The sequence below is a fragment of the Chelon labrosus genome, assembly GCF_963514085.1.
Source record: "Chelon labrosus genome assembly, chromosome: 13".
Taxonomy (NCBI): domain Eukaryota; kingdom Metazoa; phylum Chordata; class Actinopteri; order Mugiliformes; family Mugilidae; genus Chelon; species Chelon labrosus.
Window position 1 is genome coordinate 313,759 of NC_140346.1, and position 144,179 is coordinate 457,937.

A 144,179-nucleotide genomic window follows, 5' to 3' on the forward strand; every position below is an offset into this window, starting at 1 on the left:
AACAATAGTTTGCATTGCGTAGCACTGCATCACTAATAATAAAGAACCAATGGGAATCGAACGCTTGTTTCGCTAACGAAAGACCGGTGATTTCACAGTGTACCACGAACCTCAGGAGTGATGCGCAGCTGTCGGTGGACCATTTTGATTACGTCACTGCTACACTCTATGAACCGTTGCTAATTTACACTAATGATTATGTTTCAGCACTTACATCAACTATTTTGTTTTGCTCTTGGTATCATGGTTTAGTAGTGTTAGAGAATATTTGTACTGAATGCAACAGTGTCAAACCAAATCTCTCTTGACTCAGTCATTATTTGCTTCGAAGACTCATCTCATCTCTCCTGAAGAGCCGAGACAACCAAACCAGTGACAGGGTTTCTGAATGAAGCAATGAAATGGTTCATACGTCACAAAACACGTGATTTGTCCTCACCAAAACTATACACGCACTTCTGATTATATGTCTATATCTTATCTATATATAATGATATTTTGAACTATCGATGTAACTATGTCTATCTATAAATCTAGTGTTGTCTAACTATGTAACTAATTTATCTATTTCTCTCTGAATCTATCTCCACAAAATACGCAACTAACTCCAACTACAGCAACAAACCAACCTACTATGCAAAGAAACATTCAAATGAGCACCACTAAATAGGGATAGGGTATCCGAGATATCCCTGAACACACTCGATCCCAGGTGATTCACATGACAAACCGAACCCCTCAGGTGATTCGTTTGCCGCTGAAGCATTCGAAGCACTTGAACTGCTTCGAACGTCACTGAAGTGCTTCGAACGTCACTAGTCACGTGACCGAACCACGCCTCGGCACAGTGGTTCGATACAATTGCTTCATGAGCTACGGCGCATGTGTCGGAGCCTCGGGTGTCAGACGGCCATCACTAGTTTTGGCCCGCCATTCAGTTGCTCGTAAAAAAACTGGCCCCAGGCCAAACTTACTTGCCGACCCCTGGTCTAGGATTTTTAACAGGTGCCGTACAGTGCAAAATACCTCATATATCCCGCAAAATGAAGCACCTCAACCAAAATCAAACTTTTGCACCAGATGGCACACACTTTTTTTGTCTTGACACATTTTTGTCTAACTAACTACACACTGTTGGGCATAATGAAAAGCACTCTCATCTTTAGAATGCTTTGCCATAATACTAACATAGTTCAAACTGTAGAGAATTCTTCAGATTGTTCACATGCACAGAAATATAGTAGATACACACACGTGCTATTGAAATATTTATTTTTTTATTGTTCACCAAAGTCAGTGCAACATACACTATATTACCAAAAGTATTCGCTCACCTGCCTTTACTCATTCTATGAACTGAAGTGCCATCCCATTCCTAACTCATAGAATTCAATATGATGTCGGTCCACCTTTTGCAGCTATTACAGCTTCAACTCTTCTGGGAAGACTGTCCACAAGGTTGAGGAGAGTGTTTATAGGAATTTTTGACCATTCTTCCAAAAGCGCATTGGTGAGGTCACACACTGATGTTGGTCGAGAAGGCCTGGCTCTCAGTCTCCGCTCTAATTCATCCCAAAGGTGTTCTATCGGGTTCAGGTCAGGACTCTGTGCAGGCCAGTCAAGTTCATCCACACCAGACTCTGTCATCCACGTCTTTATGGACCTTGCTTTGTGCACTGGTGCACAGTCATGTTGGAAGAGGAAGGGGCCCGCTCCAAACTGTTCCCACAAGGTTGGGAGCATGGAATTGTCCAAAATGTTTTGGTATCCTGAAGCATTCAATGTTCCTTTCACTGGAACTAAGGGGCCAAGCCCAGCTCCTGAAAAACAACCCCATACCATAATTCCTCCTCCACCAAATTTCACAGTTGGCACAATGCAATCTGAAATGTACCGTTCTCCTGGCAACCTCCAAACCCAGACTCGTCCATCAGATTGCCAGATGGAAAAGCGTGATTCATCACTCCAGAGAACGCGTCTCCACTGCTCTAGAGGCCAGTGGCGGCGTGCTTTACACCATTGCATCCGACGCCTTGCATTGCACTTGGTGATGTGTGGCTTGGCTGCAGCTGCTCGGCCATGGAAACCCATTCCATGAAGCTCTCTGCGTACTGTACTTGGGCTAATCTGAAGGTCACATGAAGTTTGTAGCTCTGTAGCAATTGACTGTGCAGAAAGTCGGCGACCTCTTTGCACTATGCGCTTCAGCATCCGCTGACCCCTCTCCGTCACTTTACGTGGCCTACCACTTCGTGGCTGAGTTGCTGTTTTTCCCAAACGCTTCCATTTTGTTATAATAGAGCTGACAGTTGACTGTGGAATATTTAGGAGCGAGGAAATTTCACGACTGGATTTGTTGCACAAGTGGCATCCTATGACAGTTCCACGCTGGAATTCACTGAGCTCCTGAGAGCGGCCCATTCTTTCACAAATGTCTTGTTTCACAGTCTGCATGCCTGAGTGCTTGAATTTATACACCTGGGGCCAGGCCAAGTGATTAGAACACCTGATTCTGATCATTTGAATGGGTGAGCGAATACTTTTGGTAATATAGTGTATGCCCAGCAGATATATTTACATTGGAGTGAACTAAAATATGCTCACAACACAGTAAGCTGAAAAATACAATTGCAGAAAAAATGTGCAGATAAAAATAAATAAATAAATAAAGAGGAAAGCAAAATAATTAGACAGCATCCTGCCGGACAGCTGGGTCTGGTCACAACACCTCGTCCACATCACATTCTCACCCTCCCTCTTCCTCTTCCTCTCTCAGCAATGTCTTCCATTGTTGTTGTAAAAGAAAAAAAGATGCTCACCTGTGGTCTTTTATTGCTTACTTCCTGATTGAAGTGTTACAGTTTTTCTCGATTGTTTACACACATTTTCTGAAAGCATGCCTCATATTCTCAGAACTCTACACACAAATCCAAAAACACACACACAACAGGCAAAACCTCTCAATTCTCCTGCAAAATTAAACTTCACATTCAAAACAATGTTATTTCTTCTCAAAATGGTATTTTGTTTTCAAATGACACACACAAACCATCATATCAATAGACATTTATAAGAAACAGTTGAACACTGACGTGCTCAATGTAAAACACACTTCTCCATTCATCGTAATGACTTAGGCCTTTTTTGTTCAGTGTTACACTTACAGACAGTATATACGTAAGTGTGTTGTAATGTAAAATATTTGAGAATATTGTTTTGATACTCAGAACACACAAATACACGGTAATACAGTTTTTTTCAATTGCTTACACACATTTTCAAAGCTCTATCTGTTTTTTTCAAAGCTCTACACACAAATTCAATAATTGCTCAAATGAAATGCAAAAAGTGACCCCTATCTTGCAAAATCAAACACAGCGTTCAAAATATTGTACACATATCTCAAAAGCAAGCATTTGTCTCACATCATAAACACATTTTCCATAGTATTATAAACTTATGTCTATCATGTACACACTGTTACTCTAAATCTAAAGCTCTTTTGTTTTTATGGATTTTTTTAAAATATTGCCATATAAGAGTGAAAATACAGTAATATGCAAAAATAAATCAATCCAATCTATATTGGAACCAAACATGTTTATTTTTCTGAATAAATCAGTTACTGTAGTGAATTCAGTTTTGTACAGCACATAGGAAAAAACAAAGCATGTACACCAACCACCACATATGGTGGTACATCAACCAAAAAAATAGAGATTTACAGTAATGCATGACAAAAGTGTGTGTGTGTGTGTGTGTGTGTGTGTGTGTGTGTGTGTGTGTGTGTGCGTGTGTGTGTGTGAGAGAGAGAGAGAGAGAGAGAGAGAGAGAGAGAGAGAGAGAGAAAGAGAGAGAGACAGAGAAAGAGAGAACTAGTTGGGTGTGTATTTAGGGTCCATCTCTCCTCCGGGCTGGATCTGGCCACAATATTTCATCTACATCACATGCTATATTTTCTCTGGCCAAACATCGAGGGAAAACCCTTCTGGCGTGGCGTATCCAACCTTGGATAGAGGCAACATCAATGTCACCACATGCTTCCTCCATTGCCTGGAGAAGTGGCAGACGGGCATGGGGATTACAATCATATACTTTCCAGCGCCATGCTGAAAAGAATTCCTCAATTGGGTTTAGGAAAGGTGAATATGGAGGTAAGTTTACAACTGAAAAAATTGGATGATTGGCAAACCAATTTTGGACCAACTGAGAGCGATGAAAACTGACGTTATCCCATATAACCACATATCTTGCCTGGTCTGGATCATCTTCATTTGGAGCAAGAATTCCCTGAAGAGTATCCAGAAATGTCAGGATATGGTAAGTGTTGTAGGGGCCAAGTGTTGCATGGTGGTGCAGAACACCATTATGTGTTATGGCAGCACACATGGTAATATTGCCTCCACGTTGGCCTGGGACATTGATAATTGCCCTCTGCCCGATGTCTCTCTCTGCATTGACGTTATCCATTGTTCAAGACAGGTTACTTGACCTTTGGCCTATTTAAAGGCCTATATCAGGCAGTGATTGGTTGGTGTTCAGTAAAGCAATTATTGTTTGCACACATGAGGATGGAGTCTGAGGCACTGATGACTAAGTGTGGCATTTTCATTGGTTGTGTTTGAAATAGGAAATCAAGTTACTTCCTGATAGATTTTTGTGTGTTAGGTAGAGAATTGTGTGTATTGAATTGCAAAAAGTTAAAAGCTAAATTGAAAACTGTGTCAAGGCTGAGAATTAGTGTATGGTTTTGCTGAATTGATGTAGAGTTGTGAAGTTTGAGTCAAAGGTTTTAGAAAGTGTGTGCTACATAAAGGATTTGTGTGTAAGCAATTGAAAAAAACTGTAAATATATTTTATTTTTCCCACAAAAACAATGTATACAGTGTACATCCCAACCAACACAAAGTTCCACATACTGTACAATGGTCTACATACAAAACAGAAGAATTTACTGTATACAGTTACTGTAAAAAAAAAAAAAAAAACTATGCTGCATCCTGTCTTCTGTTTCGGTCTGGCCACAGCACCTCATCCACATCACAAGCAATGTTTTCCCTGGCCAAGCAGCGGGGGAAATATCGCCTAGCATAGCGAATCCAGCCATGAAAAGCATCAACTGCTATATCTCTACATGCGTCTTCCATAGCTTGGAGAAGGGGTTTACGCGTTTGTGGATTTCGGTCATACACTTTCCATCTCCAGGCAGAAAAAAATTATAAAATAGGATTTAGGAATAGGGAATATGGAGGGAGATAAACAACTAAAAAACGTGGGTGGGCAATGAACCAGTTACGAACCAGTGTTGGCATCCATTGCTCCAAAACAGAGCTCACCTGTTGCCCTTTTTATGCTAAAGCTCTGATTGCTAATTGTAAACCTGTGTGACAGGTGTTTACCCATGTGATGAGTCAGTGTGCATAGTAGGACAACTTAACTTTAGAATTTGAATGGTAGTGTGTTCCTTGTGAAAACAAGAGATTTTCGTCATGAAAATTGTGCCATATGCAGAGAATTGTGTGTAGTGTTGTGAAAAAAGTGTGTTTTAGAATTGCAATTTGAGTTTAAAGCAGGAATTGTGCTTGTAGTTTAGCAGAATTGGTTCAGGGGGTTGGTGCACAAGTTACATGTTGTGGTCATTGTGTCTCAAGTACCAGTTTTTGTGTGTAAACAATCGAGAAAAACTGTAACAATTACATAACACCTATTTGGCCAGGTAGCACATATAGTGGCCAATGAGCTCATGTAGTGCGTCATTTTAAATGGCAGTGTTTTGAAATAGCAAACATGTGACTTTATGTCAGATTGTTGTGTCTTATGCAGAGAACCACGTTCAGTACACTTAAAAAGTGATATTTTGAATTGCAAAATGTGTGTAAAGCAGAAAATGTGTTTAAAGTTTTGGAGATTTGAGATGAGGTTTTGCTCCCTGTGTGTCAGTTTAAATATTTGTATTATCCATGTCATTTTAGTGTGTTAGCAACTGGAAAAAACTGTAAAGTTACCCACGTTCTCCTAGCAACCATCCTCAAGAGGGCCCAAGACGGCCAGTCCTTCAAAAATACCCCACACGGCAATTTGGGAATCAGCAGAGAAGTTTCAACAAAAGTTGGATGTACTAGTATTCATGGCTGGATTACAGCGTGGCCAAAGATGCAGCATTTTGTTTTGCGTGTAGGCATTTTCTGAAACAAAGGCACAGATTTCATTTAAAGGGCAACATTTACGAGCAACGAATTTAACAACTGGCGGAAAGCGTCAGCTCTGAAGAGCCGAAAGTATGGGGCACAAATTTGCTATGGAAGGATGGAGCGAGTTCAAGCAAAAAGAGACAAGCAGATCTAAAATAGCAAACATGCTTGATAGGGGACATTCTGCGTTAGTTATGGAGAACAGAAAATACATGAAAGCTGTGGCGGAGAGCCTACGCTTCACAGCCTGCCAGGGGATCGCACAGCGAGGCCTCAGAGAAGGTGAGGAGTCACGTAACTTGGGAAACTTTTGTGAGTTGCTGCATGTCATTGCTATGTTTGATCCAACAGTGGACAAGAAGTTAGCTACTAACCCATCAAACGCCAAATACACTCACCATGACATTCAAAATGAGATATTTGCTGTAATGGCAGAAATGATAAGAAAGAAGATAAGTGATGACGTGAGAGATGCCAAGTGCTTTCTTGTTTTGGTGGATGAGAGTAAAGATACAAGTAAAAAGGAGCAGATTTCTGTTATCGTGCGGTAGGCTATTTGCAGCCAGAGTCGGGCTAAGTGCATGAGGAGTTTTTGCATTTCACTGCTGCAGATGGATTGAATGCAGACTCTCTGCTAGCCAGCATCAAACACACACTCAGTCAGTGTTGATATACATCGCTGTGTCGGTCAATGTTACGACGGAGCATCTGTGATGTCAGGATGTAATAATGGTGTGCAGGAAAAAATTCAGAAAGGAGGTGCCGCAAGCCATCTATTGCCATGCACACAAACTAAATTTAGTGTTAGTGGACTGTGTACATAAAGTCAGCGTTGCAGCAGAGTTTTTTGAGACACTCCAAATGCTCTACAAGTTTTTTTCTGCATCCGTGGTGCATGATCTATTCATGAGAAAACAAAAAGAGCTCGACCCGACAGAACTGAAGAGACTGTACGATACTCGCTGGGCGTGCCAGTAGGCTATAATGCGATCTGCGCCGTCAAGAAAACTCTCCCCGCTATCCGAGCCACCCTGCGTGATGTCGTCACTCAGTCAAACCCACATCGGAGGGCAGAAGCAAGAGCCATCAGTGCCATCATCAGGGGCGGACTGGGGGAGGGAAGTGGCCCGGGAGTCATTGACTAGCAGCAGCAGGAAGGAAAGACCCTCTGCATCTTTCCTTCACACATGGAGGGTGAAGTAGTCTGTCACTGCTCCTCAGTCCCGTCAGGTCACCATGGCGGGACTCACCGTTCAGCATGGAGGACAGTTCAGCAAGAACTCTCCCGTCACCCACCTCCCGCGAAAAGTAAATTAAATTCGAAAAAAAAAGAGAGATCTAGTAAGAGCTGTTGCAAGCAGCTGCCGGCTTCAACCGGCGCCGCAAAAAAAACAAAAAAACAAAAAAAAAAAAAGGTGATTGGTCAGTAACAATAAATTACAATTTACTCTGCCCCACTATACATCAGGGCCCTGACTTGGTGGAGGGTGTCAACAGCCCTTCCGTCCCAAGAAGTGTTACTCTGACTATTTTTTTAGTTCAATTTAAAATACCTATTAATTAATTATTTTGTGCAGCATTACTTGCCAACAGGTTTAATTCAAGCTAAATCTACTTAAAGTAAATCTATTGTGTAAAAACAAACAAACATAGGAGTTTGGATGCATTAAGTAATTATTCACCAAGCCCTTTTGTTCTTAGTGACAATGGCCTACATGTTGGTCTTTGCACTTACTTACATTGCCAGGCCATTGGCCAGTCTATGCTACAGATCTGACAGTACCTTCTTGTGTTATTTTCAGTCATCCACACTGTGAGAAAAAAATTTAAAAATTACCAAGTCAGGCAGGTCTCTGATTAATGTTGTTTAATGAACAATAATTTTCATCTTATTTAACAACTTGGTCAATATCAATAATACAATACTTTAGACATACTGTGTTTAAAGACACGTGTTACAATCATATTGATCTATAGTTGTTCATAGGGTTACATAATGTATGATCAAAGAATGCTGAATTCATTTCATTCTCAATTGCTATTACAGGTTTTACAAGTTATGGCTTCCCTTAAAAGCACTGTTGAGGTTAGGGTGCTGATTAGGCAAGGACAATACAGTCCAGTGCATGATACAGTACTTCAAAAACAAAATAGGTCTTTCTATGAAACAAAACCTGTGTTACCTTAGAAATTAACTCCAAGACTGACATTATGTTATGGCTTTTCTATCTTTAGACTTTACTGTATATATTACAACAAAATAATAAAAGGATCAATCTAAATTGAACCTCTCCAAAGTTATTTTTAATTTTCAGGGTGAACTTGGGTTTCTCATTTGTAATACACCGAGCATAATGATGGAACACAGAGTAGTCAAGTGCTATAGCGTGGTTACTTATTATACAACAAGTGCAATCACATAGCTCAGCCAGTGCATCCAGTTGTCAAGAAGAACAGGAAACTAGCTGCTGCCCCAGTGATCTAGAAGATAGCTGCTCACATATAATAAAAGCTAATTAGTTCAAGTCTCTGTTGCAGTGTCAGCAGTTTGAAAGAAAAAAAAAAGGCCAAATGAGAAACAATTACATTGGCAACAACTGATAACCAGACTGCAATCACCCAAAAGAGGTGTACTAGCTGTACTAGCTGTACTCGATGAAACCAAGCTGACTACTGACCCTGTTGCATAAAGTGAAACATAATTGTTAAATGAAATCTGTTCATACTCAGTACAGATACAGGTTAGGTAAAGTAACATTTAAGCTGACTTACAGTATATTAAATGTTCATAATTATTATCATTAATGATTTTACTATTTTACGTGACAAAGGGGAAAACACCACTAAATACAGAATTTTCTGCAATAAAATAAAGACCATTACCATGTTCAGTCACTTAAGAGGAAACTATGTTGCATTTTGCAGCATTTCCTTCTATGTGGTTGTCAAATAGTTGCTACCATGATGAAAAGCTTCACTTCATATGTTTTTATATGGTTTATTTGCATGCATCTGAAGCTGTAGTGGTTGTCTTGTGGGTGTGAAGTATATCTCAGTGTGGTTCTTGCAGCTTCTAACAAAATACTTTATGGATTATGCCCAACAGTATGTGGGCCTACAAAATACAATCAGCACACACTGATATGAGACAACTGATTTGAGCACATTGATGATTTATCCATAATCACTGAGACCAAAACTAGAGATTTTTTAAAAATCATTCATTTGGCTGTTCAAAGAGATGTCATGTCATTTTTTGGAGATTAAGTGGCATGTGTTCTAATTTAATTTTTTAATTTTTATTTTTTTGTCTTAGTGTATATGGTTCTTAATTGTGAAAGTTATCACTATTAATGACACACTTCTTTATTTTACTTGATTGATACTTGAAGGGACTTTTGGGGTGCGTCTACTAGGTGTAACGGTATTTCCCGCGGTGTCACAGTTCGGTGCACGCAGTCCTATGGCGAATACGTCTGATTGAGTAGCCTTTTTTTTAAAAAAAAAAAGAAAAAGTCGAGTCCACTTCAATCCAGGTGGCGGTAATGAGACTAAGCTGCCAGCAAACGTCATTAGCCTACAGAAGAAGAAAAACTGGAGAAAAGTAGTGTGGGAATCACAGACATATAGATAGACATTGAGCGCTGCCGTCTACTAGAGCGGCGTGCCTACAGGGCGGCCATCTAGGAACAGGGCCACAGTGCATTACATCTATGGACAACACAATAAAAGTGATCATAAATCGCTCAATTGAAGCCTGGCATCTTTTTTTTTTACAATCCTCTGTCAGAAGCTAGTCTGCTGATAACATTAAGTAAAAATTGTATTTGGGTAGTAAAACCATATTTTTATCATAGCTACATGTGTGACGTTTTTAACAGTTCAATACGTTTGGAAATCGGTCCAAAATTCAGCGAATAATTCTACTTTGAGATTGAGGAGTACCTCTTTCCTTCGTAGGTTCATGCACCGCTGCCTCTGCGAGCCCTGTACCAAGATGGCGGCACTTTAGGCACGTCCCTCCACAGTCAATGTCACGGCTATCTATATATGTCTATGGTGGGAATAATTTGGTATCCCGGTGCAACCCGGTCCACCACGATGGGACGTGGGACGTAAGACGTGACAAAGACTGTCTGCCGACGATGCTTGGCGGAGGTGCGGCACGTCGCTGGAAACACGTCACACATGCTAACGCACATGAGACACACTCATAATTTATTTTGTAATATTTTCAAGAGATTCTCAGTTTTGCTGCTATTTGAGATATTTGTTTGACTTGTTTGACAATATTGCTAATGTAAGAGTATGTTCACTGTTTATGTTTTACTGTGTAATATAACATTGAAAATGTTAGTTTCTTATAATGAAGTTACCAAAGTTGCCAGTTGCTCCCTGACTACCTCAGTTTATCCCTGCAAGAAATTGTGCTTTTTCTTTTCATCTGTGAAGAAAATGAATTTATGGTATGAGAATCCTCCTAATGCATTTGTTTTATGTTTTATTCTATTTTTTACTTTTATAACAGGAGGTGCTTTTTAGTTCTTTCAGTCTATTCAAAATAAATCAAAATGCTAGTCTTATACATGTGTGAGTTTTTGTTGCCTTTTTCCCCATTGTACCCAACCCATACCAAACCGTGACCCCAACACCAAGGTACGTACCGAACTGTGACCTATGTGTACCATTACACCCCTAGCGTCTACCAGCCCTTATACCAATCCTGGCTCCAGTTTGCATGCCTTCTTTAACTTCATTGGCCTTTCGTATCCTAAAGGCCTCTCTCAGATTCTGAGCTCGGATCTCCTTGCTCTGGATTTCCTCTACCGCTCGACTTGGGAACCAGCCCCTTTCGCCATCATGGAGCCTTTCACCCATCATCCAGCCTGGAATACAGAAGACAGAAAAAGACCATAAAAGAGATCGAAAAATACAATCATGTTTTTTTAAATTACAATCAACAGCAGATTTTTGCCTCTACACACCATCATCTGTTCTCTCTAGGAGGTTCAAAACATCAGCCATCTCAATGGAGAGCTCATCTGGCTCCTGAGAAGTGTATGACTGAATACACTGCGCCTGTGGAGAGTCTAATAAATATTACAGATAGTTTGAGTTCAAAACGGTATTGACTTGTGGACTAAGAACTCATTGTGGGTGTGATATTCTGTTTCACCTGCTTGGTGGGTACTCGCAGACATAAAGCGGGTCCGTCGGTTAGGAGTGAGTGCACATATCCATCGAAGCTTTTCGCTCCTATGCATAGGATATCCTTGATTAGTAATGTGTTAAAGATAACTTCTTCCTGAGTTTTTGCCCGATACCTTCATCCTTCTTCCAATTACAATCATTTTACACAAATCCACACTGTACAATGATATTTTATCTTGCCAAATCAGACATGGACTATTCCTCTCTTTTCTTTATTGAACTTGTCAACCAGTAACCTCTTTATTTCTCCTCAATGTGTAGGATCCACAGACCAAACACAGATTATGGGAAATTATGTACCTAGAGTTGCTAGATTATTTGTTTTGTCACAAACCACATGAAGGACCAAAACCAACAGGCACATACGACATTTCTTATTATTTTTTTAATTTACAGTAATGTGACTCGGGCGGAACAGTGGGGAGGTGGTTAGCACTGAAGAGGTCCCGGGTTCGAATCCATGGGCCGACTGGGCCTTTATGTGTGAAGTTTGCATGTTGTCCCTGTGTCTGCATTGGTTCTCTCCGGGTACTCTGGCATCCTCCCACTGTCCAAAGACATGCTTGTTAGGTTAACTGGTGATATTAAATTGGCCGTAGGTGTGAATGTGAGTGTGACTGGTTGTCTGTCTCTCAGTGTTAGCCCTGCGATAGGCTGGCGACCTGTCCAGGGTATACCCCGCCTCTCGCCCGATGACAGCTGGGATAGGCTCCAGCAGACCCCACAACCCTTAACAGGAACAAGCGGTTATAGAAGATGAACAAATGAAAAGTATGCTACATCGAAAGGGAGCAGTACTCTCGTCATACCGGGGTGAGTTTGTGTCTTGTTCTGTTGTCTTGTGACTTCCTGTTTTATTTTGAAAGGTAACTCTCCTCTTGTTTCAGGTCACTTGCCCTTCCCTCATGTGTCACTGGTCTGATTGTCTTCCCTGATGACAAATAGGGGCTCTTCAAGGATACATTTTCCTTTTAGTTTGTTGTCTTCTAAGGGAATTTTAGTGCTCGGAACCTAGTAGAGGTAATGTGCTCTTTAAGAGAGTGCCTCACACAGATTTTGGTGTAGTCTGGTAAATGTATTGCTCCATAGATTTTGGCCAGGTAAATCTAATTTATATTTTCTTCAGGTGTCAGTAAGTGGTGAGGGCTGATGAGTCATATGGAACCTTTATTCCCGATAGGTATAAGCAATGAGAGGCACTAGCTGTCTCCGGTGACCCTTTTTTTTGTTTTAGTTTTTTATTTTTGTGTAGTAAGTGGTTAGAGCATTTGCTCGGGTGCACTTCCATGACAGACAAGGTAATTTTCAGCATGCTGAGAGTTAACCAGGTTACTGGATTTTGTGCTTAAATTATCCTGCCATCAACCTGCATGAAGACTAGGGCTTCAGTAAGCCAGCTAGTATTGGTTAGTCAGTGGGATGAGGCTCCATATTTAAAACAGTCTGGTGCTACAACTGGTGCTGGTGGAAAAGTTTAAATTTGTAGTTTCGGCCTGTCTACAGTGTGGCAGCAAAAACGGATAGTTAGTGCTGAGGAAAGTACTCCTGAATTTGTGAAATGGCTACCATTGAAGATTTTGTCCAGTCTCCAAGTGAGGAATTGTTACATGCATTCAAATAAGACCAGCTCTTGTAAGTGGCTGACCACTATTGCATTGAACTTCTAAAAAGGTAAATAAAGGTGAATTGCTGGCCATAGTAAAAGTTCAACTGCTGGAAAAAAAGGGTTTTGTCTTTAGTGAGTACCGGTGCACCTGGAGAATCTACTAATTTGCCTGTAGCTTCCCCCAGGACAGGTGAGGCAGGGTTTAGACAGGAGACCCATCTCCGTGAAGTTGAAATCGCCCAGGTCCAGTCAAGACAACAATTAGAGTTGGAGCATTATAAGTTCGAGCTTCTAAGTGAAGAAAAATTGCATGCTGAACCTCAAAGAGGTGAGGATCCAATATTGGGTGTTCCTACATTTGACGTGGCTGGTAACTTACAGCTAGTCCCAAAGTTTAATGAGAGAGATCCTGATGTATTCTTTGTATTGTTTGAACGTTTAGCCGAAGCATGAAATTGGTTGGATGTGGGGCGCACCCTGCTGCTTCAGTGTGTACTTACTGGTAAGGCTCAGGAGGCTATCTCAGCCTTGGATGCTGCTGATAGTAGTGACTAGGGATGGCTCGATACAACTTTTTCATGTCCGATACCGATACTGCAACTTGGAGTATCTGCCAATACCGATATCAATCCGATACCTTCTTTTCTCCTCTGTTAAGTTGTTAATAATACATATAGTTTGTATAGATGTACTTTGCTTAATATGGACATCTAAAAACACCATGGTCAAACTGTGCAACAAATATTCTGCTCCCCTAAGGGAAGAAATAAAGTAACACACAATGTGCCTCAAGTCATAAGCACTTTATTTAAACTTCAAATCAGTGGAAACTGCAAACTTGAATGTTTCTTCTTTGACATGTAACCTCTGGGGTTGAACTGTATGTAAAACACCCATATCAAACTAGATATAGAATGGACTCAGTTCCAATGTTCCATTGAAGACTATACAGGGGTTTGGCTTGCGAGCTGCTTTTACAATGACCAAGTCAAAGTGATCTACCTATCCTAAGTCATATTGATTGGTGCTACAGTGTTAAAAGCTCTATCCATCTTTGTTTTTGTTTTTATCAAGAAAAATTGGTGCACTGCACCTTTAGAAAAATTGCGCTGTCTCTTTAAGAAATGGCAGTCTTGAGTTGTGTGGTTGAAGTTGTGGATGTGTGCCGCTGAACTGAGGGCATGTTGCAAATATAAAGTAAAAATAAATAAAGATGAACGTTGTCTTCCTGTTTGTTTTGGAGGTGCAACAGATAAATGTTAAGCCAGACTAACATCTAAAACATATATATATATATATATATATATATATATATATATATATATATATATATATATAAATATATATTTTTTTTTCAATGGCACTCGACCCACACCGGTCAATCGCGATCGACGTAATGGGCACCCCTGCTATAGGACATATAGCTGCTTTAAGTGACTGCTAACTTTGGACTTTGCGTCCAGTGCTGCTGCCACCCCTTGAGATACTCGCTTTGCACAAGTTACATTCGGCTGTTTTACATTTCTCTTCCTTGCGTGCAAAGTAACTCCACACAGCTGACATGATGAGAGCGCTAGGCCAATTGACTGTCACGACGTTCTGTTTTGCACACGCTTGCAGCAGATGCTCTTTGTTTCACGGCATGTCGCGCAAAGTTAAGTTGAGCATTTGGGCTTAGGTATCGGATCCGACGGGCTATAGTTATTTTTTTCGATGTTCGATCCTGAAATTTTGACCAATATCGGACCGATACCGATCCCAAGTATCGGACCGAGCCATCCCTAGTAGTGACTACCAGTTGGTTAAAGCTGCTGTTCTTAGAGCAAATGAGCTGGTACCTGAGGTTTATCATCAGAGGTTCCGAGCTCTCCGAAAAGAGAAGTGGTCCCACACTGAATTTGCTCATGAACTAGCTACTAATTTTTATCGTTGTTGTGCTTCTTCCCAGGTAAAAACCTTGGAAGATCTGCAGGAACTAATCTTACTTGAGCAATTTAAGAATACTCTGCCAGACCGTGTGATTACCTACATAAATGAGCAGAAAGCAAGTAAGGTTGCTGTTGCTGCCAAGTAGATGAGTAGATGAGTTTGTTCTGACCCACAGAGGTTTCTTTGGTGAGAACCGTGGTCGTGGAGATTCTGGTGGCAGAGAGAGTCCGGTGGGGGCTCAATCCAGTAAGCGTTGGTCAGAAAGGTTCTCAGCTGAAACTGACCATGGTTTACAGGGAAAGATGGACCCCAATCGTGTCTGTAACTACTGTTTTGGTAAAGGTCACTGGAGAGATGAGTGTATGGTGTTGAGGAATAAAATGATGAAGGCTGGGTCTTTAGAGGCAAAACCATCTGGTGCTGCTGTGTCTTTACATGTAGAGGAGAGAGCTTGTGTCATTGCTGCTGTGCAATTTCTCACAGGAGACATAAGCTGGAACAACTGTGGATGTCCAGGGGATGGGACTGACAGTGTTTCCTGCTCCGCAGCATAAATTTACACTGTTTTCAGTTATGGGAGTCCACCCCTCTTTGCCCATGGCTGGAATACAGGTTATTTGGGGAAATGACCTAGCAGTTGAGCAAGTCTGGCCTGATGAAACCACTCCACTGGTGACTCCAACCTCCCAGGTACAAGGATCTGATTCTCCCCAAACTTCTTCTCTGGTGCTCCCCACCTGTGCTGTGACTCATGCCATGAGTCATGACTGTGGTGGTTCATGCCCTGATAATTTGGTAAAGAGAAAGTCTGTATTTCCTCTACCTGCGTCTTGCAGCAACCTTGTGAGGGAGCAAAGGGATGACCCCACTCTTCAGGCTCTGTATAGCCAAGTTCTCCCAAATGATGAGGTTGAGAGTGCAGCTTGTGGTTATTTTCTTCAAGATGGCCTTTTGGTGAGGAAGGGGGTTCCCCAAGGGGATTGTTTTGTGTCGGGAGAGATTGTACAAATTGTTCTGTCTTCTTCATTAAGACTTTCTGTGCTTCAAGCAGGAAAACCTATGATCAAGTCCTACGACATTTTTACTGGCCTCGTTTAAAAAATTACATTTCTGCTTTCATTAAAGGAGTCCTAGAATTCAAAACCACATTTACGTTGTTCCTGTTGAATTTAGGCTCCGAGTGGTGTCTAAGGACCACACCAAAAACTTCACCGCCTTCTCCAGCCTGCTTTCGTATGCAAATTCAAAATTAGAAATGGCCGTGTTGAAATGGGCAAATCTGAACAGAGCTCCGATATTACGTAATAGGCGCCCAGCCCTTTTGGATACACCCTCTCTCATTTGCATGTTCCAGCCCACTGTAAGGGCGGAGGCGTTAGCTAGCTAGCCCCAGCGACAGCTAACCGCAGTTTCTGTCAAGAGGGATACGGTATGTCGGACTATGCGTGTAATGTTCCAGGATGTTTGGGGCAGGTCAAGACTCTACACAGACTTCCCCAAGAACTCAACTGTCAGCGGGAATGGTTGATGTTCATTTACAACCGCGTTCCACAGAGCTTCAACCCGAGGTTGGTAGTTTGTTCTGCCCACTTCACCCCGGAGTGTTTCTCCAACCTCGGACAGTATCAAGCCAGCTGGGTCGCCGGGATAGCTCAGTGGGTAGAGCTGGCGACCCATGTGCCGAGGCTGAGTCCTCGCTGCAGCAGCCCAGGGTTCGAGTCTGACCTGTGGCTCTTTGCTGCGTGTTATCCCCTCTCTCTCTGCCCCCTTTCCTGTCTATCTTCAGCTGTCTCTATAATAAAGGCAACAAAAAGCCCCCAAAAAATATATTTAAAAAAAAAAAGAAAAAGTATCAAGCCGGCTTTGCACAGCGCCTGAAATTAAACCCAGGATCAGTGCCAACGATTTTGACACCACAGCAGACATCCGTAAGTATCACGCTAGGATTTCGTGTGTTTTGTGTGTCGTTAATGACTAATGTATCAGCTATTAGCCATAGTAGCTATCTGTATATGATTTGGCTAGCTATCTCTACGGCTATCAGTTTGACGTCTTGCGTTTTTGTGACTAGTTTGTATGACAAATGGCCGGTTATGGTTAAGGATATGTTTTTCCCTGTTTTTTCCCCGTTTGTGGACCATTTGTGGCAATGCAATCGATCACCTGTTGTCATTATATGGATTGAAAACTAAGTTTGCCCGGCTCGAAAAATACAGGGCAGAATTAGTGTTGCTAATTGGCATAGCGTTTGCTAACGCCGACGAATTCGACTAATTTCTTTCTCAGCAGCAAACGTAGTTCGGTTAGCTATCGATGGCTTTGGCTCTAGCTTCAGCCCGGTGGATTAGGCCAATCAGCTTTCAGGATATGTGGGCCAATCAGCCTTTGGGTAAACTGGCCAATCAGCACGCAGCTCATTTCATTATTCATGAACTTGCTGAGTGGGCGGGAAAAACAAACTGTTTCATTGCAGGGCTTATTTATGACCTTGTATTAGGCTCTCTAGCAGTGCTCCTGGGGCGTTTTCAGCCCCACAAATTTACATATGCCATTATTTAGGCTCAAAGATCAATTCCTAATGGTCAAAAAATGTGTTCTAGGACTCCTTTAAAACTTGCCACACATGCCAGATGACTGTAAAGCCAAACCAGGTAATCAAGCCTGTCCCTCTGCACCCCATTCCAGTTGCTGAACATCCATTTGAACATCTAATAATTGACTGTGTTGGGCCACTGCCACGGTCTAAAGCTGGTAGTACGTTTCTGCTTACAGTGATGTGCCAGGCTACACGTTATATTGCTGCTTATCCTCTAAGAAACATTACCACCAAATCAGTGGTGAAAGCGCTGACACATAAAAGGATCAGGATGACGAGGATGCAGTAGGCCTGGCTGGGAGGGACAAAGACACTGAGAAGGGCCATCCTTTATGCCCTTCTAAGAAAACGAGCCCACTTGGGCAGGTACTTACAGCAGACCCCTCCCAGCTCCACCTGAAAACCAGCATCAAATAAGAAGAGAGTGGGAGGGATCGTCACACCCCCACAATTAAGAGGGGCATCCTCACTAGGATCCCCTAGATTTCAAACACAGTATATATACTAAAGAACTCCACTATAGTCTGCGTTTTCCCTTATCTTGTGCCAGAGTGTTTCGTCCTTTCGTGCACATGTCCGTTATCAAGTCCAAGCCACAGTTAAGTCTGTTTTTCAGGTTTGTTCATCGATTACTTTTTGCCTCCATGTGAGTGATTTTTTGTTTGTTAAACCTTGAATCTGATTGTCAGCCTCCAAGTGGGAGTGATTTTGAGTTGTCTGTTCTGTTTTCCTTTTTTTCTCCTTTGAGTTTTTTGATATTAATCAAAGCCTGCTATTGCTGTGAAACCATCTCTGCATCTGAGACCTGTTTTGAGTTCCGGCCTGACAACTCTGTGTCAAGTGAGCCAATCATTTGAATTATCAAACTAGCCAATTCTGTGTTTAAAGTGCAAAACTGATACAATTGTATGATAATTAGCCCTGCGATAGACTAGCGACCTGTCCAGGGTGTACCCCACCTCTCGCCCGATGACAGCTGGGATAGGCTCCAGCAGACCCCGCGAGCCTTAACAGGAATAAGCGGTTACAGAAGATGAATGAATGAATGAATGTATGATAATTGCAATGAAACATCTCTGAGGAGCTTTAAGCTCTTTGCAGATGATGGTACCTTTTAACTGCATCAGACCATCAGCACACCCTGGAATGTTTGCAGGTAAATGTGAAATAGCCTAGCTTCTCTTATCACTGTCTTGCTTTCTTGTCTCCTCATCCTCTTTCTTTCTTTATCACACCAAGTGGGGTAACTTATTTTCATCTTGAACTGCCATATTTTACTACCTGGAGTCATCATGGATTTGCAAAAACATGTCAGGTCTCTAAGAGAAGCATTCTACTGAAAACTTCCCACATTGCCACTGCTGTAGTTTAAAATTTGTCAACCTCCTAGGCCTGGGGCCTTGACTGTTGACGAGGTGCACTTCAGTTGACAAGCAATTCAAAACACTGCAAGAATGACAACTACACTACCAGTCAAAGGTTTGGACACACCCTCTCATTTAATGTTTTTTCTTTATTTTCATGATTATTTACATTGTAGATTCTCACTGAAGGCATCAAAACTATGAATGAACACATGGAATTATGTAGTAAACAAAATTGTGATATAACTGATTTCCTATTTTAGATTCTTCAAAATAGCCACCCTTCGCGTTGATTACTGCTTTGCACACTCTTGGCATTCTCTCAATGAGCTTCATGAGGTAGTCACCTGAAATGGTTTTCCAACAGTCTTGAAGGAGTTCCCAGAGATGCTGAGCACTTGCTGGTCCTTTTGCCTTCACTCTGCGGTCCAACTCATCCCAAACAGCAAATTGCGCTTTAATGTTGACCTGTTCAGATGCAATGTATGAGAATTTGATATACCTGGCTGACATTCGGATAATTCCGTCCCACACTGCTGGCATTGCTCTGCTCAGGGTCGACCGGCACAGTCCGGATCGGTCGGACTAATTGTTTTCACATCACCATCCCAGCATCACCTCTAAGTGTCACCAAAGGATCAACAGCTGTAGAAGCCAGTGTACGCCAGCCATGACATTGGCGTGAGGCACGTACAAGTTCGTTACTCTTGATACATCTGAACTTTTCCGTGAGCGTGAGCCTAGAGCTGTGTTTGGGGTCATTTTCCTGTTGAAAAATAAATGGTGGTCCAACTAAACTGGATGGGCTAGCATGCCGCTCCAGGATGCTGTGGTAGCCATGCTGGTTCAGTGTGCCTTCAGTTTTGAATAAATACCCAGCTGTATAGAGTTTAGTTTAAAAACAAAGGCACAGCGGTTGGAACCAAAGATCAAATTTGGACTTATCAGACCAAAGCACAGATTTCCACTGGTAATGTCCATTCCTTGTGTTTCTTGGCTCAAACAAATCTCTTCTGCTTGTTGCTTTTCCTTAGTAGTTAGTTAATGTAGAACAGATGTGTCTGCTACTAGATCTGGGCTCTAATCTAAGGTGCTGTTAACTTGTGATCTCTGAGGCTGGTGACTCGGATGAACTTATCCTCAGCAGCAGAGGTGACTCTTGGTCTTCCTTTCCTGGGGCAGTCCTCAGTTTCGTCATAGCACTTGATGGTTTTTGCAACTGCACTTGGGGACACATTCAAAGTTTTTGCAATTTTCCGGACTGAGTGACCTTCAGTTCCTAAAGTAATGATAGGATGTTGTTTCTCTTTACTTGGCTGATTGGTTCTTGCCATAATGTGAATTCAGCAGTTGTCAAATAGGGCTGTCAGCTGTATACCAACCTGACTTCTGCACAACACAGCTGGTGGTCCCAACCCCATTAAGAAGGCAAGAAATTCCACAAATGAACCTGTTCAAGGCACACCTGTGAAGTGAAAACCATTTCAGGGGACTACATCATGAAGCTCATTGAGAGAAGTCCAAGAATTTGCAGCACTGTCAGCAAAGCAAAGGGTGGCTACTTTAAGGACTCTAAAATATGAATCATACTTTGACTTATTTCACACTTTTTTTTCTACTACAAAATTCCATATGTGCTCATTTATAGTTTTGATGTCTTCAGTGAGAATCTACAATGTAAATAGTCATGAAAATAAAGAAAACCATTAAATGAGAGGGTGTGTCCAAACTTTTGACTGGTTGTGTGTATGTATGTGTGTATATATATATATGGGTGGCTGTGTGGGGGTGTGTGTGTGTGTGTGTGTGTGTGTGTGTGTGTGTGTAAACAATATTTTTTAATTTTGTTACACTGTATTTCTTCAGTCATAGAGTGGTACAGGTAATCATTGATATTGGATTGGATTTTCTGCTGTCACAAAAAAGGTCAAAGAAAGAAATTGTTTTCAGAATGCAACTCACCTAGATGTAAGATGTAAGATGTCATAGATATAAGACATAACAAACAAACAAGACAGCATTATTCAGTAGAATTACTGCACAAGTCTGTAATATGTTAACAGAGTGGGACAACACATTTTATCAGGGGAAAACTTCCATGGAGTGTAGTATCTGTTAACATACTTGTAATTTTGTTATTGTTTTACATGTTTAATCAGCACATTAAGTAAGCTAGCTTTGAAATCATTCTAAAATTACACATAATCACCAAATACTGGAGTTGATCCAGTTCCTTTCTCAAATCCTGAGTTTGTATAGAAGAAAACCAAGGTTCACTTATTTCGCTGCTCAGCAGAATCTCAAGGTGATTCTGCTTCAGATACTTACATACTGGAGGTCTTGAGCATGTAGCTGACTGGACACGCCTCTTGATTCTCCAGCAGTTTAAGATTAAAAACATTGGCCAGCTGCTGGCCCTGGTCTTCAAGATCTTCTGTCCTCAACATGGCCCGCGTGCAAGAGTCAAGAACTTGGAACTTGTCCCCACTGGAAAAAGATTGACAAAATAAACATTATAGCTTTCATTCCACTTGTCTTAGCATTTGTTACTTTAATGTAAAGGCAGATTCAATTTCCAGTTTATTTGTTACACCTGTATAAATGTAGTCTAAACAACATTCTTTCATTAAGGTTGTAATTTTAAATCTCTGTATGGTTAAATGAAATGGTAATTTTGGAGGATGTTGAATTGTATTATAGTGTCTAATTATATTGTGTCTACCCTGATTAAAACAGTGAGGTCAGGCTAAATACAGTTCAGCAACACCACAGATCACATGCTCCTAAATTATCAATAGTGTCATGACTTTTTAGTGACAAAAACAAAACTGAATGAAATAGAAATGGAACATTGATGGGCACTAAACAATGAGGCAGATGTGTCATACTGAGAAAGTAAAGCTTGTCATGTTCTGCATTGTCTTATTTTTCTGTTATTTAGTTAACGGTTTCCTTTTGTGTTTTAGTTAGCTTGTCTATCCAGTATCTTCCCGCCGTTGTGATTGTCCCACCCTGATTATTTTCACCTTTGCCTAATTTCCTCAGCCTGTATTTGTCTGTGTCTCCCTTAGTCCATTGCCAGTTCGTAGTGTCTAAAGCCAGTGGATCTCTTTATTTCCGAAACATCTCACATGAGCTGTCCCTCTTGTGTTCTCATGCATGAGCATATCCATCCTGGTCACGCCCAGAAAAAAACTCAATATCTTTAGCTCTGCTACCTCCTGTCTGTTCCTCAAAGCCACTGTCTCTAAACCACACAACATCACTGGTCTCACCACTGTCCTGTAAACCTTCCCTTTCATTCTTGCTGGTACTCTTTTGTCCTTCTCGTTCATACACATGTATTCGGTCTTGCATCGGCTAACCTTCATTCCTCTTCTTTCCAGAGCAAACCTCCACATCTCTAGATTTTCCTCCACCTGCTCTCACTACAGATCACAATGTCGTCCGCAAACACCACAGTCCATGGAGATTCCTGTCTGATCTCATTTGTGAGTCTGTCCATCTCCACAGCAAACAAGAAGGGGCTCAGAGCAGATCCTTGATGCAATCCCACCTTTACTGTGTACTCCTCTGTCACACCTACAGCAGTCTTACTCCTCTCATACATATCCGCCACCACTCTTAACATACTTCTCTGCCACTCCAGACTTATTCAAACAATACCATATATACTCTCTTGGTTCTGTGTCATACGCTGTCACTCGATCTACAAAGACATAACAAAGCTCCTTCTGCCCGTCTCTGTGCTTCTCCATCAGCATTCCCAAGGCAAATATTGCATCTGTAGTGCTCTTCCTTGGCATGAAACCATACTGCTCATAAATGCTCACTCCTCCCCTTAGCCTAGCTTCCACTGCTCTTTCCCTCGTCTTCATTGTATTGCTCACCAGCTTGATACTTTTGTAGTTTCCACATCTCTGCACATCAACCTTGTTCTTGAAAATTGGCACCAAAATACTCCTCCTCCATTCCTCAGGCATCCTGTCACTCTCCAAGATCTTGTTAAACAAACCAGTTAAAAACACCACCACATCACCCCTAGACACTTCCATACCTACTGGGACCAGGTGCCTTCTCACTCATCCTCTTTAAAGCCATCCTAACTTCACTCGTACTAATCTCTTTCACCTCCTGCTTAACAATAGTTGCCTCTTCAACTATTCTTTCCCTTTCATTTTCCTCATTCATCAGTTCCTCAAAGTACACCTGCCACCTTTCCCTCACAGTCCTGTCACCCATCAACACATTTCCATTACTATCTTTAATCACTCTAACCTGCTTCATATTCATCCCATCGCTATCCATCTGCTTCACCAACCAGTGCAAATTCTTCTCGCCTTCCTTACTGTCCAACCTCTTTGAACTATGAACTGTCCTGAGATTGGACTGAACTTTATAACAACCTGAAATCAGTTGGAACTATAAACTAAACTCTACACTGATTTGGGATTAGCATGGACTATAAACTGACCTGATATCAACCTGAACTATAAATTTATTTGAGAGAAGCCTGAACTATCCAACCTCTCATACCACTCATACCTCTCATGTCCTCATATGCCTTCTGTTTGGCCTTCACTTCCTCTATCTTCACCTCTTGCTGCATCTCCCTATATTCCTGCCTACTTTCCTCAGTCCTCTCATGGTCCCACTTCTCCTGAGTTCTTTACTTAAACACCAAAACTGCCCATCATTTCCTCATCACCACTATTCCCTTTACCAACATGTCTATTAAAGTCTGCACCAATTACCGCTCTCACCTCTGGGAAAACTGTATCAAACAGTGCTCAAATGCTTCTAGCCTTCCTTTCCACCTGGTCTCCTGGATACGTAGAATATCAACTTGTCTCCCCTGCATCATATCTGCCATCTCTCTGTCTTTCCTGTCATTGTACTAACATTCAGAGTTCCTACTTTCAGTCCTAAACTCTTGCCCATCCTCCTCTTCTTCTTCGACCAACAGTAGTGCATTTTGACCTGGGCCCTGACCGAACCGGTATGGAAGCCATGTTTGTGATTTTCATGTTTAATTTGGCAAAGGTTTTACATTGGATGCCTTCCTGACACAACCATCCCATTTTATCCGGGCTTGCAAAATGCACAATGGCTTGTGCCATTGATGAAATGTTAAAGTTAGTTTATGTTGGATACTTGTGTGCTGTTATCAGATTTGAAAAAAAGGTAAAAGAAAGAAAAAAGAAAAAAGATTGAATCATCTCTGACATAACAAAATACATAAATGTTATTTGTTAAAAGCTACATATACCCAAGACAAATCTCATACATGCGTGTCATAATTATTGACATGGATAATTCAGAGAATTTTTTGACTAAGAAAAAACACTGATAAGATGATTAGCTGTAGATCCATATAAGGAATGCAAACATGTAAAATAGATATACAGTTTGAGTTATTTCACTCAACCTTATGCTTGAAGTAAGTATATTTTTTTTGTTTGTTTGTTTCTTCCAATAGGCTTCACTTTTTGTTTGATTTAATATATTACCAAATAAATACTGTTTCAAAAGAGATGTGCATGTTTTTAATGTCTGCTAGCAAATAGTAAAATTTAAACAAGGCCATAGGCATCTACTTAAAAAATGTTTTAACACTCTAGAGGTGTATTTACATAAACTTGTAAATCAAATTACTAACTCATTCTACAAGTGAGTAGAATGTAATTTGAAGGTTGAGTGGCTAAGTTACACTTTTGTCATTTTAAAAAAAGGATGGGGATATTAACACAGGGATATTAGTTACCTAAATAAATGGCATACGTTTCACTGGGATCATTTGAGTTATTCAAGAAATTGGATTCACCTTTATTATAGTACCCCCTTTTGGTTAACATATGGCCCTTTTCCCCTTGCAAACTATTTTTCAGTTATATGGGGCAGGATGGGTTTTAGCTTGGTATATCTCATAAACTGGCAATCGAGTCCTACAAAGTAAGACAGTGATTTCACATTATATTACAAAATGCTTACCTGCGCTTGGTGACCAGTAACAGATTGTTAAAAAGAAACAAGTAGAGTGGTTGGTAGAGCTTACGACTCCGCATAGTCCGAGTGCTCTTAGGTCCAGCCATTAGCTGCACTTCACCCTTCTTAAGCAACCACCGTGAGTGGGAAATGATGGGCACAGACTATGGAGGGATAACAAAAGTCAAAAAATTGGAAGTACTGTATAAAGTAAGGTTAAGTATGATGTATCTATGATATTACATAATCCCAGCCAGGAAGCCACGAATTTCATTTCAAAGAATCAGTTTTTGAAAGTGATAGAAAAATACTACTGACTACATATCTGTGATGGTTCTCAGTTCTCAGTCATCCAGGTCATGGTATATCCAAAAAGGTTCAAAAAAGGTAACAGGACTTGTAGAGTTTTTTTTTTTTGTTTGTTTTATTTTATATTTTTTTTGAGAAGACATTTCACCATTTATCTGAAGAAGCTATTCAGATGAGTGGTGAAATGACTTCTCACAAAAAACTTCAAGTCCAGTTGCCTGTTTTTGAACCTTTTTTGGATACTGACTACATAAATGTATAACTTTTTATTTTTCTCTTTCAATCAATACTCATAGATTTTGACAAACAATTTATTGAGGGAAAGAGAATGCCATCTGGGTTTATTTGGAAAGTTCTAAAACCCAGGGTTAGATAGTTGCCCAAAGAAGCAGGATCTTTATCTTTACCAAATATGGAGAATTATTACAGAGCAGCACAGCTGAGAAATTTGATTTACTGGTGCAATCCAAACTATAATACCAAATGGAAAAGCTTAAAACTAAATCAATTGGATATAGCCCTCCAGGCGTTACGAGGAGACAGAAATCTGCACTCAGTGAAAAAGACAAACTTAAATTGCTGGGACGAAACCTCAGTGGTTTGATGAAAGTTGGAAATTCAAATTAAATTGTTGCAATGTTACATGACAAAGATTTTAAACTGGCCTGGATGGATGTGCAATATAAATATTGGACTTTTAAAGGTATCACTACATACTGCATCATTTCATATGTAGAACTATTATATAGTTTACGAGGACATTTTCCTTAGAAAACCAAAATTTCTTCAGGCACCTTCAGGTTAGAGCCCACTTCCACAGCAACATAAAGACAGAGGAATGTGACACAAATCTAAGTAACATCTTGATTGATGCAGATAAAGATTAACAGGAAAGTGATTGCAAGAATTTACCCTTGTTTACAATCACACAGTGGGAATTCCTTATTTTCCATTAAATTTAAATGAGAAAAGGAATATAAAATAATTATCAATTATTTCTACGTCTTATGGCACTGCCCGACTATCCGAACATACTGGCTGGATATGGTAGAGGCAGTTAATTTAATAATGGATTGTAAGGTTCAGCATGATAGCCGGACAACATAACTTGGAGATATTCCACCCATTACTAACCTCAGCAAAATGTACTTGATTTAAATAAAGCTGGCAGCCAGTAAAAAAACTATAACAAGATGATGGCTTACCAAGGAGACCCAGACAAAGGGTGAATGGGTTGGAATCATAAAAGAAATATAGAGCATGGACAAGATAACTTTCTCCCTGAATTTACTACTGGAAGAAATGAACAAACTACCTTCACACAGCTGTTCTCCAACATGGGGAAGAGTGACAAGTTACAACACATTTTTTACAACGTATTTTTATCTTATTTTATTTTATTTTATTTATTTTAATTTTATTTCACTTATTTAAGCTGCTTCTGTACCAGAGAGAAAAGTTGCCGGAGTCAAATTCCTTGTATGTGTCATACTTGGCCATTAAAGCTGATTCTGATTCTGATTCTGACATAATATTCAAATATAATAACAAATACATATAGTTGAAACCAGATGTTTACATACACTGTGTTAAAAGACACAAACATTTTTTCCTCACTGCCTGAAGTTAAATCAGACTAAACCTCTCCTGTTTTAGGTCAGTTAGAATTACCAAAATTATTTGCTAAATGCCACAATAATGAGAGAGAATTTGCTAGAGAATTGTTTATTACTTTCTTCAAAATCAGAGTTTACATACATTTCCTTAGTATTTGGTAGCATTACCTTTAAACTGTATGACTTGGGTAAAACGTTTTGGATATCCTTCCACAAGCTTCTCGCAATAGTCTGGACTCGCAATAGTCCATTCCTCCTGAAAGAACTTGTGTAACTGAGTCAGGGTTGTAGGTCACCTCGCTCGCACACGCCTTTTCAGATCTGCCCACAAATTTTCTATGGGATTGAAATCGGGGTTTTGCGATGGCCACTTCAAACAAAACATTAATTTTGTTGTCCTTAAGCCACTTTGTAACTACTTTGGCAGTAAGCTTAGGGTCATTGTCCATTTGGAAGACCCATTTGCGCCCAAGCTTTAACTTCCTGGCTGATGTCTTGAGATGTTGCTTCAATATTTCCACATAATGTTCTTTCCTCATGATGCCGTTCAGCGATGGGCAACTTAAATGATGGAGGGGGCCACAATTTTACACTACCAGAGGGCCACATAGGACCGCACACGTAACCAGATATGATAAAACTGCCATTTTAAATATGTTTGTGTGTGTATAATTAGAATATATTTATATATTTAATTATATATATATGCGTGTGTTTATTGAAGCAAAGAAAAAATAACCACTTACTGTGATTTTTTTTTATTTTTATTTTTTTAATTAATTTGTGCATTTTTACACCAAGAAACAGTTTAACATTTCCCCTGTATACCCACTCTATCTCGCCACTATTAGCAGTGGGCACTGGTAAAAAGCCGCCTTTGTTTGCTTACTTTTGATTTAAAGTCCGCTAAGATAGCAGCCCTTGCAGCTTCAGTATACTTCTAGTATTTAGCTTTGTGCAACGTGTTGTAGCGGCAACTTGAACTGAAATCTTTCGCGGCAGATAATGTCTCTAAGCAGACTAAGCACATAGGTTTGCCTTTACATTCTGTGAACAGATAATCTTCTTTCATCTGAAAGACAGGATTTTCTCGATCAAGTTTTCCCTCTCCTCCGCTCTTAGCCATGGCGCAACGTCTCTTCTTCACTGGTAGAGAAGACCCGGTGGAAGCTGTGCAAGGCAGTGTCTGCATTAGAGGCGCCATCTAGTGGCCAACTGTGTCATTACAACTGTTTCAGTGCCGCAGAGGATACAGATTTATAATTTTCAAAAATTAATCTAAGGGCCACCTCGAGTGAGCCAGTTGCCCATCCCCGGTCTATTTTATGAAGTGCACCAGTTCCTCATGCAGCAAAACAGCCTCACAACATGATGCTACCGCCCCCATACTTCCCAGTTGGGATCAGTGTTGGGTATAGTTACTTTGGAAAGTAGTTAGTTACGTTACAACGTTACCATCAATTAAAAGTAATCCGTTACGTTACAGAGTTACCTATGAATAAAAGTAACGCGTTAGAGTAGCTACTCATGCTTTACCAAAAATTAAAAGCCGTTTGCAGCGCCTTGCACATGCTGCAACTCAGCGACACACAGCCTCCTTTAAATGCACCGAGAAGTCCTGACAATGAATAACGTCATTCGTCCAACCAAATTAACTCTGCAGGATAATAATAACAGGGTGATAGAGTGGTGCTTCTTGGATACAAGATGTTTTTTTAAATTGGAAGTGGAATTTTTTTTTCGACAGAAGCTTTTCACCAACGCAGAGTGTGCATTTTCCTGTTATGTTGTTCTTGTCCTTTTCGCTGGCGAATTGATGTGGGTACTTACATGATTCAAAAGCTGTCCTCTCTGCCATCTTGCCGGCGGTTCGAAAACACTCACACACACACACACACACACACACACACATATAGGTAACGTAGGTCAGCAGGGGACAGACGCATCATCACAGCGCTGCGCCTCCCCTGACACATCCGCAGGTGGCACAGTACTGTCTGACAAAAAGCAGGCTGTAGTCGGAATTTTTCTTTCCTTATCCGGAGAAATTCTTAAAGTAACGGATTACTTTTTAAAAAAAAAAAAAAAAAACGAAGTTGCTGATTACTTAACGCACGAACCTAACGCGTTACGTTACAAGTTACACGAAAAAAGTAATTAGAAAAGTAATTGGGTGTGTTGGGATGGTGTTCTCTGGCTTACAAGTTTTCCCCTTTTTCCTCCAAATGTAACGATGGTCATTATGGCCAAACAGTTCCACTTTAGTTTCATCAGATCACATGACATGTCTCCAAAAATTAAGGTCTTTGTCCCTGGGTGTATTTGCAAACTGTAATCTGGCTTTTTTATGTTACTTTTGGAGTAATGGCTTCTTCCTAGCTGAGTGGCCTTTTAGCCCATGTTGGTACAGGACTTGTTTCACTGTGGAGAATGACACTCCCTCACCAGCTTCAGCCATCATCTTGACAAGGTCTTTAGCTTTTGGTTTGGAGTTGATTCACACGTTTCAGACCAAAACACCTTCGAGCATCTGGAAATTGTACCCAAGGATGAACCAGTCTTGTGGAGCAACACAATTCTCTTCCTGTTATCTTGGCTGATTTCTTTTGATTTTCCCATGATGTCAAACAAGGAAGCACAAAATACATCCACAGGTGTGCCTCCAACTAACTCAAATGTTGTCTGTTAACCTATCACAAGCTTCCAAAGCCATGACATCAACATCACAGCTTTCCTTCATTGTTTAAAGACATAGTAATCTTTGTGTATGTAAACTTCTGACTTTGAAGAAAGTAATAAAAAAATCTCTAAGAAATTCTCTCTCTCATTATTGTGGCATTTAGCAAATAGAAATAATTTTAGTAATCCTAACTGACCTAAAACAGGAGCGGTTTAGTCTGATTTAACTTCAGACAGTGAGGACAAAAATGTTTATGTGTCTTTAACACAGTGTATGTAAACATCTGGGGCCTCATGTACGAACGTTGCGTGCGTACAAAAACGTTACGTACGTACTCGCTCACGTAAAAGTTCAGATGTATCAAGAGTGAAATGTCCGCGAACTTTGTACGTGCCAACGCCAACGACGTGGCTGGCGTACGTAGGATTCTGCAGATGTCAATCCTTTGGCGACACTTAGAGGTGATGCCGGGAAACTGTCATAAATGTGAAAACTATTACTCCGACCGATCGGGACTGTGCCGGTCGACCCTGAGCAGAGCCATGCAAGCCGTGTGGGACGGAATTATCCGCATGTCAGCCAGGTATATCAGTTTCCCATACAATGCATCTGAACAGGTCAACATTAAAGAGCAATTTGCAGTGAGAACCGGTTTTCTGAATGTAATCGGAGCTATGGACTGCACACACATTGCTATAAAAGCGCCATCGCATGACTTTGTAAACGTCAACAGGAAACATTTTCATTCGATCAGTGTGCAGATCATACGTGATGCGCAAATACAAGTAAACATTGTGGCAGCGTGCCAAAGAGGACATTTTTGCGCATCTCCTCTCCAGTGAGTAGCGTCTCCAATTCGCTTTCTGTGAAGTACTTCTTCTTTCCCGTCTTACTCATTCTTATGTTTTCGTTTTCTGATCGCGCAGAGAGGGGAATCTCAGGTGCAGGGTCAATTTAAATATAATTTGCATATTTAAAAGGGGCGTGGATGGGGAGTTGCATATTTAAAAGGGGGGTGGACAGGGAGGAGTCGGGTACGCTCGATTGGGATGTACAAAGGAAATGTGCTTCGAAATACTTCTAAATCTGAGCTTACGTCACAATTTAGAAGGAAATCTACGCAACTCTTCGTACATGAGGCCCCTGGTTTCAACTGTACATATGTGTGTAAGAAGGCAGGGATTTGTACGTAGGTGCACGCATGCAAATGTAAATACACCGATCAGGCATAACATTATGACCTAATATTGTTTAGGTCTCCCTTGTGCCTATGAAACAGTCTGAGGGTGTCCTGTGCTGTCTGGCAAAAGAATGTTGTTAGTGGATGCCTTTGGGTCCCATGGGTTGAAGGGAAGGGCCTCTGTGGATCAGGCTTGTTCCAGTGCATTCCACAAATACTTGCTTAGTTTAGGATCTCTGGAATTCGGAGGCCAGGGGCCTCATGTACGAAGACTTGCGTGGATTTCCTTCTAAAACGTGGCGCACGCTCAGATTTAGAAGCATTTGGAAGCACATTTCCTTTGTACATCCCAATCAAGCGTACCTGATCCCTCCCTGTCCACGCCCCTTTTAAATATGCACCTCCTGTCTACGCCCCTTTTAAATATGCAAATCACATTTAAATTGACCCTGCACCTGAGATTCCCCTCTCTGCGCGATCAGAAAACATAAGAATGAATAAGACGGGGAAAAAAGAAGAACTTCACAGAAAGCGAATTGGAGACGCTACTCACTGGAGTGGAGATGCGCAAAAATGTCTTCTTTGGCACGCTGCCACAATGTTGGTTACTTGCATTTGTGCATCACATATGATCTGTACATTGATGAATGAAAATGTTTCCTTTTGACATTTACGAATTCATGCGATGGCGCTTTTATATCAATGTGTGTGCAGTCCATAGCGCTGATTACTTTCAGAAAACCGTCTTTCGCTGCAAATTGCTCTTTAATGTTGACCTGTTCAGATGCATTGTATGGGAATTTGATATAGCTAGCTGACATGTGGATAACTCCGTCCCACACTCCTGGCATGGCTCTGCTCACGGTCGATTGGCTCAGTCCCGATCGGTCTTCTTATTGCACCATTTGCAATATCTTCTAACAACGCTAAAGCTGCCATTGTTGTTAACGATATTTTCTGCACCACTCTGCGCATGCTTTTATATCCACTCATATAATTACAGACACCTGGGTGTGTTAATTGTTCATCAGTGTTCATTTTTCGTGTGTCTCTGATGTGCACATCACAATCGTTTTCACAGTTTTATGATGACAGTTTCCCGGCATCACCTCTAAGTGTCGCCAAAGGATCGACATCTGTAGAATCCAACATACGCCAGCCACGTCGTTGGCGTAGGCACGTACAAAGTTCCCGGACATTTCACTCTTGATACATCTGAACTTTTACGTGAGCGAGGACGTACATAACGTTTTTGTATGCATGCAACCAGTACATGAGGCCCCTGGTCAACACCTTGTGCTGTTTCCGTTTTTGTGTGTGTGTCAGGTCTAGGTGGGTGGTACATGTCTAAGTAACATACACATGAATGACAGGTTCAAAGGTTTCCCAGCAGGACACTGCATGTCACAAAATGGTCAGTGTTACTTACTTCAGCTATCAGTGGTCACAATGCTATGTCTGATCTGTGTATGCGTATATGGACATGTGTACATGTAAGTAAAGATATATGCAAGTATGGCTATAGCGATGTGCATGATGGTGTCCACCTATTTATGTACAAATAAGAACAAAACCCCTGTAAACCTTATGTGAGTTGTGAGTGCACAAGAGCCCTGACAAGTCCTTAAATAATCAACAAGCAGATTTCTGGAAAAGCTTTCTCAACACGCAGCACATAAATGGACTAAAACTGACTTAAGGGGACTTAAGAAACTGAAATCCCTTACTCCCCTTACTACCCTGAATATTCCAAAGTGACCCATCAACCTACTCTGTTCATGTTGTTCTAATGTATTCTTTTTCTGTGTTATTTTATTTCATTGGTTATTTATATACAACCATTTTTTTTAAAAAAAAGGAGACAGAGAGGTCATAAAACTGTGTGGTTCCACTCCCCTGTTGTGTGATACAAAATAAACCAAGGTTCTACTGCCCTCTTGCAAACTTCAAATGACTTAAGCCAGTGGTTCCCAAATTTTTTCTGTCAAGCCCCCCCTTTGACAATATAGGAACATTGTAAGCCTCCCCACTGCACCTGACACTGCCTACCCTACATGGGTTGTACCTTCTTTGTTTTGAATTAATTGCATTATAAATAAAAACCCTATAAAATATTTGTTTTTCTTTCTGAAATAAGTACATATTATTTTACGTTGACGAGAGCCTATCCCAGCTGTCATTGGGCGGGAGGCGGAGTACACCCTGGAAATGGATCGCAGGACTAACATACAGAGACAGACAACCATTCACACTCACATGCACACCTACTGAATCACCAATTAACCTAACGAGCATGTCTTTGGATGGCGGGAGGAGGCTGGAGAAACCCATGCAGACACACACAGAAAGGTGACTGATGTATTCGAACCCAGAACCTTCTTGCTATGAGGCATCAGTGCTTACCACCTGTAATATCTGAGAAGGCTTGACCCTTCACTTAGGTAACACCATGAGCTCTGGGTTACCTCAGTAAGTTCCCTTTTCTTGCCTTCTTCCTTACTCTAGCTCTCCCCAAGAGGTTCTGTGTGAGGGAATTTGTGAGGCTCTGTGCAGTTGCTGTTAAATTATAGTCGACATTCTGGCAACTCAGATGTTAACAAAGACAATGCATACGGGGTGGACCGGGACAAAAAATCTCTTGAATGTGTATACATGAATCAGTGAGAGTGGACACATTACTTCCAAAAAAACGGGTCATTTATTAACACTACAAAAATGTATACTCCACCACAGTAATGAATCTTAAAAAAGCATTCATCTGTTTTACTGGTGAATACCCTTTGCTCTACTGGATTTTTTGGCATTTTGTTGTGGGTGGTGATCCAAAAATAAATAAAATAAAGCTCTGTAACGCCTCATGGGTGGTACAGCAGGCAACAACTGTGTTCCCCAAAACTTTGGACAGTTCCCCAAAACTTTGGACAACAAGTTTTAAAATATAAATGTGAAACAATGTCACAAGTAACGACGCTTTAAATGGAATAATAATAATAATAATACTTTTATTCCTCCAAAGAATAAAGCTCTGTGATAAAATTTGATAAGATGTAGCTCTGCTTTACTGTCAGAGGAATATGATATTTGGCAAACTGAATATAAACAAAATGCAGATTCTACCAGAAAATAACTAAATGCATGCTTTAGTCCAGATGCATCACTACGTAGCTGTTGCTCAAGCTGCTGCTTGAATGTCAAGAAGTTTGTCTGTGTGTAATCTTGTGCAGTTATCTTTCTGAGGACCAGTTTGAGTTTTACTCCATCGGAGTAAGGACATTTGTGCAAAGTGAGGACATTTTGGCTGATCTTCACTTCTTTGCAAGGCTATTTGAGGGATAAGTTATGATAGGGTTAGGGTAAGGTTGTGTGTGAGTTCTCTGCACGAATAGGATTATCCCCCATCCACTGATAAGAGACATCCTCACAAAACTCCCATAAACCATAAAAATCACTGCCTACAGCTCCTCCAGCATCACACACACACAACACTGGCTTTCCTCAGAACTGTGTACCAAGCCCACTCCCCTGCGTATTGTACACCCAGGACTACACTCCCTTACACTTTTCTATTACAATCATCAATTTGTAGATGACACCACAGGAGTTAGTCTCAGGAGACAAGGTCTAAGAACTGTCTGAAGAGCAACCTGGCACAAAACACCATAAAACTAATGAGATGGTATTAGACTAACGGAGATGCAGAGCTGTCTATAATTGGGAGAGTCAATAACATCATCAATGTCAGTATCCACCCTGGACATGAACTGCCATCCTGCCCACTGGGAGGCATTACGAGAGTGTAAGCAGAACAAATTGACTTTCTTTCCCAAGGCCATTAGAATTGTGAATCTTTTCAATGTACATCTTCTTCATCTTCTATACCCGTTTAGTCCTGTTAAGGGTCACGGGGGTCTGCTGGAGCCTATCCCAGCTGTCATCGGGCGAGAGGCAGGGGTACACCCTGGACAGGTCGCCAGTCCATCGCAGGGCCACACACAGAGACAGACAACCATTCGCACTCACACTCACACCTACAGCCAATTTAGAATCACCAATTAACCTAATGAGCATGTCTTTGGATGGTGGGAGGAAGCCGGAGTACCCGGAGAGAACCCACGCAGACACAGGGAGAACATGCAAACTCCACACAGAAAGGCCAGCCGGCCCATGGATTCGAACCGGTGACCTTCTTGCTGTGAGGCACTGTGCCGCCCCTTTTCAATGTACATAATCATTAATATTTTCATGTGGCATTTTTTCATAAAGAGTTGTCATATTGTAAAATTCCTTTGGGGGACCAAGACAGCCGAGGCCACCTGCGAAAAGCCCCCAGCCAGCTAGACAGCCAGCTCTTATCTCCTAACTTACACCTGTCCAAAAAACAACACAATACAAAACCACTATGCACAAAACTCCCCAAATTGGCATACAGCCATGAAAAGCAGAATTGCCCCTATTAAAATTGAAGATACAGAACAATAAAGCCCAATTTACCTTAGATTTAAACTCCAACGTTTTCTCAATGCTGATGAGCTCCTCAGTGCGACTCATTTTCCGTACGCCCTCATTACACTCTTTCACAATCTGAGGAAGACACAATTATAAACCAACAGTCAATTCTCTACTTACTGTTACTGTATGTCACTTGGTTGTTATAAATTAACCTTTTATAGGGCACTCATTGAAAAACTTGGAAATTCAAAATTTACACCCCAGAGTGTTATTGTAGAGCATAAGACTTTTTTTTACTTTTATACAATGTTTTATTTTCATATAGAAAATCAAGGTTAATACCATACCATATATGGCTCCTTGTCCTTAAGTAGTAAACAAATGTAAACATGTATTTTAGACCATTAGAACATAAGTGCTGATTCAGGCACTTCTCAATATACACATTATCACATTAGACAATGTTAGGCCACTTCTTCGTAGCACCTAACAAAGCAGTTACACTCAGCATTCATCCAGAGATCAACCTTACAAGTCACATTTGACCCGGATTTGACCTGAGAATGTTACCTTGATCTTCTCGGATTGGCTAGGTGAAAGAAACATGCTTCTCCACCTCACTGAGTGGCACCAGGACATAATTTAAAATGTGTGTGGAATGTGTATGGAAGTTGTACGAATACAGTTCCTCGCCTTATAAAGGAGTGTTGAGTGTCGTTGAGTGTCCAAAACCGCCCTGGTAGAAAGTTAAGAAATTGTATTTCCCGATCAGACTATTAAGCAATGGACACCTCAAGGTCTCTAAATGGCCTTATTACATGTAACATATCGTTCAGATCGTTCAGTTTGTTATTTATTTATTTACTTAAATATTCAAAACCGCTGTGGTAAAAAGTTTATAAATAGTACATCCTGGTCAGCTTCCTTCTGCCACAGGGGCTGTTCGCCACTCACGGAAACTCAGCTGTACAAGATGATTCATAGCCCAACTGTGGAAGCGATGGAGAGAAACACAGAAATACTACAGTAAGAATATGGCTGGTTGTTTTAGCATAGGTCTTTGGTGATTTTGTCACAACTAGCCAGTTTGCATTATCTGTGTAGAACAGCATACACGCTCTGTTTGTTGTTTCTGCAAGCAAATAGGACTATTGATCTTCTGTATGCAACTGTGAAGGATGCATACATCCTTACACCTTTACCACCGCTGGGTTAATCAGACCACAATCTGCTCCTGCTCTAACATCACTACAAGCCACTGAGGCAGAGGCAGTTCTGAAGGACTGCTTCAAGTCCACTGACCGGGGAGTACTCCAGGAGGCCTGCAGTGAGGACTTAGAGGGGATAACTTGATGCACCACCGACTACATCAACTTCTGTATGGATGTTGTTGTTCCCATCAGAACTGTGTGCTGCTTCCTTAACAAGAATCCATGGATCACCAGTGAAATTAAGGCCCTCCTTAACCAGAAGAGGATGACTTTTAAGGACGGTGACCAGGAGGGGCTGAGGCACGTGCAGCAGGAACCCAAGGTCTGGCTGAAAGAGGTGAAGGAGAAATATAGATCTAAGGTGGAGCAGAAGTTGAAGGATTGCTGCACTAAAGAGGTGTGGAACGGCATGAAGAGCATCACCGGCTGTAGCTCCAAGAAGAAGAGCACTGTGGAGGGGAAAGAGGAGAGGGCCAGCCAGTTCAGTCCTGCCCTGCCCCCTCTAGTGCTCTTTCTGCTTCAACTCTTTCTGCTCCCCTCACACCTCACTCAGCAACACCGGACTTACAGTTTTTCTCAATTGCTAAAACACAATTTCTGAAACCCTGCTCCATTTTCTCAAAACCTTAAACAATAAACCTCTGCTTCAAGCATGATTTACAAAACCTCTGACTCCTCTTGCAAAATCAAACTTTCGCCTCAAAACAGTTTTACGTGTGCCCAAAATGAAACTTTCGCCTCAAAACAGTTTTACCTGTGCTCAAAATCAAACACTGGTCTCAAATAATAAACAAATTGCTCAAAATTACATACACTATCAAGCAGTCAGTAAACAATACACCAAAAAATAGAAAACACATTGTTCAAAACATATAGTTCTCAGGGAGAAGTACATTTTTAATCTCAAAACAAATTTCATATGTTTCTGTCATTATACAAAAAGCTCAAAATTGATCAGAAATTACTGTTTTGCTCTTTGCATTTTTTTTGTTCTTCTTCCTTCTTGTACCCTTATTTTTACAGTGCTGTACCCTGCATCTCAAAAACTTTATCTCTGTGATACTGTAATTCTTGTTCTTTGATGATATGAACCTGTAACCAGTCGAAATCTATTGAGCAGTCAGTACTGAAAACAAATGGAAAGCACAATGTTCAGGGCCATACAATTTGTTTATTGTACCATATACAGCCTACAATGCACTGTGCTGCAGTATACAATGAAAGTGACAAAAATCAAAGGACTAAACATGTGATCAATGGGCTTCTTCTTGTCTTTGGGCTGGGTCAGGCCAGAGCACTTCATCGACATCACATGCAATATTTTCCCACCTTCAACAACCTGTTTGCTCTCTGAACTGGCTTATATTGGTTGTCACATCATTTGAAACAAGTGAAATCAATTTTGACTGACTGTGTTCAATCAATGACATTTCTGCTCTCTTTATATGTAATTGTTGCCACTTGTGTTTACCAGTATGGATGACATGTGCATTAGAGTGCAGAATGTATTTTAAGAATGAGAATGTGTTTAGAGTTTTGTTAAACCATGTGAAATGGTTTAAGGTATTGACAACAGACTGAACAGTTAGCTTAATGAGTTCAAGCAACTGAGAACTTTCTTCAGCCAATGGATTTTAGTGTTTTAGCAACTGAGAAAAACTGTAATAGCGCCTCACCATCCTCTTCCACAGTCACTGCTGCTGACAAGTGGCTTGTAGCCACCCTTCACACCACCACCATCACTTCGGCTCAGGTGAGTGAACAGCTAAGGAGGCTCCGTAACAGCAAAGCAGCAAGCTCAAACAGAGTGTGCCCATGATTACTTAGGGCCTGTGCTTCTGAGGTGGGGGAGCCCCTTCAGCATGCCTGGCCAAAAAAAAAAAAAGTCACCACCAAAAAAATGGTCACACACTCTAATATTTCATTGGACCGCCTTTAACTTTGATTACAGCACACATTCGCTGTGGCATTTTTTCGATAAGCTTTGGAGGTGCAAATTTAAATCTAATTTGCATATTTCAAAGGGGCGTGGATAGGGAAGGGTCGGGTGTGCGCTCAATTGGGATGTGCTTCTGGTTCTGATTTGAATCACAGCATGCATGAATATGCATCAGAAGTAGGAGCTATGTACTAGCTGGCAACAAACTGAACAAAGGATAATACATAAATAATAGCAATATTAGCAACCAACAGCAAGGGAGGACTGCCGTACGGGGACACCGGGGATTTCCCCGGTGGGCCGGTGGGCCGGGCCATGAGAAAAAGAAAAATAAAGGGGGAAAAAAGTCTATCGCAATGGCCACCAGCGTTGTGGTCCGCTGGGCGGCTGGGTGATAGGCTAGGTCTGTGTTCACTGCCTATGCTCATAGCCAATCACATTTCGTCCACGTGGGTAAGTCCCACCCATTTCCTTAGGTTGTTGCAGCTGTCACTTGTCAATCACACTGCGCTAACGATGCAAGGCAGCTATGGTGGCTTGAGAGCCAGCGCTGTCTATTTTTAAATAACATTTTTATTGAAATGGGCTTATTGTTGTAATTATGTTGCCGTATAGAACTTTTTTTTTCCTAAGTTAAACATGCTGCTGTTATTTGGCGGTCACTTTCAGTGTGTCTGTGTGTTAGTATGTATGCTAACAGACTGGTGTTAAACTGCAGTGGTGTTGTCATTTATATAGTAATCTTTCTGTTAGCCGTGTGCTACCGTGGAACATTAGGCTAACAGATTTAACCCGTTGTCTGCTAACTGGTCTGCTAACTGGTTACAAAGACGTAGTAACGCTGCTAACTTTTTAGCTTGAAACTTTTTAGAACTACTACTATGTGATGAATGATGATATGTGGTATGCAGTGTGTGATTGTGCAGTGTGTCTGTGAAATATGTGTTGGTTGATTGTACAGTATGCGTCAGAGGTGTGGACTCGAGTCATGTGACTTGGACTCGAGTCAGACTCGAGTCATGAATTTGATGACTTCAGACTCGACTCGACAAAACGTACAAAGACTTGCAACTCGACTTGGACTTTAACGTCAATGACTCGTGACTTCACTTGGACTTGCCCCTTTTGACACGAGAAGACTTGCTACTTCCCATGAAAACTGAAAAAAAATTTCCCGCGCCGCTCTGTTTATCTGCATCTGTGGAAAATAATGTGCACCACCTGTATGCATGCAGAGAGCACGCGCGCTGCCTGCACGACATCCAATCACTGAAGTCCCACGTTGTTTTGATTCGACAGCATCTAAGCAGGCACATTGCAAGACAACCACTGAAGCGCAACAAGCAACAACGCGCCAGTTGGCAAAATGATACCGAAGATGAAATGTGTGAAAATGGAAAAAGAATGAATTTTTTGGGCTTTTTTTGATGTTTTTTAAAATACACAATCTTTCCAACAAAAAAAAATACTACGCTAATAAATAATAATTTAACTCATAATTTTTTTAATAAATGTTAGTTCGTTTCTCGTTCGAGATAATCCAGAAAATTAAAGACATGCCTCTCTCCGCAAAGACAGTGAAGGAAAGGGCCATTAAAATGGCAAACAACATCACCGATCGGCAAATCAAGGACAGCAATTCAGCTCCAGCTTACTCAATTGCCTGTGATGAGTCGTGTGACGTGACCGATATCGAACAGACAGCTCTGTTATGCAGGTATGTGAAATCTGATGGGCCGCAAGAAGAAATGATCGAACTAATATCACTGAAAGGCCAAACACGGGGGGAGGACATCTGTGAGGCTGTGCTGCAGTGTTTAAATGACAAAGGAATAAACACTAACCACCTGATTTCAGTGGCTACAGACGGCGCACCGAGTATGAGAGGGTCGCAAAAGGGGTTTGTGACTTTACTACAGAAAGCATTGGATCGCAATCTGCTTGCATTTCATTGCATCTTGCACCAAGAAGCACTGTGTGCACAAACATTCCCACTGGAGTGTATGGAGGTGATGAACCTTGTCATCCAGATTGTGAACAAAATAATTGCAAAAGCATTAAACCACCGTCAGTTCCGTGAATTGCTAGATGAAGTTGACAGCGAATATTCGGATCTCCTGCTACACAACAAAGTCCGCTGGCTATCCAGGGGTGACGTTTTGCGTCGCTTTGTTGCTTGTTTAGAACACCTGAAAACATTCCTGAAAAGCAAAGACCTGAACTACCCACAACTGGAAGACACCAAGTGGCTGGAAAAACTGCACTTCATGGTAGATATGACACGTCACCTAAACATGCTCAATAAAAGTCTCCAGGAGCGGGGAAACACTGCACTGCAAATGCTGGAAGCCGTTTTCTCATTCGAGCGCAAACTGGCAGTATTCGCCAGAGATGTACAGCGAGGCACGCTCTCTCACGTCTCCTCCCTGAGAGAGTTCAAAGACGCCCATCACGATCACACACTCAACGGTGATTATTTGCAAGGTGCAATCGTTGATATGCAAGCTGCATTTGGGAGCAGATTTAGTGAGTTCCGAAAGGAAAAAATGACACTGTCTTTCCCTGTCACACCCCTGGAAATTGACCCTTCCTTGTTGAATACATTCCCAGGAGTAAATCAAGCTGACCTCGAAATGGAAATGGCCGATATAGCTGACAAAGATTTGTGGGTGTCCAAATTCAAAAGTCTGACAGCAGAGCTTGAAGACGTCAGCCGCCAGAAAGCCCATGCTGCCCAAAGCCACAAATGGAGCGAAATTGAAAGCCTCCCAACACCAGAGAAACTTGTGTTTGAAACATGGAAGGCTCTTCCCGACACTTATAGCAACATGAAGAAATACGCATTTGGAGTATTATCCATCTTTGGATCAACATACCTGTGCGAGCAGATATTCTCAAACATGAACTACATCGAATCCAAATACCGCACCCGCCTCACAGATGAGAGCTTGCAGTCCTGCGTGAAGATTAAAGTTACATCTTACATGCCCGATGTTGAGAAGCTGTCCAGTGATGTCCGAAAACAGAAGTCACATTGAACAGGTGAGAACACAATCCCGTCATAGGCGCATATTTAGTAACAAATTGGCTGTTTTTATGAATGGATTTCTGATTTTTTGTCAGTATATATTTGGAATGACACAATTATTGTGTTTTATCACTCAGGTCCGAGGATGTATTGTGCGTGTCTGTTGCTGAGATAAGAGGGGGAAAAGAGAAGAGGATTTTGCTGCGTTTGACCCTTGCACTGACTTAGGCTACTTGGCATTTGCAGAAAACTAAAGAGAAGAGGATAATGCACAGAAATCGAACTTTAACTGTCTTATTTTAATTTTATTAATTTCGGCTGTTCTACTGTGTTGTATTTTTTTAGCAAGCTGCCTTTTAATTGCAGGCTATTTTATTACTCGTTTGCGATTGTAGCCTATTTATTTGTGTCTGACGCTGCGTAAGGGGGAGAATTAAAAAGGATTGTTTTATTTTACTCATTTGCACTGACTTAGGCTACTTAACTTGGCATTTGCGGAAAACTAAAGAAAATAGGAGAATGCACAGAAATTGAAATTAAACTGGCTTATTTTCATTTTATATAGCCAACTTACCTTTTCAAAAGGCTGCTGTTTTATTTTTATAATTGCAGGCTGCGTTTTAACTGCAGGCTGCGTGTTATTGCACTCTGTTGCCCAGATAAGGGGGAAAGAGAAGAGCTGTATTGTTATTGAGGTTCGAAGAGGACTGCATTTCATTTCCATACTAAGGTCTGAAATTACAGGAGGCCTATTATGCACATCCCATCGTGTTTTTTTTCTCGAATCCTCAAAATAAAAAAATGACACCAAAAATCTGTATTTCTATTTCTTGTATTTCTATAATTTAATCAATGCAACAAAACATAAAACATCAATATTGTAATGGAAGTTAAACTTGAAGCACCAAATATCGTACAGCAGCGTAGTCACGTGGTGCGTCATTCTCTCCAGGATGCGCTCCAGGGAAAATAAACATTCAATCATTAATGCTCATTTTGTATTTGTACCCTACTTAGTCATTTTAATAGTAGGCTTATATAGCTAATATACTGACAGCCTATGTTGCCTCCATATTAGGCTTATATAAGGCTTTTAATTTTTTGCGGCTCCAGACAGGTATGGTTTCTGTTTTTTTGGGCCAATATGGCTCTTTTAACATTTTGGGTTGCCAACCCCTGTGCTAGACTGATAAACACAAATGTATATCTCAGTCTCTCCAACACACACGAGCCAAAAACAGGCCTTCCAGTTTTACTCTTTCAATTATTCAGTTTCAGAGTTGCTGGTGTGCTGCCTCATTGAGGTCGTTTATGTAATTTTGGTTAATCACAACTAAGCTGAACTGTCGCTGAAGACATAAAATATCACAATTAAACAATGAATGAGGCAGCAGTAGACCTGCAATTTCTGTGTGATGCAGCAAGGCACCATGGAATCTGGTGTGCAGGAGAGAGTGAACTATAAAGCAGGGCTTCTCAAACTTTACCATGACAAGGCCCCCCATATACCAGTAGATTCCAGCCCCCCTGACATGGGCCGTGCCACACTATTTTTTCTGTGCACCCCTTTTTTTCTTTCACAACTCGATGGAGTTGGTGCATCCCTAAACCCATCCAAGTACAACAGGAAACATGGTAAGACTGTAAAGAGGAAAATGATAACACAGTCACAGCAGATCCACCATTAGCCTTCCCTTTTCATATCATGCCCAAACAGCAGGCAGCGCATGGACATGGAGTGCTACCGTAGTCTAGGTCTGTGAGGCAGCGCACCACTGGGATATATACAGTATATAATAAAATAATAATGATTATAGTAGTAATGTTCAGAGATGCAATAGATTATTATAGTGCAGTTCTTAACTAATGGGAATATTCTTTAGCTTATTTTTGGTTTAATTTTGTTTACTTTAGTTATTTAATTTATTGAATTATTTTGTTTTGCTATACTTTTCATGCCAACTTGCCATGGCCCCCCTAGCACCCCCTCACGGCACACAGGGTTCCCCGTCCCCACTTTGAAAACCACTGCTATACAGCATATAACTTCAGTTTCTTGAGGGAAAGGGCTTTCTTATGACTTTTGAAGCAGTGAAAATATTCTTAATATTGCATACACTGAAACTGAAATGTATTATCGTATACCGTAATGTCCAATAGACAATGAATATTAACACAACAACATCGATATGAGTAAAGAGTAGTTTCAAATACAACATGTGTGCCTATAAGGGATTTTCTGACATCTGTTTCATATTCTTCTCTGTTACAGGTATGAAGAATACCAGATGAACAAAATCATCGTAGATGAACCACAACAGCCTTCAATCTCACAATTCCTGGATACTCGTGTAGGGCGTTACAGCATGAGCCACCCACAGCAGAAGGCCATCTCCAATGCGATACTGTCTGACTTGATTATTGATTGCAATTTTCCTCTGTCTATTGTGGAAAATAAGAGCTTTCGTCACTTTCTGGCTGTGCTGGACAGCAAGTATACCCCAGTCTGTCGCCGAACGCTGACCACAAAAACAGAGAGCCTTGTTGAGGAGAGACGTTCAAAGTTAAAAACTCAATTGAGCAACACTGACCATGTTTCAGTCACTGTGGACATTTGGTCTGATCGAAAGATGAGGGGATTCCTTGGTGTCACTGTGCACTGGATGGAGAGAGATGCAGAGAGGGTAGCCTGGCTCCGCCTGCCTACGTACCTCCGCTCATTTGCATTCCCTACAGTACTCCGTCTGGAATAGCTTGATCCGCTAACGTTTACTCCGGCCAACTGGTTGGAGAACCAATCAGCGAACAGAGGGCGGGTCTGAGAGCGATTACGTTTCAGTTGCGCGCCAAGTTTGAAATGTTTACACGAACGGAGACGGATATACTCGAAGCCATTCGCTCCGTTGTGGATATGCTTCCTGGCATTACAGCACTTTTATTCCAATTTCGCGTCCTTAATTGCAATGGGGGATGGTAGAGTAGCGATTTGTTTACTTGTTGCGTTCTTGAAAGCGGAAGTACGAGGCAGCAGAGCCTGAAGGCTCCGGCGCATAACATACGTCATTACCAAACGTTAGTGATTGGTTAAAGGAACTCCGATGATTTTAAACCTCAAACTGTGCCCTCCCACCAGGAAATAAACGTTTGCCAATGGATCTAGGCCAGACTCTCTGAGAAGTCAGAGAGTCTGGTATCCAGGCTACAGAGAGGGTACAGCTAAAGACTAATCTCTTGGCCTGCAACCACTTCAAAGGCTCTCACACAGCGGAGCGCATCTGTGACCAGTTTGAGGCAATATGTGATGACTACAACATCAAAGCTAAATTGGACTATATCATTAGTGACAATGCTGCTAACATGCGCAAGGCATTTAAGGTCTGCTTCCCCAGCGAACAGGAGGAAGATGATGATGCTGGAGATAATCTTGATGATCCTGAGCTATGGCATGACTTAGCCCTAGAAGACCAGCAAACCGTCAATGCTGCTATGGCAAAGAAACAGCGCCTGCAGTGTTTTGCACACACATTGCAGCTGGTTGTGGGAGACGGTTTGAAAGAAACAAAAGCTGCATGTCCTTTAATGCATGTCCTCATTAATGTGAAAATGGCCCAGTCTCAAGAAGGGATCACTGCCCCCTTTTCAGACACAGTCTACCTGAAAGCAGCTGCCTTGGATCCAGCCTTTTGTCTGCTGTGGAATGAGCCCCATGTGCTGGTCAACCGTGACATCAAGGCAGAGGTGGCACAACGAGTTAAAGGTAAATATTATTGACTTGCAATGCAACTTAAATGCAACGTAAAATAATTTGATCTTAATCTGATCTAGGATCTAATGTGATATTAATCTGACTTTAACAATAATAACAATTTTCAGTCTTGCACAGTATCATCAACATCAGTAATGGTAATAAGGGCTCTTTTGTTTCTGCTGTTGTGACACGTTTTTTTAGAATTGATCCTGCAAGATGCTGCAGAGACGGAGCAACCTGTGCCTGTGCCGGTGCCTGCTGAAGAAGAACTAGAGGACATGGAAGGAGAAGGGCTGTTTGCTGCATACCATAAGAGGCAGAAAAGGGATGTTGGGACCCCACCAGCAGTACAGCTAAGTCACTACATTGACATGGCAGAAGGACAGAATGCCCTTTTGTTCTGGGCACTGAACAGTAAGACTCTTCCTTCACTCTTTCAAGTAGCCATCCGAGTCTTGGCAGTGCCTGCTTCTAGTGCTCCAGTGGAGCGAGTTTTCAGCCATGGTGGCATCATTCTGCATCCCCATCGTGCACAAATGACTGACAGACTTTTGGCCAATTTGATCTTTTGCAAATGCAATGCAGTATAGGGGCCTCCCTCCACCTGTCCACAGCACGCATGCGCACACACACTCACTCTCTGCTCATCACCTGTCCACACAGCTCTCTCTCTCTCTCTCTCTCTCTCTCTCTCTCTCTCTCTCTCTCTCTCTCTCTCTCATACACACCAGTCTCTATGGAGGCATTCCAATTATATTATCAGGTTGGTCCAGTTTTTCAGAAGTGATCATTTTGAGGCGTGAGGATTTTATTGATGACATGTTTAAAAAAGTTTATGCTAAAAGGACCCATGTCTATTTGAAAGTTAAACTGTTAGGTCAATACAATACAGGGCTGAAGCTCCTGTGCATTGTTCTAGTGCAATATGCTGTTGAAATACAAGCATTTTTTGTGACAATTACATTTTCTGTTTTTTACTGTATTTGATTAAAGTTATTGTATAAAAAGAGGTTTAAATAAACACAAATCTTACAGACATACATGATTTGTATAAATTTTATTTCTGTGGTAAGAGGACTTGAAATGACTCGAAACTAAAATGGTAGGATTTTGGACTCGACTTGAGACTTGTTGGCTTTGACTTTTGACTCGACTCGGGACTTGCCTCATCTTTGACTCGACTTGACTCGGGACTCGAGGGCAAAGACTTGAGACTTACTTGTGACTTGCATAACAATGACTTTGTCCCACCTCTGGTATGGGTGCTGCTTATGTTGTTGACTGTGTCTCTTGTCCCTTGAAATTTTGAAATAAGCTAGCCTACTACAATGCGCCCTTTTAAATTGCCCCTTGGGGACAAATAAAGTGCTTTGAATTGAATTGAATTGAATTGAATAACTGGTACAGAGTTACTACGTCAGAATCTCCGTTAACATATTTTAGTATTTAGTGCTCTAATGCTTGTGTCTTGAGCTTTTATTGGTCAACAGTATGAACTTCAGAGCGCCGCACAGCTGTACCGATACGCTGAGCGGTTGCCAAGGCAACTATGAGACTGTCGAGTTTGTCAATAAAGTTGGGAGGAGGAGCTAATTGACGTACCTGCCTGACGCACGCAAATCACTGGCGGGTCAGTTCTGATAGATAATATATACAGTGGTCCCTCCTTAATCGCGGGAGTTACGTTCTAAAAATAACCCACAATAGGCGAAATCCGCGAAGTAGTCAGCTTTATTTTTTACAATGATTATAAATGTTTTAAGGTTGCAAAACCCCTCACTACACACTTTATACACTTTTCTCGATAACTTGCAAACATACCGCACTTCAGTCACATTGCAAGCGATCAAAGATACTGTATATGTAAATTTGGCAAGCTGAACGCATTCTGTACTGTACAAGAGACACCTTATGGAGGAGATTGATTGACAATGGTCTACAGTCCCTTAGCCAATCACGACGCAGAAGACGACACGTGGGCTTTCCCTTAGCCAATCAGGACGCAGAAAACAATGTGCTGTAAAAAAAAAAAAAAAAAAAAAAAAAGCATGTGAAATTGCACTAGAAAAATCCGCGAAACTGCGAGGCCGCGAAAGGTGAACCGCGTTATAGAGAGCCGAAGTCCCGCCCCTTCCGATTGCCTCCATGGGACCTATCTTTCGAAAAAATATGAACGGCAGTCTATGGCAAAAGATGAATTATTTTCTGGTCCCGATCGACTTGTGCCTTGGATTATACATATATTGTTTTTCAGAATAAAAAATGATTTTACATGTCAAGAATGTCACAGTTTGTCGCAAGATAGTTAAGTAAAACGCTATGGAAAATACGTAATTAAACGAACTACAAGTCCAAGTCGCTTACCGCTTACCCGCATGCTGGCGCGTACAGAACCGACCAAAACTCCCTTCGTGTAACTACAGCTCTCAACATGACCCGATTTATAATGATTTTCACCTCGTTTGATGCTTCTGCCTTCGTCCTGGAAGAAGACGGTAAAGCTCAACAAGGAGACAGCCATAGTTCTCTAGTGACGTACATTGTTCGAGACGAGAGATGTAGTTCACTAAGCGATCTCATACAAAACCTAATGTTGTTCAGCTTATTTACGTCAAATAATTTATCTCTTGACGTGAAAAATTATCTTTTAAATTCACACACATCATATGTGAAATTCATGCCACAATTCGAACGGGACCAAAAAATAATTATGATCTCTCCATTAACTCCCGTTCATATTTTTTCGAAAGATAGGTCCCATGGACCGGAAGTAGAAGGGCGGGACTTCGGCTCTCTATAGTGCATCACAGTCCCGCACACAGCCGTCGCCGGAAGTAAGAATCCAATGCAATTTCTCCATTGACAGTTCGGATATAAGCCATAAAAACTTAACTGCACATGGTTGACTTAAAACCAGCTACGGCTGTACTAAGTGATTGTATATGCTCATGCAGACACCAAAAGTTCATGGGGCACTAACCTTGTTTTGAGATAAATGCCTTTTATTCGCGATGTCTTGGATAAGTACTTCATTACCCACAATCCTGAACAATCCCACAATCCCACAGTGATGCATCTGATTGGTAGAACTCGTGGAACGTCTGGTTAAACCCCGCGAAGGTCCGTGAAGACTGAAGAGTCTGTGCTGTTGTGTGGGCTACTGTAACGTTACTGTCTACTGTACGATCACAAATAAATAAATAAATAAATGAAAAAGAACCTGTGTTGCGTTTTTGCACGGTAGACTTATCAGTGCAATCATGATCTCCTTGGCTGCCATGATGGCTTTTTCAAGGAACAAGGATGAAAACAAGAGTGTCCAGAGGGGTGAAAACCACTTCAAATCGGGTCATGTTGTTGAGTGTAGCGTGTCCGAGGGTCAGCTTGTGGGGTTTGTAAGGGCGAGCATGAGAGATAAGACCTACAAAGTTGTGGTAAGTTTTACAGGGAGGTTGGTAACGTTAGTTAGCATTATCGTTCACTTTAGCTAGGCTACTGTAGGCAGCCTTAATAGTCATATCAAGCATTTTATGATCGCCTTCAGTGAGGCGCGGTGGTTTATGGGATGAGTAGTTCCTTCTCTCGGAAATGAAAATATGTACACAATCTTGTACCTTTGACTTTTTTTGGACTTTCTCTTCGTTTTTTCACTCGAAATGATATGTTATATGCTTATGAGTTCAGCCGTAGCTGGTTATCCTAAGACATGCTCTAAAACTCTTTAGATACGGATTTTTCCAAAACGTCAATGGGAGAAATGAATGGGAACCGTACTTCCGGCACCACCGCTCTCTTTGGCTGTGGGCGGGAACTGTACAGGGGTGGAAAGTAACGAGTTACATTTACTCTCGTTACTGTAATTGAGTAGTTTTTTGTGTACTTGTACTTTTTTGAGTACTTTTTAAAATCAGTAGTTTTACTTTTACTTAAGTACATATTATTGGAAATAATTTACTTCACTACATTTTAAATAGCTTCCGTTACAAAGTAAAAAATAAATAAAAATAAAAATAAAAAAATAAAAAAATAGATTGGTTGACACAGAGCAGCTAGCTGAAAGATGATGGAGACAAGTGTATTAATGGAGAAGGGTCGAATTTGGGACATAGAGACACGCACGGAGAACGTGAGGCCAATCCCTGGCCTTAAGGGGCTTCTTTGAGTTCAAGTCCGCGAATGACAACGAGACACAGCTATCCACCTACAGAAACTCTGTTTCAACCTGCGCAAGCATGTACAGGTAATATAACCTCACGTGAAGCTAAATAACGTTACATGCAATTAATCATGGATCCGTGCAATTAATAACTTTACTCAATCATGGTATGCTAACGTCAGTGTTAGCAGCCAGCTTTATAGTGCTAGTTAACGTTAGCTAACTTGGTAAGCTAGTAAGCTTCATTTTAAACAATCAAATTTGACTCATTCCTTAATTTCATACAAAATTATGGTACTGTTGCTATGAAATGGGTTGAAAATTGCTTATGAGTGTATTAACACATTGAAAAATGCACCAAAAAGTTATTAAGTTTTGGCTAAAATCTTCTAGTGTTGTTCTAATATTGTGTCTCTTTAAAATTAAATTAAAGAGTATGGTCTAGACCTGTGTAAAGTGCCTTGAGATGACTGTTGTTGTGATTTGGTGCTATATAAATAAAGATTGATTGATTGATATATTGGTGAATGTTTCTCATTCAGTAATCTTATATGCAGGACAAAACCAGGTGATCTGGGACCACACTTAAAGTCTGCCAGTGACCTATCCATCTACTCTTTCTACATGTCACTGAAAAATATGAATTAATTAATATAAAAAATATGTTAACTGTATGTTTAATGAAAACATGGTATTGATTATATATATGATGATGTTTGTTTTTATTCACAGGAAACATCTATCAAAAGTGAAAGTCTACATTGACCTTGTGGCAGCACAGAAGCGTACCCTGGAACCAGAAAAAACCCAAACAAGCAAGCAAAAATATCTGACATGGTGGCGGTGGGTGGAACCAAATGTGTGCCGCAAGCAAAAGTTGACACGGTTCTGATTAACTTAATTTGTGAAGGCCTTCATCCATTTTCTGTGGTTGAACAACCTGCTTTTAAAGAAGAGAGGAACTTTAAAGAGGATCTGTAATCTGGATCTATCTGTGATCTGTGTTCATCTTTAATAAAAAAGTGAGATTGAGCTTTGTGTATGTTTTTGTACTTTTTTATTGCATGGGGAGAGATTATACACCCCACCTAAGAAGTAACTATGTAACTTTTACTCTGAGTACATTTTAAATGAGATACTTTTTACTTTTACTTGAGTAAATTTTTTTTACCAGTACTTTTACTTTTACTTAAGTAAAATTTCATCAAGGTAACAGTACTTTTACTTGAGTAGATTTTTTTGGTACTCTTTCCACCCCTGCAACTGTATATCGATATTAACTTGCCTGATCCAGTTATGGGCCTTCAGTTTGACGTGTGGTTTATGAATGGTCATTTATTTAATATACAGTAGTATTAGCCTATATAAATATTATATATGGTCATTTAAAAAAACAAATCATACTAATAGTTTAACAGCTAACTTATTTGTTAGCTGTTAATCTAGTACTTGTTTATATTTTAAAAGTTTATATTTTAAAAGTACAGATTTTATTTAAGATTTAATTACCTGCACTTTATAAGAGAATGTGTTCATTGTAAAGCATTTCAAGCTTTAAGTATGACTAGCTGCCTTCTTGATCATCCCTTTACTGAAAACACCAGCACAAAATAAAACATACCAATGCTGCGGGCGCAGAATTGAGTTCAGTCTATTGGCACGGCCCTCCAAGATATTTACGGTTTCTCATGTGGCCCCTTGGGAAAAATAATTGCCCACCCCTGGTATAGACAGTCAGTGTCATTCAGTTCTAACAGGCTGGCAAATTTGTCAGCCAAATTTTAATGTATCAATGACCTGTTTGCATTAAAATCACTACATGCTGTAAAATCACTATACTGCTGTAATTATTTTACTGTAGGCTACTTAAGGGTTTAGGTTAATGATTATATGATTGTGGTCCAAAACAACATCAAATGCAGTTATTTTCATCAAGGTACATAAAACTTGTGTGGCCGGCTGGCTGGCTGGCTAACCACGCCGCGCCTCCCTGTTTTGATAAAGCTCGGGGGAAGGTGCGAAGGCAGCTAGTCCAGAACGAGGTGAGGGTGGCAGTTGAAGAGGAGAGGTCCAGCAGAGCAGTGGGAATGAGACAGCAAGGCGCTTGGACAAGATGGGAACAAGCAGTGGAAAGGAAGATCACATGGGCAGACCTATGGCGGGCTGAGCCCCACCGCATCAAATTCCTAGTCCTAGCTGTCTGATGTCCTTCCCAGTCCATTCAACCTGCACTGCTGGGGCTTGGCCGATACACCATCATGCCCCCTCTGCCAATAGAAGGGGACACTTGAGCATGTCTTGAGTTGCTGCCCAAAAGCTCTGGGGGACGGCTGGTACTGATGATTGCACGATCAGGTTCTCAAGGCCATAGCAGAGAGCATCTGTAGTGCTCTCACCAACTGCTGCCGGTTCAAACCCATGAAGCAAGCCACCTACTTCATCAGAGCTGGGGAGAAGCCAAAAACAACAACTAGAGCAACATCAGGGCTTCTTCACACTGCACAGGACTTGCAGCTGTTAGTGGATTTGGGAAGCCAACTCAAGTTCCAACAGCATGTCGCTGAGACCACCCTCAGACCGGACATTGTCATGGTGTCAGAGACACTGAAAACCTTCATCATGCTGGAGCTCACAGTGCCATGGGAAGAGCGCATGGAGGAGGCCCATGAGCGGAAGAGGGGGAAGTATGACAGCCTTGTCAGCGACTGCCACAGGAAAGGCTGGAAGGCGAGGTGCTTGCCAGTGGAGGTTGGGTGCAGAGGCTTTGCAGGACAGTCTCTCTGCAAAGCTTACACTGCAGTTGGCATCACAGGAGAGAGGAGGAGGAGGGCCATTTACAACAGCACAGCTGCAGAGAAAGCCTCTAGGTGGCTCTGGATAAAGAGAGCAGATCCGTGGTCGAGCGCTGCTAGGGCACAAGCCGAGGCCTGATCAACCTCAGCTGGGTCACCTGAGCAAGGGTGTCTGATGTTCGAAAGACCCGAAACACCCAATGACCTCAGGTAACATCACTGATGATGTGCCCCAGCTTTGCATCAGAAGATGTATCACAACAACAGATGGCACCATAGGATTGAAATGCTTCGGTGGTATGGTACTCTTTTATTTTGCACAATTTGCACAAAAACCCATCAGTCCTAGCAACGTCCTTTCATCCAATTCCTGCATTTTGGTAGCCCTTAACCACACAGACATATACATATACATATATTGTATATATGTCTATGGTTAGCCGAGCTCAAAAAAACGGTAAATGACGGAAAATACTCAGTTAACGCGACCCCTGCCTGGCAGTGTGATATCAAAGCTGATGGCCAAATGTCACTTTGCACCTCTAGGGGGTGCTAAAAGCTTGTTTGTTTTTACCCAAAACCCATGTAAAATGTCTGTCTTTGTATGAGGTGAGTGTGAGGGTAGGAGAAATAGGAACTGGAGAGGTAAAAGGTCACTCTCTGCATGGACACATGGCGAGGATGCAGAGACAAATTTGACAAATTTGAGTGGGGACACCTGTCTGGGACCGGCTTGGCTTTGAGACCGAGTTGCGTGGGGGTGCTTGGAACCGTTTATAAATGCCTGTAATTCTAATCCTATTTAATTTTCTGTTTCTTAATATACAGCTAGAGATTAGTCAAGGAGGAAAAAATCCCTTCATTGTATTTTATTTTTCCTGACTGATGTGGCTTGATGGTTAATAGTAATATGAGTTGTTGGTCAAAACAAAGCACAAAAGTAGTATCGTGTAAAAATAAATAAATAAATAAAATATGCCTGAAATAATAAAACCTTTATGATGTAGCAAATACCAAATTTAAAAATGAATCCTTATTCATAGTGCTACAGTATATATCATGATAATTAAAATATTAAGATTTCTGGACAACTTTTTGTCCTCTTTTAAGTCCGCTAACAGATATGTTTATAAGGGAAGCAGTGCATTACTGAATCTTTTTTGATTGGTGCTCACCTGCTCCAGCTGCTGATGTGCCGTTATGGCATTTGCTTCTCTCTCGGAGTTTTCCTCAACTTTTTTCAAGATATTCTGGGCAGAGAAACAATATAAATAATAGAAAGCCTGTACAGTACACAAATCCGGGATAATAAAATTGACACATGCTCAGCTATAGTGGATATAAAACGTCTGCACATCTCTGTTAAATGCCATCTGTTTGTGATGTAAAAAAAATAAGACCAATTTCAGTACTTTTTCCACATTCAATGTGACCTATAACCTGTACAACTCAGCTGAAAAAAATTTTTTAGGAGGAGATCAGTAAAAATAAAAAAATAAAATAATGTGGTTGCATTAGTGTGCAGACCCTCTTATAACTGGGGATGTGGTAGGAGTTACTACACACCTCCCATCATTTAAAGTGCTTATAAAAAAAACAGAAAAGTATACTAGAACCGCTGAACTTCATTTGGGGTTAATAAAATTCAACAGTTCTAGAAGACTTTTCCTGACATTTCCTTAGTTAATCTTACAGCAGAAGCCATGGTCCACAAAGAGCTTCCTAAGCATGAGAGGGATCTCATTATTAAAAGGCATCAGCCAGGAGAAAGGTACCAAATAATTTCAAAGGCATTAGATATACCATGGAACACTGTGACAGTCATGATCAACTGGAGAAAATATGTCACAACAACCAATAAAAGAACATCCCTCAAAAACTGATAAAAAAGGTGAGGGGAAAACTAGTCAGGGAGGCTGTCAAGAGGCTTACAGCTTTTTGGCAAGTACTGGCTGTGTTGTACATGTGACAACAATCTCCCTTATTCTTCATATGTCTGGGCTATGGGGTCGGGTGGTAAGACAGAAGCCTTTTCTTACAAAGAAAAACATCAAAAATTAGGGCCTACATGGACGACATGATGACTACAAGCCTATTAAATCTAGGAGTATTTCTATTGTTAAAGGAAAGGTAGTAGATAAGAAGTTTGTTATAAATGATGAGGTGGTTCCCACAGTGCTAGAGAAGCCAGTGAAGAGTCTGGGAAGATGGTATGATGCAAGTTTCAGTGATAAGGCGCTGTTTGAAGGGTTGAGGCAGGAAACGTTTCAAGGCATTTCAAGCATAGGGCGGTCAGGGCTACCAGGGAAGTTAAAATTATGGTGCTTGCAATTTGGTTTACTGCCCCGGCTAATGTGGCCGCTAACAGTGTATGAGGTTGCCCTGTCAAAGGTAGAAAAGTTAAAAAGGATGATTAATTCATCTCTCAGAAAATGGCTCGGTGTCCCACGCTGTTTAAGCGGCACAGCCTTGTATGTGAAAGGCATGTTGGAGCTCCCAGTTACCAGCCTAACAGAGGAGTTTAAGTGTGCTAAAGTTAGAATGGAAATGACTCTCACTCAGTCGAAGGATCCAGTGGTTAGGAGTGCAGCGCCCACTGTTAAGACAGGGAGGAAGTGGAACCCAAAAGAGGCAGTACAGCAAGCACAGGCAGCTCTTAAGCATAGAGATATCATAGGCAATGTACAGCAAGGGCGTCGAGGCTTAGGGCTGTGCACAGGGAAACCTCTGTAGAGAAAGGCATCAGCAGTAGAAACGAGAAAGATGGTAGTGGAAGAGTTACAGAAAAAAGAGGAAGCAGTAAGATGCACTAAGGCAGTGTCGCAGGCTAAGCAGGGTCAATGGGTGAACTGGGAGAGTGTGGAGAAAAGGAAGTTGAAGTGGAGAGATCTTTGGAGCATGGAGGCCAGCAGGATTAGATTTATGATAGGTGCTACTTATCAGAAATCAGAAAATACTTTATTGCCAAGCATGTTTGTACATACTAGGAATTTGCTTTGGTTTTGTTAAGCATAAAATAAAATAAAATATAGAAATTATAGAACTTGCTCTCAGATACAAAAATACAAAAAATACAAAAATATATACACAGTATATATATATATATATATATTCCACCAGAACATTTGCTGTGGAATGGTAGTGGGTTTGATGTGTTCATGGGCGGTGGGGGGGGGTTTGGCATTGTTCAGCAGACACACTGCCGGATGGGAAAAAACTGTTCGCCATGCGAGTGGTCCTACACTCGATGGATCGCAGCCATCTGATCAGACGTTGCACTAGACTTTTGCGTTGTCCGTCATTTTGACTGACAGGGTCGTAAAGATCCCGTCAATCTATTTTTACCCATCATTTTAATTTTTTAACATGATAATAAAAACATATTCAATAGCATTTGATTTTCATTAAAGTTTCATTAACTTTAAGTACTTTTTTTTCAGAACAGTACTGACTTTAAATGGTAACAAAAAACAACAACAACAAAAAAAAACGGTTTCGGCTGCTGACAGTCAATGCTGCCGACACATCTTGCGGGACTGCTAGTGTAAACAGCTCTTAGACGGTACCTTAGGGTTGAAATGCTTCGGTGTTATGCAAATTCAATTTTGGTAGCCGTTAGCCACATAGACATATATACATCTATATTGTATATACGTATATCTACCATAGACATACACTATAGATGTATATATGTCTATGGTTAGCCGAGCTCTTACATGTGCATCAGTATAATCGGTGTACCAGGAAATCGTTCACCGACAAAAGTTCCATGATGTTTGGAACACAAACTGCGATGAGAGACAAGAGCCAATTAATAAGGTCACTCGCCACCAAGTGGTCAGGGGTGTGAATTGCAATCTGTCAAAATGACAGATGGCCTTCAGATTTTTCCGTCACATTTTCAAAAAAAAAAAACGGTCAATGACGGAAAATATTCGGTTAATGCGACCCCTGCGTCTGCCAGAGGGGAGTCTGTTAAATAGTCCGTGTCCAGGGTGAGAGGGATCGGCCTCTCTCTGCATGCTTCAGAGTCCTGGAAGCGTACAGTTCGTCGAGAGTCTTCAGACTGCAGCCAATCACCTTCTCTGCAGAGCATGATGTGCTCCCAACTCCCCAGAACCTAAACCAGTGGGTAGGTGAGAATGCTGCCTGCCCACTGTACACTTGTGTATGCATGCTTAGCCATATTCTGACAGGTTGTAAGTTTAGTCTTTCATACGGACATTACACCCGGCGTCACACCTGGCGTCACAACCAGGTGCTGAAATGTTTAGCAGCTGCAAGTGAGGAAAAACGGGTGAATGCAAATTCCATGGCCGTTAACAGAGGGAATAAACGCATTAAGTTTGTACGGGAGGGAGAAAAGGCTAGACTGGCAGGCATCAGGCATAACACGGGACAGCTAAGAGTAGGAGGAGCCTGGGAGATGAGGGCGGATTTAAATGGACAGCTGGTTATTCCAACCGAGATAGCTAGCACCCGTGTATGGCCAGATCTGCTGCCAGAGAAAGTAGTCTTTTTCATAGAACTCACTGTCCCGTGGGAAGATAGAGTTGAGGAGGCTAACGAGCGTAAGAGAGCTAAGTATGCAGAGTTAGCAGCAGACGCAGAGCAGAATGGCTGGAGGGCTTATGTCCGCCCGGTAGAAGTGGGCTGCCGTGGATTTGTGGCAAAATCGGCGATTGCCCTTCTGAGCGAGCTGGGCATACACGGAAAAAGCCAGAGGACTGCGGTATGTAACATGTCCCGGGCAGCAGAAAAAGCAAGCAAGTGGCTCTGGACACGTAGGAAGCATGCTAGCTGGGGAGCGCACTAAAGGTTAGGGTGGCTGCGTGACATTAGTGTGTTTGCAAATCATTATAGATGTGGTCGATTGGTTCGTGGTTCAATCCACAACAACGGGGAGCATTTACTTAGTTCATTTAGATTGTAGGTTAAGCTAGCCAGCAGCATTTGGTTAGCTTATATTTCACAAGGCTTGAGTTAGCCTCTGCTGTTGATACAAGCCAGCAGTATTTACTTAGATTTTAGTTTATTTAGATTGTAGGTTAAGTGTCATATCGCATGACTGTAGGTTTGTTAGGGTTTCTCAGTTGGATAGGGCCTCCAAATGTGTTTTGCCTGGGATTTTGGCACAAGGGATTGTAACATCTAATCCTGTGTATTAATCAATGAATGTCTGGGCTATGGGGTCGGGTGGTAAGACAGAAGCCTTTTCTTACAAAGAAAAACATCCAAGCCCAGCTAAATGGACATACATTTCAAGTCTTCCAAAAGCATGTGGGAAAATGTGTCTGATGAAACCAAGGTTGAACTTCTTGGCCTTAACTCCAAAAGGTATGCAAAACCCTGCACATCACAAAAAGAACATCATAGCCCTAGTGAAACATGGTGGCGGCAGTATCATGTGGGGCTGTTTATCTTTATCTGGAACTGGATAGGGTAGGTCACAATTAAAGGTGGAACAAGTTCTGAAATTACTGATTTTGGTCTTATTTTTTTACATCACAAAAACGTGGCATAACATAAACAAATCTATTACCAGTGTCTATTTAGTCTAAACGACCATTAATACACTCACCTGTACGAGCAACTTGAGCCTTGTGATCCTCTGGAAAGGAAGGATGAGGAAAGAAGTAAAGGTCAGACCCCTGACACATGGATGGTTCTCCAGTGGAGCCATGGCTTCCCGAAATGCCAGGTTTTCTTCTCTGGACAGACAGTCATGGTAAGACAACACAATAGAACATGTCGCTACATCGAACATACACATAGTATTGATTCTTTGCAGGGACGAGAAACAAACAAGGCTGAAAAACAAATTTTTCAGGCTTTAAAATAAAGTAGAGGAGAAGAAGAAGAACTGGATGATCGCAAGCAATCATAAAGGTGTCCATGCCGTGGTGAAGTCGTAGCTAAATGGGACGCAGAGACATTAGTCACCAGTAGCCCCCTCTATAGACCGTATTGCACGAACTTGGTGGGCTTGTAAAGAGTCATCCACAGATTATTATTGTTCAAAATTGTTGTTTAAAATTTCAAACAGTTTACTGTGGTTTGTGAGATATAAACATGTAGTCGTTGTAGCGCCCCCTACAGTTCGAATTTCACGAAACTTTGGAACTTTCACGTGTTTGGAATGTCTGTTTGGCATACTGCCGCTAGGTGGGCATGTCATCGTTTAATTTCCTGGCGTTCCCTGGAGCCGATCGGCTCCTCTCTGATTCCTGTGGTCAGCTTGGGCAACCAAACCATAACAGGCAACCAACCCGTCGCCTTTTCCCTATCTCCAAGGTGAACCTACACATAGTAATGGCACTCTGCCGCCCGAGGCTCCAACAAATGCATGGCAGCTCATGAAGCAGTTGTATTGAACCACTATGCTGAAGTATGAGCCAAGTATGGACCGCTTTACTGCTTCATTTGTCATCGAAACCCTGTCACCAATTTGACTGTCTCGGCTTTTTGGGAGAGCTGAGTCTATGAAGCAAGTAAAGACTGAGTCGACAGAGATTTGATTTGACAGTGTTGCATTCAGTACTAAAGCTTCAATGACACTACTAAACCGTGATTATTGGGAGCAAATAAAAACAGTTGACGTAAGCACTACAGTAACATGCCCATTGGTGAGAGTTAATGAAGACTCGTGGAGTGTAGTAGTTGACGTTACACAAATAGGTGAAACGACCACAGACACAGTCTAGTAAAAAGTATGGGTTTGAATCCTGACTAGTAATAATTTGTTCATCATACTCATTTGAAGTAAGATCGCATTTACCATCTAGCGTACTGAACGCCCACTAGTCAACATCTTTTAAGCTACTGGCTACTTTGTACTTAATTTAAAAATAAATGTATTTATGAAAACAAATTTAACATTTCATTGTGTCAGGTTGTTGTGAACGACACAACACTACAGGCTAGGTACATACAGAGAGACGGGGGAACCAGATTTAAATGTAAGGACATTGGGAAAAAGTGAATAAATTAGCAAAAACTGGACATCCAATTTGAGGTATCTGGTATTTCTGAATGCCAACCTTCACTAAAAACGTTTTTTATTTTTTTTTAAAAACTTGTCATAATGTTAAAACTCTGGCCTTTATTTATTTGATTTATTTGCTGTTATTCAGCTGTTAAAATAGAAGTCTCAGAGTAAAACTAAAGTTCATGAGCCATAAGAGCCGGCTCTTCTAAGTGAGCTGAGCAAAAAGAGGCAAATCTTTGAAAAGAGCTGGACTTCTCATCACTATCGGACACCACAGACCAGTAGTGGCGAGATCGAAAAGTGGCACAACGCATGTTGCGCCATATGTGCCGAAAATATAAAAAACACAGAGGCTGTGCCAGGCATATTGGCCACTGCGCCGAACATATTGACCACTACACCAGACATCTTGACTATGTGATATTTGTGAGTTCACAGACCAAATATGCTTCTGTGCAAAACGGCGTTCCCAGGCAAGCATGCTTGTATGTCCTGCCTAGCCACAGTCGCCAGTCTGACAAGTTGATAATCGAAATGACAATCTAGCCACCCAGTTAGGACATATTACTTTGTTTACTTCTTTACAAAGTTTATATTTAACAAATATAAGGGAATCATGCATTAAGCAGTGTTACAAAAAATATCTATGCAAAAGCAATAGCATATAGGGTTAGAATGCCAAATGCCAATCATAGTGATGTCAGGAAACAGCTTGTGCTACCATGATAGTAAACTGTTACATATTAAAAATATGTATATGTGAATAAAAATACTATACAAACAATACAATACATTGTGTATACCTGCCTACAGTACAGTGTGTCCATGTTATTCATTAAACAAGCAAGAAAAAAAACACATGTCCCAGACAGATGGCTAGACAGACATACAACTGCAACTCTTCAAACTGGCTATTGTACTATAGACAAACAACAGAAATGGTTCCTGCTAACAGCGCATTAACTTTGACTACATCAGCAGGACATACAAGTATGCTTGGATCAATATGCCTCTGCACACAAGTATATTCAGACTGTGGTCAGTATACCCAGCACAGCCTCCGCGTGGCGCATATTCTCGGCACAGAGACTAGATATGCCCGGCACAGCCTCAGTATATGCCCGGCACAGCCTCCGTGTGGTGGAAATACCCAGCACAGCCTCTGTGTGGCACGCCACATTTTCAATATTTTCGGCACAGCTTCTGTGTAGCGTGCCCATATGGTGCATGCCGCATTTCAGTCTTTGCATTTTTCAAATTTAAGCACGTTGCGGTGACACCAAAAAAAAAAGCCTGGCATTTTAGGTCAATCTCTAAAAGCTCCCTATACTCTCTTTTCTCTCTAAGATTCTGAAAAAAAAAATCCAGTTGAATTCTTCCTTATGCACGATTTATACCTCCGCATCAATTTGACCCTTTGCAGACCCTAACACCGTAGCCTGACGTGCACCTCCCCAGAAATGTAACAGTGGTCCACTTGGCAGTAGCGTATATCTAGCAATGTGCTGCTGGATGACGAGGACATAGAGGGGATCACTGCATCACAGACTATCTCATCTTCTGTGCAGATGTGGTCACCCCCACCAAGACTGTTCGGTGTTACCCAATCAACAAACCATTGGTAACACATGGAGTCAAGGCTGTCTTCAACCAGAAGAAGAAGGCCTTCAGGACTAGAGACAAGGAGGAAATGAAAGCAACACAGAGGGAGGTGAAACGCTGCCTGAGGGAAGCAAAAGACTGCTACGGGAGGAAAGTGGAGCAGAAGCTCTCCTCTACCCCGGTGGCTGCAACAATCCCCCCACCCCGCCCTCCCTCTCTCACCTCCGTCTCACCTCTCTCTCACAGCATCCCACCACCTCCCTTCCTTCTGAATAATGTGCAATAATAAGGTGCAGTAATAATTTGCAGTCTGTTTTTTTTTCTCTCTCTTTAAGAATGTGCAATAACAAACCGTGTACAATCAATGGGTATTTGGGAGTTATTCATTTGTTTCTGTCCAATTCTTGTACATGTACACTACCAGTCAAAAGTTTGGACACACCCTCTCATTTAATGGTTTTTCTTTATTTTTATGATCATTTAAATTGTAGATTCTCACTGAAGACATCATAACTACGAATGAACACATATGGAATTATGTAGTAAACACAGTCTGAAATAACTCTAAATATGATTCATATTTTAGATTCTTCAAGATAGCCACCCTTTGCTTTGATTACTGCTTTGCACACTCTTGGCATTCTCTTGATGAGCTTCATGAGGTAGTCACCTGAAATGGTTTTCCAACAGTCTTGAAAGAGTTCCCAAAGATGCTGAGCACTTTGTTCTTCACTCATCCCAAACCATATTGATTGGGTTGAGGTCAGGTGAGTGTGAAGGCCAGATCATCTGGCGCAACACTCCATGACTTTCCTCCGTGGTTAAATAGCCCTTACACAGCCTGGAGGTGTGTTTGGGGTCATTGTCCTGTTGAAAAATAAATGATGGTCCAACTGAACGCAAACCGGAACCTTCAATTTTGAATAAATCACCAACAGTGTCACCAGCAAAGCACCCCCACACTATCACACCTCTTTCTTCATGCTTCACGGTTGGAAGCATGCATGCAGAGACCATCCGTTCACCTTTTCTGCGTTGAACAAACACACAGCGGTTGGAACCAAAGATCTCAAATTTGGACTCATTAGACCAAAGCACAAATTTCCACTGGTCTAATATCCATTCCTTGAATTTCTTTGCTTAAACAAATCTCTTCTGCTTGTTGCTTTTCCTTAGTAGTGGTTTTCTAGCAGCTATTTGACCATAAAGGCCTGATTGGCTCAGTCTCCTCTGAACAGTTGATGTAGAGATGTGTCTGCTACTAGAACTCTGTATGGCATTGATCTGGGCTCTAATCTGAGGTGCTGTTAACTTGCGATTTCTGAGGCTGGTGACTCGGATGAACTTATCTAAAGAAGCAAAGGTGACTCTTGGTCTTCCTTTCCTGGGGTGGTCCTCATCTGAGCCAGTTTCATCCTAGAGCTTAATGGTTTTTGCAATTGTACTTGGGGGCACATTCAAAGTTTTTACAATTTTCCAGACTGACTGACCTTCAGTTCTTAAAGTAATGATGGACTGTCGTTTCTCTTTACTTACTGATTCTTGCCATAATATGAATTCTAACAGTTGTCAAATAGGGCTGTCAGCTGTGTTCCAACCTGACTTCTGCACAACACATCTGATGGTCCCAACCCCATTAAGAAGGCAAGAAATTCCACAAATGAACTCTCACCTGTGAAGTGAAAACCATTTCAGGTGACTAATCTCTTTTGCTGCTTCTTCATCTCCTCAATTTTCAAATTGATTGTTTTGGCTAAAGATGGAACATATATATTATACATTATACATATATATACATTTTGGTGAAAAAAACCCGACTGGCAAAAAAGACGCACCACCAACTAGCGTTTGGTTGGTGTTTTTACAGAGTAAGCTAGACCGACGATTGCACAAGCATAAATGGCTTGCACCAGGCTAGCCGTTTACTTCCAGCGGTACTATAAATGAACCTTGAGATGAGCACTTCATTCTTGAGTTGTTCCAGTCTGGGTTTAAAATCCGTCACAGTACTGAGATAACAAAGTTGAGGATTTTTAATGACGTTCTTTTAGCCACAGACTCTGGTCACTGTGTTGCTTTGGTTCTGTTGGAAAATTGACAATCGTGTCCAAAACAGCATTTTGGAACATGAATGTCAACCAAGATGAATTTTCCATTCAGACATTCTGATATTTTTAACATTTTCTTTGCAAGTCATTGGATCATTAGTGGATTTTTGACTTTTAATGTTTTTGCTAATCAATACAAAACAAACATATGCACGGGCCTAGTGCAAATCATTGATTGTTTTTGTTTGTACAAACAGTAAACAGTACACAGTATTTTATTCAAACTGACAAGCTTTAAGGGAATGATTATATGGCTGAACTGATGTTTTGTATACCATTATTTCAAGCTAAATGCTAAGTTCGTTGATATACAAAAGCATTATTTTTGTACTACATATTTCAGTCACATGACAGTAAACTTGAGTTTTCTTTCTACTGTAACTTACAATAAAACCGGGGGGGGGGGGGGGAATCATCTAAAAACTGTAGTTCAGAATGCTGTTATGAGCTGTTCTGTGTTTTTTCTGTCCTGCTGTGTATGGGAAATCACATTTTCACTTGTGTGTGGCTGATGAAAAGAGATGGTCAGACAGCAGTCACAGACACAAACAAACAGCAATGTATGATATGGTTCTTTCTCCCACTTCCTCAGTCTCCAAGCATCAACACTCCATATTCATCATTACTATTCCAGCAGACCACACAGCTGTTCTGGACAAAAATACTATCCAATATCTAAACTCCCTGTATACGGTATTTTGGTAATTGACCATTTCCTTTGATGACAAACAACCTTTCAAATGTACTGTTAGTGTATGAAGTTGACATATCTGCATTATAACAGATGTTTTTAATAAGGTATTTGTTTTTAATAAAATAAGGTACTCACAAAATGCGTCTGTAGTTCTTCTCCTGGTACACCTGGTTAATGACATATTTTTTGAAGACACTGAAGTGCTCTACTGCGTGGTAATATACAATGTCACACACATCCGAAATCAAGATAGACTCCTCAATTCGGTGCTCAAGATCCATCAGGAACCTAGAATATTAACAGACTGTTATCCAGGAATGTGAATCAAAATCTGCAGCACTAGAAAGTCAAGAGTTCAAGAGTTGAGAAATAGTCTTTAGTTGTAAACTGATTTGCATTAACCAAGACCCTGTCCTACCTTTCACTGGCCTTCATGACTTCCTCAATGTTGGAGAACAGAAAATGCATGTCAGATTGGCTGAGAGTGTTGATTAGAACATGGTTACGTAGGAAGTGCGTTTCTAAAATTTCCAAACTCTTGTAGTAGGAGGCTTCTGAGGTAACAAGTTCAAACATGGCCTAGAGAGAAAAGCAAAACATAAGGCTATTTTAATATATCAACAGATTAAGATATTGAGAGGTTGAATAGCATTGATGACATTGGTGTTCTCCTGCACATCTTGTCATAATACATATCTGGCTCATTTTCATTTAACTGATATTCTCTTAAAAATCTACCAAATTACAGCATTTACAACATGGGTATATTTTATATATAACGAGGAAAGAATTAAGCAGTGGTATTATCATATTTTACATTCCAATATGACAATGCTTTTCATTCTTGACTCATGGAAATTGGTAAGGAACGCCTTACGTCGCTCTCCCCAACAACACATTCCAGTTCTTCCTCAGGGAATCCCGAGGTGTCCCCATGCCAGACGAGATATACAGTATAATCCCTACCAGTCTCCTACCGGCTTGCTGTGCATGGTAAACCTCCAAAGGGAAGCGCCCGGTGGGCATCCAAATGAGACGATTGAACCACCGCAGCTGGCCCCTTTTGATGTGAAGGAGCCGTGGTTCTATTGTGAGCTCCCTCCAAATGTCCAAGCTCCTCAACCAATCTCTAAGGCTGAGCCCAGCCACCCTTTGGAGGAACCTAATTTCCAACGCTTGCACCCGCAATGCCATTCTATGCAGTTGCTACCCACAGTTCATGATCATAGGTGGGGATTGGAACGAAGATAGACTGGTAAATCCAAAGAAATAGCGATTTGTTTTTATGTGTCGGTGTGCCCCGAAGGCTAGCGTTATACGCTAAATAGCGGTTTGCAAGAAAACTGGTCACATTTGACAAACAAAACAAATGCATGAAAACAAATACCAGAGAACGGTCGAACTCGGTACACATGTGTTATTAACCCCAGGTTCATTTTGCGCCGGAGTTCCCCTTTAATTTTCTGCTTAGCTAAAAGTATCTGCCCAGGTCAAACTGCAAGGGCAAAAGGCATCAAACCTAGTAACTTGGTAGAAGTCCTGCGAGTTCACTTTGCCAAGGTGTCAAGACACATGCCTACAGCTAGGTGGCGCTATCATAAGCCAATTTACGTTTTGGCTCATATCTCAAGAGGTATGTGCCCTAAAAACAAAATTCTTTCTCCCTCTGATTCCTTACATAGCCCTGGTTCTAACAGACTAGGCCACGCTCATTTCCGCCTGCCATTTTTTTCCGCCATTTTGAAAAAATTGCACCTCAAAGGAAAATCAGCTCCTCCTTGCCCATTCATCCAATACTCACCAAAACTGCAATAGCTAACTTCATGAAATTTGGCATACACAATCTGTAAAATATTGTGAAGACGCCCATCAAGTTGCGTGACATTACGTCAAGGGGTGATACAGGTGACACAGAAACTTTCATATGACTTTAAGGCCTATAACTTTTAAAGTATTCACCCAGTCCTTATGAAACTTAGCGACTGTGATTGTAATATACTTGCGTACAATCATGCCAAGTTTCATGAAATTCGGGCTGTAAAGGGTGCGACAACCACTACATGTTTATATCTCACAAACCACCACAGTTAACTGCTTGAAATTTGAATACAATAATCTGTGGATGACTCCTTACAAGCCCACCAAGTTTCATGCAATACGGTCTATAGGGGGTGCTACTGGTGACTTATGCCTCTGCGTCCTGCTCGGGGACCACTTTGCCACAGCATGGACTCCTTTATAATCGCTTGCGATCATCTAATTCTATTTGTATTTGTTTTTTCTTGCATACTAATTCAATTGAATCTACTATTAAACACAATGTTCCTATATCATTAAAGGGAGATGACAGAAAACAGTTGAGAACCACTGCCTTATCTCAACTAAGTGCCTAATCTTAACCCTAACCATAGCCTAACTGTAACATTTACCCCAAAAGCAAAAAACAAAAAAACAAGACCACATACACCTCACAAAATTGCTCACCTCTTGTATGTAGATTTCTTTTTGTGATAACTTGGTCAGCAGGCCACTAGTCTGCACAGCCTCCAAGTTCTGCCACAAGCTCAGTGAGTGAGCACTGTTTCTCAGTTGCAGTTGTAAGACTGGTGGAGACATTACACCAGACCCTGCCACCATACTCCCTGCCTTAACCTCAGGCAAAAGGTTCTCATGCTGCCGTCGTTGTTCAATCTCCTGCTGTTTTGGTGGTGTCCCGGTATTCCTGGTAGAGAAAGCCTGGAGAGTCAAAAGACAATGAGTGCTCATGAGATACACATGTTGGAAAAGACCATGTTTATCATTGTGAGTACTTATAGGGTTTTTAATTGATAACCAGTTGGGGGGGGGGGGGTGGCTGTGACTCTGTAGGAAGAGCGGAGGGTCCACGTACCAGAGGGTTATCGGTTTGATCCCCGGAATGTGCCACATGCCAAAGTGTCCTTAAGCAAGGCAGTGAACCCCCAGTTGGTCCCAGTGCGTGGCACTGGTGTGTGGATGTGTGTGTGCTTGTTTAAAGCGCTTTGAGTACCAATAGGCAGAAAAGCACTATATAAAAGCAAGGCCACTTACCATTTTAAGGCGCATGGTCAATATGTCGCAAAAAAAGCTGAAAATGTTATTAGGATTTTATTTCAAAAACAAGTCTTGTTTTTCCTTTTATGTGAAATGGAAATTTAGTCAGCTTGTAGGTTTTCTGCTTCTGCTGCCTGGAACAACATGCAGTCTAATCTCAAACACGCACACATACACACACCCGTACAAGAGCAACCCGAAGAGGATGCCGAGGCAACCGTTAAAAAGTTTATCCAAACACAACTGAAGCTCCCTCAAGATAAGGTAAAGTCTATTAAATTTCATAGAGTTCATCGTTTGGGTGCTAGAAAACCAGGACAAAATAGGCCACGTCCAATAGTTGCCAAATTCGTGCTTCATAAAGAAAAAGAAGAGGTGAAGCGATGCAGAAGAGAGCTCTGGGGGACTAATTTCAGCATGAATGATCAGTTCCCCAAAGAAATTCTGGAGCGTCGTAAGATCTTGTTCCCCATCAGGAGAAGATTCCTGGAGGAAGGTGCCCGCGTTGTCATCTCGGTGGACAAACTTTATGTAAATGGGAAGCTACACCGTGACCAGAACACCACCCCTTGGCTCTACTAAACCAGATATGTATTCGCCTTTCTCATGCAGGTCATATTAGAAAGATTTGTTAGTCTGATTCTTTGGTTCAATACACAAGGTCTATGGTGACATTTATTGTCAATAACACTGTCAGTCTCTAGTCTATGCCTATCTATCTAGTCTATTTTCTTTTATGGTTTTATTATTATTTTATTTATGGTACACTTCTTTTTCTCTTTTTTTCTCTTCTCTCTCTTGCACTACTTTTTTTCTATCTCTGCACACTCTCCCCCACTTTCATTCCCCAGGCTGCCACCTCACTATCTCAAACAATATACACATAGAAACATACCAGTCTCTGTATAAGATCCACATACACAGATACATAACACACATGCGGTCACACAAACACAGAGAGATACAGACACACACTCATGCCATGCACTCTTTCACTTTCACTCACTCACACACACACACCCACACACAGATCTATAGCATTCAACACGCATCACCACTATGAGCATGAGTATGATTAGATTTATCACGGTGCACGGAGCTGGGACCAGAGAGAAGAGACTAAAAATTCACAATAGATTAAAAGACTTAAATGCTGATATTGTGTTCCTACAGGAGATTCATATGACAAAAACATCAGTGGATGTCCTCTCTACAGCTAAGTTTCCTCATATTTTCTCAGCCTGCTATAACTCTAGACAGAGAGGTGTAGCTATTCTGATTAACAGGAAAATAAAATTCACAGTAATTAACATGGATGCAGATCCTGAAGGGAGATTTATAATAGTTAAACTATCAGTTCAGAATATGAAACTGTGCTAAGCTAATTTATATGGTCCAAATGTTGACAACTCATCCTTTTATCACTCCTTTTTCACATCACTCTCCGAGCACACAGACACCGCAGTGATCATTGGAGGAGACTTCAACATGGTACTGGACCCCACAGCTGATAGGTTCAGTAACGCAGGTAACTATCGGAACTGGCAATCAGCTAACATAGTTAAACAATACATGGAGGACCTGGGTCTTTGCGACGTGTGGCGCTCTTACCACCCCACTCTTAAAGAATATACCTTCTTCTCTTCAGTTCATCATTCATACTCTAGACTAGATTACTTCCTGGTTAGCAGCTCTTTAGTAAGCGAGATCTCTGATACTCAGGTTCATCCCATAACTGTGAGTGACCATGCTCCAGTTTCCTCCAATTTGAGGAATAAATTAATCACACCGCCCTCTAAAAACTGGAGGTTTAACACCGCATTGCTTAAAGATCCTGACTTTATCGGCTATTTTAACAGAGAATGGTCCAATTATTTAGAAAACAATGACACACCAGGCGTCTCAGCAGGCGTTCTATGGGAAGCAGGGAAGGCAGTGATGCGAGGAAAAATAATTTCTTTTGCATCACATAAAAAAAAGAAAGAAAAAGCAAATATATCGGAATTAGAAGTAAGAATTAAAGCATTAGAGGATGCCTACAACGCATCACCGGAAGAACAGATGCTTAAGCAAATAAGGAAAGCTAAACTTGAATTAAATGAAATAATCAATAAGAAAACACAGTTTATGGTACAACGATTACGCTTGGAGAAGTTTGAACACAGTGACAAATCTGGAAAATTTTTAGCCAACCAATTAAAAATTAACAAAGAAAAATCAACAATTCAATCAGTTAGAGACCCAGCAGGTAATATCACACATGAGCCCAACGCAATAAATGACACTTTTAGAAACTTTTATAGAACCCTATATTCATCTCAACTAGACCCATCAGACAGTGACATCCAGCAATTCCTGAACAACATTAACCTTCCAAAACTAAATGAAGAACAAGTTATGGCTCTAGACTCTCCCCTCACAGTGGAAGACTTACATGAAGCCCTTAAACACATGTCCTGCAATAAAGCTCCCGGACCAGATGGCTTCCCAGTAGAATTCTATAAAGAATTTTGGACACTACGGGCGCCAACATTTTTCAAAATGGTTGCACAAATTAAAGAAGTAAACTATTTAACATCAACCATGAATTCTGCAAGCATCATCGTACTGTTAAAACCAGGCAAAGACCCCACATTGCAATCTAGTTACCGCCCTATATCATTGATAAATGCTGACCTCAAAATAATATGTAAAGCTTTAGCTGGAAGGTTAGAGAAAATAACTTCTCTTATAATTCACCCTGACCAAACAGGCTTTATAAAAGGCAGAAATTCCTCTACTAACATGCGCAGATTACTCAATTTAATAGACTATTCCAACATTAATAACCTAGAAACAATTATAGTATCTCTGGATGCGGAAAAAGCCTTCGACAGAGTTAACTGGAAATTTCTACTAGCTAATTTAAGTAAATTTGGTTTTGGTCCATCCTTTATTAACTGGATTAGAATCTTATACAACTGTCCTAATGCAAGAGTCAGAACAAATGATCACACGTCGCCTAGCTTTAATCTGCAGAGAGGCACCAGACAGGGTTGTCCTCTTTCCCCATCACTCTTTGCCATCTTCATTGAACCTTTAGCAATGGCCATCAGACAAAATCAGAATATCAAAGGTATTTGGTCTAAAAAGAAAGAACATAAGATAAGTCTTTATGCCGATGACATTTTATTATTCCTTCAGAACTCACGTACATCTCTCTCCGAAACAGTCTCATTAATCAACAAGTTCTCATCTCTGTCGGACTACTCTATCAATTGGTCAAAAAGTATAGTCCTACTAATTACCTGTAGTTTTCAAGGGACACCCAAAATTGCATTACAGTCAGGTAACATTAGATATCTTGGTATAAACATCTCTTCCAGATTGTCAGATTTAATTAAGTTAAATCACAACCAATTACTGAAGACCATAGAAGACGATCTTGCTCGGTGGAAATCCTTACCCATCTCACTCATGGGGAGAGTTGCCACCATAAAAATGATGATCTTGCCTAAAATCAACTACCTATTCGCTATGGTCCCTACGAAACCTTCTTATATGTGGTTTAGATCACTAGAATCCCATATTTCCCAATTTCTCTGGAAGAACAAACCCTCTCGAATCAGCTTGAAAACTTTACAGAAAACTAAAGACAGGGGTGGACTAGACTTACGTAACTTCCATCATTATTTCTTAGCAAATAAGTTACAGTATATCTCAAAATGGCTTAAACCTAGTACATTAGATGAAACATGGATGGACATATGGGGCGGCTGTGGCTCAGTAGGTAGAGCGGGTTGTCCACAAACCAGAGGGTTAGCGGTTCGATCCCCGGAATGTGCCACATGCCGAAGTGTCCTTGAGCAAGACACTGAACCCCCAGTTGCTCCCAGTGCGTGGCACTGGTGTGTGAATTGTGTGTGTGCTTGTGTGAGCGAATGGGTAGATGTGTCTATGACTGTAAAGCGCTTCGAGTACCAATAGGTAGAAAAGCGCTATATAAAAGCAAGGCCATTTACCATTTACATAGAGCAAACACTTGTTTGACAGCCTGGTGGGAATTTCTAAAAAAAACTAACTCTTCAATGACACCATGTCGGCTCACCCCTATATGGAACAATCCCGATATCTTACTAAACAAAAATATGATTAATTTTACCCAGTGGAAAAATAAAGGAATTAAACACTTAGAGCATTTAATTCATAACAGCAACTTTTTACCTTTACAAACACTCTCTTCACAGTACGGGATTAGCAGTAACAGATATTTAGAATATCAACAAATCAAATCCATAATAAGTACAAAATTTCCCCTCAATCAAACCAGCCTGGAACTTCCACAAAGTTTCACAGAATTCAGTAGCATTGGTGCTCCAAAGCTATTATCAAAAATATATAGATTAATTTCCAAAATAGATGACTCAATTTCCCTACCAACAGGAAAATGGGAGTCAGATCTACACATTAATCCCAATAATCAGTTCTGGTCGGAAATAATCTTAATCAACTTTAATATGACCAACAGCCTAAATCTGCAACTTATACAATACAAAATCCTCCATAGAATTCATTATACAGGTCAAAGGATGTTCAAGATGGGTCTTAACCAATCAAATATCTGCATGCAGTGCACAAGTAACTTACCAGATGACTACATACACGCTCTGTGGCTCTGTGAACCAGTTAAAAAATTCTGGATCAAGGTTTGTGAGGACTTATCAACATGGCTTAAGTGTAACATACCTACCTGCCCCACACTATGTATCCTAGGTGATCTAAGTGACATCGATATACAGATTAACAAGGCACACATGGTCCTCACCACATTATCCATAGCGAAGAAAACTATCCTCTTGAACTGGAAGACTAAAAACAATCTAAGAATCAACCAGTATAAAAATCTCCTGTCGGATCATATCAGTATGGAGTCCATGTCCGCATCTAACAAACTCCAATCGGCTGAATTCTACTCTCTCTGGGCCCCGCTGATCAGCTAATTCACCTAGCAGGAGGGGGGGGATGTGCGTTCTGCCCTGCTGGGGGCTGTGGGGGTCTGCGGTTGGGCCCCCCTGTTTGCTGTGTATGAGGTGTATGCGGATTGGTGTGCGAGAGCTATGTGTGCGTGTGGGTGCGTTTGGGGGGGGCTGTATGAGGTGTAGGCGGATTGGTGGACGAGAGCTATGTGTGTGTGTGCGGGTGAATGTGTGTGTGTTTGGGGGGGCTATATGAGGTGTATGCGGATTGGTGGGCGAGAGCTATGTGTGTGTGCGGGTGTGTGTGTGTTTGGGGGGGGCTGCATGAGGTGTATGTGGATAGGTGGGCGAGAGCTAGGTGTGTGTGTGCGGGTGTGTGGGTGTGTTTGGGTGGGGGCTGTGTGAGGCGCAGGTGGGGGAGCGTGTGTTTAGGGAAGTATGGTGTGTGTGCTTCGGGGTGGGGTGGGGGGGGCACTGCCTTGTCCCGCTGGTGCCGGTCGGGTGGGCGACGGGGGCTCCTCTGGCCCTGGCGGGGCCCCGTGCCCCGATCCTCCTCCCGGTTTGGGTCTCTCGGCCGATGTGCTGCTGCTGTGGTTGGGCTGGGTTGCTTTGGGGGGTGTTGAGGTATGGGGCTGACGGGGGCAGAGGCCCACTGGGGCGGTTCAGGGCCCTCTAGCTGCAGTCGGTGTGGGCTCTGGTCATGGGGGTGGCCGCTCCTGTCCCGTGCCGGCCTCCGGGAACGGGGGAACCTTAATGCCGGTAGCGGCTCGTCTTCTGGGGGAGGTTCATCTGACCCCAGACACACATTCCCGGGACCCCTCCCCTCCTCCAGCTTAACTCATTCACACATGTAGGGCTTTGGGGGCATGCACACCATGGGGGGTGCAGCAAGGGGGGGGGCATCTAAGTGCCCTCATTTGCTGCGCCCTGGGATGACATGCTTCTCAGTTTTAATCACACTTAGTCATTAAACATATGGAACACTGACAGCACACAATCACTCATGGGGGGTGGGCTATGCAGTGTCTGGTGGGCAGGGCCGTTCAGGAGGATGGGACCGCTTGTGTGGCCTCACCTCCAGCGCAGTGTGGTCACTACCTCCCAATTTTAATCGCAAACAACACACATCTTACAAATACTCATAGGTGGGGGTGGGGGGTGCGGGGTGATTGGGTCTTCTCGTTCACCTGTTCCCTGGGTGCGCCAGGGTGGGGGGGGGGGGGGGGGGGGGCTGGCGGCTTTCCCATGGGCCTGCGGTACCTGCCGGCTGTATCGCTGGGGATCTGCTGGATCCGGTGGGGTCCCTGGGCGTGTGGCTTGGGCGCGGGGGCGGGTGCTGGTCCATCCCGGGCGGCCGTCTGGGGCGGCCTGGTCCTTGTGGGCGTCGGCTGGGCCTCGTGTCTGGTGGGGGTGGGAGGTGCTGCCCTCGGGCTCGTGGGGCCGTGGACCCTGCTCTGTGCCTGTCCCGGGTGGCTGATTGCCTGGCGAGGTCGGTGGCTGCCTTTCTTGGGCCACCGGGGCCTGCTCGCCGCAGCTCGGGGCGGGAGTTCTGGCGGGGGGCCTCCTATGCCACCATCTGGATGGAGGCATGTCCCTCTGTGGTGTGGTGGTGGGGACACGCACCCTGGGGTTGCTGCTGGTGGTCGGGGTCCTGGGGCTTCCTGTCCATCCTCTGCTCTCCTTGGGGGAACGGTTGCACCATCACAGCCATCTTTAAACACTCTTCACCCTCATTCTGCATGGTGACACAGTCACTGCATCCTCTGGTGAACATTTAAACCGTGTATACAAACCGTGAACATTAAGGACTACTGTGGTTTAGTTATCTGCTGTGTTATACAAACATGTATGTGTAGACTTAAACATGAGTGTACGAAACTTTTGTGCCATGGTTGCTGTCTACTCCAATGTAATCTTTCTCTTTTGTGTGCCTTTCAGTATTGTCAGCTTGCTCTCCGGCCGAGGCCGGGTGATGTCCTTTGTTGTGTTTCTCAACAGGTGTAGCAGTTGCTGCTTGGCGTATCCCTCTTTTTCTCCCCCCCCCCCTTTCTCTCAACCCCTGTCCACTCTATCTTCTCTTCACTTTCTCTCTCCTTGTCAGGTTCGGCAATATTATGTAAAGGTCCATCCACCAACATGTATAAACAATAAAATAAAATTAAATAAGTTTAACTTAGATTATCAAGAGGAGCCTTATCATCCATAAAGCTCCCCTTGGCAAATCAAAATCTGCTCAGCACAACATAATGAAGAGATCATTATTCTGCTTGCTTCGATGCTGGACAGGACAAAAAAGAAAAAAAAAAATGCAAAAACAGTTTGTGAGAGATTACGCAATTCGAGGTGAAGCTCAGCTAGCTGCTGCCTCCGCTCGCATCTCTACCTGTATTTACCCAGGAAATACATAAATTCAGCGATTTTGACTACAAAAATTAAGATAAGAGATTAAAGTTATATCACAGACCAACGGACAAAGAGTATAATTTATTTTCTCAATGGTATAATTTATTTTATCTTCATTACTTTTCGAGCGGTCAGTGCCTCCCCTGGCCGCACGACCAGATTTACAGCATGTTTAATCAGGCTGTTATTATAAATGAACCAGCATCACAAATGGTGTTTATGCTTTCAGACAATAACTGTCCATTGTAAAAATCATTTTCTGCTTTTAGCTGCTGCTGTGAGTTTGTCTTGTAGGCAGTATCCACAAAGAATTTTAATAGCAGGAATGTTTGAAGGAAAAGGTATGACTGCTTAGTATATAATAGTGCAGTATACTGTAGTTATTCCAGATAAAGTCAAAGAAAGTGCACCCATTAACCACAAGCCAGTGATACAGGAAAGGAGGACACCATTATGAAACATTCAACATTCACACTCAAGTGCTGTTGGCAGTGTTGTGCATGAACGTGCTCATATTTTTGTGAACTGCGAACTGAACGCATAATTTTTCCAACTGTGTGAGTAGATGTGAGTTTCACTCAGTCTGGAGGGAAATAGCGACGTTCACCCCATTCATGAAAAAAAAGAAAAAAGTTTTACGACAGCTGTCAGTTGATGTGCAATTTACGGCATATAGGATGGCTAGTGCAGCTGAAAGAGAAGCCACCTCTGAAGCAGCTGATCCACGCAAACAGATGAGTAATTTCCTAGTATATATATTCAATGGATAGTCAAAAGAGCAGTACAGATCATGGCGGTAAAAAATATCACGGCCTAGGGATGGATGGGCAGGTAAATCAGACATTCTATTGAGCAAGAATTGCTTGAAGCTGCTCATTTAAAAACAAAAAACATAAAAAATGAACGCTACTATGAACTTGAACTAGTTCACTTTTATCTGTGTGAACTGAACTTTGAGCTAGTTCTTGTTTAGCGTGAACTTGCACAATACTGGTAGTCGGAAATAACAAATTAATATTAAAAAATACAGCATCCCTTTTGACCAGTTACATAAAATTGCTGGCTCTGCACAATTCATGGAAATATAAATAAATGGAAAAGTATAAACAGATGTAACAACTGATGGATTTAATGAAGTGTGGGCAAAGGTGGAATTAATGACTGCAGACTTATGTGTAATTTACTTGGGAAAGAGAAGTACTTGTGTATATCTTAAGTCAAGATGAGGACAATCTATGGATTTTATGGGTTGTGTTAGTGCCTGCATGATTAAAATATTTGCAAATATTTAGTAATACTTTTAACAAGTAAGGGAGGACTCAAAAGAACAATGGTGCAAGAGAGACATTATGCAAGAGAAGGATGAAAATAATTATTGCAAGGACTTTTAATTTTGCTCATACTAGATGACTTGATGGCCAAGTGTGACTTTAAGGAAAATCACTGTAACTTGCCCAGGCAACCTCCAAATGCCACGACATTGTCAACATATCCATGTTTAAGATTCAAATCCTTTTATGAGTTTTGAGGACCGTGCACCTCTAGGGGTGGCTTAAAGCTTGTTTTTTTTTTTTTTTTTTTTTTTTTTTTGGTCAAAAAACACGTCAAATGTTTTTGTGTGTTATGAATGTGAGGGTAGCAGGAATAGGAATTGGAGATGTCAAAGGTCACCCACTGCATGGAAGCATGGCAAGGATGCAGAGACAACACATAAAACGACTCAGCACAGCACTGTGTCTGACAGGAGTAGGGACTCCTGTCTGAGGACAGCTTGGCTTTGGGTCCGAGTTGCGTGGAGGTGCTTGGACCACTTTGTAATTGCTTGCAATTCAAGTTCTTATTGAAAACTGTGTTGCTGGTCTAGCTTGTAAAAGAGATCATTGATCTTAATTGGACAACCCTGATTAAATAAAGGCTACATGAAAAATAAACTGGCCCCGAGGGTCAGCTCATGTCCTGCTCCTGCTCCTGTTCCTGTACCGTCCCTGAGGGTCAGCAGTGTCCTGCTCCTGTACCGGCCCCGAGGGTCGCCTCACATCTTGCTCCCATACTGGCCCAGAGGGTTGGCTAATGTCTTGCTGCAGCTCCAGCTCAGAGGATTGCCTCCAGCTCGGGCTCTGGGGCTCCTGTTCCCGAGGTGGGTCCGGCTTCTGCTCCTGTTCTTGTGCCGGCTCCTGCTCTGGGTCATGTTTCTTTGCCAGCTCCAGCTCCTGATCCTGTTGCCGTTCCTGTTCCCGTGGCCCTTCCTATCCCTGCTCTGGTTCCTGAGCGGCCTGTCCTGTCTGCCCGGCCTCCCGGCCGCCCCCCAGAACTCTCGGCCCTGTCTGCAAGGCTTCCCGGTCGCACAGGACCAACAAAATTCCAACAAATGACTTGAGCTCATCTACAATGATGTTAATACTGGCCCCAATTTGTTGACACCTGTAGAGATTTGTCTGTTCGCAGATGAACAGATGAACTCGAGTGACCCACATGCTAATGACAGGCCAAACTATTGATAAAAGATAAATTGATAAATGGAACCCCCATCCCTTACAGGATGTTAAAGAGTATGTATCTCCTGATGCATGCAGTACACTGAGGGAAGGGGGCTACGGAGGTCCTCCAGCGTTCAACAGTCTCAGAGCCTCCGGGAAGAAGCTGTTCCTCAGTCTGTTGGTCCTGCTCTTAATGCTCCGTAGCCTCCTGTCTGAAGGGAGAGGGACAAACAGTGCGTGTGTGGGGTGGGTGGGGTCTTTCCTGATGCAGGAGGCCCTTTTTCTGCATCTGGAAGTCCGTGGTGGTGGATAGACTGCGTTCCACAGTCTTCTGTGCAGCTTTCACCACCCTTTGCAGAGCCTTCTTCTCTGCCACAGAGCAGCTGCCGTGCCAGACAGTGATGCAGGAGCACAGGACGCTCTCCACCACACACCTATAGAATGCTGTCAGGGCTGAGCTCCCAAGTCTGGCGCGCCTCAACCTCCTGAGAAAATAGAGGCGCTGGTGTGCCTTCCTAATCAGGCAGTGTTGGTGCTCCAGGTGAGGTCGTCAGTGATGTGGACGTCCAGATACCTGTAGCTGGAGATCACTTCCACCGCTGTCCCTCCGATGTGCAGGGGAGGGGGGAGGTGTCTGCCCCTTCTGAAGTCCCAGACCATCTCTTTGGTCTTCTTCACGCTGATTCAGAGGTTGTTTTCGATGCACCAACCCTCCAGGTGTTCTGTCTCCTTCCTGTAGTTGGACTTGTCATTGTTAGCGGTGTGTCCAACCACAGCTGTATCGTTCGCAAACTTCACAAACTTCACAATCAGACAGCTCGGATGTATCGCTGAGCAGTCGTATTTGTGATCAAGGCAATGTTGCAATTTAAGTTAGTCACAATAACTTGCATCATCCTATTGACAAACTGCAAACCGTGAGTTAGTTTTAAGTTAGTTATGTCATAGCATAATACCTTCTTATACATGTGGATACATATATGTATGTGTACATGTTTTACTTAATTATTATTTATTAACAACCAGCAGGGGTGTAACAGTACACATAAGTCACGGTTCGGTACGGGTTCGGTACCGTATGGGAAAAAAGCAACAAAAACTCACACATGTATAAGACTAGCTTTTTTCATTTATTTTGAATAGCCTAAAACAACTAAAAAGCACCTCCTGTTATAAAAATAAAAAATAAAATAACACATAAAACAAATGCATTAGATGGGTTCTCATACCATTCATTCATTTTGTTCATACAGAGGAAAAGAAAAAGCACAATTCCTTGTAGGGATAAACTGAGGTCGTCAGGTAGCAACTGGCAACTTTGGTAAAAACTAACATTTTTAGTGTTGTATTAAACAGTAAAATGTAAACAGTGAACATACTCTCACATTAGCAATATTGTCAAATATTTCAAATAGTACCAAAACTGAAAATCTCTTGAAAATATTAAAAAAATAAATAATGAGGGTGTATTATGTGCGTTAGCATGTCTGACATGTGTCCGGCGACATACTGCGCCTCCGCGAAACATCATTGGCAGACAGTCTTTGTCCACCATTCGATGTGGCGGACCGGGTTGCACCGGAAACCAAAGTGTTCCCATGCTACTTTTCTTCTTGTCTGTTTTTCTTCTTCTGTAGGCTAATGACGTTTGCTGGCAGCTTTTAGGCTCATTACTGCCATCTGGATTGAAGTGAGGACTCGACTTTTTCTTTTTTTTTAAAAGGCTACTGATGCAGAGTATTCGCTATATGACTGCGTGCACCGAACCGTGACGCCCGTACCGTGACACCGCGGGACGAATACAAATACTGTTACACCCCTAATTCTAACACACCAAAAATTAAACAAAAGAAAAAGGCATTAGCATTAGTGTCACGGGGTGACTGTGTGTGGGTGTGTGTGGGTCTGCCGACCTGTGGAGGTGATTACCTGATCACCTGCACGTGTGTAATTAGGCAGCACTAGGGGGAGGGTCGTAGGTGCTTTTTCTTCCTTTTTCATTCAGGAAGCAGGTACGGAGCAGGGACGGAGCGGCTGAGCTGACGCGGGTAGGTGACACGGGGAGAATACGAGTACAGCCGTTGGTCGCCACGACGGGTGAGGAGCGAGTCTGCCGAGGAACACGGGAAACGGCCATAAGACGACGGGAGCCGCTGCGGTACAAGAGAGAGGACACCGTCGATGCGCCGGACCGACCCAGTAGACGCATGGTGCGAGAGGGGGAAGCCGTGGGAGACAGTGGAAGGGTGGGGACGCGTTCCACCCTTCCTCCAGCTAAGTACCCTTCTCATTTCGCTATACATAAGGAACATCTCCAGCATCATTATCAGTCATTATAGGACAGACGTCAGTCGTTGGATGGGATTTTAGTTTGATTTGCCGTGCTATTAATTTTTTCCAAATTGTGTGGATTGTTTGTTTATTTTTGACTCGCCCTGTGTTGGCCTTTGTTTGATTACTTTTGATATTAATTGATTTTATCCCATCAACACTAACTTCTGCTTCCTAAAAGAAAAAGAACCGAATAACTGAAGACTGATTAGGCTGAACATTCTGACGGTCACCTGGTGTTTTCTTCTGTGTCTCCTTCAAAGAGATCTTCAGCCAATCGTGGATAGTGAGGCCTGCTGCCCAGGATCTCGCCACGTCCGGAGTAAATATACATTGTGGACTCTTTTTAAAAAAGGACTTTTATGAGTATATTATTTTAAATTTGTAATATTTCTTTATAAAAAATCCCCCGTGGACTTTGTTGTTGTGGTAGTCGCTCCCCCGACAGAATACGGTGTTTTGCACCCTGCCCCGGTCGCGTCCACTCGGCGACATTACAAATGTGTTTGTCTCACTAATGTCCTGTCTTAGCTATATAATTATATAATTTTCGGAAATAAGATGATTTTCTAGCATTAGTTCTGGAGGTAGTAAAAGTAAAACATGCGCTACCCTCACAAGTTGACAAGCTTACCAATGTTTCTGACGATTCTGAGGCCAGGTGCTTGGGAGCTTTCTCCATTCCTCACCAGCCTGTAAATACAAAAAAAAAAAAATGGACTTACACATTTGGACAGACAAGTAGAAATAGTAAGTATTACATTTTCTGATTCATTATACTCTTAAATATTTTTCTAAACGAAACACATGCAATGACGAAATTCCCTGTGATGTTTTGCCTTTAACCCAACAGAGTGAACACTTTTACAGTATGCATTACACACTTACAACACTGAGAGTGCGTTTACTCTAGACTTCCATCTCAGTGGATTTGTCATTTTGTTTTGTGTGACAAGCAAAAATACTAAAACCATTTCTTGGTTTTGTTATTATGTAATTACCGGAATTCCACAGTTCAAAATTTATAAAAAATTGTAATTTTCATGCTACATTTTACACTCCATTTCTGATGTAATTTGATCTGACCTGAGGCTGAAGTTATCCTGGTCTGCTCCATCAGAAGTGTGCTGTTGTGAGTTCAGAGTGTTCCCGCTGATCTCCTGCACAGTGCAAGTTGCAGCTGTTTGCTCAGAAAGCTTTTTTATGTCTTCATTATGAATGCTGTGAGTCCGGTAAGTGATCATGTCAGATGTAAAATCTCTATGCTGAATGTTGGAGGCAGCTGGTATGTCAGTCATGTCCAGAGTCCTCCCTCCTCCCACTCCTTCTCTTCTCATATTCAGAACATCACTGTCGTAGAGAGCATGTCTGCTGCGGGCATCGCTGTTGCTTGGCAACACAGCTCTGGAATGATGGAGCTGTGGTGAATGCTGAGGCCTACATTTTACAGGAAAATAAAACTTAGAAACACATAATAATAATAATGCATTTTATTTAAAGGCGCCTTTCTTGGCACTCAAGGACACCGTACATACATTCATAAGAAACGACAGCAGAAGAATAAAATATATATATAGAAAAACAACAACAACAACAACAACAACAACAACAAAAAAAAAGGCAGAGCAATTGTCATCAGGTGGAATAGGCAGTTTTAAACAGATATGTTTTGAATTGTGATTTGAAAAGGGGAAATGAATCAATATTTCTGAGTTGGGGTGGTAGTGAATTCCAGAGACGGGGAGCAGAGCGGCTGAATGCTCTGCTCCCCATGGTGGTAAGACGGGCAGTAGGGACAGACAGATGTATGGAGGAAGAGGATCGTAGAGAGCGGGAGGGAGTGGGAACATGGAGGAGATCAGACAAATATGGGGGGGTGAGGTTGTGAATGGCCTTGAAAGTAAACAAGAGGACTTTAAATTGGATGCGGAATTGAACTGGGAGCCAGTGAAGCTCTTGAAGGACAGGAGTGATGTGGTGAATGGAGGGGGTTCGAGTTATGATGCGGGCAGCTGAATTCTGGACTAGTTGAAGTTTATGGAGGGATTTGTGTGGAAGGCCAAAGAGGAGAGAGTTGCAATAATCCAGACGGGAAGTGACAAGACTGTGAACAAGGATGGCGGCTGTGTGGGGGGGTAAGGGAGGGGCGGAGGCGATTAATGTTACGTAGGTGGAAGCAGGCAGACCGAGTAATGTTATTGATGTGGGATTGAAAGGATAGTGTGGTGTCAAGGATGACACCCAGACTCTTAACCTGGGGGGAGGGTGAAACGGAGGAGTTGTCAATACTAAGAGAAAAGCTGTCGGTTTTGGATAGAGTGGATTTGGTGCCAATGAGGAGGACCTCAGTTTTGTTACTGTATATAAGTATACAATATAAGTATAACCTAGCAGTCTTTATGTTAACTAGGAATGCAAAAAGGGTAGCTTTGGCAAAAGCCTGGTACCTCCAACCGTAGTAGCCAATGCCGAGTGATCTGCTGAGAAACTTAATGTTTTGGTTCCATGTCATTTTTGAGTAGTAACATGTAGGTTAAACGTGGCCACACAAAATTTCTATATTTCACTATGGTGGAGTTAGGTTATGTACCAGGTACGACATCAAAATGTCGTACTTGGTAGAAATCTTTATATTTATTGCTATTAATAAAGCTATAAGTTTGGTTTGGTAATCCTATTAACTGATTTGGGTTGCTCTAAGAATGCCTACATAATTCCAAATTATTGTTTTTTGGATTTTTTTTTTTTGTTGTTGTTTTTGTTCAAGATGGATTCTGTAACAATTTTATCTAAACTATATATTTTGGGATATGCTGATATACACAGATCATGTTGGCCACTTGCCAGATATTTCGTAGGTCTCCCTTGTGCCTCCATAACAACATATCAGAGAATGGACATTGGCCTTCTGAGGCTGTGTTGCTAATCGGCGTAAATCCTGGGATTGAGCTGCTAACCCTCCAGTTTGTGAACAACCCACTCTACCGATGAAACGTCACTGGGAGAAGGCCATTTTCTCATGATTAATTATAAATATCCAGAAGTAGAGTAGCGATTACTGCTCTAAACGTCTTCTGTCGTAAAAATTCTGGAATCTACCCATCACACTAAGCTACATGTTGGCAAAGAAAAGGGTTGCTAATTTGAAAACTAACCCCAACTCAATGCAGTTTTTAACTTCACTAATGGAAAGGATATTCAGATTTTCACAAAAAAAAAAAAAAAACATACTTACATTAGGCTGCTCTCAGCCAGAACCTGTGCAAATCTCAGTTGTTGTCTCTTTTTCAATGTGAAGCATGAGTAAAGCATTTGTAAATACTTAATTCATCATTTATAAAGCATTACTCCTAGTGAATAGTGTGTAAATGCTTTATTCTATACATAATGATATTTTCATGCTTATAACGATTAAGGAACTATTTTAGGATTTACAAACTAGTCATCAAGGAGCTGTCAGAGGTTTATAAGATCATTTAAAAAGTGTAAGTGAATGATTAATAGACTATGTATAGTATACATGTATACATCAAATTATTAATACATGACAAGTAGTTACAAAGTGTGTTACAATAGTTTATAAACATGTATTCTTGCTGTAATTCATGGTAATTAAGGTTGTTATAACACATTTATTATAGTATAATATTTTGTGAGCTCCCCGGAATGTGCCACATGCCGAAGTGTCCTTGAGCAAGACACTGAACCCCCAGTTGCTCCCAGTGCGTGGCACTGGTGTGTGAATGTGTGTGTGCTTGTGTGAGCGAATGGGTAGATGTGTCTATGTCTGTAAAGCGCTTTGAGTACCAATAGGTAGAAAAGCGCTATATAAAAGCAAGGCCATTTACCATTTACCATCTAAATTGAGGACTATCTCAATTCCAAGTAAGTTAAATTTGATTCATATAGCATTAATAAAATTAAAATTGTCTCAAGATGCTTTACAAGGCATAGATGTTGTATTGTCATTTACAAAAGAGATTTACAGGCTCAACTCTTATACGATGCTTACAAATTAGGAATAAAGCATTTATAACTGCATTTATTAATGCACTAATGCTTTACTAATGCTTTATAGTGTGCAGTCATAAAGTGTTGACAATTTTTGATTTTTGTTTGTTTGTTTTTTACTTTTACTATTTTTACATTTAAAAGTCCAGATAGGCCTCTCCCCAGCCACTTCCACCAGCTCTTCTGGAGGAATTCCCAGGCGTTCCCAGGCAAGATGAGAGGTATAATCCCTCCATCGTGTCCTGCTTCTGGTCGGACATGCCCAAACCATCACTCCCAGGAGAGAGGGCGTCCGGTAGGCATCCTTACCAGGTGCCCAAGCCACTTCAACTGACTCCTCTCGACGTGGAAGAGCAGCGGTTCTACTCTGAGCTCCCAGAGTAGCTCCTTACCCTATCTCTAAGGCTGAGCCCATAGGCCATACTTCTAGCTGCTTGTATTCATGATCTCTTTAGGTCATTACCCAAAGTTCATGACCATAGCTTAGCTCTCTCTTTGCCACAACAGACTGGTTAAGCACCCGCTTAAGGAAAAACTCCCTTTTAACAGGAAGAAACCTTGAGCAGAACCCAGCTCATATGGAGGGACCCATCTGCCTAAGGCCAGTCAGGTAGAGACAGAAGAGAGAGAAGAGAACAGCAGGAGGAACGAGATAAACATACATTTGTCATAGATACATATATCTTACTCAAGCGTACATGTAGAACAGTGGTTGCGCTAGTTTTTTTCATTGTCTGTTATTTTGACTGAGAGGGTGATAAAAATCCCGTCATATCTATTTTTACCCGTCACTTTAATTTTTTAAAATGATAATAACGACATATTCAATAGCAGTTTGGGCTGCCGACATGTCTTGTCCGTACTCAGACTGGGACTGCTAACGCTAACAGCTCGTATACGGTACCGTAGGGTGGAAGTGCTTCGGTGGTATGCAAATTCTATTTTCGTAGCCGTTAGCCGCATAGACATAGACATGTATACAGTACATACAGTTGAAACCAGATGTTTACATACACTGTGTTAAAAGACACATAAACCTTTTTTCCTCACTGTCTGAAGTTAAATCAGACTGAACCTCTCCTGTTTAAGGTCAGTTAGGATTACAAAAATTTTGTGGCTAAATGGCACAATAATGAGAGAAAAAAATTCTTAGAGAATTTTTTATTACTTTCTTCAAAGTCAGAAGTTTACATACATTTCCTTAGTATTTGGTAGCATTGCCTTTAAACTGTATGACTTGGGTCAAACGTTTTGGGTATCCTTCCACAAGCGTCTCACAATATTCTGCTGGAATTCTGGTCCATTCCTCCTGACAGAACTTGTGTAACTGAGTCAGGTTTGTAGGCCACCTCGCTCACACACGCCTTTTCAGATCTGCCCACAAATTTTCTATGGAATTGACATTGGGGCTTTGTGATGGCCACTCCAAAACATTGATTTTGTTGTCCTTAAGCCACTTTGTAACTACTCTGGCAGTATGCTTAGGGTCATTGTCCATTTGGAAGACCCACTTGCGCCCAAGCTTTAACTTCCTGGTTGATGTCTTGAGATGTTGCTTCAATATTTCCACATAACGTTCTTTCCTCATGATGCCGTCTATTTTATGAAGTGCACCAGTTCCTCCTGCGGCAAAACAGCCCCACAACATGATGCTACCACCCCCATACTTCACAGTTTGGATGGTGTTCTCAGGCTTACAAGCTTCCCCCTTTTTCCTCCAAATGTAATGATGGTCATTATGGCCAAACAGTTCCACTTTAGTTTCATCAGATCACAGGACATACACTCCTGATCAAAATTTTAAGACCAGTTGAAAAATTGCAAGAATTTACATTTTGCACTGTTGGATCTTAATAAGGTTCTGAGTAGTGCTTCAAAATACAAAAAGAAGAAATGGGAGTGAGACAAGAAAAAAATTTGAGTAAGCAATTTATTGCAAACAACCATTAAACTGAAATAGGCTGTTCATCAGCTGATTAAAAGTTTAAGACCACATCTAAAAAAAAAAAAAAAAAACTCCTAAAATAGAAATAAAATTTTCAAAAAAGGACTCAGTAATGAGTAGCTGCGCCATTCGTGTAAATCACCCCAAAAATTCGTTTCGGCATGCTTGATGCTAGTGTTTCCAGGAGGCTAGTGGGAATGTTGCTCCAAGTGGTGAAGATGGCTTCACGGAGGGCGTCCACTGTCTGGAACTGGGGCCTCATGTACTAACAGTTGCGTAGATTTCCTTGTAAATCGTGACGTAAGTTCAGATTTAGAAGCATTTCGAAGCACATTTCCTTTGTACATCCCGATTGAACGTACCCGACTCCTCCCTGTCCACGCCCCTTTTAAATATGCAAATCCATGTCCACGCCCCCTTTAAATATGCAACTGCCTGTCCACGCCCATTTTCAATTATATTTAAATTGACTCTGCACCTGAGATTCCCATCTCTGCGCGATCAGAAAACGAAAACATAAGAATGAGTAAGACGGGAAAGAAGAAGAACTTCACAGAAATAGAATTGGAGATGCTACTCACTGGAGTGGGGATGGGTAAAATGTGTTCTTTGGCACGCTGCCACAATGTTTACTTGCATTTGCGCATCAGGTATGATCTGCACACTGATCGAATGAAAATGTTTCCTGTTGATATTTACAAATTCATGCGATGGCGCTTTTATAGCAATGTGTGTGCAGTCGATAGCTCTGATTACATTCAGAAAACCGTCTCTCGCTGCAGATTGCTCTTTAATGTTGACCTGTTCAGATGCATTGTATGGGAATCTGATATACCTGGCTGACATGCGGATAATTCCGTCCCACGCGGCTTGCATGGATCTGCTCAGGGTCGACCGGCACAGTCCCGATCGGTCGGAGTAATAGTTTTCACATTGATGACAGTTTCCCGGCATCACCTCTAAGTGTCGCCAAAGGATCGATATCTGTAGAATCCTACTTACGCCAGCCACGTCGTTGGCGTAGCCACGTACAAAATTCCCGGACATTTCACTCTTGATACATCTGAACTTTTACGTGAGCGAGTACTTACGTAACGTTTTTGTACTTAAGCAACGTTCGTACATGAGGCTCCTGGTGTCCATTTTTGTAAACTTCCCTTGCCATCCAACCCCAAATGTTCTCAATTGGATTTAGATCAGGCTAACACGCAGGATGGTTCAAAAGAGTGATGTTATTTCTCTGGAAGAAGTCCTTTGTCAGGCGGGCATTGTGAACTACATGCGTTGTCCTGTTGAAAAACCCAGTCATTACCACACAGACGATGGCCTTCAGTCATGAGGGATGCCCCCTGCAACCTGAAGCTCCATTGTTCCATTGAAGGAAAAAGCCCCCCAGATCATGATGGCGTCCCCTCCACTGTGCCGTGTAGAAAACATCTCAGGTGGGATCTCCTCGTCATGCCAGTAACGTTGGAAGCCATCAGGACCGTCAAGGTTAAATTTTTTCTCAACAGAGAATAAAACTTTCTTCCACCTTTCAATGTCCCATGTTTGGTGCTCTCATGCAAACTCCAAACGGGCAATTTTGTGCCGTTGAAGGAGACGAGCTCTTTGAAGACGTTTTTTGTTCTTAAAACCCTTCTCTCGCAGATGCCGTCTAATGGTTATTGGACTGCAGTTGGCACCAGTGACAAGCTTACTTTTTTCCGAGGATCGTCCCGTGTCTTGACGGACAGCCAATTGGATCCTCCGGCTCAGGGCCAGTGAAATTTTTTTGGGTCTACCACTTGACTTTTTTTTCCCATAACCCTCAGGATCTTTTAAGAAGTTTAAAATGACTGCCTTACTGCGTCCAGCCTCAGCAGAAATGGCACGCTGCGAGAGGCCTTGCTGATGCAGCTCAACAATCCGACCGCGTTCAGAGAGAGAAAGCTTTTTTGCCTTTGCCATCAGGAGGTCATGGCAGTGTGGGTAGCTGATAGAAAATGACACTGAATCCACATTTTTGCGAAGATTTGGGCTTTTAAAGGCTGTGGTCTTAAACTTTTGATCAGCTGATGAACAGCCTATTTCAGTTTAATGTTTTTTTGCAATAAATTGCTTACTCAAATTTTTTTCTTGTCTCACTCCCATTTCTTCTTTTTGCATTTTGAAGCACTACTTAGAACCTTCTTAAGATCCAACAGTGCAAAATGTAAATTCTTGCAATTTTTCAACTGGTCTTAAAATTTTGATCAGGAGTGTATATACACATATACATTGTGTATATATATATATATATGTCTATGGTTAGCCGAGCTCTGACGTGTGCATCAGTGTAATCGATGTGCCAGGAAACGCTGTTTGGATTGCAAACTGCAATTAGAGACTAGAGCCAATTAATAACATTATTTGACAACAATTTGGTCAGGGGTGTGATTTGCAACCTGTCAAAATGACAGATGGCCTTCAGAATGTTCCGTTACAGTTTTTAAAAATGGTCAATGACGGAAAATATTCGGTTAACGTAACCCCTGATATAGAATCTGATGATACAAATACAATATACAGCTGATGATGTTACGTGACAGTTTGAGAATGTAAGAGGAATCACAGGTAGGTTGGAGAATTGTTCAAAATTGAACAATTGAACTGAACCTCTCCATTTGAGACAGGATCTCCTCTCCGGGCAATAAATGGTAAATGGTAAATGGCCTTGCTTTTATATAGCGCTTTTCTACCTATTGGTACTCAAAGCACTTTACAGACATAGACACATCTACCCATTCGCTCACACAAGCACACACCAGTGCCACGCACTGGGAGCAACTGGGGGTTCCGTGTCTTGCTCAAGGACACTTCGGCATGTGTCACATTCCGGGGATCGAACCGCTAACCCTCTGGTTCGTGGACAACCCGCTCTATCTACTGAGCCACAGCCGCCCTTTTTCGAGTGAGGACCATGGCCTCAGACTTGGAGGTGCTGATTCTCATCCCAGCAGCTTCACACTCGGCTGCGTACCGCCCCAGCAAGAGCTGGAGGTCATTGTTCAATGAGGTCAGGAGGACAACATCATCCACAAAAAGCAGAGACGAGATCCTCCGATCACCGAGCCCGGCACCTTCCCCCACCCAGCTGTGCCTAAAAATGGTGTCCATAAAAATTAGGAACAGAACCGGTGACAAAGGCAGCCCTGGCGGAGTTCAACCTTTATCGGGAACAGGTGCGACTTACTACCAGCTACATGGACTAAACTGAATGGCTCTTTGCAAGGGGCCATTCACCCCATACTCCTGGAGCACCTCCCGCAGGATGCCTCTGGGTACACGGTCGTAAGCCTTCTTTAAATCCACAAAACACATGAGAACCGGTTGGGCAAATTTCCATTTCGCCTCTAGCACCCTAGCAAGGGTAAAGAGCTGAACCATGATTCCACGTTCGGGATGAAAACCGCATTGTTCCTCCTCGATCTGAGGTTCAGCCATTGACCAGACTGTCTTTTCCAGCACCCTGGCACAGACCTTGCTGGGGAGGCTGAGGAGTGTGATCCCCCTATATTTGGAACACACCCTCTGCTCCCTTTCTTAAAGATGGGGACCACCAACCCGGTCTGTCCATGCAATGTTTAAGAGGCATGTCAACCAGGAAACCTTACAACATCCAGAGTTGTAAGGTTGCCCAACATCAGGTTGCCAGAACCTCTTTGGAGCTGATCGATATAATCTTGGAGCCGACTGATAGTCTTCTTCCGTAGCCTCAACGAACTCCTCCCACGATTGAGTTTTTGCCTCAGCGACTGCCATGGCCGCAGACCACCTTGCCATCCGGTACCAGTCAGCTGGTGAGCCACTTCCAGAACAAATCAGCAAGATATTGCACCTGCTTCCATCTCCTGCGTGGATATGAGTCCCCCTTGTTAAATAATCCCGGTGGCAGCATGGGCTGTTTCTTCATCAAAAGCAAGTAATTAGGAGTCAATGCTTCAAGGTCTGAGAGATGATCTGTCTATGTGGTCAGTGGTCTGTCATTTGAAATCGACTCCACTTTACAAAGAACTGTCTGTAAACATTCATCATTGACTGCTTGCTCCTTCGGCACAGACTTCAGGATCTTACGAACAGATCTTATCTGTTGTTCCCATACTCCTCCAAAGTGAGATCTTGCAGGCAGATTAAAGATCCACTGTATTCCCTTTTGCATGAGAGCATCTTTAATTCTTGATTAGTTCCACTGCTCAGAGGCTTCATGCAGTTCACGTTCAGCACCAACAAAGTTTTTTCCAACGTGTGTGTGCTTGTGTGAGCGAATGGGTAGATGTGTCTATGACTGTAAAGCGCTTTGAGTACCAATAGGTAGAAAGGTGCTATAGCAAGGCCATTTACCATAAGCAAACTCTATGTTTTACTCTAATTTACTATGCATATTTATGTCTCTGCTACTTTCCGCTTCTTTCCACTGCATGTCAGAGGACATTTTACACATTTTGACAGCTTTAGTTACTTTGCAAATTCTAACTATAAATAATAATAATAAAAAAATTAAAAATAAAACATGATGAGACTATTAATCCTGGGAAAGAAATTACGAACGACCTTTCTCCCGCTGTCCAGACTTTGATTTACAGCACATCCTTCATAATTCTTAGTGACGAGAGGCAGAAAAAAAACAAACGAATCAAACAAGAGTCTTGAAAAAGTAAAAACACCCCCCAAAATCACAGAGATGCCAATTCGCACTGGATTAGTATTATCACAGGACCTCTGTGTTACGTGAAATAGGGTAGGTAATTTGCGGTGTAATTTTTACTTTACAAGTTACGTACATGTTCGATTCGCACGGGATTAAGATCACAGACGACCTCCGCTATTATTACACATTACCGGAGGTCCCAGGTAAAACTAGTCCCGTGCGAATAGGGCTTTAAATGGCAGTTTAGAAATGATGACCCTCATATTTCTGGGCAGGGGCGTAGCACCAAATTCTGGGCCCTGTACACTCTTAAAGGAACCGTATGTAGGATTGTGGCCAAAACTGGCCAAAACTGGTACTGCAATCACTTTCAAAATACTGTAGAACGGTGTATCCCCTCAGCCTCCCCCCTGACTCGAGGTTGCCAGCTAAGCTGCAGGATCCAGCAGGAGCTTCCAATGGCAAGTGACGAGTCCTACACAGTAAGTTTTTTTTTCTGTTAATAAAGTTTATGCTTCATGAGAGATGTTTTGCGAAGTAATTATGTATCGCAAAAATTTACTAATGGTGATTAGCCAAATATTTCGTAAAGATGTACTGTAATACCACATTTCAGTCGGAACATAGATTGTTTTCATACCCTGCTAGTGGTGCGATATAAAGCTTTTTATGAACGCATTTAGCACGGGCGACCATGGAAAGTCCATTGTCTATATGTACGGAAGCACGGGGCTTTTAGCCTGTACCAACAAACATGGTAGAATATAGCATCCAAAAGTCGAGGGTCAATTCCATGCCATTCCGGACTTTGTCACGACGTATTTCGGATTCATAACAAGGTCTTTTAGGTTTAGTAACGTTATAAATGTTTTATCCGACACGTTCGTAGCTGCAGCTGTGGTAACTAGAGCAGAGCTGGCAACCCGGATGACGAAACTCTACTGACTTCGTGATTAGTAGATAGCTTGAGGGTGGTGCCTCAGGCCAAAGCACAACATGACAACATCAACATCAGTTGAGGGCTGCAACTTTCACTTTTAAATGACAATATCCTAGCCGGACCACTGTTGTCAGTGATATAAGTATTTGAAATGAACATGATTTCTTCATGTCTAGTGACATATCAGGGCCATTTTATGATTAATTGAAATACATTTCTTACATACGGTTCCTTTAATGTCAGTGGGCCCCTACCTATGCCAGTGCACGAAGCGCGCAAGGAAAAAAAAATGGGGTATTTATTTATAAATAAACAAGCATAAATAGGGTTTTAAGCTAAAACCAGATCAGATTATACTGATGACTGGTTCTTTCATTCACCACCTGAATTGATGCACATAACGGGTATCCTGGACAATGCCAGCCACCCCCTGCACACGACCATCATTAGGCAGAGAAGCACCTTCAGCGAGAGGCTGCTCCTCCCACCACTTTGTTTGTTTAGCATGCTAAAACTGTGTTTTGCCAGCTCCCATGGGAACATGGGATATTGTTTGGGCTAGCACATATCCTACTAATTTACAAAAATTATTCGTCACACAAAAGAAATTTGTTAGATTAGCCACCTCCAAGAATTATTGTCTCCATCTGCCCCTCTATTTAAGAAACTTAACATATTGTCAATTTATGACATTAATACACTCCAATCATGCATGTTTATTTATAAATATATTCATCTTCCACATTTGCTTTCTACATCTTTCAGTGGAGGGCGGAACAGTGGCGAGGTGGTTAGCACTGATGCCTCACAGCAAGAAGGTCACCGGTTCGAATCCATGGGCCGGCTGGCCTTTCTGTGTGGAGTTTGCATGTTCTCCCTGTGTCTGCATGGGTTCTCTCCGGGTACTCCGGCTTCCTCCCACCATCCAAAGACATGCTCATTAGTGACTCTAAATTGGCCGTAGGTGTGCGTGTGAGTGTGAATGGTTGTCTGTCTCTGTGTGTTAGCCCTGCGATTGACTGGCGACCTGTCCAGGGTGTACCCCTGCCTCTCGCCCGATGACAGCTGGGATAGGCTCCAGCAGACCCCCGTGACCCTTAACAGGACCAAACGGGTATAGAAGATGAATGAATGAATGAATGAATCTTTCAGTGGATTTTTCACAGTTAACTCTCAGGTCCATTCCTACAATACAAGACACAGTGATAAACTTCAAAGGTTCCTCATTCTGGAATTCTCATCTTCATGTATCAAAAATATCTTCATCCCTATTAAATTTTAAGTCCAGACTGAAGGCCCATCTGACTGAAGGCCCAGGTAAGGCCCAGGTATACATCAAGACTCATAACTAATAGTTTCTTTTCCCAGTAGTTTCTTTTCCTAGCATAGTTTTGATAAGATCATCTTTTATCTATACATGCTCACCCACTCACACACAATTATTTTTCACTTATACATATTTATAATCTTAATTATAATTATATATAATATGTATTGTTTTTTGTTGTTGTTGTTTTTTTTTGCTGTTGTGTTGTTGTTGAATTGTTTTTGATTCTTTGTTTATCTTTGGGGAGGTGTTTTGTATAAGCCTATATAGGGTTTTTTTTGTTTGTTTTTTTTTTTTTACCTCTCCTGCACTTATTATTCTTGTTTCTTTTTTTTGTTCTTTATTACTGTCCTTGTTTTTTATGGAGCAAATAAAATAAATAAACATGGAAGCATGGGAGCTGGCCCCCACCAACTATCCCAGCCAAGACATGTAAACATGGGAGCTGGCAGGTAATGGCGGTCACACTAAAAATACTTTAATCAACAGTAGTTGTAGCACCTTGACATGTGTACCTCACACGGGAGTTGTTTAGGTAAGGGTTAGAGTGAAATATTGCTATTTATCAGTTAATATTAAGTTTCAAGTCGCTCGTCCAGGTCAGTTCAGTAAGGTATATTGGAATATTGGAAATTATAAGGAGTTTGCTAATGTTAAGTGGGCAAGGATGTTTGTGTAATGTAGTCATGGCCATTTCTTCTATAGTCGAACTAGGCGAATGCTTAGGGCCCCCAAGCCGCCAGGGGGTAATGTTAAGCAGCCAACAGCCCCCCCTGGGGGCAAAGATGTTTATGTACTCGCTTTGTGTAACACGCCTCAGTTCTGTTATGTGCAAGCCGGTGAATAAATGTTACTAAGAGACGCAGCCTGACTCTGTCTATTATCTGTGTATCTGCACGTGTAACATGGTGTCAAAAGTGGGGTTTGGAATGTCCAGGACTGCCCTGACCTTTTCGGGGTCAGCTTTGAGGCCCTCTGCCGACAGTATGTGGTCATGGTAGGGGACCTCCCACACACAAAACTGTAGCTTTTTTATGCTCAGCCTCAGCTTCACTTCCCTGCATCTGTCCATCAGACCAATGAGGTTTGCGTTGTGGGCGCATACAGCCTCCTCCTCCATGTCCCCACAGCTGACTATGAGGATGTCATCAGCTATGAGCTCAATCCCCTTCAAACCGGCCAGCAGCTCCGGTGCGACTGACACGCTGAAAGGGAGCTTCAGCCATCGCTTTCTACCCCATGGCGTCCAGAAGGTTGTCATCAGGCTGCTCTCCTCATCAGGGCGACACTGCAGGAGTGCATTGCGCGCATCCACCAGGGTGAAGATACGTGCCTTTGGCAGCTTGTACAGCACATCATCTAAAGTGGGCATGAGGTAATATGACCTTTTCAGGGCTCAGTTAAGGGGCTTAGGGTTGATGCAAAGCCTCAATTTGTCCGGCTTCTTCACTATTACCAGATTGCTAATCCAGTCTGTGGGCTGAGTGACTGTGGTTAAGTGTCCAGCCGCTCCTTAACAGTCAGCTTGAGGGCCACCGGGACATTCCTTGGAGAACTTGACTCGGCTGGTGAACACGTCATTTTAAGTGTTCCACTTTGTTCAGCTCTTTGGGGATGGTGAAACGTATCAGGCCAAGTCTCTCGCATGTCTCCCTTGAAAGCAAGGGCTTCTGGTTGGTGTGCACGATCTCATAGTCCAGTCTGCGTGTCTTGCCCCTGATGACACACTGTGTGCTGTACACGCCCATTGAGCTCATCCAGTCACTGTTGAAAAGCCTCAGTCTGGTGAGACTTTTCTGAAGAGGCTATTCTAGGTGCCAGTCTCATCTTGTCTTTCATGCTCATCATGTTGCAGGTGGCTCCAGAGTCAGGCTGGCACCTCTGGGCCCCTCTGTGCAGTGGCACTTTTTCCCTTGAGTGTTCACAGCTCCCACACTCTCAGCAGTGTACACATCTCTCTCTCTCTCTTCCTGATCATGGCGGATCACTATTCTGACTTCTGGGAGATGACCTACTCCCAGATCTGTCTTCAGAAATGACCACCAGTCAACAGCTCCCCCTGGGGGCAAGAATGTTTATGTTCTCGCTTTGTGTAACACACCTCAGTTCTGTTATGTGCACAGCCGGTGAATACAGGTTACTAAGAGACGCAGCCCGACTCTGCCTATTAAAGGGGGGACTGTTAGCCAGTGAAGACCGATGGTTTGAAAGAGGAGTAAAGGAAGCCATCTATGTCAGACTGGAAAAACCTTCTCTAAACAGAGGAGGTGGCCTGAGATTTAATCTGCCATCTATTTACAATACAGTTTTAACTTCTGTCCCCAAGAAGTTTCAGCCCCATTCACAACTTGACACTGGAACCTCTGAGAGACAAGGGTCGTTAGAGCACCATTCATAGGGAAGAGGACAGGGACAAACAGTCCCCCCCTTAACGACAGGCAAGTACCCAAACCGTTAATGGAAATTAGCTGCACCGGTTTCTGGTTGTTTACACAACGAGCAAGTTTCAGTAGGAGTTCCTATTTAAACCCCAAACTTCCCACCAGTCCCCTAAAACTGAAGAGGCTACTCAGATGATTTGTGAATGAATGATGGCGCCAGACATGCGTTTTTTGTGGTGTTCGTTTTTTGTGCTTTTTTGATAACCTTGTCCCTGTTCAAAGTCGTCACTGTCTTTCTGTATATATATATTTTTTGCCAAATTCTGTGCTACTGGAACAAGGAAATTTCCCACACGTGGGATTAAATAAACGTCTTATGTCTTATGTCCTACAAGTCCAGTTCCCTTTTTAAAACCTTTTTTGGATTAATCAAATATCAAACTGTGAAATATCCCCTGCTCCACTTACAGATCACTGCTGGAAGAAGAAAGTATCATAAAGGAGATACATTGGGTCCATCATAAATAATTATTAACAAAAACTCTTACAATTAATGGTGCAGACTGCACAGACCCTAAACTAATTGCAAAAGAAATAAGCATGTTCTACCAAAATGTATATAGCTCACCCTTCTCAATAACAGATTCTGAATCTTTCCTGAATAATATTTAGGATTTCATTCCACAAATCGACAGTGGCTTCAAAGAAGATCTTACTATAGAAGAGTTAGATAAAGCTGTCATGTGTTTAAAATAAATCTCCTGGCCCTGACGGTCTAACAGCTAACTTCTACAGACACTTCGGGAGCATGCTTAGAAATGTTCTTTTCAAAGTCTTTAGAGAACCATGAAACAAGGAATCATTAGACTTATACCAAAGCCAGGTAAAGACAGTAAATTATTAGATAATTATCATCCAATTACATTACTAAACTATGACTATACATTATTGACATACATTTACAATAACATTTACACTATCAAATAATTAGTGAAACACAAGGATTTTTAAACAACAGATCTAAACATAATAATATAAGTTAATTATGTTAATTATGTTTCCTGTACAAAAATAGGACATTATCTGTTCACTGGTCACTCTCGCATTGAGGCCTGTTACATGAGCTTGTGTCTTATCTCTACGGTGCCAGGTTAGAAGAGAGGATTGTTAGTTTACATGCAAGACTTCTTGTCTATGTGACACTCACTCATCAACTACAGCATGGCTCAGCCTCAAAAACTAAACCCAAAACTAAATTTGAAGTCACAATAAAACTTAATGGCCAAACCAAATAAGTACATGTATAAAGACAATAGTTAATCAGATTACTTACACAGTCATTATATAAACTACGTATGCAGAGGTGGTTGTAGCCTGTTTAGCGCCCTGGGTGAACCAAAAAAAGCTTCTTACCCGTGGTTAAAAGAGTTTTAAAGAGTTGAATGAGAGGAAGAGCATTCAGCTATCAGACTCTTCTTCTGTGAAAACCAGCTAGCAGTTTTGGTGTGGTAAGCATACACTGTCTTTCTTTTAAGGCTAGGCTTAAAACTGCTTGAAAACAAAACAAAAAAAAAACATAGTTGTAAAAGGTGTAAAAAATATATAAGACAGACACTGCTGCTGTACAATGTGTCAAAGTGTTGTAGCTAGGATTGCCTATTTAGACTCCCTGGCTTTAGTTGCTACAGGGGTATTTGTACTACTTACTAAACTACGACTATACATTACTGACATACATTTACAATAACATTTACACTATCAAATAATTAGTGAAACACAAACAGGATTTTTAAACAACAGATCTAAACATAATAATATAAGACTTGTGCAAGACCTTTTAGTCATCCAATAGATGATAAAGAATTTATTCTATTTCTTGACTTCTACAAAGCATTCGATATGTTCAATTTCTGTTCAAACCATACATATGTATGGATTTGGCCCTAATTTTTGTAACACATTGGAATCCTTTTATAATAACACAACCAGCTCAGTACCACTCCCTTATGGCTCAATATGTGGTTACAAAGGCCAGACAATCTTTGGTAGAACATACTTAACTAAAATGGAATCCTTAGCTAGATGTATTTATCCTGCATATTCTATGCCCATATCTAATAAATTCATTAAAACTAGCAACCAATTGAACTTCAATTTTATTTGGAAAAATCAAATACGTTACATTTAAAAGTTAGAAATAGTCCAAGACTATGAAGATGGTGGCTTGAAAGCTACTGATTTTGAGTGTTTCAATGCTAAAATTAAAATGGCTAAAATCTTTCCTGTTAAACAAAAACTGTATTTGGTACTGTCTCCCCAAAAGTATTTTCAAAAAAAAAAAAAAATGGGTGGTATAGAATTTGTCCTTAAATGTGATCAGGTTGAAAAATTGTCAACCAAACTGTCCTCTTTTCACAAACAGGTTTTATTGTGTTGGAAACTCATGTTCACACACAATTTTACTCCTTATCAAACCCCAGTATGGAACAACAGGTAGCCTATGTCAGGTGTGATAGATCTACCTGTACTTCATTTCAATGGCCTTGACTTTCTGGCTAAGGAAAGTTCAAACATAGTAGGGCTGTGCAATTAATCGAATTTTGATCACGATTTCGATTCTTGGTTCAAACGATCTCCAAATTAATAAAATCGAGTTGGAACGATTCTTTTGCCATTTTCCGTCTGTGAGGTTTTTCTGAAAGAGACGCGCATGCGCAATTCAGTCGCTCCCCCAGAGCATTCAACGCGGCCCCGCGAGCTCTCTGTGTGCGTGTGTGTGTGTGTGTGTGTGTGTGTGGTGACCTGCAACACTCATCTTATTCAGAAAACAGCGCGAGCGAGATGGCAGAGGGAGGACGGTCCGTTTGGTCGATAAAAAGGGTAAAAGAAGTTCTCTTGTATGGCAACACTTCGGATTCGAAGAATCCGACGAAGCACAGGCCCACATAATGTGCAAAATGTGCTACAGTGTGATATCTGCACCCAGTAGCGGTTTTAGGTAGGCTACAGGCGAACCGGGCAGCCGCCCGCGGCGGCATTTTTTCATGACACAAGGGGGGCGGCATGAGCACTTGGAAAAAAATAAATAAACAAATACATCTGCGCCGCTACATGGTTTTCTATTATCTGTCATATCTGTGTGGGGAACTGGCAAATTGTCGCCCCCTGCAGCTGCAGGCGCCCCTGCTTTCTGAGAAGGTGCCGTGCACAGAAGGTGTGCGTGAGAAAGGGAAAGGGGAGGGGGGCGCGGGGGACAGTTCACCTCTGGTAATTGAACGGGGGGGGTTACAGTGAGTTTTTTTGCCGAAATGCCGAATGAATGCATTTTATTTTCAAACTCAAAAAGAATCGTTTGAAGAATCGTGATTTCAATCTTGACCAAAAAAATCGTGATTCTCATTTTTTCCAAAATCGAGCAGCCCTAAAACATAGTCATGCTTATTCACCTTAACAAAATTCTTTTCCCAATAAAATTAAACAGAAACTCCATTATCCAACTTTTCTCTAAATCAGACATTAAGAAATTGAGAACCAAATATATTACTTACCCGGTAAAATAAATTCTCTTCAAAATAAAGAATAATATCTATCCGTCCAATGAGCTGCTAAGATTGAGATTTGGTATTGATCATAACAACTGTGCTTTTTGTGAATCTGAAATTGAATGTATTGACCATCTTTTTTTCCACTGCATACATTCTGGGACTTTTTGGGAGGATCTGCAGGACTGGCTATCAACTAAAATCCAATTTACCCATCTCACAAGAGAAAGTATGTTGTTTGGTATTAATTTGAAAGACAACAAACCGATTTGAGTTGATTGTAAACAACCTGATTATCCCGGCAAAATTCTTCATCCACACATCCAAATGGAGAAAAACAAAATCACTTTTTTACACGATTTTTGTTTAACCCTTAATTGTGCCCTGCTGAGAGATGTTCAATATTGTTATTAACATGCACTGACATTCTGTAAATGATTTCTTTTCAATAAACAAGCGAACAAAAAAAAATCTGGTGTGCCTGTGTACTTCTTCTACTGGGTTGAACAGGCATCCTGTTGATTAGTTTGAGCACTGCTGCCACCTAGTGACTGGAGGCTTGTTTATCGTTCAAGCATGAAGCGTAACACTAACACTGAAATTCACGCCTGCCTCTCAAACTGGGGGCCCCCAAACAGCATCTTGCTTAGGGCCCCCCGAAGCTAGAAACGTCCCTGAATGTAGTCTTAGGTGTTGTTTATATTTTGTAATTGTGTAAAAGTATGTAAAAGAACAGTGAAGTAAGTAGGCTTGATTACATTGTAACGCTACTGATCAAAATATACTAGGAGCAGGTAAGCAGCATGAACTGATTGTGAATCATAGTACACATGAAGACTTTGGTAAACCAGATATTTCTGTTTGATGTGTCACCGTAACAGCAGATTCTCTCACTTGAAATGTATATGTTGTGATTACAATGGTTTAGTGAAGGGACCATTGCATTGTAAGATGTAAATTTGTCATAAGAAAGCTGGTCTGAGCAAGAGACAAGGTATATGTAATTGAAGAGAAAAAGATTTTCATACATTCTGTTAAATAAAGACTGAGAATAACCTGCTGAACAAACACAACTAATGTTTCCTGTGTTTTTCCTGTACAAAAATAGGACATTATCTGTTCACTGGTCACTCTCGCATTGAGGCCTGTTACATGAGCTTGTGTCTTATCTCTACGGTGCCAGGTTAGAAGAGAGGATTCAGGGGTATTTGTAGCATGACTAGTATGTAGTTTATGTGCTACATGTACAATGTGGTAAATGGTAAATGGCCTTGTTTTTATATAGCGCTTTTCTACCTATTGGTACTCAAAGCGCTTTACAGCCAAAAGCTGCAGTTTTTCAAATGACAATCTGTGGCTTACTCCAAAGGAAAGTGATCACCTACTACCATGTTTATTCACAACAAAAATAAACATGTTAAAGTTGGGCATAATTAACGGTGTGGCCACTTTTAGAGACAGGTGTGTGGCATAAAAGGACTCTGAACTGTACAAGACTAACCTACATGTTAGATCTACTACACAGCTGCTGAACCAAACTGCATGCTTTCAGGGTAACTGTAATGCATACACTGGAGATTAGTCTTCTGTTGGTGGTCTGTGAGCAACTGCACAGGGGCATCTTGGCACATTGTTTCAAACAAATGTTTGGATTATCTACATTCCATGTTACAATCAATATTTCATGACATTTCAGCATTTCAAGATCATGCTGGTTTTTGTTTGTTTTTTTTTTGCAAGAAAACCTATTCACATTTTCATGTTAGTTTGTCTTGAAATCAAATAAGCAACAATCCTATCACAACACTGTTTCTTGTAATTGAAGTATTATGAGTCAAACTAAATATAATATATGTGGAGACTTGCTGGTTCAGTTACAGTGCATTGACCTTCACACAAACTGGACAGGTGTGTCCTGACTGTTTAACAGACATGATAAGCTCAAAGTATCAAGTACGAAGTATAAAAGTGATGTGTGCAGTGTTTAAACAACCAATGTACGTGCTTGTTTGTTTTCTGGGTGTGTTTGTGTGATAGGGTTGCGCAATGAAGGCATGCAATCTCACCGTGTAGTCCCTGGCAACAAAGGTGATTTGTGGGGTAAGAGTGCATTAGAAGAGGAGGTGCCTGCTCTGTTGGAGGGACTGTGGTCCAAACCAGTGTTGGTAGAGTCTGGACAGAGAAAGAGAAGTAGAGAAACTTGTAAAAAGAAAAAAAAGTACCTTTATAATTAGGTTTTGAGAAATAAGAAAATTATATTACTATTATTATCTTCCACTGTCAGTCACTTGTTGCAGACAATATTAGTCTCTCTCTCTCTCTCTCTCTCTCTCTCTCTCTCTCTCTCTCTCTCTCTCTCTCTCTGTGTGTGTGTGTGTGTGTGTGTGTGTGTGTCACACAGACACATGCACTGTATTTAAGCAAGGGATATAAATAATGAACCAAACAAATTTTAGCATGTGGCATCTGCTCTCAAAAAGGAGCTGGTATAAACCTGCAGGTTATACAGCCATTCTGTATGGGACATAGGACAAAGTCTGATTATATTGGTTTCAGTACCAATAATGCCTCATAAAGATTACAGACATAGTTTGTAGTTTATGGAGGTGCTCACACAGACCTCTTCAACATCACGAAACATCTTTCATGGCCGTGGAGTGTTTCTTCAACTAAACATTTAGCAAAACTGAGTATGGCCCTGAGCAAAATTGCAGTGTAAAGCTTTTATTATGTGTACAATTATAAAAAGACAAGTTAGAATACAAAAGACAACCAATGCATATTTGCAATATCATCCAGGAAATAGAGGATCCTGGCCAACACGTATGTGAAAGGTTTTCTATTGGATTCATAAATCTATGGCTATACTATAAATCTGTTTCCTTGAAGTTTTCCTTTCCCTTTAAAAAGAACAAACAAGTGTGATTGTTACACCGTGTTTCGGATCATTGTCTTAAAGATTGCTCATCTCCCAAACTCTTTGAGACTGGGACTCATTTTGTCATACAAATAGTGTAAACATTGCATTGCATTTATAGTGCATTTGAAAATGTCCCTTACACATTACAAAAGTCAGAGATGTTACTTTATTATTCATGACTATATGCCTGACACAGAGTCAGAAGTTATTAGGATTCAGCACTAATAATTTTTTGTTCAGTTTTCTACACATAAGAAAGATATTAGAATAAATTAGAATTATTAAGAAAAAACAAAACCATGAAATAAATAAATAATGTTAATATTTTTGATGTACAGTGATATCATGACCATTTAAGTAATCTCTGCCCCCACATTACTAAACAGGGCTGCATATTCCACAGTGTTTGTTGATAAGTTGAATTTATATAACTGTCACTAGAGTGTAGAAACACTGTCATACTACTGAACCAGTAGTCAAACACACAACTCACATAGCTGCGTATGTTTTATTCAGTATTACAGCATCTAAATTATTCATGCAATATTAACACAGCAGCTCAAAATGAGTTACAAGAAGAATACCATACGGTGACAAAATTAACAAAGGAATAATTAATTTAAATGATGTTTGATTTATTGATTAAGGATTTATTCAAGCAGGCTCTTTTATGTATTGTATGTCTGAAATAATCGAGTCACTGTTATGTCTTAAAGCAAATACAGCTACTGGTTTGCTTTAATTGACATACTATCAATAGAGTGTGAAATCATTGTGGCATGTAACAAATAGTCAAGTTTGTGTTGGCCACATCTTGAATCTGTTGCTGCTGCAACAGAGAAATTTCCCAGTTTGGGATTAATAAAGAAACTATCTATCGATCTGTCTATCTAATCTGTGATCTGGTATGTATTTATCATACATGAGTTCAAAGCAAAATATCATGCGATCAAATTCTGGTCGAAATGCTGAGAGCAAAGTGTTCAGTGCCCAAACAAATTATCAGTAATGCTAATTGTGGTAAGATAAGCATATCGTGATCAAGTAATAATTTCTAATGATTTTGTTTAGATCCCGGTTTTTCAGCTCATCTGTGACAAAATTTAATGATGTTTTACAACCATAATTATTTAAAACTCACACAGGAAAACGTTTGTAGATTATTTCAAGAATTCCAACAAGATCTCATATATGTTGTTGACATATTTGGTTGTAGGTTTAATCTTCAGATAAAAACTTAAAATCATTGTTTGTTTTATATCATGAAGTATGAGTATGCCCTTATGAAAGTACAGGTATTACTCAGCACTGTTTCACATTCAGACAGAACCAGTTTCTCAGGATGTATTCTCTAGAGAACTCATGGGAAGGGAGATCTCTATAGAAGAATAGGAGTACCAAGCCTTTGTTCCACTTCAACAACAATAAAACTAACAACAGCACAGAACTGCAGTATTCAGTATCTACAAAGATTCCATTTCCTAAGCAGGGTTAGTCCCTCACCATAGATTTGCAATGTGATATTGTCCTGTAAAAACTCTGAATATGTATCTAGTTGAACAACTCCAAACTTTTTGCCCTAGGGCCAAAACAGACAATTTAAATGGAAACTAGCTTCATCATCGGTAGTGCAGGGTAAAGTTAAAATACACTGTTAAATGGCCTGAAGTTTTCTTACTTTGAGATTGTTCAGCTGAGACCAGCCTCTTCTTTCGCATTGACCGGTAAAAGCGTGAATTCCTGCGGATAGGCTGTCCTCTGAAACCAATGTTGGGGTCTTCCTCATCAACATCCTCCTCATGGCTTGATTGAACCACAGCTGCTGGATGCTTGTCTTGGACTTCCTGTGACTTCTGTCCCCACTTGCCCCTGAATAGGGCAGTGACGGACATTGTAATGTAATAACTCTTGCTTCTTCTCTTAAAAATGGGAATTTGGAAAACTTTGTTTGACTTTGAGGAAACTGTGAGAAAGGAAGTTGTCATAGTTAGCCATAATCCAGGAGTAATCCATGTCCAGGAAAGAAAAATTATAGTGAAGAATAAATCCAGAGAATGAGTACACTAACAAAAAGAAATTAGAGATGCTCCGGGGATCCTTTCACCTTCCTATCAGTGGAACAGTATGTTGTTAGCTATACAGCAGCCTGTGTAAACCAGGAGAGTGTGTTTCTGCCTAAACTGTAATTATTGCATTTATGACTCTCTCTCACTCCTGCCCTTTATCCCTTCTCTGTTTGGCTCCCTCCCTCTGTCTCTCTTTCTATACACCACCCAGTTATGTGGTGACATTCCTGAACTCAACCTTGCTGTACCAGCCTGTCTCTCTGTTCTAAAACTCTTATTGTTGTTGAACCAGAAAAGCCAGCTGCTGACAAACTGTTCAGTTCTCACTGCTAGAAGTTTCTAAGAACACTCCACAGAATCTATTCATGTTCTTGCTCTTGGGCCTTTCTTTCTCAGGAAGGTTATTGCTAACTGCAAAACAAACTTCAAAGTACAATATGTATTTTTGCAGGTGTTATTTCCTTATTAGAAGGTAACGTGTGCAACATTTCTGTCCATGCTGAGCCAGGTCCCAGTACCGAAATATTATCTTTTGTCAGCTGACAAGGAGAGTTTAAAGTTCACTTTACACAATAACACCGCCTGTTCTGCCTCTGCCATAATATCTTGCAAAATTAAGTACATCATTTTGCAGTGAAAATACCATTGTTTACCCTCATTTATGGTTAGGGTGGAACAAATAATCTAGTAATTTGTGATAATTTAGTTTACTGGATTGCCCTCCAGTAATGGTAAAGGTGCTGTAGACACTGTGAGTATACAGTAGTTTATTATGGTTAGTCTCCCAGGTCCTGCCACTGAAAAACATCCCCACAACATGATGCTGCCACCGCCATGCTTTACTGTAGGGATGGTATTGTCCTGGTGATGAGCGGTGCCTGGTTTCCTCCAAACATGACAGCTGGTATTCACACCAAAGAGTTCAATCTTTGTCTCATCAGACAAGAGAATTTATTTATTTATTTTTTTATTTTTTTAGGGAAAAACAAGCAAACTACTTACAGGACAAGGACAAAGCAGTGTAGAACATTGAACAAGATAAACTGTGCTAGTTGTACGTGTTGTGCTGTATGTGTGGGTGGGTGAAGAAAAAAGAAAAAAGAAAGAAAAGGGGGATAGTAAAATAAATAAATAAAAAAAGAAAGAAAGAAATTGCAATACTAGTAGACAAAGAGTGGAGAGGGTAACAAGAAATCATTGCTACCTGTTGCATGATGTTTTGCTTAATTACAATAAGATAAATAATATTTTCAATGATAAGAATTATAGACGGTTTAGTATAGCAATTTTTTAATTTTATTAAAATAGGCAATTTTTATTGGTCATTTTGGCAAAGTAAGTTCAAGTGAGGACGAGTCGGCTCCTGCAGCCCCAAGTTAATTACGTTTCCATCAAGTGCGCAAGGAGACGCCACCACTGTAATGACAGCGCTCCGTGGTTATGGAGGATTGAACTTCTCAACAGCCTGCGAAGTTCTCATCAGAGATTTCAGCGAAATCTACCCGGAGTGGGCTAAACTGGCCAAGATAGTCTGCGTGATCCCCGTCTCCAGTGTGCCAGCATAGAGAGGTTTCTCTCTGCAGAATAGAGGTGGAAAAAAAAGATTCGGGATCCGGCTCATATAACCGGCCATCAAAGACGACTCAAGAATCATGAATCTAGACGTCTATTTAACCAGCTCAGTTGAGCCCGACCAAATTTGATTGATTTATAATCAATAAACGGCAGCATTCAAACATCTTACATCTCACTCGGCAGCAGTAGCGGTTTTAGGCACGGGCGAACCGGGCAGCCGCCCGGGGCGGCATTTTTTCATGACACAAGGGGGGCGGCACGAGCAAAAATAAACAAATAAATCTGCGCCGCTACATTGTTTTCTATTATCTGTCATATCTGTGTGGGGAATTGGCAAATTGGCGCCCCCTCAGGCGCCCTTGCTTGCTGAGAAGGTGCCGTGCACAGAAGCTGTGTGTGAGAGAGGGAAAGGGGGAGGGGGGGCGCGGGGGAGAGTTCACCTCTGGGTCTCTCCCAAATTGAACGGGGGGGGGGGGGGGGGTAATCCACTGTATAAAAGGACTAAAGTCAGTCACACACCTTGACTTTCTTCCATATAACGCACATTTCATTCATAATATTATAAATACAGGCCTATAATTCCTGCACGTTTTTGTTTTTATAAATTGTGTGAAATGGCCAAATAAAAATAGGTAATACAAAGCGATTATGTGGTCACCGAGGTGAATTGGTTTAGTCTTGACTTCTGGTCCTGAGTGACAACACAGAAACGCAGAAAAAAGTCAAAGCCAATCAGGTGACCAATTTAGGAAAAAAAGAAAAGATAAAGGTATGCTATGTTCTCTCTGTATGGTTACAGTATCCATGTCATGAATGAAGGGCTAATGTTAATTGGTGGTATACGTTTGTTAGCCTTTTTGCTATGATGCTTGCAATGCTTATACAACAGTAATTCGTCTTAACAAACACCAGATCTAATTTCACCATAAGATTTAGCTTTGTAACAAAACTGTTACAAGTTCAGTTATTATTTATTTCCATCACATTGTAGGTTGTAGGTAGTTTCAAAGATGAACATTTGCTACAACTCTATTTTGTGTCAAAACATAGTTTAACCAGTCATAACTAAAAGTGTACCAAGCATAGAATTCGAGGCAGTAACCAAGGAGCTAATTGTTCCTCCCTGAAAGATAGATTAGTATAGCGTCTACTGACAGACACTTAGCGTGTAAGGGCATGCATGTTTATTTCGCTGATGCGCTTTGGCATATGACAGATAGCTGTAGCGTGCAGTCACGTCACCGCAGCCGTCAATCAAGCTGCGCCAGCGCAAATATTTTATTTTGAACTCCATTTTTATTCATGAAAATTGAAAGAATACAGTTGTTTAAGATTGTGTGTGGTGTCTTTAATCATACTACTTCTAAAAAGAATAATATTTAGTTGAAAAAAAAAAAAGATTTTATCAGTCATTTTTTTTTATCAAGTACTAGACATTTGAATTCCAGGCGACCCCAGGGTTGAAAAACACTGCTTTAGAAACATCTCAAGGATGATCAGTGGAAACAGGATGTTTGAGCTCAATTTTGAGAGTTGTGCAAAAAGCTGTGAATGCTTATACACATGTGATTTCTTAGTTTTTTATTTTTAATAAATCTGCCAAAATCTCAAAAAAAAATGAGAAAATGTAGAAAGAGTAAAGCGTTGTAAATACTTTCTGGATGCACTATAAGAGACCAGGCCAAATCTTCACTTGCTCTGACTCAGCAACTGCTGTGCTAGTCTTGAAAGGAAGTCAATCAAAAGTTCAACCTGATGTAATTAAATAGATTTTGTTTGTATGTTGTAAATTTGGGAGAATGGGTATAGATCTAAAGCTCTGTTGGGTTCCTTGACATGCTAGCACTGACGGAAACGAAACAGCTGATTTCATCGCATATCATCAATAGAAAAGAGGAATCACATCTACCCCTGGCTAGGGCTGGGTGATATGGACCAAAAGACCAAAAGTCCCGATATATTTAGGCTGAATGTCGATATACTATATATCCCAAAAATATGGAGCTTTTTCGGGTTGTGGTTGGCTTGCAACTGGGGCTTCTGCAGCGCACAGTTCCACACACTCTTCGTACTGCAGTTTGTGCCACTGTTTTCGGCCTCTTGCTCTTTGGCTCTGAGGTCCGCCCACTTCCGGTTTGCCTCAGTTCCTCCGCTCACCGTCGCCTGTGCAAGTAATGTGGCGGTAGCTGCCTCGCTTAAGCCCAAATTATGCTTCCGCGTTGACACAGCGCGAGGGGGCGTACGGACCTATTGCGGACCTATTACGTCCTTGCGGACCCCCATGCGTCCTACGCAAGGGCCAGACGTGCACCTCCCAAAAATCCTTGACGCGCGTCGAGGCGACGCAACAGCAACGCAGCAGCAACGCAGCGGCATTGGCTGTGATTGGTCCGCTAACTACATCCGCTGGAGACCGCTTTTCCGGTTTCCACTCATAAACATCATTGTCTCCTTTGTCGTGCCCTAATTTGCAATAGAAGTATTTCTTCCTCTGCTTCAATAATTTGGAGCTCCAACGCCAGTCTCTCTGTCTCGGTGTCCATCGTTCACTGTGACTACGACAAAAGCCGGAAGGTAAATAACTATACGAGGCGAGATACGTCACAAGAGTCTCGGTCGGTCGGTCACAAAAAATCATAGCGCCCTCTACCGGTGTGGCATGCATTTCGACACGTAAACCCCACGCAGAACCATCACGGTCTCACGACTGCGTCCAAGCAACTGCGTGGCCATTGCGTGACCATTGCGTGATCACTACGCGGAAGCATAATCAAGCCTTTAGTCTCTTTGCATGTAATTTTAGATTTGTGCATGTCACCCCAATTACTACTTGTCTGCGTGTAGACGTCCGACACAGTGCATACGTGACTGGCTCACGGGGAATCGCCGATTGAATGTGCATGGCCCGTGTTCTGTGGAGCTATGATATGTCTCAATATTATTCGTATATGCAAACACCGAAATCCACGGGTATGATAGAATTTGCAAGCGCAAAGTCAAAATTCGTGACTTGTAAATTGGTATTTGCACAAAGGTGTAATGATTTATTCAAATGTTTGGAAACTTGCAAATTAAATCATACCGGTTTGTACAAATATATCACATCTCGCATTTGCATCTGTCTTGAAATTTCATTTGCGACTCTTACTTTCCGTGTGTGAAGTGTTGAAAGGAATGTCTCAAAATTAGGCAAGAGGAGGGATGAACGTGCGTGTTGGATGATCTGCAAACGCAGATTCAACACTTCACACATGGAAAGTAAGGCTTGATTATGCTTCCGCGTAGTGATCACGCAATGGTCACGCAATGGCCACGCAGTTGCTCGGATGCAGTCGTGAGACCGTGATGGTTCTGCGTGGGGTTTACGTGTCGAAATGCATGCCACACCGGTAGAGGGCGCTATGATTTTTTGTGACCGACCGACCGAGACTTTTGTGACGTATCTCGCCTCGTATAGTTATTTACCTTCCGGCTTTTGTCGTAGTCACAGTGAACGATGGACACCGAGACAGAGAGACTGGCGTTGGAGCTCCAAATTATTGAAGCAGAGGAAGAAATACTTCTATTGCAAATTAGGGCACGACAAAGGAGACAATGATGTTTATGAGTGGAAACCGGAAAAGCGGTCTCCAGCGGATGTAGTTAGCGGACCAATCACAGCCAATGCCGCTGCGTTGCTGCTGCGTTGCTGCTGCGTTGCTGTTGCGTCGCCTCGACGCGCGTCGAGGATTTTTGGGAGGTGCACGTCTGGCCCTTGCGTAGGACGCATGGGGGTCCGCAAGGACGCAATAGGTCCGTAATAGGTCCGTACGCACGGACGCGCTGTGTCAACGCGAAAGCATAATTTCGGCTTAATAGGTCCGTACGCACGGACGCGCTGTGTTAACGCGGAAGCATAATTTGGGCTGAAAGCCGAAATTATGCTTCCGCGTTGACAAAGCGCGTCCGTGCGTACGGACCTATTACGGACCTATTGCGTCCTTGCGGACCCCCGTGCGTCCTACGCAAGGGCCAGACGCGCACCTCCCAAAAATCCTCGACGCGCGTCGAGGCGACGCAACAGCAACGCAGCAGCAACGCAGCAGCAACGCAGCGGCATTGGCTGTGATTGGTCCGCTAACTACATCCGCTGGAGACAGCTTTTCCGGTTTCCACTCATAAATATAATTGTTTCCTTTGTCGTGCCCTAATTTGCAATAGAAGTATTTCTTCCTCTGCTTGAATAATTTGGAGCTCCAACGCCAGTCTCTCTGTCTCGGTGTCCATCGTGCACTGTGACTACGGCAAAAGCCGGAAGGTAAATAACGAGGCGAGATAGTCACAAGAGTGTCGGTCGGTCGGTCACAAAAAACCATAGCGCCCTCTACCGGTGTGGCATGCATTTCGACACGTAAACCCCACGCAGAACCATCACGGTCTCACGACTGCGTCCGAGCAACTGCGTGGCCATTGCGTGACCATTGCGTGATCACTACGCGGAAGCATAATCTAACCTTAACACTACAGCGCCACGCAGGGCGATCAGCTGTTCCCTCCTGTAAACAATGCGCACGCTGGCCGCTTCTTGCATAGTTACGCCGGCCGGTCTGGACGTTGTTAAAAATATTTGGCTATGGCGAGACTCCTAATAAAAAGCAAAACTAAAAAAGTCCAATGATGTCTTAAAAAGTATGTACAAAAGTAATCTCCACAAGAAGGGAAGCAAAAAAAAAAAAAAAACGTTCCTGCTTGACGCATCGTAATACCTGCGGGTGAGTTTGACATGTGTGGTTTAGGATGTTGAGTCGAATGAATGATCATTTATTTAATGTACAGTAGTATTAGCCAATATAAATATTATATATGGTCATAAAAACAAATCATACTAATAGAACAACAGTTAAATAAATAAATTTTGTTAATATTTTAAAAGTTCATTGGTCTCATGTGGCCCCTTGGCAACAATAGTTGCCCACCCCTGGTCAGTGTCATTCAGTTCTAACAGCCTGGCAAATTGGTCGGCCAAATTTTATTGTATCAATGACCTGTTTGCATTAAAATCACTACATGCTGTAAAATCACTATACTGCTGTAATTATTTTACTGTAGGCTACTTAAGGGTTTAAGGGTTCAGGTTAATGATTACTGTTTGATTATGGTCCAAAACAACATCAAATGCAGTTGTTTTCATCAAGGTACATAAAACTTGTGTGGCCGGCTGGCTGCCCCCCCCCCCCCCCCCCCCCCCCCCCCCACCCACCCACACACACACAGTCCGCTCCTGCCCTGAGAGAACACACAAACTCCACACAGAAAGGCCCTGTCGGCCCATGGATTCGACATTTATGAATATGCCATTTGGCTAAAAGGATACAAAGAGAAAAATCTGGGTCAATAGAAAAGGAAATCAAATTACAAACGTTTATCCAAAAACGGGTGGAAAAAGGGCGAGACCAAAACAAATGAAAGACATCTTCAGGGCATCCCATACAAAAAGAGCAACTTGTATCAATGACATTAATTAAGACGTTGTGAAAAAAAGACTTTAGAGGGGTAAATTCTGTGGATTATTTTGAAGGATACTTCTTTTACTTTATTATTTATCATATATCTAGCAGGGGGCGGGGGTCACAGTGGCGAGGTGGTTAGCACTGATGCCTCACAGCAAGAAGGTCACCGGTTCTGTGTGGCGTTTGCATGTTCTCCCTGTGTCTGCGTGGGTTCTCTCCGGGTACTCCAGCTTCCTCCCACCATCCAAAGACATGCTCATTAGATTAATTGGTGATTCTAAATTGTCCGTAGGTGTGAGTGTGAGTGTGAATGGTTGTCTGTCTCTGTGTGAGGCCCTGCGATAGACTGGCGACCTGTCCAGGGTGTACCCCTGCCTCTCGCCCGATGACGGCTGGGATAGGCTCCAGCAGACCCCCGTGACCCTTAACAGGACTAAACGGGCATAGAAGATGAATGAATGAATGAATGAATATCTAGCAGGTAATTTTCAGATCTTTTTCCAGTCAAGGTTGTTTATTAAGTTATTCCAATAAGTGGGTACATATGGAAATGTGTGGAAATTTTTTATTTTTTATTTTTGCCTGAAGAAGACCCAGCCGGGTCGAAACGTTGCAATAAATATGGGAGTTTTTGAGTAGAGTGCGGGCATTTTATTTTCCTTTTTTGAGTTCTAGTTACATTTGCCCTGCACCTCACCGGTGGGGATGTGCACACCACTACAACTACTTGATACATATGGAAATGATACAACTTCTTTTTGAAATAAAGCACGTATAGACCGGTTACTGTTGCGTGTTGATGAGAAACAAATCTGGCCAATTGGAAGTTTAGTAGGATTTATACACAATAATGTTGGGCTCTGTCCTATTGTGCTTTTAAATAACATTGATACACCAGCAGGGATTGCATTTATAACAACATTAAATTCACTAATAGGAATTAGGATATTATATTTTAAAGTGAATTCTTGATACGTGAGCAGTGAACCATTGCAGTTAAATAGGATCCGATTTTCAAGTGGAGCGCAGCTGGCTCAGCTTGGTGCGCAACTGCGCATATCCGGTGCGTAGAAGAAGATAATTTCTTCTCCGCCATTATATGTTTCATCTCGCGCACCCCCTAGAGGCAGCTCCACAGTCTACCTGAGTCACAGCCGCCACAAGTACTGAATGCAACACAGTCAATGATGCAACACTGTCAAATCTCGGTCGACTCAATCTCTACCTAGTATAGCCAATGGTCTCTACTTGCATGATAGACTCAGCTCAGCTCTCCCAAAGAGCCGAGAAAAACAAAATAAGTGGTTCATGCGTCATTAGTCACGTGACCAAGCCACGCTTCGGCGCAGTGATTTGATATAACCGCTTCGTGACCTAATGCGCATGTGCCGGAGCCTCGGCACATGCGCATTAGGTCAGAGGACCATCGCTCGTTGTGTTTCAGCTGCGGACAAAAACGGTGTAATGGCTGGTAGCAGACTAGAGAATTTTGGAACTGTGTTTACCAGGTATGAGACGAGCATTTCACTCTGGCTGTAAGCGTTAATTAACCAGACAACTAACGTTATTTTTACTCATAAGTTTGACAGCCTTTAAATGACACATTAACGTTGATGGAACAAAAGCGACGCTGGCGTGTGCCGGTTATTGTGTGTTGATTTTTGCTGTGCTTTTCATCTTGTCAAAACTACCATTTCAGTCAGTTAACTCCATGAAATATGTCCTTCTGCAGTAGTATAAGCTACAGTATTGATAGCTGACACTGCTATCTCGGGGGTCACTGACTAATTGCCAGTGGGCATTCGCATACTATTGGGAAGGACACATTTCGAAATACATCCAGGCTTTTTAAGCTACGCATGTCTTGACTCGGAAGTACAAACTCTTTAGCAGGGAAGGACGCAGCACCACAGTCATTAGCGCAGCAGCGTACTTAATGACGTCACCACTTGTGGAAAGAGGTTGTGAACCCAGTATTACAAAAAGTTATTCGTTTTATAATAAAATAATAAATTTATAATAAATTAATTTGTTAATTGTTTTGGGTACAAAACATTTGGTTTAAATTAATGTATCGACTATTTTCTGACTGATTAATCATTCGGTTCACTACTATATTATAGTACCTGACCAAAAAACAACTCCAAATATATATATATTTTTTTCAAACATAATGGAGAGCATTAATTGAAATGATATCATCATGCTAAGTACTTACTTAAAATTATTTAATTAACCAGTTTCTACACATAGACCTATAAAACTAAACAACATCATTCATTAATGTTAACTTTATTCAGTGGCTGTAAGCAGCCTTTTGCAGTGGTTTGCATCATAGTATGAAAGTTCTGGGTCTGAAACTGCTGGCCGGCAGGGGTCTTTGTACATTTTCTCCTGGCGTCTATGTGGATTTTCTCACAAATAGACTTGTATGACTTAGACTTAGACTTAGATAAACTTTATTGATCCACAAGGGAAATTGCTTGGTTACAGTAGCTTAGTTGTCATAAAAAACACACTCTTGTTGAGTTTATTTGTGATTGTTAATTGGCTATAGATGAATGTGAATGGTTCTTCTCTACAGAAGGGGTGTCCACACTTTTTTGGCTTGCAAACTACTTTTAAAATGACCAAGTGAAGATGATCTACCTTCATAAAAAAAAAGTGTATCTATGTATATTCATAAAAATGACTTGAAACTTCAGTGGGTTTTCACACAAGTCATGAGAGCCAAGAGAGAACCTAATCAAACAAATGAAACTGAAATATTATATTTGTGTATTTTCATACACAAGTTTATTTTATGAGCCAATATTAGAAATGTGTGAGGTGCAAAAGTAAGTGCACTTCTAGGACAGAAAGTTCATGTCAAATTAGAGTCCATCTGTTAAGGAACTGTTTCTGATCAATGTAATCAGAGCAGATGTCATGTCTAATTGAGTTGTTGTAGCTCATCAGACTGGAAAAGGTTACAAAACCAGTCAGATTGTGAACAAGCTGAGGAGATTTAAGATACCACAGAAGCGGTCGAACCAACAAAGCACTCCAAAATCAAGACGCCTAGTAGTTAGAGGGGTCAAAAAGGAACTCAGGGTAACTTCTGAGCAACTAAAGGTCTCTCATATTGGCTAATGTTAATGTTCACGAATCCATCATCAGCAGAACACTAAACAACCATGGTATGCATGGCAGAGTGGCAAGGACTAAGCCACTGCTCTCCAAAAAGAACATTTCTGCTCGTCTGCAGATGGCTAAACAATCCAGAAGACATTAGACTCTTTTATGGCCTTATGACTACGTCATGACAGTTAGCTGGAGGCAAAAACCACAGAGCAGAACAAGAGGCTACTCTTATCAACATGTCAACTTGCTGTGTTGTCGTGTGCCAGAATCGGAGAAGTAAGGTTAATATCTCTAGAAATTTTATCACATAACAGCTACTGCACAGAGTCAACATATCACAGAAATCTGTGGTAAAAAGAAGGGATTTGACCGAGGCGACCTTAGTTAATTCTTGTTCATGACCATTCAGGGCATTGTTGTAGGGCTCTAAGGAATTTATATGCCCTGATTTATATGCGTTGATTAATGTTAACTTTTTAAAGCATCACTCTCAGTCCTGGAGAGTGACTGTACATATTCAGATACAAAAGAATATCTGTCTGTGAGCTCAGCCTGAGCAGAAATTGTGTCATGTACTTCATGCACTGAGCACCGAGTAAGATGGATCAACAGGTGCCAGAAATGTTGTTACTGTTCTTGCTGCACAGATACAAGGGTTTACTTACTTTTGCAACTCACAGATATGTACAAGAGATTCATTTTCTTGAATAAATAAAGTATAATATTCTTTAATAGTTTGTTTGATTGGGTTCTCTGTTTTCAGGCCAGGAGTCGTTTTTATGCAGATATGTAAACCTTTAAATTGCACTGTATTCTTTGTATGTACAGTATGAATAGGTATTATTCTAAATTTTCATATTCTTTTGCCTAAGTGTGCTTTACAATTACTGATCATAACATTAATAACTACTTGATGGCTTGATCAACAGGGTTCGAGATCTGTTATCCTCTGGAGTCTTAAAGCCACCAGAGAAACCCATCTGGTTTGATGTATATAAGGCTTTTCCTCCAAAGACGAATCCACTTCATATGAAGCTAAATAGTAGACCTTCTACCAAGAAACACAATACTGTTCCTGAAATCTTCTACGGGGAGGATCAAGTTAGAGCGTAAGTCGGCTACTTACAGTGACATGCACTGTCATTCTTTATAACTACATGCTAATGTGTAAATATTTGGAAACATAATCATTCAGTACATTAGACTAACATTGTCTCTTTACTTTTCTGATATCAAGAGACAACTGAACTCTAGTATCTCAGAGTCTTTCTCTTTCTTAACCTTCATCAGTGCTGGATAGAGGTTTACTACGACTATACTAAACCAGACCCAGGGTTTCCCACAATATTTCATTAACCCTGGTGTAAATGTTTTATTTATTTCTTTATTTTTTGTGGAGATGGGGAGATTGTACTGATTCTACTTAAAAACTATTTATACTGTATATGGCATATGAATAAGATACGTTTTTGTAGATGTGGCATTCTATGGACAAATGTATGTAAGATTAAATGAAGTATTGGCGAATAAATCCAATTTATGGTTTATACTTGACTTTCAATCTAACTTTGCTTGCTAGTGCTTATAAAGCTAAGGAAGTTACGTTAAGTCTGGAGTCGTTTCATTCAGGTTGTGACCTAATGCCTTTCACTAATTTTAAATATCCATTGTCAAAAAAAATCAAGATCACAGACAGAGTTTAAAAAGTGGCGGTAACGTAAATTGTTATTGGTGAACAAAACATACAGCTTTTCATGCTACGTGAGTTGTCCAAGCCGTTTTCTCCGTCAGGTTAAATTGAGTACAGAGCAGGTGAGTGACCAGTGTGTGTGGAGGGTCTGGGGGAGGCGACTTTGGGAAGGTGAGGGAATTCCTGGACCTCACAGCTGCCTTTGATACAGTAGACCACAATATCCTTCTCCACCGCCTGCAATGCACCATTGGACTCTCAGAAAATGTTCACAACTGGTTCACCTCTTACCTGACCGACAGAACTGAGTATGTCGCCCTGGGCAAAGCCAAGTCACACACCCACAACGTCACCTGCGGTGTTCCTCAGGGCTCTGTGCTGGGCCCCACCCTCTTTTCCCTCTACATGCTTCCCCTTGGCAATATTATTAGCAGACATGGCATAACATTTCACTGCCATGCGGACGACACGCAGCTCTACCTCAGGACAACCCCCACTTCTTCTGCTCCCCTACCAACTTCCACACTGACCACCTGCCTGGAGGAGATAGAGGTGTGGATGAGGTTCAATTTTCTTCAGCTAAACAGTTCCAAAACGGAGGCCATCCTGGTTGGCACACCACATCTGCTCCGCTCTTCTACCATCACCAATATCACTTTCTCTGGCCAAACCATCTCCCTCTCCACATCTGTCGCCAACTTGGGTGTTAAAATGGACCCACAACTCACCTTTGACACCCACATCAAACACCTCTGTAAGACAGCTTTTTACCACCTCAAGAACATCGGCAAACTCCGTCCAACACTCACCCTAGCAGATGCAGAGAAGCTTGTCCATACCTTTGTCTCCTCCAGGCTGGACTACTGTAATGCACTCCTCATTGGGATCTCTGGCAAGAGCATCCAGAGACTCCAGTACATTCAGAACAGTGCTGCCAGGATCCTGATGAGGGTGCGCAAGCATGACCACATCACCCCCATTCTGAAATCCCTTCACTGGCTCCCTGTCCCACTCAGGATTGAGTACAAGGTCTCCCTCCTCACTCACCAGTGCATTCATGGACATGCCCCCCTTTACCTACAGGAACTCCTCACCCCCCACACTTCCTCGTGCACCCGGTCTGCAACCTCAAACACCCTTCAAACCCCCAGAACCAAGCTCTGCAGCATGGGTGATAGGGCCTTTGCTTCTGCTGCCCCCAGACTGTGGAACGCCCTCCCTGACCACCTGAGGGCCCCACAGACTACAGATACTTTTAAAAAGGACTTAAAAACATATCTTTTTAAAAAAAGCCTACAACTAAAATGTATTTTTTTCTTTCTTCTATTTTTTTTAACCTTAATTTTAATTTTTTTGACCCTGGTTGTTTTAACTTACATTATTTTTTAAACTGTTTGCCCTGTAGCACTTTGAGATTGCTTTAAATGTAAAGTGCAATACAAATAAAATTGATTATTATTATTATTTCGGGAGCAATAAGAAAACCATTGTTTGAGACGTGCAAAAATATTTCTGGTTCATTATGAGACCATGTTGGGGTAAATTGGACCCTGGCAGGCCGCCATAGCATTAACGTTGTATGGGAAACAGTGCAACCCTACTCCTCAATGCGCTGTAACAGCACTGTGCAGCAAAGGAACGTTATCGCAGAAAGGAACGGTATCGCAGATAATGTTGTCCTTCTTTTCTGCTGCTTTCTGCTGCTGTGAGGCTGTACAGTAGACCACACACACTGGACAACCTCACCACAAACGGTAGCATCTTTATAACATACAACTTCTGTTGTATTTAACTTCCTATTTTTATGTAATGTTTACTTTTTCATCTCCTATGTGCATTGTACTTAAATTATCTGCTGCTGCAACACTACATACTTACCCACTGTGGTAAGTATTAAAGATTATCTTACTTCTCACTGTCTAAGCAACACTTAGCATCTTCTAAAATACCAAAATAATTGCATACAGCATACCATATTCTTTGGTTTGGTTATTCCTCCTAATAAGCTAAAACTGGACTTGTAGGATTTCTGATTCTTTTGACATTTCAGATAGAGATGGCTTTCTTTACCTAATTCATCCTCAAAAGAGTGTAATTTGTCCTCCAGGTGTAAGTGGACGACAGAACCATGTCTTGAAGAGCTGGATTTCATTGGACTTCAATGTTGAAGTGTATAGAAAAGGCCAGGCTATCTCAACTGATAAACTCCCAAGTGAACTGATATTGGTGTCCACTGCATTAACATGTCATGTGAAAGCTTCCACCTCCTGTGTTGACATACCTGAACTAGTGGGTATGGGTGGTTCCTGTAAAATAGTTCAAAACCCTGCTGTCTACCTCTTTCATATATAGATTGGCCACTATCATTGACACTGGTGACCCCATTGCGCAGCAGTGTCTTTGCCTGCAAAAATATCCAATAAATTGGAAGAAAGTGGTGGTCAGACATTGGTCGAGGAAGACTTGTTGTCCATTAGCAGTCTTTTCCCTAATCCTCTTGTGACTTCTATGGTGGGAATGCGCGTAAACAGTCAGGTAACATCATTGGGTTTGATGGTTTAGTCTGGATCACGTTTAATGTTTCTGAACTTGTTAATAAAATCCAAACAGTTCTGAATGTGATGTGGAGTATTGCCAAGTATTGAAGACAAGATGTTGGCCAGGTGTTTGGCAATGTTGTATGTGCCAGAATTGATGGTACTACTTCCTTGTGTGCCTTGAGTCCATAAATACACAGGATGACCTCGCTGGGGTACGACAGTAGTAAAGTTGTGGCTGTCACTGAGACGAGTATTGTTTTTTTTTCTTTTTTTTTTTTTTTTTTTGCACTGACAAAGTCTGCTCTTACCTTAAATTTTCTGCCTCTGTGGTGGTCAGATTGTTACGTGAGCTCCCTCTCTGACAGGTTCTTCACCCACTTTTCCTGGATGTACAGCTGTGGTATTGTCCTTTTCCTTGCCCTTGTTTCAGCTTGTTGTTTTGGATATACCATGACCTTCACAGTCATCTAAACTAATATAGAAACACCATGAAAATAGCTTAGATGACAATGGAAATATTTTCAAGACCAAAACAGGTGATGAAAAAGGACGGAATAAATGTTTAAATGTTATTAATGCTGTCAGTCTGCAAATGAATTGTGTATGTTGTGTGATTATTTGAATTGACATACTAATAAAAAGCAAAAGGCTTGATCATGATATTTTAAATAAAATAAATAAATAAATAAATAAAAATAACACATGAAAACATTTATTTCCATCATGGATTTGCAGCGCATTTTTGTATTTGCTGGGGTTGTATTTGCATTTCTGTTGTCAAATTTTAGTAAACGTGTTTTCTTACTTTTTCTGTGTTTTGTTTATTACATGTTTTCTTGAACTGCTGTGCTGTAATGTCTCTAAGCTACCGTACATTTCAGCTACCCAATTGTTTCATCAAAAGATATTGAGTCATTTACAGTTTATGAACTTTTTTCCTCTTATCTGAATTTATACAAAAATATGTCTTTGTAAGAAACAACAGATGTCAACATAAAATGTGTATATTTTTGTTGAAGGTACCACTAACCATCATTTCTTGTCTTTCAGGAGATTCTATGAGCAGTATGGGACAGGTTCTCGACCTCTTGATCTTTCCAAATCAAACTTTGTTTCTACTTCCCAGAGGTATGATTTTCTGGGTTTTATGAAAATATATGGCTTGTTATGTACTGTGCCGCTTGAAAGTATTTGCGCCTCTCAGAATTTACTTTCTGAGAATCTACATTCCTACTTAAAAATCATTCAAAACATCAGCAGATTTTCACACCAGTCATGACAGAGAACCTAATCAAACAGTTGAAACAGAAATACCATTCTTATGTATTTATTATTCATAAAAGTTAATTGTACATATGTGAGTTGAATCAAAGGTATTCAATTAAATTCAGTTCAATTCCATTTTATCTAAATAACGTTCCTGTTCCTTTACTGTGCGAGGCAATACGCTTACTAACCAGCGATATCGCATCAAAATTATGAAACCTCGTTTTCAGTATCTGGTGTGACCCTCATGTGCAGTAATAATACCAATTAAGCATTTCCAGTAACTAAGGCTGTCGTCTAAAGTGGCTTGGAGGAATTTTAGCCCATTCCTCAGTACACAACCACTTGAGTTCTGAGATGTTGGTGCGTTTCTTCACATGCTTGCCATGGTCATCTCCAAACATCTCCTCTCATTTCAACGAAATAATTCTATTTTGGTCTCATCTATCCATATAAAATTTTCCCAATAGGCTTTTGACTTGTGCAAGTACAGACAGCTCAAACTAGGCCTGTCATGATAACAAATTTTGCTGGACGATATATTGTCCCACAAGTTATTGCTGATAAACGATATTATTGTCAACATTATTTTGAGATAATTTTTTCACTCATGTAATGATAATATGGCATAATAATGCAAGTACACCCTTTCAAAAGCAATAAACTTTTATTTCTCAGGGTATTTAACATTGTAATTGGAATGTCAAGAACTTTTAAATATCCTAAATAAATAAAACAAACGTAATGTAGCGAACTACACTCTGTGAGCGCACACCTTTTTGTGCCGTTTCATTTACGTTGTCGACCAAACGCCTCAGTGAATGTTGACTGCATCTTGAGCTGCAGGTTTTTTTTTTCCCAGCTGTGAAAACTGGACTGGATGGCTGTGTTTCAGGTGCGCATACAAGTTGGTTGTATTGGCTTTTTCCGTTGCCACTACTTTCAAACAAATGCGACGTACTGGCTCGTCCGTGTTAATGGGCTCACCTTGTTCATTCGGTTTAAATCCGAAATGTTCCCACACTGGGGCTGTGGCATTCTTCTTTGAAATCATCAATTTTATTCCTACAAATTTTTACTCGCGTTACCTTACTCTCTACTCCTCACGAGGCTCACGTGCTGCACTGTGTGTATGCTAGTGGCCCCGCCTCCCCCCACCGAGACAAAGACTGGATGACAAGTTCTGGTTCACTCTGTGCATCGGTCTCAGCACCTGGACGCGTTGTTTCCATAGGATAATGAATGGAGTGAACCCTCCTGTCAGTCATCCAGTCTTTGTCTCGGCCTGTTTGGTAGAGAGAAAGACGAGGAAAACAAACACGCATGTACATGGCAATATATCGCGGCTGGCAAGATAATCGAGTTTGTTTTCATTTATCGTGCGATTAATTGATTTATTGATTATCGTGACAGGCTTACCTCAAACACATCTGTGAAATTAACATGGTTTAGTTAACATGTCATGTTATCATGTCAGTACAATGCTGCTTAATATTTCTTTTTCTCTTACTTTGACCCTACAGGTTTGTTGACAAATACACAGATTTCAAAAACCACAGCGAGCACAGTGACTTTGCTCTGTTTGAGGACACTGGGAAGGCTTTACTCACAGAGGGTATCATTCTGAGAAGAAGAGGAGTTCATTCTGTAAGTGTCCTCTTCTGTTCAGATCATTTTTTGATCCCATATTTTACCACTTAGGGCAGCACAGTTGCTTGAAAACTACATCTTTCTGGAAATGAGGATAATAAAATGCTCTTAGTTCTGGTGCTGCATACTAGAAAATTTGGCTCCAGCAAGGTCAGTTTCATTTGCATTCTGGAGCCTGTACCATGGACATTTTTGAAAATGCGTACTACAGCTAATGATCATTCTAGCTTGTAGGTGGACCCCCCCCCGTCCGTTCAATTTGGGAGAGACCCAGAGGTGAACTGTCCCACGCGCCCCCCTCCCCTTTCCCTTTCTCATGCACAGCTTCTGTGCACGGCAGTGTTGTTTTCGTCAACGATGACGATAACGAAATTATTTCGTTGACGAACCTTTTTTTCATGACGATAATGAGACGATGACGAGTTAAACATGACTCTTTGATGACGAAAACATGACGAGACGTTTGTAAGCTTTCGTTGACAAGACGAGACTGGACGAAAATGTTAGTGGGTGTTTTCGTCAACGATGACGAAATTATTTCATTGACGCCCCTTTTTTTTCATGACAATATGTTGTGGGTGGTCTGTCAGACATTCAAAATGCATGACAATTCTGCCTATTGTCTGTCAAAAGCTAAAAGGTATCAGCAATGGTGCTGCAGTGCATCCTATCCTTGTTTGGTCACGCCCACCACATGGCTTTCACGCCAGCATCTCACATTCTGCACAACACGTCTGCCGTCCGTCTCAGTCACACTGATGATGGACCTTGGTGGCAGTGGCAAGGGCCGTGGTGGTCGGAAACGACGCGATGATATCTGGACATACTTTCAGTATAATCCAGGACAACGAAAAACCGAATGCATTGTAGAGGAAGACGGCCGTAAATGTGGCTACAAAATAGGTGGAAAAAATACCACAAATCTGAAGCGGCACCTGAAGACTCACCACGCTGATGCTTCTTCGAAGGTAAGTTACAACAAGTCTTGTTAACATATCATATCCATACAATGTTACTCGACAATCGGCTTGTAATAAATGTCATAGTAAGCTTAAAGTTGCCCACATAACTCCTGGCGCAAAATGCGCTAATTTCAGGCTAAAACTAGCTTCGTTGCGCTGCTAACCTAGGCTAACGTTAGTTGCGCTAACATAAATTCGTTAGCTTATGTGTGTGTAACTGTTAAGTGTAGTAAATGCAGGGTCTTTTGGTCGGGAAGCAAGTGTAATGCGTCATATTGACCCATGTTTGAGTGACTGTCTGAAACATCGGACGGAAATGTATCATTAGAGACCTGTTGCTGCCATGTGTCTAAATAAACAGCACACTTGGCTTCATTAGCAGCATGTTTAGCCATGTTTACATACATACACTATATTACCAAAAGTATTCGCTCACCCATTCAAATGATCAGAATCAGGTGTTCTAATCACTTGGCCTGGCCCCAGGTGTATAAATTCAAGCACTCAGGCATGCAGACTGTGAAACAAGACATTTGTGAAAGAATGGGCCGCTCTCAGGAGCTCAGTGAATTCCAGCGTGGAACTGTCATAGGATGCCACTTGTGCAACAAATCCAGTCGTGAAATTTCCTCGCTCCTAAATATTCCACAGTCAACTGTCAGCTCTATTATAACAAAATGGAAGCGTTTGGGAAAAACAGCAACTCAGCCACGAAGTGGTAGGCCACGTAAAGTGACGGAGAGGGGTCAGCGGATGCTGAAGCGCATAGTGCAAAGAGGTCGCCGACTTTCTGCACAGTCAATTGCTACAGAGCTACAAACTTCATGTGACCTTCAGATTAGCCCAAATACAGTACGCAGAGAGCTTCATGGAATGGGTTTCCATGGCCGAGCAGCTGCAGCCAAGCCACACATCACCAAGTGCAATGCAAGGCGTCGGATGCAATGGTGTAAAGCACGCCGCCACTGGCCTCTAGAGCAGTGGAGACGCGTTCTCTGGAGTGATGAATCACGCTTTTCCATCTGGCAATCTGATGGACGAGTCTGGGTTTGGAGGTTGCCAGGAGAACGGTACATTTCAGATTGCATTGTGCCAACTGTGAAATTTGGTGGAGGAGGAATTATGGTATGGGGTTGTTTTTCAGGAGCTGGGCTTGGCCCCTTAGTTCCAGTGAAAGGAACATTGAATGCTTCAGGATACCAAAACATTTTGGACAATTCCATGCTCCCAACCTTGTGGGAACAGTTTGGAGCGGGCCCCTTCCTCTTCCAACATGACTGTGCACCAGTGCACAAAGCAAGGTCCATAAAGACGTGGATGACAGAGTCTGGTGTGGATGAACTTGACTGGCCTGCACAGAGTCCTGACCTGAACCCGATAGAACACCTTTGGGATGAATTAGAGCGGAGACTGAGAGCCAGGCCTTCTCGACCAACATCAGTGTGTGACCTCACCAATGCGCTTTTGGAAGAATGGTCAAAAATTCCTATAAACACTCTCCTCAACCTTGTGGACAGTCTTCCCAGAAGAGTTGAAGCTGTAATAGCTGCAAAAGGTGGACCGACATCATATTGAATTCTATGAGTTAGGAATGGGATGGCACTTCAGTTCATAGAATGAGTAAAGGCAGGTGAGCGAATACTTTTGGTAATATAGTGTATGTGTATAAAATATATGTATATACACACGTGTGTGTACATATGTTTTAAAGATATTTTATGCCTGCATTTGATTGTTTTGTATTTTCCTGTAGACCTTTACAGGAGGTGTACTTTGTATACAGAGAGAGTAATTGTATTCCCTCTTTGTTTTTTCGTCATCTAGATCCCAGAGACCAGAACTCCTAAAGAGAAACCTGGTGTTCCAAAGAATGACAGGGCACAGTCATCTCTCCCAGCAGCCTTCGCCACAGGATCCAAATATAAGTCATACTCCCTGGAACAACATACCAAAGAACAGGCGATCGCTCTTTGGATTGGACGTACTGATCTGCCTGCTTGCACAGTTGAGGATGAAGATTTCATCCTCATGATGGAGACCTTTGATAAGAGACTGACCATACCCAAAAGAACAAAAACAAACAACTTAGTTGACAAGATTTATGATGACGAAAAAAAAAAAAAGTACAAAGCGAGGCTTGCCACAGCACACAGAACAACAATTGGGCTGGACATATGGACCAAAAAAGGACTTGCAGCCTCATTTCTGGCAATTAGTGCATGTTTTTTTTGCACTGTGGAAAACAAAGAACAGCACATATTGTTGAGACTTGACCAGATCACCCACCCTCACACTGCAGAGTGTATAAAAACCTGTGTTGATCGATGCACAGAAGACTGGGAAATACCACAACACAAAATTCTGACGGTCATAACTGATAACGGAAGCAACATGATTGCAGCGTTCAAAGCTAACACACTGCAACTCGTGGTGAATATTATCCAGAAAGATGCGAGTGTCAGCCGACTGCTGGGCAAAGTTAGAGTGCTTGGCAAGCTCTTCCGCAAGTCATCGGTGGCAACTGAGCGACTGCTGCAGCTGTGTCAACTAACTCTAGTCAAAGACTGCCTTACTAGATGGTCTAGCACATATCTGATGATATCACGGCTTCTTCAAATCAAGGACTCAGTAGTTCAGGTCGCAGATGGGATGAGCTGGGACTATCTACTACCAAGTGAATGGCAGAGGCTGACTGCTCTAAGAGATTTACTCCTCCCCTTCGCTGAGCATACCCAGATGCTCCAGAGCGACACACAGTCCTTATCCCTTGTGGTGCCTGCCCTTCTGGACCTGCAGGGTCACCTGTCTGAGTTCCCCCATGCCCATGGTTCTAGCTTCAAGGACCTAGCTTCCCTTGCAAAGATGATGAAGGCAAACATGGACAAGCGGTTCAGCTGCTTTCTTGATCACACTGACTCTAAGTTTTCACCCCTCACTGCTGCTGCATGCTTCCTCGACCCGACAGTTGCTCCTGAAGCACTCCTTGAAAATGATGATGAGCAAATTGAGGTGCTTCTGAGAAAAGCAGAAGATTACATTGCTCAATCGGTGCCACCAGTAGTAAGGGAGGAGGAGGCTGAAGATGAGGAGCCAGAGGAGGGACAAGAAAAATCCAAAGAGGAACCGCACAGAAATCTGCCCAGATTCAAATTCTTGTCTAAAGCAAGCCGGCCATCCAGGTCTAGCCTCTCAAAGCCGTGTGTCAAGGAGGAAATAAAGAAATTCAAGGAGCAGCTGTCACAGCCTATAAATGAAAGGACTGCCCTTGAATTTTGGGTTGCACAGGGAGATTCTCTTTTTCCGAGCCTAAAACCTATTGCCTTGGATCTTCTGGCCATGCCAGCATCTCAAGCATTTGCTGAGAGAGTCTTTAGCATTACAGGTGACCTCACTCGTGGCCGTCGAAATAGAGCAAGAGCCATTTTAGAGAGAAGCGCGTTTCTCAAACTGAATCGAGATCGGTAGGCTAATTTTTCTAACAGCAACCTGTTACTATTATTAGTACAGATGTTACTGTGATATTCTCTTTGTACTTGTGAGACTGCACTAGGAGTAGTAGGGCCCCCCTCTAATTCATGTTGTTAAATGCTGCTGTTGTTTCTATTTATGTTATTCAGGGGTTGGTGAGCAAATGTGTTCAAGAAATAAAGCCACAATTGCCAAAGTAAGAATGTTTTTGTTCTTGGCTTTTTTGGAGTAATGAACATCGATTCCACTGTTACCATTTTATCTGTGTGTAATGCATAATGCATATAGTAGATCAGAAAGTATTTGCTGTTGGGTGGAAAACTTGTCTGTCTAAAACCATTCCTTTATTATTGTAATTATTGGTGAAAATACTTTTTTTTTTTTTTTTTTTTTTTTTTTAACTAAAACTAGACTAAAACCTTTTTGAGTTTTCGTCGACTAAAACTAGACTAAAACTTTTTTGAGTTTTCGGCGACTAAAACTTCACTAAAACCTTTTTGAGTTTTCGTCAACTAAAATTAGACTAAAACCATCACATATAGACATGACAAAAATGTGACTAAAACTAATAAGCATTTTCGTCGAATGGCTGCCAAAAACAACACTGGTGCACGGCACCTCCTCAGAAAGCAGGGGCGCCTGCAGCTGCAGGGGGCGCTAATTTGCCAATTCCCCACACAGATATGACAGATAATAGAAAACCATGTAGCGGTGCAGATTTATTTGTTTATTTTTTTCCAAGTGCTCGTGCCGCCCCCCTTGTGTCATGAACAAATGCCGCCCCGGGCGACTGCCCGGTTCCCCCGTGCCTAAAACCGCTAGTGGGTGGATGCATCAGCGGGCCATTCAGAGGGGTTTCGTGGTGTCTCAACAAACAATCCGACTGATAATTAAGATTCTGGATCCAGAGGGAGTCGAGCTCCGGCGAGCACGGCATCTCCGACGCCGGCAATACACCTGCAGAGGCCCCAACGCCTTATGGCACATGGATTCCGTTTTACTTAGACATTTTTCTCATAAAATTATGACTTTATTCTCGTAAATTATGACTTTATTCTCGTAATATTATGACATTATTCTCATAAATTACGACTTTATTCTCGGAAATTTTTTTTTTCCTTAATGTGGCCCTAATACTCTGTCGTAGAAACCGGATGTTTACACAAAGACACAAACTTTTTTTCCTCACTGTCTGAAGTTAAATCAGACTAAACTAGGGATGCACCGATCCGATATTGGTATCGGGTATCGGCCCCGATATTGGAAAAAATAGCTGGATCGGGTATCGGTAAAATTAACCGATCCACGGGCCGATCCAGTTTTCTTTTCTTTTCTTTTCTTTTTTTCCTCCGTCGCAGCAAATCCTTCGTCATTCGTTAGCAGCATGGTGGAACGAGTTGGAGATCCTGTAGTAGTCCAGTAGGTGGCGGTATGTCGTAAAGATATGATCCGCCATTAAACAGAAGAAGAAGAAGAAGAACGAGTTGGAGCGTTTAACATGGAGCGAGCGAAAGAGTCGGGTGTGTGGAGGCATTTCACGGGTTATATTCTCAGGTTCAGCTGCTTTTGTATTTTGAATTCCTGCAGTACTTTGCACTTAATATATGTTTTACATGTTTACAGTGTTTGGTAACTTGTTTTGATTACTGTTTTGTTTCTACTACTACATTTTATTTATTTAAATTTATTTTAAGAAGTTTGATTACATTTTATTTTCAATTTGGATGCACAATTGTTCAAATAACAAATAAATAAGTATTCAATACATTACATCTATGTTATTTTGTCTTAGTTAGGAAAGTCTGGTGCCTTTAGATTCTTCTACATGGTGGAAGGAAGGTATAAGGTGGAAGGTATGCAGTTTATTATATTAATTCAACGGTATCGGATCGGTATCGGGTATCGACAGATATACAAAGCCCAGGCATCGGGACTGAAAAAGTCGGATCGGTGCATCCCTAGACTAAACCTCTCCTGTTTTAGGCCAGTCAGTTAATGAGAGAGAGAATTTCTTAGAGAATTTTTTATAGGGCTGAACGATTTGGGAAAATAATCTAATTGCGATTTTTTTTCCCCCAATATTGCGATTGAGATTTAATATGCGATTTTTTATTTTATCCTCTTTTTTCCCCAACAAAACAAAATGAATGATTTAAATATGAACACAATATTAGATACATTTAGTGTAAAATGTTCTTTCCCATAGGCTGGGCCTATTTGTTAGAATTAAATTAAAAGATGTATGACTTGAAATAAATGACATTTTTATTTAACTGCTCATTACAGAAACATCTGTGGCTTTGCCCCTGTGCATTTAAAGGGAAACTACTGTTTTTTACAACCTGGACCTTATTTCTAGCATAAAATATCATCGTTTACTCACCAATATCACTTTTGTTTCATTTGCACTTGTTCAGGAGATAATTAGATCAGCGTATATTCATATAGCGGGAGTGTTCAGGGCATCGAAACGCAGCCTCTAAATCAGGGATGGGCAACTGGCGACCTCACTCAACGTGGCCCTTAGATTAATTTTTTAAAATTATAAAACTGTGTCCTCTGCGGCACTGAATCAGTTGTAATGACACAGTTGGCCACTAGGAGGCCTCTAATGCAGACGCCGCCTCGCACACGCTTCCACCGGGTCTTCTCTACCAGTGAAGAAGAGATGTTGATCCGTGGCTAAGAGCGGAGGAAAGAGAAAACTTGATGGAGAAAATCGTGTCTTTCAGGTGAAAGAAGATTATCTGTTCACAGAATGTAAAGGCAAACCTATGTGCTTAATCTGCTTACAGACGCTATTTGCCATGAAGGATTCCAATTTAAGTTGCCGCTTCTACTCGTTGCACAAAGCTAAATATGAGAAGTATACTGAAGCTGCAAGGGCTGCTATCGTAGCGGACCTCAAATCAAAAGTACGCAAACAAAGGCGGCTTTTTACCAGTGCCCACTGCTGGTAGTGGCAAGGTTGAGTGGGTATACAGGGGAAATGTTGAACTCTTTCTTAGTGTAAAAATGCACAAATTAATAAAAATTAAAAATCACAGTAAGTGGTTATTTTTTGTTTGCTTCAATAAACACACACACACACACACACATATATATATATACACACACAAACATATTTAAAATGGCAGTTTTATCATATCTGGTTAAGTGCGCGGTCCTATGTGGCCCTCAGGTAGTGTCGATGAAAAATTGTGGCCCCCTCAATCATTTAAGTTGCCCATCAATGCTCTAAATAATAAGGCATTATCTGCAGCGAAACTCGTTCATTCCGCCAATACTTTGTTATGATATGCTAGTGCTATTCCCCGTTGAGTCCGGAGTTACGTGTTAACATCATCCGGGGTCTGTAGATTGACCTACAGACCCCGGATGATGTCTTCTGACCTTGATGATGTCATCTCTGAGCGGCGCTCGCACCCGCTACGGCTTGTTTACCTGTAATTTGATACTGCTATGGTTCGTCCACAACCTCAGAGTCAGACAAAAGATCAGCCATGTTGCAAAAAACTAGCAGTAGCAAATTACAGGTAAACAAGACGACCGTATCGGGTGCGCGCGCCACTCAGAGACATCGTCCAGGTCAGAAGCTTATCATCTGCGTCGCTCGCACCACCTTTCAATCGCGCAAGTTGAGGTTAGAAAATCGCGTTTTATCATATCGCGGTATTATCGCAAATGCAATTAATCGTTCAGCCCTAATTTTTTATTACTTTCTTCAAAGTCAGAAGTTTACATACATAAAGATTACTATGTCTTTAAACAATGAAGGAAAGCCCTGATGATGATGTCATTGCTTTGGAAGCTTCTGATAGGTTAACAGACAACATTTGAGTTAATAGTTGAGATGTATTTTAAGGCTACACCTCAAACACACTGCTTCCTTGTTTGACGTCATGGGAAAATCAAAAGAAATCAGCCAAGATATCAGAAAGAGAATTTTGGTGCTCCACAAGACTGGTTCATCCTTGGGTACAATTTCCAGATGCTTGAAGGTGCCACATTCATCTGTTCAAACAATTATACACAAGTATAGACACCATGGGAATGTCCAGCCATCATACCGCTCAGGAAGGAGATGGGTTCTATGTCCCAGAGATGAACGTGTTTTGGTCCGAAACATGCAAATCAACCCCAGAACAAAAGCTAAAGACCCTGTCAAGATGATGGCTGAAGCTGGTAAGAGAGTGTCGTTCTCCACAGTGAAACGAGTCCTGTACCGACATGGGCTGAAAGGCCACTCAGCAAGGAAGAAGCCATTACTCCAAAAGCAACATAAAAAAGCCAGATTACAGTTTGCAAATACACACAGGGACAAACACGTTACATTTGGAGGAAAAAGGGGGAAGCTTGTAAGCCTGAGAACACCATCCCAACTGTGAAGTATGGGGGTGGTAGCATCATGTTGTGGGGCTGTTTTTTTTGTGTTGAACATTTTATTGAAGTTTAACAGACAAATGGTACAGGCAGGGAGAGATTGATTCGCTCAATCAAGGACCCATCAAGGCCAGAAATTTTACTCCCTAAATTTTTGTAAACGAGTATAAAAACAAAAAAACAAATGACGCAAAAAGGAAAAACAACACATAAACCACCACACTGACACTTAACTGATAAGCGCTATAAATCATAGACAGCACTGCATTATCAAGGCAACCATTAACTTACGGACAGCCAGTCAGTAAAAGGGCTCCAAGTAAACATATATTGATCCAGTTTGTCCAGTAGGGAGTATGTCACCCTCTCGTAAGCAGCTAGCTGTGCCATTGTTGTAGTCCATTCTTCATAAGGAGGTGGGTATTTTCTCCTCCAGTGTCTTAATAGTATCCGTTTAGCTGTTGTCAGAGCCAAAATAATCCATCTTTTCCGATAATACGAAAGATCACTGTCCTCAAGTTCAGTGGTCGATCCCAAAATAGACAATTTTGCAGAGATTTGGAACTTTTTATCCAGGACTTCAAAAATAATCTGATGGATGTTGTTCCACCAGTCCTTCAGTACTGGACATGTCCATAGTATATGTAGTATAGAGGCTCCGTTCCCGTCACATCTCCAGCAAGAGTCCACTGGTATTAAGTTCTATTTATAAAGTTGTTGTGGCGTCCGATGCCATCTATGTATTATTTTCAGTTGAATAAACCTATTACCCATTTCTTTGTACATTGTATTAATGTTATTTCCAATCCTCTGGAGATATGTTTATGGCCAAGTCTCCTGCCCAATGTTTCTTAACCTTGAGCAGAGGGTCACATAATTGTTCCTGCAATAAACTATTAATTTTAAGAGTAATGCCCCTACATGAACTTGATCTAACCAGCAGTTCTTCAATTGGGCTGCCCATGGGGCAGGTAAGCAGGCCTCCCAACCATTTAGACAGGGTACTCCGCATTTGGACATACCTCCAGTATTGATTATGTGGTAATTTGTATCTATTCACTATTTGGTTAAAGCTTAAAAAGTGCTTAGTACTACTATCAAATAAATGTAAAATATAGGTTATCCCTGCTTTTTGCCAAATAGTCCAGCTAACTGTTTTGTTTCCAATCAGAATCCGTTTGTTGTTCCATAGAGGTGCATGAGGGGATTTGAAAAAGTCCCAACGGCCTGCTCTATGCAGTTTATGCCACATTAATTTAGTGTTGGTGATAATAGGGTCATGATTTTGTAATGGCAATTTTGTACTAAATAACTCAGACCAAGGGGACAGCCCACCGCTTACTTCAGCCTCTATTTGGAACCAGCTTGGTTTATCTCCTGTCTTGGTAACCACATCAGGTAACCACACACTTATGTGTTTCATATTGAAAGCCCAATAGTACCATTTGAAATTGGGAAGAGAAAACCCTCCTATTTTTGTGTGGGCCTGTAACTTCTTTATTCCTAAACGGTGATGTGAGTTGCCCCAGAGAAAATCTAAAATAAGAGTGTCAAAATCTCTAAAGTAGGACTCAGAAATATTCAGAGGAAGATGAGACAGTATGTAGTAGATCACAGGTGCAGACATCATTTTAATAGAATGTATCTTCCCCCAGAGGGAAAGGTGGATTTTAGTCCATCTGCCAAAGTCTGATTTCATTTTCTGAAGTAGTGGATTAATGTTCTCTCGAACCATATCTTTATAATCAGGAGTTATTTGAATGCCTAAATATTTGATGCCTTTCGAAGCCCAGCGAAATCTCCACTGATGTAAGAGGGTAGATGGGCAATTGCCTGATATAGGCATGGCTTCAGATTTGTCCCAATTGATACGATATCCAGATAACAATGTGAAGTCTTCGATACAATTTAATAGAGTGGGTATGGATTTTTCTGGTTGAGTTAGCAATACTAACGTATCATCTGCATACAGTAAAAGTTTGTGATGGATACTGCCCACTGTGATCCCATGGATATCTGGATTATTCCTCAGTTTCTGCGCTAAAGGCTCCAGGGCAAGCACGAACAAGCCGGGACTTAAGGGGCAACCTTGCCTTGTGGACCTATGTAACTGGAATGGATTAGATATAAGACCATTTGTCAACACACAAGCATAGGGAGTATTATATAAAGTTTTAATCCATGTAATAAAATTTTGTCCAAAGCTGAATCTTTCAAGTGTTTCGAAAAGATAAGGCCATTCAACGCAGTCAAAAGCTTTAGCGGCGTCTAGTGACAGAGCGATTGTTGGATGGATGGAATCGTATACAAAACATTGTAAATTGGTTGTGGGGCTGTTTTGCCGCAGGAGGACCTGGTGCACTTCATAAAATAGACGGCATCATGAGGAAAGAACATTATGTGGAAATATTGAAGCAACATCTCAAGACATCAGCCAGGAAGTTAAAGCTTGGGCGCAAATGGGTCTTCCAAATGGACAATAACCCTAAGCATACTGCCAAAGTAGTTACAAAGTGGCTTAAGGACAACAAAATCAATGTTTTGGAGTGGCCATCACAAAGCCCCAATCTCAATCCCATAGAAAATTTGTGGGCAGATCTAAAAAGGCGTGTGCGAGTGAGGTGACCTACAACCCTGACTCAGTTACACAAGTTCTGTCAGGAGGAATGGACCAGAATTCCAGCAGAATATTGCAAGAAGCTTGTAGAAGGATACCCAAAATGTTTGACCCAAGTCATACAGTTTAAAGGCAATGCACCAAATACTGAGGAAATGTATGTAAACTTCTGACTTTGAAGAAAGTAATAAAAAATTCTCTCTCATTATTGTGGCATTTAGCAAATAAAAATAATTTTAGTAATCCTAACTGACCTAAAACAGGAGAGGTTTAGTCTGATTTAACTTCAGACAGTGAAGAAAAAATGTTTGTCTTTTAACACAGTGTATGTAAACATCTGGTTTCAACTCTATGTCTATGGTTAGCCGAGGTCTGACATGTTCATCAGTATAATCGGTGTACAAGGAAATCGTGCACTGATAAAAGTTCTGCGATGTTTGGAATGCAAACTGTGATTTGAGACGAGCCAATTAATAATGTCACTCTCCACCAAGTGGTCAGGCGTGTGAATTGCAATCTGTCAAAATGATAGATGGCCTTCAGATTTTTCTGTCACAGTTTTTAAAAAAAAAAGGTCAATGACAGTTAACGCGACCCATGGTATCCCATATGTAGGGATTGCCATAAACAAGTTACAGCCAATGGTGGAAGCACTACAGATCTTTTTCACCACCTAAAACAGTGGCACAAACTGCAGTACAAAGTGTGTGAAACTGCGCGCTGCAGAAACCCCAGTCGCAAGCCATCCACAACCTGAAAAAGCTCCATATTGGGATATATATCGTATATCGATAATTAGCCTAAATATATCAGGATATGACTTTTGGTCCATATCACCCAGCCCTAGGATCAACCACCTTTTGAAATGGTGACTCATACCTAGCAACGTGGTCAACCACACCTCCTCACTAAGATAAGAGTTTCTGTCTATTCCTTGCTCAGAGTTCTCTGAGAATGTTCTGGAATCACTCCTAAGCTAAGACTCCTTGATAGGAATTTTTAGGCTAAGTTAGGAGTTCTCTGAGAGAATTCTCAGAATCTTTAAGAATATTCCTTACTTTTGGTTCGTCAGGCAGGTCCTACCTACCTACTGGAGAGGAATTCCTTAAACCTTCTTCCAATTTGGATTTATTTGTCTGCTTTTAGGATATGTAGGCCTATGAAAATCCACTGATTTCTTGAATCATTCCTATGCAGAAATTCCGAGGGATGTCCTTGCCACACTGCCATGCACATTCATGAACATTGACATTAGCCAGTGTGAGAGAGGTCTCTAGTTGCTTAGAAGTTAACCTGGGTTCCTTTGTGAACTCTTGTTGGTAGACCACTCCTGTGCCATGCAGTTGAGTGGACGCCTTGCGATTGGATTGTTTCTTTACAATAAAATTCAGGTTTCAAAATAGATATTCATACCTTGTGTCTGACATTTATATGCGGTTTTGTGTGTGTTATCAATATACTTACTTATACAACTAGACCTGCACTAAGTGAAATATGTAATTTAGGTTTATTTTACATGTTTAGAAATATTGGTTTTCTACAAACTTTCAAATTATCTGTGGACATCACAAACTTAAAATCTTGAGCCAATTTAACTTATTGGTCAGTGAATCGATCATAAATTACATTACAGTATAGAATATTGGTCTCAAAAGCCATGTCAAAATCCCAGGATTGAGAAAATGACAAAAGATAATTGTTTTAGTGAATTACTGAGAAATTGAGGGAACTCCATAGTTTGAACAGCAACATTAACTAAGGCCGACACGTATCCAAATCACTGTTGGTTATAAACACCACAGCTACACACTCTGTCTTGTTCCTGGATATTGGCTGATAAGTAGCTGTCTATAGTATCTATAATAAATGAAAGGGCAGGAATCTGTTTACAACACATTCATAACTTCTGTGTGGGTAATCTGGTGCTAATCAGAGCATCATGCGTAACAGTCATTGTAGACAACACAAACTCACAGGATTGCTTTTATTCTACAGGAGTCCAGAGATCCAGTGCTCGAGCTGAAACTAATGGACATGTTGGCAGAGCAGCAGTCAGATGGTGGTGACACATAGGAGTCAACAGAGCACACCTCAGCAGCTTATATGTGCTATTTTGTTCCAAAAAGCTACTGTACAAAATTAAAGTTCCGATTATAACTTGTTAGTGTGTCGTGGCAAAACCTTTTTTTTTTTTTAATACATGTAAATTAACTTTTACCAACAGATACTGTGTGTAGACCAAAGAGTTTAGTCATGCTGCTTTGCTGGACCTTTTTAGCTTTCTGTTTTTTATGAATCCTTGTTTAGTACATCAAAAGGAAAAAAGGAAAAGAAAAACTTGCTAACTGAAAGGTAACATAGCTGTTACACGAGTTGTTATAAGAGCAACATAGCTACACTCCTCTGGAAGACAGTCTTGATTATGTAACTGTCAAAACTGCAATTTTAAAACCTTGCACCAATGAAAGTTTAGAGACCATAAGAAGAGTCCCAAGCAGACCTATGTCGAGTTCACTAGAGAAAACTGAAGTTTGTTTGGTATGCTGCCCCTCATGCAAAGTAAATTATTTTAATTCCCTTCGAGGGTTAGTCCTATTGGAGGAGTTTAAGAAGAGTTTCCCAGGGTGCTTGGTTGTGGTGATGGAGAAACCGAAGCTTTCTGAACCACTGAATCAATCTGAGGCAATTGTCTTGAAATGGTTCAGGTTTTTCGAAGCATTTGATACAATTAAATGTGGCGACATCTGCTGGATAATATAGCATTCACATGAAATGAAGGGTCGTGAAACAAAGTTGTCTAACAATAAAGGATCTACAGTATGTGCATCTTGAAATGCTTGATTTTTTTTTCTTTTATATAAAATGATATACTTGTATGCATTTGACATCATAATACTGTATGTTTTAAATATATGCTTTTATAAGATTGATAGAAATACAAAAATATATTTACAAAATAAGTGAAATGCTTGTGCATCTAGGGACGGTGATGACAGCAGTTGTACATAATGCTTGTGAAACTGGGAAGGGGATTTGGGTGGTTCAGAGATTTTTATTTAAAAACAAGATAATTTCAGCCGAGTTAGGCTTTAGTGTGTTCCTCTTCTATGTATGTATACAGGTATGTAAATCAATGTATAGTGTGTGAATGCCTATGTGCCAATGTGAGTATGCAAGTTAATCTAATGTTTTCCTAACCTTATCTTAAACTTCACTCTCCCTCGTTCTAAATAAATGAAACTACGTAACATATGCAAAACTCTCCTCCTCTCAAAAACTCACAACCATCTGAGGGATTGTGGCCATTTATAAGCATTGTGAGTTTGACGATCCCATGACACGTCAGGAGGAAGCTGGAGGCCAGACTCCAGCAGAAGAACATGAGGGAGGTATGGTCAGCAATGAAGGATATAACGGGCTGTGGGGGGAGAGGCAGGCTGTCTGAAGGCAACTTGGAGCGTGTGAATGATCTTAACACCTTCAACAGATTTAGCTCCAAGGCCAGGTGAGGAGACAGCTGGAGAGAACCAACGCAAGGCGGCAGGCCCTGTTGGCATCAGCCCCAGGATACTGAGGACCTGTGCCAGCCAGATGTCTGCTGTTCTCCTGTGTCTCTTCAATCTGAGCCTCAGCCTGGAGAGGGTGCCGCTTCTCTGGAAGACCTCCTGCCTTGTTCCTGTGCCCAAGAAGTCATCTCCATCTGGCCTCAGTGATTACCGTCCAGTTGCCCTTACATCCCATGTGAAGAAGGTGCTGGAGAGGTTGGTGTTGGCCCACCTTAAGCCACAGGTGAGATCTTCTTTAGACCCCCTACAGTTTGCCTACCAGCTGTGTCTGGAGGTGGATGACGTTGTCATCTATCTTCTGCAGCTCACTCACTCACACCTGGATGGTGGTGGAGGCTCAGTGAGAATCACATTCTTTGATTTCTCCAGTGCCTTCAACACCAATCAGCCTTTGTTGCTGGGTGACAAGCTGCGGTCGATGGGTGTTGGTGCGTCCACCGTCTCCTGGATCACTGACTACCTGACAGACAGGCCACAGTTTGTGCGTTTGGTTCATGTCCTGTCTGATGTGGTGGTGAGTGGTGTGGGAGCCCCACAGGGCACTGTGCTTTCTCCGTCCCTGTTCATTTTATACACCACTGACTTCCAGCACAACTCAGAGTCATGTCATATACAGACATGTTCTGATGATTCTGCAGTTGTAGGGTGTATAAGTGGTGGATGGGATGAGGAGCAGTATAAAAGGCTGGTGGACGGATTTGTGGGGTGGGCTGGAAGGAATCACCTGCTGCTTAACGTGGACAAGACCAAAGAGATGGTGATCGACTTCAGGAGGAAGGGAACAGCTCCTCTGCCCCTCAGTATCCTGGGTAGGGATGTGGAGGTGGTGGAGGATTACAAATACCTGGGAGTGACCATCGATAACAGACTGAACTGGAGGACCAACAGTACAGCTGTGTACAAAAGGGGCTGCAGCAGACTCTATTTCCTGAGGAAACTGAGGTCCTTCAATGTGTGCAGCAAGATGCTGGAAATTTTCTACCAGTCTGTTGTGGCCAGCACACTTTTCTCTGCTGTGGTCTGCTGGAGGAACAGCATTACAGCCAGTGATGCCAACAGACTGAACAAACTGATCAGGAAGGTTGGCTCTATCATTGGCTGCAGACAGGAAACATTTGAATCACTGGCGAAGAGGAGGACTCTGAACAAACTGGTATCAATCATGGATAACCCTGACCACTCCCTCCACCACACAATAGACAGACAACGGAGCACCTTCTCCAGAAGGCTCAGACAACTTTGTTGTCTCAAAGAATGCTACAGGAAATCTTTCCTGCCTCAAGCCATCAGTCTGTACAACTCCTCCTCTGTATTTGACAGATTATGGAATTATATTTGTGCCAGTATCCTGAGCGAGCAATGATATATTCTGAGCACACAATGAGAGATTTTGAGCACAGAAAAATATATTTTGCAAGAACATCAATTATATTTCAAAAAGAAATTACACTTGAGCAAACAAAAATATATTCTGTGCTCCATAAATGTGTTTGCATGTTAGTTTTACTCATAATGTTCTCTCGCAAACTCTTTCCATGGTACACAAACAGACCGCTGCGCTCGCTCGCTCCCCCCGTCCCTCTCTCGCTCAACCTCTCTCGCTCTGCGCGCTCGGGTTTGTTCTCTCGGCGCACTCAGCTAGGCACGTATACAGTCAATAGGCGTGTTCGACTTCATGCAGATCTGTGCAGATCTGACTTGACGTGATGCATGCTGGGTTGTTCATGCTCATAGACCTCTAATATGATTGGTTAAAATGAACTTGTTCAACCCAGCATGCATCACGTCAAGTCAGATCTGCACCAATGATCTGCACAGCTCTGCATGAAGTCGAACACGCCTAATGCTTGGCACACACAAAAATGTGCCACAAAACCAACCAATCAGAGAGCTGGCGGAAGTACATCCTGATTGGCTGTTTGCCGGATGACACTCTGCTACGGAAGCCCTAAACGGATTCCGTAACAGATTCCGTAACTCTGGACTTCTGCACATTTGCACATGGTTGTTTGGTTATTGGTTCTATCTATCTATCTATCTAAGAGCAGAAACAATAAAAAGAGTAATAATAGCAAAATATTTAAAAAAAAGACTTTAGTGCCCCAAAATACACGGACTAAGTTGTATATTTAAGGTATCATCAAGAAACGGTAATATTATCATGACATTAATTTTGAAAAATATAGTTTTAGGGAGCAGAGGGGACATGTAAAACCACTGTCAAACATACAGGCTTGACAAAGCGTTCCATCAGCGTTCCCAGACTGTTCGATAAATCTACACTTTTGAAGATTTGTTTCTTAAACTAATTAAATTGATAAATATAAACAAAACATAAAAATAAAATTTCCAAGTATTTTGTTGAAGATTTGATGCCGTAACCAATTTATTTGTCTTGAATAAGGATACTACTAATAATCTTGACACATGATTGACAATAGAGTTTATTCGTGGATGACGCTAATGGAACTTGAAATACTTAAATTTAGGTTCAAAATGTCTGTTGAAATGGTTCATCCCGGCTCAATCCAGTGGGTTACAGGAAGTTGTTGCTGCCGTGTTCGGCTGCTTTGTTGTTGATTCGTTTCCTGCTGGTTTTATCCAGTGTGGCAATGGAACCGAGCTGGAATACGTTTCTATTTCAAGTAAGTGGTACGGTGCACCGGTAGTCTGAGTAACCACTTAAATGTCTGAGATTGGCGTAGGCATTGCTAGCCTAGTATGTTGTATAACTTTTTCAAATGAATAACAGTTTTCCAAGGCAAACAAACCTGTTAGCGATAGCCCGTAATGCAGCTCCGCTGTGTCGGTTCCTTTAGCAAATTGCTAACCTCGAACCCGAGACCTCAGTAGGTCTTGGCTATGAATAATCGACAAAGCTACCTTCTTTGTGCTGGTTAAACACACATCCAGCACGTATTGGGTGGTTTGTCTCAATCGACACAAGAAGTGACAGCGGGCAAATTTCTGTTTCCATGTTGTTGATACGCGCACTTGCAAATTAGCTGGTAAATCGGTCTGTTATTATTACACGAAAGTATAAGCTACTTAGCTGACAAGTTCGCTAGCGAGGTACTTTTCTCGTCTGCGACACAGTCCAGATAACGATAACGGGTAGACAGTGATTCATTGTGAGGTAGGGTTTACAACTGTTAATTAAGCAACATAGATGTGCAGATTTAACTCTATTAATGCCCTCTAAACAAGTCAAGCACGCGGGGAGACTGCATTAAACTACTCCAAGCGTTCGTCATTTATTTAAAATCTGGAACCCTGGGTTTCAGACAGAATTATAAATTATGTGACCCAATCACCTTTCACCAGGCACTTCCTGCAACCTTCAAAGGTTAATGTCGTCTTTCTACTAAAAGAAACTGAAGCATAAGCAGTAACCGGATCATACTCGTTAGTTTAACAAACATTGTTAGACAAAACAAGTATAATGCTGCATTATGGTGAGTTGGAAAAAATATTATAAATAATGTATGCATAGAATAATCCACGACTTTAAGAACATGACATGCAGAATGTGCATAATTTGTCTATAATGTTAATAAAAAAATAATTAAGTCAATAAAGCACAAACCAGTAGAAAAATTATTCAGTTCACCCATGTTCATCTGCCACACAGAGGAGAGCTATTGAGAGATGACAAAAGGATGGAATGTTCTTCTGTATCGTTCACTACGACAGCAGAACTGGATGAGTCCTCTGATGGATTGTCCGTGATGGTGAGCTGTTTGGTCGGTAATCTCCTGTCCCTCACTGTTTCAAACGCCTGTGTCTAGGGCTGCTCGATTATGGCAAAAATCATAATCGCGATTATTTTGATTGACATTGTAATCACGATTATTAAAGACGATTCATTGATTTGAGAACAAGCATTTATTGAACTTTTAACACGATAAGGTTAAACTGAAAAACAAGAAAAATACAATAAGAGAAAAATATATTAATAAAATGAATTAAATAATATGTTAAAAAGTGCGCTTTCCTGCCAATATGGCGGTGTTGTGATTGTGCAGGGTGACGTCAGCTACCGGAGCTCTAGTAGTTGCTTCACTTCACACTTCAGCCGTCTGTCTCTCATCATCACCAGGTCAAAAAAAAACTTGTCATAGCGAGCCATGTGCGATCCCCCTTCCTGCTAAGAATTAGCTCCTGTAACCCCACCCCTCTCCTCCGGGAGATACGTCCACACAGGACACGGGCGGACATGGGTAGTGTTGCTTTGGCAACCCTTCACAAATTGGTAGAGTACGGAAGCACAGCGCGTCCATCAGTCCATCTATTTGTACCGGAGTTCATCAGGTTGTGTAGAACAACAGGAGACCTCTGAAGAAGTCCGTCAATAAAGGTTTGAACAAGACGTTTCTGAATGTTTGGTGAACTTAATGCTACTTTGAGCTGCTGTTCGCTACCTAGTGGGCTAGCGAACAACTCGAGGATGAAATAAAAGTGATGTTTACTTTAGTACAGTTTATTGACAGCTACAATAAGCAGACTTTCCAGTAAATGTATCACTATGCGGTGGTAGATTAAACTTTAACTGTAGCACTGATGTTGGCCCAAGGCTAATAATGTAATCTGGGTGCAGTAGTAGGTCAAACAGGGGTTGAAAGACATCTCCGGATTCATTGTAATGTTTGTTTACCACTATATATTATTTGAAGTCTGCAACTTATGTCTTAATTATGAAAACATTCAAGTGTATCTTCAGTGTTGTCACTAAAATCATCTGTTACAGGTCTCTTTGTGACAACTGTGCTAAAATGTCTACCGAATCAGAGTATATATGCTGCAGGGACACCACAGGCAGGGATACCACAGGTACAGTAATTTGTCCTTGCTGGTGGCTATTGTGCATTATTTTTTATTAGCATCCCCATAACTTACAATTTCACGTACAAGGAGACTAGCTGCAAAATCCACCAGAATACCTGGTATGCCATCATGAGCTCTGGAACATGATTGTTTAAATGTACTCTTACAGAATGCATTAAACATCTATAGGACACCCTATGTGTTTAAGGGACATTGAGAAATAAGTTAGAATTAGTTTTTGATGGATTTGAGTCATCAGTTTTTACTGTAACATAAATGAGAATCACAACTAAAATGACTCTTCCTTTTGGCTCACTGTTCATGTGTTTTTCTTTAATGTAACATACCATTTAATGTAACATGGTTCCACTGAAAGCACACAAAACTGTACAAACTGGTTGCAGTACTAAATACCACAGAGCTCTTTAAACAGTTATTCCATAGAGCACTGTGCACAGTACAACTGATTGCACTAACGTTGTAAAATATATTTGTGTATTTGTCTCAGCCATTACAGAATCTTTGTATGCTGGTGTTAGGGCTTCCTGGGCTGTAGAATCATAGTAGCTGCCCTTCGGATTGGTAGGGCTTCGGATAAGGACCCTGATGCTCACAGAAGGTATGTGGTGCCCAGACCTGCTGTTGACTGAACTGTGACACAGAGCTGGCCATCTGTTCCAGTCTTCTGTCTGGTTTCTCAAAGTCATTGGGTTTGGAGATCTTCAACACCTCATCCACATATGGGGTTGGGTCCAGAAGAACCTTATCAAGGATAATGTCCAGATATTGTCCACAGAGATGGAAAAGTTTTTTTATGTTCTGCCTGTGGCTGCAATTTCTGTCTTTCATTGATTATTTTGAATTTTAAATAAAAACTTGTGAAACTCACAGAGGGTTGGATCTGCTGTAACTGGCTTTGCTGTGCATTCTCTCTTATACATAGTGTTTGCTGTTCGCTCTCCAATTATATATAGTGAAATTCACTGGATGTCTAGAGTTCAGGTTATACCAGGTTATGCCAGAATTTTGACGAAATTCAGAAAAGGAAACAAACCTCACTCTTCTAGATACATTTGACCCATAAAAGCTCTTTATCTTGCCATTCACTCTATAACTAACTATAACATATCTGTGAAGGTTCTCAGTCATCCAGGTCATGGTATATCCAACAAAGGTTCAAAAAACGCAACTGGATTTGTAGAGTTTTTTGAGAAGACGTTTCACCACTCAGCCGAGTAGCTTCTTCAGTTCCAGGGGACTGGTGGGAAGTCTGAGGTTTAAATAGGAACTCCTCCTGAAAACTTGCTTGTTATGCTATGCAGATATGCTATGTAGAAACTGGTGCAGCTAAATTAGCTGCAACCAGTTTCTGGTTATTAGCATATCATCTTGCTTGTTATGCTAACAACCAGAAATGTCTAGAGTTCAGGCTATACCAGGTTATGCCAGAATTTTGAGGAAAATTTTTCAGAGCTGCTTCCCTTAAAAAACAAAACAAAAAACAACAAGAGCAGCAATAATAATAATAATAATAGCTGTGGTGCAGTACAAAAGATATTTACAGACTGGATCAAGTTTTAAGTACATTTTTTATTTATTTTAGATATTTAAAATGTTAGAAAAGGAAAAAAAAACGATAAAAGCTCTTTATCTTGCCATTCACTCTATAACTAACTATAACATATCTGTGAAGGTTCTCAGTCATCTAGGGCCCTATAAAATCCGTTTTATTTTTTCCCAAATTCCGTTTTATTTTTTCCCAAATTCCATTTTTTCCATTTTAATTTTTGAGAATTCCGTTTTTTCCGTTTTAATTTTTGGTAGTTCTGTTTTTTCCATTATAGTTTTTGCAAATCCCATTTTTTTGTACCTTTTACTCTTATTTTACTATCAAAAACAGTGTGTTTTTAATGTAAATGACTAAAATGTACACAAATTAAATAGAAATTAACTTTATTGAGGTGACAGACAACACGTTTCCTCAATATGGCAAAATTAAAGTGCATCAAAAACAAGCAGCAAAGTTTTAAGTAATAAAACTTTGATTGACTTGTTATAAAACAACAACCCAACATTTTAAACTTCTGTCAAAATGACAGATTGCAATTCACACCCCAGACCACTTGGTGAGTGAGCATATTGGTTAAGCAGTGATCCATGAGCAGCGGTTATGAGTCGGTTAAGTTTCGTTTCTCTGTGTGTTGTGCGTGAGTGAGTGTCTGAGTGCCTTAGTTTGCTAGTGGTCAAGTTGTGTGGTACGTTTTGTTTCTCTGCCGAGTGAGATGAAAGATGTTTGAATGGTGCAGTTTATTGATTATCAATCAAACGTGGTAGGACTCAACTGAGCCGGTTAAATAGACTCCAGATTCATGATTCTTGAGTCGTCTTTGATGGCCGGTTGTATGAGCCAGATCCGAATCTTGTTTTCCACCGCTATATTAATTAAAAATGAATGAAAATTAAATGCTATTGAATATGTCAAAAAATAAAGTGACGGGTAAAAATAGATTATGACAGGATTTTTATGACCCTGTTAGTCAAAATGAGCGCAACCTCTGCCTGACACACATAAGTCATTCGGGAACTGCTCGGCTCTGTACTGGGGGGTTAGCGTTGAGTTTCGCAGTTTTTTCGCCGATGAAGACAGAGCCATAGGCAGCCGCTTCGCCATGCTTACAATGTTTTGAAAGGGGAGGGGCTAGGGTTGCAAAGGGGTGGAAAATTTCCGGTAAATTTCCGGTAAATTTACAGAAACTTTCCATGGGAAGTTAAACTGGGGAATTTTGGAAATATTCCAAATTAGAAACTTTCCATGGGAATTATGGGAATTATGGGAATTATTTGGAATTTATGGGAATTAACTGGAAATTGGGGGTAATTTAAACAAACTGTATCATATCCAAACATAAATGTAAATATTTTTTGTCATAAGCCGACATCCATGCAAAATAATACAAAAACATGACATTTCAACAGATTTATTTCAGTAGAACTTTAGTTTTTATTCTTGTATGAACAATTATTTTAATGAACAACCAAAACATAAATGTTGAGTAAATACTCACCCCCTCCCCCACCCAATCAAAAATGACCCCCACTCCCTCCAACAAAGTCCCATTCAACATGTAAAACAAAAGCCTCTTCCGTCAAGCTTCGCAAGCCTAGTTTCTGCATGTTCTGCATTTTTGCCAAAACCTTTCAGGCAATGGCCTCTTCCTAGGCCTCATCAACATCCTCCATGTTCACCTCCTCAACATCCGACTCCAATGACTCCTCTTCAGCTTCAGAAAAATAGCTTTCATTTAGCACCTAACTTACCAGATAGTTAGCTACTGTATTAATACATTTTTATTTAATATTTGCAAGTTAAACATTAATAACGTTATAGATCAAATATATTTACCCCATGATATTATCAAAACTTACTTGACTTTATATAGTCCGCGGGCTCAAATGTGTGGCTTCAATAGTCTTGTGCTTTGAGCTCAAAAGTGTGGCCTCCAGGCTTCAAGAAATCACCTGTGCATGTGATGGAGGAATGCACAGTGCATGTAGGGGGCGTGGCCTCAATAGCCCTGCAGTAAGCAGTGTGCTGTGTGCATGTGATTGAGGAGTGTACTTGCATTAAATCTGGTTGTGTTAGCCAAGACTATGCTACAATATATTCCCCCCAACTATATTTAAGTTCCCTGTTAAGGGCCAACCTTCAATTTTGTAAATTTCTTATTTATTCCTGTTTATTCCCATATATTCCCGTTAATTCCCGTTAATTCCCATATATTCCCGTTAATTCCCATGGAAAGTTTCCAACTTTGAAAATTCCCGGAATTTTGCAACCCTAGGAGGGGCTCAGTCTTTGGAAGGGGCTTGTTGTACCACCCAGATTTGCTTCCCTCCATGCAGTTTTCCCCAGACGTACGTTCCTCTTCCACATGAAAACAGCATTGCAGTCAAATTATGTCAAATTCCACGATACTCCGCGTTAAAAAATAGATTCCGTTTTTATCGGCCAATTCCGCGATTCTGTCCGCGATTCCGTGATCGCGGAAATCATAGGGCCCTAGTCAACCGGAAAGCTAACAACCAGAAACTGGTGCAGCACTTTTTTGAACCTTTTTGAACCTTTTTTCAGGAGAAGTTCCTATTTAAACCTCAGACTTCCCACCAGTCCCCTAGAACTGAAGAAGCTACTCGGATGAGTGGTGAAACATCTTCTCAAAAAACTCTAAAAGTCCAGTTGCCTTTTTTGAACCTTTGTTGGATAACTATAACATATGAATAACAAGCATGTTCAACCCTTAAGAGATCCTTTAAAATCCTAACGCATTTGTCCCTAATGACATAAAATTTCCTCTTCATAAAAACTGCTGTGAAAGTATTACACATTAATATGTTTTCCACTTTAAAAGACATACATATAATTTTTGTTTAACCCTTTAAAAGCCAAAATGTTGACAAAACTCAAAAAATTCAAATAATTTCCATAAAACACATTTGATTGAATATTTGCATCATTATTTTAAGGGGCTTAAATGGGTCATTGATTAGCAGCAACACTGATTTTGATGCATCGTTATTTTTTCTACAGTGTCAGACTAAATTTAA

General features: G+C 41.4%; 3 protein-coding genes across 5 annotated transcripts in view; 2 read left to right on the top strand and 1 right to left on the bottom strand.

Annotated features, from left to right (window-relative positions):
- Positions 1-7,905: 7,905 nt before the first annotated feature.
- ngef (neuronal guanine nucleotide exchange factor) lies at positions 7,906-102,761 on the bottom strand. The gene is given in 16 exon segments (XM_084559075.1): positions 7,906-11,077; positions 11,177-11,281; positions 11,368-11,447; positions 21,226-21,384; positions 24,889-25,046; positions 35,159-35,248; positions 53,166-53,240; positions 57,572-57,701; positions 63,518-63,670; positions 63,801-63,961; positions 65,867-66,085; positions 66,087-66,118; positions 79,255-79,313; positions 79,707-80,057; positions 99,502-99,607; positions 102,034-102,761. Coding segments are annotated over 16 exon segments (2,376 nt in total). The 5' UTR covers positions 102,341-102,761; the 3' UTR covers positions 7,906-10,886.
- Positions 102,762-109,823: 7,062 nt separating this feature from the next.
- On the top strand, positions 109,824-135,064 carry mrps23 (mitochondrial ribosomal protein S23). Of its 2 annotated transcripts, none has more exons than XM_084558874.1 (5): positions 109,824-110,993; positions 113,538-113,717; positions 117,889-117,966; positions 119,628-119,751; positions 120,388-122,676. In XM_084558874.1, the coding sequence occupies exons 1-5, from the start codon at positions 110,863-110,865 to the stop codon at positions 120,511-120,513; spliced, it is 639 nt and encodes a 212-aa protein (XP_084415000.1). In that variant the 5' UTR covers positions 109,824-110,862; the 3' UTR covers positions 120,514-122,676. The 2 variants fall into 2 exon arrangements, with proteins under 2 accessions (XP_084415000.1, XP_084415001.1); XM_084558875.1 differs by lacking the exon at positions 120,388-122,676 and adding an exon at positions 133,180-135,064 and having other exon boundaries at positions 110,433-110,993.
- A 2,283-nt stretch (positions 135,065-137,347) lies between these two features.
- Positions 137,348-144,179, top strand: part of LOC311498692 (vascular endothelial zinc finger 1-like) — a 71,290-nt gene continuing 64,458 nt past the window's right edge. For both annotated transcript variants that reach the window (XM_084559392.1, XM_084559393.1), the window contains exon 1: positions 137,348-137,395. In XM_084559392.1, the coding sequence (XP_084415518.1) occupies positions 137,363-137,395 (33 nt within the window). In that variant the 5' untranslated portion in view covers positions 137,348-137,362. The remainder of the gene's footprint in view (positions 137,396-144,179) is intronic.

Excerpts from the sequence above, each read along its gene's own strand:
- mrps23 (XM_084558874.1), top strand. The coding sequence starts at position 110,863 with ATGCGCATGTGCCGGAGCCTCGGCACATGCGCATTAGGTCAGAGGACC. Across the intron at positions 113,718-117,888 it reads GGGGAGGATCAAGTTAGAGC|GAGATTCTATGAGCAGTATG; the intron begins GTAAGTCGGCTA and ends CTTGTCTTTCAG. Across the intron at positions 117,967-119,627 it reads TTTGTTTCTACTTCCCAGAG|GTTTGTTGACAAATACACAG; the intron begins GTATGATTTTCT and ends TTGACCCTACAG.